The 124,724-nt window shown below is 36.0% G+C and overlaps 15 protein-coding genes and 1 long non-coding RNA gene across 18 annotated transcripts; 10 read left to right on the forward strand and 6 right to left on the reverse strand.

The window, feature by feature from the left end:
* Positions 1-2,732: 2,732 nt before the first annotated feature.
* Positions 2,733-3,772, reverse strand: LOC110811107 (cotton fiber protein). The gene has a single exon (XM_022037488.2). The coding sequence runs from the start codon at positions 3,571-3,573 to the stop codon at positions 3,196-3,198; it is 378 nt and encodes a 125-aa protein (XP_021893180.1). The 5' UTR covers positions 3,574-3,772; the 3' UTR covers positions 2,733-3,195.
* A 6,480-nt stretch (positions 3,773-10,252) lies between these two features.
* On the forward strand, positions 10,253-13,351 carry LOC110811113 (4-coumarate--CoA ligase CCL1-like). 2 transcript variants are annotated; one of them, XR_002539080.2, is made up of 5 exons: positions 10,253-11,370; positions 11,978-12,173; positions 12,505-12,737; positions 12,832-12,934; positions 13,049-13,351. XR_002539080.2 is itself a non-coding variant. In XM_022037496.2 (5 exons), the coding sequence occupies exons 1-5, from the start codon at positions 10,369-10,371 to the stop codon at positions 13,166-13,168; spliced, it is 1,635 nt and encodes a 544-aa protein (XP_021893188.2). In that variant the 5' UTR covers positions 10,257-10,368; the 3' UTR covers positions 13,169-13,351. The 2 variants fall into 2 exon arrangements, 1 of the variants encoding a protein (XP_021893188.2); XM_022037496.2 differs by having other exon boundaries at positions 10,257-11,370; positions 12,505-12,718.
* A 15,000-nt stretch (positions 13,352-28,351) lies between these two features.
* Positions 28,352-31,243, forward strand: LOC110826413 (4-coumarate--CoA ligase CCL1-like). The gene is made up of 5 exons (XM_022057051.2): positions 28,352-29,353; positions 30,037-30,232; positions 30,346-30,559; positions 30,660-30,762; positions 30,881-31,243. The coding sequence occupies exons 1-5, from the start codon at positions 28,352-28,354 to the stop codon at positions 30,998-31,000; spliced, it is 1,635 nt and encodes a 544-aa protein (XP_021912743.1). The 3' UTR covers positions 31,001-31,243.
* A 1,615-nt stretch (positions 31,244-32,858) lies between these two features.
* On the forward strand, positions 32,859-33,643 carry LOC110826415 (uncharacterized). Its single transcript, XM_022057053.2, has one exon. The coding sequence runs from the start codon at positions 32,928-32,930 to the stop codon at positions 33,099-33,101; it is 174 nt and encodes a 57-aa protein (XP_021912745.2). The 5' UTR covers positions 32,859-32,927; the 3' UTR covers positions 33,102-33,643.
* ZFP2 (zinc finger protein 2) lies at positions 33,597-36,542 on the forward strand. Its single transcript, XM_022057038.2, has 2 exons — positions 33,597-33,712; positions 35,626-36,542. The coding sequence occupies exon 2, from the start codon at positions 35,858-35,860 to the stop codon at positions 36,359-36,361; it is 504 nt and encodes a 167-aa protein (XP_021912730.1). The 5' UTR covers positions 33,597-33,712; positions 35,626-35,857; the 3' UTR covers positions 36,362-36,542.
* Positions 36,543-38,931: 2,389 nt separating this feature from the next.
* On the reverse strand, positions 38,932-54,800 carry LOC148253104 (CASP-like protein 2C1). Of its 2 annotated transcripts, none has more exons than XM_088208005.1 (3): positions 54,552-54,800; positions 54,224-54,350; positions 38,932-39,131 (listed from the first exon to the last, which is right to left on the reverse strand). In XM_088208005.1, the coding sequence occupies exons 1-3, from the start codon at positions 54,716-54,718 to the stop codon at positions 39,075-39,077; spliced, it is 351 nt and encodes a 116-aa protein (XP_088064131.1). In that variant the 5' UTR covers positions 54,719-54,800; the 3' UTR covers positions 38,932-39,074. The 2 variants fall into 2 exon arrangements, with proteins under 2 accessions (XP_088064131.1, XP_088064130.1); XM_088208004.1 differs by lacking the exon at positions 38,932-39,131 and adding an exon at positions 50,717-51,120.
* Positions 54,801-55,996: 1,196 nt separating this feature from the next.
* Positions 55,997-59,397, forward strand: LOC148253105 (uncharacterized). Its single transcript, XM_088208538.1, has 4 exons — positions 55,997-56,118; positions 56,650-56,705; positions 58,706-58,870; positions 58,961-59,397. The coding sequence occupies exons 1-4, from the start codon at positions 55,997-55,999 to the stop codon at positions 59,395-59,397; spliced, it is 780 nt and encodes a 259-aa protein (XP_088064664.1).
* Positions 59,398-61,688: 2,291 nt separating this feature from the next.
* On the reverse strand, positions 61,689-62,881 carry LOC148253106 (uncharacterized). The gene is made up of 3 exons (XR_015813376.1): positions 62,464-62,881; positions 61,973-62,384; positions 61,689-61,866 (listed from the first exon to the last, which is right to left on the reverse strand). It is a non-coding gene; the product is annotated as an uncharacterized LOC148253106 (long non-coding RNA).
* Positions 62,882-64,491: 1,610 nt separating this feature from the next.
* On the forward strand, positions 64,492-65,738 carry LOC110826411 (nicotianamine synthase-like). Its single transcript, XM_022057048.2, has one exon. The coding sequence runs from the start codon at positions 64,693-64,695 to the stop codon at positions 65,542-65,544; it is 852 nt and encodes a 283-aa protein (XP_021912740.1). The 5' UTR covers positions 64,492-64,692; the 3' UTR covers positions 65,545-65,738.
* A 4,253-nt stretch (positions 65,739-69,991) lies between these two features.
* Positions 69,992-71,518, reverse strand: LOC110826399 (putative xyloglucan endotransglucosylase/hydrolase protein 23). The gene is made up of 3 exons (XM_022057036.2): positions 70,772-71,518; positions 70,488-70,681; positions 69,992-70,376 (listed from the first exon to the last, which is right to left on the reverse strand). The coding sequence occupies exons 1-3, from the start codon at positions 71,057-71,059 to the stop codon at positions 69,992-69,994; spliced, it is 867 nt and encodes a 288-aa protein (XP_021912728.1). The 5' UTR covers positions 71,060-71,518.
* A 755-nt stretch (positions 71,519-72,273) lies between these two features.
* LOC110826398 (xyloglucan endotransglucosylase protein 7-like) lies at positions 72,274-73,637 on the reverse strand. The gene is made up of 3 exons (XM_022057035.2): positions 73,177-73,637; positions 72,901-73,094; positions 72,274-72,820 (listed from the first exon to the last, which is right to left on the reverse strand). Exons 1-3 carry the CDS (start codon positions 73,480-73,482, stop codon positions 72,430-72,432), a joined length of 891 nt encoding a protein of 296 aa, XP_021912727.1. The 5' UTR covers positions 73,483-73,637; the 3' UTR covers positions 72,274-72,429.
* A 12,544-nt stretch (positions 73,638-86,181) lies between these two features.
* Positions 86,182-87,650, reverse strand: LOC110826400 (xyloglucan endotransglucosylase/hydrolase protein 24-like). The gene is made up of 3 exons (XM_022057037.2): positions 87,138-87,650; positions 86,839-87,032; positions 86,182-86,734 (listed from the first exon to the last, which is right to left on the reverse strand). Exons 1-3 carry the CDS (start codon positions 87,429-87,431, stop codon positions 86,335-86,337), a joined length of 888 nt encoding a protein of 295 aa, XP_021912729.1. The 5' UTR covers positions 87,432-87,650; the 3' UTR covers positions 86,182-86,334.
* Positions 87,651-92,181: 4,531 nt separating this feature from the next.
* On the forward strand, positions 92,182-93,648 carry LOC110826412 (putative xyloglucan endotransglucosylase/hydrolase protein 23). The gene is made up of 3 exons (XM_022057050.2): positions 92,182-92,656; positions 92,842-93,035; positions 93,130-93,648. Exons 1-3 carry the CDS (start codon positions 92,375-92,377, stop codon positions 93,524-93,526), a joined length of 873 nt encoding a protein of 290 aa, XP_021912742.1. The 5' UTR covers positions 92,182-92,374; the 3' UTR covers positions 93,527-93,648.
* Positions 93,649-94,735: 1,087 nt separating this feature from the next.
* On the forward strand, positions 94,736-96,039 carry LOC110826405 (xyloglucan endotransglucosylase/hydrolase protein 24-like). Its single transcript, XM_022057042.2, has 3 exons — positions 94,736-95,089; positions 95,184-95,377; positions 95,519-96,039. The coding sequence occupies exons 1-3, from the start codon at positions 94,829-94,831 to the stop codon at positions 95,907-95,909; spliced, it is 846 nt and encodes a 281-aa protein (XP_021912734.1). The 5' UTR covers positions 94,736-94,828; the 3' UTR covers positions 95,910-96,039.
* A 4,596-nt stretch (positions 96,040-100,635) lies between these two features.
* Positions 100,636-101,923, forward strand: LOC110826410 (putative xyloglucan endotransglucosylase/hydrolase protein 23). The gene is made up of 3 exons (XM_022057047.2): positions 100,636-100,994; positions 101,078-101,271; positions 101,374-101,923. The coding sequence occupies exons 1-3, from the start codon at positions 100,713-100,715 to the stop codon at positions 101,768-101,770; spliced, it is 873 nt and encodes a 290-aa protein (XP_021912739.1). The 5' UTR covers positions 100,636-100,712; the 3' UTR covers positions 101,771-101,923.
* Positions 101,924-102,867: 944 nt separating this feature from the next.
* On the forward strand, positions 102,868-107,195 carry LOC148253107 (uncharacterized). The gene is made up of 4 exons (XM_088208539.1): positions 102,868-102,890; positions 102,990-103,093; positions 103,588-103,735; positions 105,641-107,195. The coding sequence occupies exons 1-4, from the start codon at positions 102,868-102,870 to the stop codon at positions 107,193-107,195; spliced, it is 1,830 nt and encodes a 609-aa protein (XP_088064665.1).
* Positions 107,196-124,724: the final 17,529 nt, after the last annotated feature.

A 124,724-nucleotide genomic window follows, 5' to 3' on the forward strand; every position in this document is an offset into this window, starting at 1 on the left:
TGTGTCCTGGAATAGGTGGCTGTGGCTCCGATTTTTCTTTGGTTGGTGGTTGACTTCACAATTTTAATTTCTAAAATTTAGCCACCTAGAGGAAAATAAAAATATTCCAAACAGAAATTAATATTAAATTTCCACCAAAAAAAAAAAAATGCCCTTAAAATTTTTTTTTTATATCATAATCCTCAATATTCCCATAATCAATATTTAAATACGATCGGTTTCCATGGAATGAAATATTTTATTTGTTTAATTTTGAACATTCATATTAATTTAAGGTTATGGGGCATCACCACTTTGTATGGTATTTGGTACGTTCGAATTTGGATTTTTCAAAGCTTCGTTACTTGATATATATATATATATATATATATATGTGTGTGTGTGTGTGTGTGTGTATATAGGTACAAAAAGGAAATGAACGGCTCAATCTACTCTCAAACTTACAGAAGAAAAAAAAAAAATTAAAAGGCAGTACAGTTTGAACCATCATTGGCTGGGCTTGGGCTTGGGCTTGGTCTTGGGCTTGGGCTTGGCATAATGTGCCTTATGTAATAGGCTCGAGAGGACTCATGGGCCATTTTTCTATTTAATTTTTAATTTATTTTATTAAAATTGTAATCATTTTTTAGTTATGATTATTATTTCTCTCAATCTTATTATTACTTCATTTTTTTATTATTATTATTTTATTATTTAGCCTATTAGTAAAATTTTGCCTTTGAAGATTTTTCTAACCAAACCATTAAAATTTGACCTACGAACAATTTGTGTCGGCTTAACTATTGAAACTCAAAATCTTGATGATCAGAAACTCAATTACAAAAGATACATGTATATGTATACGTAAGTAGCATAAGTGCATTTCATAACATTGAATTTATTATATGTATTCTCTAAAACTAACAAATACATGAATTATATAACACATGTAGTAGATCTAGACATTCATAAATCCTGAAAATTCAAATTAATCTCAACAAGCGGCAAATATCAATATTCATCAAATCACATGAGCTTCTCTTTTTAACTTTCTCAGCAACCAAACAAATCCAAATAGGAAGCCATCTAATAAAAGTCAAGGGCTCTCCCATCACCGAATTAAAACATCCAGCACCACCGATAAATTTTCTTACTTACCGATCAAACAAAACCTGATCAGTTGCCAAAAATTTTCAAAACATACAAAACGTGGATCAGATCAAGAAAAGGCAGAGGTGGATTACGGATACAGGTAATTATTAAAGCTGTTCCCCTAATGGTACTCGAGATCCAACGAAATCTCTCTCGATAAGAAGTTGTCGGTAGAAATTAGCAATAAACAATTCGATTTTCTTATCAAGATCATCGTCGGACTGGTAACTCGTTGCCCTGTTACGTCCGCCTGCCGGAGAATATAATTCATCGGAGTTGTTCAAGTTCAGCTGGCTCTTGCACGACGACATGCAGATTCTTGAAGCTAGACTCCAACGATTGGCATTGAAATTGAGCACTGCCGTCCGTTGGCGGCCAAACATTGATAACTTAGTGTTCCTCATCGTCGGTGGATCAGATAGCCTTGGCAGAGAATTAAGAATGATATGAAAGTTATTGCATGAGTCCAATGGAGATGTTTATGATATTTGGAGTAGAAAGAGAGAGAAATCTATTGGGTAATAAACCTATTAAGTACGCGTCTGAAAATGGAGTTTTGTGTTTAGAGTAAAAAAAGGTTGACTTTTTGTTTTTGGCGTGTTGACTCCTTCTCAGCTCTCTTGCATGTTACTAGGTTCTGGAATTTTCCGCTTCAATTTGAGAGTGTATATTCAAGATCAGCGGCAAAGTTCACAAATTCTAGAAAAAAAACGCAGTCATTGATTTAAAACTTAAAAATAGTGCCTACATGTGTCTTTTTTGGGTTGTTGAATATTTATACAGTAGATATAATTAAATTGATTACAATTAATTAATATTTAATTACAATTAATTATATTAATAATTGTTAACTAAGCCACCACCTTTGACTTTTTTGTTGAGTTGATTGAATTTGTTTCTTCTATCATATACCCACATGTTATCCGTTAACACCAAATTAACATATTATCCACATATTAAAGAATCCTAATCTAGTTTATTTAAGTGTCTAAAAAAGTAAAGATGATTCAATGTCTTTTAAATGATTTGTTGTTAGGTAATTCAATCTTTTTAGAACTAGGAGTATGCGAGTGAGAGTCAGCGTCAGCGTCACCGCCGGGTGATAATATGTGAATTGCGCCAAATTACAATAAAACCATCAATTGGCTATTTTTCTATTAAGTTTTATTTTATTTTATTAAACTTTTAATTATTTTTTAGTAATTATTATTATTTCTGATAATCTTGTTATTACTTCATATTTATTGTTATTTTGTTATTTAGTTTATTAGTAAAATTCCATCTTAAAAGATACCATACCCGAGCCATGATTAAAATGGGTTGGCTTAGGATAGATTTTACTGGGTCGCCGACTTTATTGATTAAGCCGGGCTGACTCAGGCCAGGCCTGGTTCGAGAGTTCTCAATTGGGCCAATAGCCGTCTCAGCCATTTTGCACCTGTAACTCGACTGTAACTCGACTATGTCCCAGGCCAAAAAATAAAAAGACATTGTTATTAAATTATTATGGTCAACTTACATAGAGATAGAATTAATTCGTGAACAATCCGAAAGGATATCGATTTTATCATCTTAAAAGAAACTTAAAAAAAATATATATATATATAAAAATACCATATTATTCGATTTGAATTTTATTTTATTCGAGCAATATGGAAAAAGATTACATGAACTTGTTCAGAATCCAAAAAACACAAATTAAAGAATATGTAGTAGATACAAAGAATCAAAGAATAATTTGTCTGTGTCTGATTGCTTAAACCCAAAATCTTGATGATCATAAAATGAGAAGAACGATGCTCGAGTAATCACCGTACCCGCCCATCGAGCATATTTGCGAGATTCATCCATTCATATGAACTTCTCTTTTCAACTTTCTCAGCAACCAAACAAATCCAAAAACTCCAAACAGGAAACCCTCTAATAAAAGTCAAAGGCTCCCCCATCACCGAATTAAAACATCGAGCACCCCTGATGATTTTTCTTACTTACCAATCAAACGAAACCTGATTCGTATATTCGTAGGCAACAATCTTCAAAGATTTTCAAAAAAAGACAGATGGGTTACGGAGACATGTAATTATTAAAGCTGTTCCCCCGACAGTACTTGAGATCCAAAGAAATCTGTCTCTCAATCCGAAGTTGTCGGTAGAAATTAGCAATAAACATTTCGGCTTTCTTATCAATATCATCCTCGGACTGGTAGCTTGTGGTTCTGTAAAGTCCGCTTGCCGGAGAATATGATTCATCGGAGTCGGTATCGAACTCGACATATGCCCTTAAGCCAGGCTTGTTGTCGTTGAAGCTCAGCCGGCGCTTGCTCGACGACGCGCCGATTATTGAAGCTAGACGCCAACGATTGACATTGAAGTTGAGCAAGAACTTCACCTTCTTCACCGCCGTCCTTAGGCGGCCAAGCAATGATAAGTTACTCTTCGCCATTGTTGGTGGATCAGATAGCCTTCTCAAGGATGGAAATGATTGTATAATTTTTTTATCCGATTCCTTTTTTCTAAGTTTCAGAGGTTGGTATATGAGAGATGGAGATTGATGGGTAGTTGGCAAAAAGTTAGGAATGAATATAAAAATTATAGCATGAGTATTATAGAGACGTTTATGATATATATATATATATATTTATGTATGGATGGATAATGGAGAAGAAAGAGAGAGATGGATTGGGTAATAAACCAGGTTTTAAGAAGTTGCTTAGCTATTGCGTAGAGAGGAGAAGTATGCGTCTGAATATTGAGTACCGTGTTATAATCGAAGACCAAAAAGTTGACTTTTTGGGCACGTTGACTCCTTCTCAGCTCTTTTGCATTTTTATTAAACGACAAGTTAATTGGAATGTTAATTTGAGTTTCTTAACTAATAAGGTTATATTTTATACACATATTATCCATTATACCATATGCTTCTTTTTAACTTTTGAAGAATATTTTTTTTAAGAAATTGCTTGCACACATAAGAAACTGAAGAATATCAAAGATATTTATTAACTGTTTTAGAGTTCAACAACTCGAATTATATGTATACATTATTAATATGTTCGAGAAAATTATATTTAAATACTTTTTTGTTTGGTAATTTTCTTTAAAGTTAGTGAATACTTTTCTCTTAAATGTCTTATTTTTTTTATAATCATCTTTAATTAAATTGAAAAAAAAAATAATTTTAGTAAACTAAAGTTAAATTTGAAAATAAGCTTTGACACTGTAAAAAAAGATACATATATATATAATAGAATAAATTATTTCATGTTAAATAATTAATTACAATAAATTTACATATTTATTTATATTAACTTTAATTATAACTAATCGATTAATTTAATTGGTTCCCATATCAACTTAGTGGCAGTGTTTTACATTCTGTCATATTGACTTAGTACAGTCTTAAAATTACTTGAAGCTTATATGCAAGTTTAAGGAAAAAGAAAAAAGATTAATTAAAGCTAATTAGTAGTTCAGAAGGAGTTAAAAGAGACTTCATGGTCAATTATTACAACTACAAGTACTACAAATTAAACTATAATTAAGGTTTAACTCTGATTAAGAAAAAGCAATAATTGTTTAACAATTTATAGTTAGTGGTAGGTGAAGTGACATTTGTAACGATTTCAAAAATTTTAAAAGAAATAAATTATAAATTTAGTATAGAAGCAAAATAAACATTTCTTACACAATAACTAAAAATACCAAATATAGCTTATGAGAATAACCATTCTAAAAAAACAATTAATAAATAAGAAAATAAATTAAAAGTAAACAACTGAATGTCCTACTTACAATCCTCTTGTGGATCGAGTTTTGGATTCTGGTCCTTTTGATTTGAAATGATTAATGAAAGAATGAGTTACACTAGCCTAGTAAGAATATCGCGTTATTCACCGATACAGAAATGAAGGTTGGTATAAATTATAAAAACAACTAATAGAGCTCTCAATTAAGGTCTTCTCTGTCTCAGTTAACCAGTACTCGTCATCTTCAAAGGAATACCCCCCTGCAAAAGTAGACGAGTTCAGTCTTTTATACCTCTCAATATAGTTTGGGTTCGTTATGGGAGGAACTGAGTCCCGTGGAAAAAGGATTAGATTGTGCTGAGGATGGACTGGATGGCCATACGGTGGTACTGGATAATATTGTGGGGGCACTAGAGTGTATTGTGGTGGTGTCGGGTGATGCGGTTAGGGCACTAAGCATTCTGTGGTGGTGTCAAGTTGTATTGTGGCTGGGGCACCAAATCACACTGTGGTGGTGTCGGGTGGTACTGTGGAGGAGTAGGGTCGTACTGGGGTAGTTCGGTATCCTCTTGCTACAGGGATGGCTCAACCTGTGGCAGCGAGAGAGGGTCAAGTAGCTCCCTCCTTTCCTCCTGGGCCTCCTGGGTAGCGATGAGTCTCTTTAGCATCTCAAATAACTGGTCAACATCCTCTCGAAGCAAACCCTCCTGGGCTGCTCAGTTTAGTAGGGGTCTTCCTCTGCTCATCTATCTATACCTACATTTTACAGTGAATGATTGAGTGATAATTCATTATTTTTGGTGTTTTCTAAGGACTTTATGTAAGGAATGGTTTCGAGGAATGCGGCTCTGATACCAACTATAACGACCTCGAAAATTTCAAAGGAAATAAATTATAAATTTAGTGCGGAAGCGAAATAAATAGTTAGAGTTTACATTCCTTACACAATAACTGAAAATAACAAATAGGAATTATGGGAATAACTCTTCTAAAAGAACAATTAATAACCAAAGAAATAAATTAAAAGTAAACGACTGAACGTCCTACTCGCAATCCTCTTGTGGATCAGGCTCTGGATCCTGGTCCTATTGATTTGAAATGGTTAATGAAAGAATGAGCTATATTACCATAGTAAGAATATCACGCTACTCACCGACACAGAAATGAAGGTTGGTAGAAATCATAAAAACAACTAATGGAGCTCTCAATTAAGCAAAATCGTTTATCATAAATAAAATTATTTACCACCTACTTATCGTAACGAAATTTTCAAGAAACAACTTATAGAGACAATAACAGAGCACATATTATAATTTCATATGCAATCGGTTGGAACAACAATTTTCTCTTTTATCAGCCTACCGGTATCAATGGAGGTCCATAAGGATGTCCCCACAATGTGTGAACCATTTTCTTTAACATTTTCAATTAACGGGCCATCCCCATATCTCGTCTAGTATGAGTGCTAAATTACTAAATCTCGATACCCCATCCGATATGAAGGTGAAAGGAGTCGTTCCCATTCCCGTTCAGTATGAGTGCCAAATTACCAAACCTAGATACCCCGTCCGGTATGAGGCAACATTCACAGTAGGGTTCCCTATGTACTCGGTCTGTCCACCATCTTTCAGGATATCCAGTACGGCTGTTGTTTCATCTATTCACTTAATTAAACAGTTTTTCGACTTCCTTTAATTTCTAGTTTTTCAATTCAGCCATAATCATATAAAGCAAGCAATAAATGCATTCAAACAATAAGATCAGTCAATAAGATATTATCATGTATTCAAACTGTAAAATAAATCAACAGAATCAACATCAAATAATTTTCGATTCTGACTCCATCAGTAATATGTAATTAATCATGGATATTTTTTAAACTGCCCAAAATACTGTATTATTATTATTAATTAGACTTCAATTCCATAACAAAGAATAAGGTGAAAGATTCTTACTCAAATTGATACCCAAAATGCTAAACTTGTTGGTTGCACCTATTAGCAGTCCCCAGGTTCCCTGAATTTTTTCTCTGGGATTAAAATGCACTTCAAGTACCTAAAAATATTCCAAAAAATCCAAAATCAGTGTTAGGACCCCTTTTTGGCCAATTCCAAAATTTATGCACGGTGTCGGCACTGTCATCGTGGGTCGACTGTTTTCGACAGGTTTGTATCAATCCCTGTGAGAAAACACGTTAAGGGACCTTGGTTGGCCGAAAAAAATGAGAAATCAAAACTTACCGGCGGCGGAGTTCTCCGTTGTGGCAGCTCCGCCGGCTCACCTTCGCGATTGGGTATTTTGCTTCGGTCAACCTGTAGAGAAGAGAATGATGATTACAATGGTGAAAAAATTATACATAATGGAAATCGGGAAGGGCCTCATCGGAGGTATTTTTTGTATTTCCCTACGGCAGCGCCACCAGGCTTTGCCCACAATTTTCGGCCAATCCACCAGTTCTTTTACTTTAATTTGGTCATGAGGATGTTTAAAATTGAATTTCGAGTAAAAGAAATTTTTTTTACCTCTTTTGGCGGTCGGAAGTGACTCCAGCGCGGTGGTGGGTGGCGACGGCTTCCTTCCCGACGGTTGGGTATTCTTCTTTGGCGGGGGGATTTGGCGGCTAGGGTTAGAGTTTGGTGTGAAGAGGGTTATTAATATTCGTCCCATTTTAATCTGAACCGTCCATCGTATTTGATATGGATCATCCGATCACGATTAAATAGGGAGTGAATTTGGACTGTTCATCGCGATCTGATCTGGACCATTTGATCGCGTTTAAATAGGAAGTAGATCTGCATCGTTGATCGCGTTTAAATTTGACCATTCGATTGAGTTTGGGGAGGGAACGTATTCAGGCCGTCTGTGCGCGCGTAAGCGAATCTGGACTGTTCGATCGGAGCACGCAGATTGCCAGCATGGCACTGCGTCAGCATCCCTTGCCACGTGGCGCGCTCCGGTTCGTTGGAGCTGCTGACTGAGCATCCTACATGGCGCAATTTTCTTGAATTGAGTTTTGATTCCTTATTTTTCGATTTTTCTTTCAAAAATACCACAAGAACCCAAATTTTCACTTTTTTTTTCAAATTGTTTTTAATTTCGTCATCCAATTATTTTTCTTTATTTTTAAATTAAATTAAAATTTAAAAATTAAAGAATTATATTTATAAATTATATTAAAATTAATTGGATATTACAACCTTTGTGTGTCTAAAATTTATTATACTTTCAAATTATTTTATAATGTAAAATATAATATATGAAGGATAACTGTACATTGGGAACTGCAGAAGACAATCAAAAACTTTTTAAATAACAAAAAATTATACCAAAATTTCGATGAAATATGTTTATCTAATTAAAATAATTTTATTATTATATAATATTCTTTTTAAAATTTAACACAATTTAATTATTATAATTTTATAAATATACTAATAAATTAAGTTATTAATCTTATTAAATTAAATATTATAAATTAATTATTATATATTTATTTATAACATATTTATAAAATAAAAAATAATTTTAAATTAATATAATAAATTTATACAATATAATTTAAAGCAATTATTTATCCAGATAACTGCATGAATATTATTCTCATATGTTAGTCGATATAATTAAACCAATCAAATATTTATATTTAAAAACTATGACTTTAGGATAAAATAAATAATACATTAATATGGTAGAATTCTAAAAGGCAATAACTCTATTCTAGAGAGATTTTCTTTTTTGTTTCTGAATATAAATTAGTCTTTAAAATGTCAATAGTAAAGTTTAAATATCAAACTATTAACAGTAGGTCATATGTGCATAAAACTTTAAAAGATTATATAATAGTATTTGTATTCATTTGTAAAGATTTCACATAAATTTAATATATATAACTAAATGGTCCTTCATTAAAAAAACTAAACGAGTAATTAATTACTTCAATTACATGTTGCTTTAATAACCAGAGCCAGATTATTTTATCAATTCTTTTCCTAACTAAATTAATTATTATCTTACTTTGATTTGGTTACTCCCAAAAAGTAGAGACCACGAAATTGGAGAGGAATTATTCAGTAAAATGCACATGTTCTTATTTTATATTATATGTATACGTATCTGTGTGTATATTCAAGCTGCACTCTCAAATATAAATACGTATTTGTGTTAATTAATGGCATTTTAATGCATATAATAAATATTAACAGCGATTGGTATTTCTTATTTACTGTTATGAACAGTTTTTTTTTTTATTTTTTCAAATTGATTCAATCTTTCTGAAAGATAATATGAAGAAACATAATGCTTTTTTCGTTTTTTATTTTTAAGTAAATATTGTATTCCTAATCTTTTACATTTTTTTTTTGTAATTTTTAATCTGACAAAATTACTTAATTAATCATTTCATATTTTCTTAAAAGAAAAATATATAATATGTACATAAAATAATATAAATCATATACTTTTTTTTAACAAGACTAGGTATTTATATTTTTTTAATTGTTAAAACTTATTTTATAGGAAAGTTAAGAATATAAACTTTAAACTATGATGACTTGTAATTAATACTATAAAGTACTATATACAAGGCTTTCATTTTCACGTATAGATATACGCGTATAACTTGTTGGTACATATATATATATATATATATATATATGCTACAAAATTTCTTATATGGCTTTGCAACACGGGAACACATTCAAATAATTCAACGAAAATAATATTGACTTCATCAAAGATGAACAAATAAAACTGTTTCTTTCCAAAACTCTGTGTACATATTTCCCTATATAGTTTGATTACGTACCTACTGATGTTGTTTATAAATATATATATATATAATTTACAATTTAACATAATAAAAGTATGCAAATTTGGAAGAAAAAGTCTACTAATTCACAATTTTAAACTAAAAATTCTAATATATTTAAAGAATACAAAAAAAAGTTGACATATTTTACAAACGTAATGGGTGTATTAAATTTATTTTTTGGATATAAATTTTAAATAAACTAATTAGATTTTAAAAGTTTTAATTCTAAGATGTTATAATTACTCACATATGTCCTAAATCTATATATGCATTTTTGTTTTTCCAGTGGAAATAACGAGTTTTAAAGTGTTAGTTGGTGATATACTTATTTCATTAATTGCTTTTGTAAATGAATGGTCTTGTCCTGCCTTTTCAATGGAAAGGATCAGGAATTGAGTCAGCTGCTATGTAACTTTTACTATAGTAAAAAACAAGAATGATGTTTTTACGGTAATTAATTAAGTTAGGAACTATATATGTATATATATATATATATTTCAACTAAAAAAGTTTCTTCTAATTAATTCAGGTTCCCCTCACAAATATCTCAAAATGAAATATATATTTATGTATATATAAACTCAATTGTCACCTAGCAACCAGTTGTCACTGACTAGAATAGTCAAACAAACAGAAATCAGACTCTCACTTCCCCTTCTTGGCAGCTCCTGCTCTTTCTCCGATGGAGGACAAAAACCACCGGGAGCAACCCGAGTGCATTTTCCGATCAAAACTCCCCGATATTTACATCCCAAACCACCTCCCTCTTCACACATACTGCTTTGAGAACATTTCCAAATTCAAAGATCGCCCGTCCATTATCAACGGCGCCGACGGTAAGGTCTTTACGCACGGCGAAGCCGAGCTCACCGCGAGAAAAGTTGCTGCCGGTCTGCACAAGCTTGGCATCAAACAAGGCGACGTGATCATGCTCTTACTCCAAAACTCGCCGGAATTCGTCTTCGCGTTCATGGGAGCGTCGTATCTCGGCGCCATCACCACCACTGCGAACCCTTTCTTCACCTCGTCAGAGGTGGCCAAGCAGGCGACGGCGTCGAACACCAAGCTGGTGATTACCCAATCCTCCTACGTAGAAAAAGTGAGGAATTTCGCCAAGAACCATGGGGTAAAAATAGTGACCGTCGACGAGCTGGAGGCGGATGATTGTTTGCCTTTCTCCGAGCTTTCCGGTGCCGACGAGACAGAAATTCCGGCTGTGAAGATAAACCCAGATGATGTCGTGGCTCTACCGTTCTCGTCGGGGACGACGGGGTTGCCGAAAGGGGTGATGTTAACACACAGGGGGCTGGTGACCAACGTCGCCCAGCAGGTTGACGGGGAGAACCCGAACCTCTACTTTACCGAGAAGGATGTACTGCTGTGCGTTTTGCCGTTGTTCCATATATACGCGCTGAACTCGTTGATGCTGTGTGCGTTTAGAGTGGGGGCGGCGATACTCATAATGAAGAAGTTTGAGATCTTGAGGTTGATGGAACTGGTGGAGAAACACAGGGTGACGGTGGCTCCGTTAGTCCCGCCGATCGTTCTGGCGATCGCGAAGAGCCCAGACGTTGGGAAGTATGACCTGTCGTCGATCAGGATGATTATATCCGGCGCTGCTCCGCTGGGGAAGAAGCTTGAGGATGCTGTTAGAACCAAGCTTCCTAATGCCAAACTTGGACAGGTGCGTATGCGCAGGCTTATTTTAATCTTTAATTTATGACTATTGAAGTTATATTTATTTTAATTGACAAATTTTGATTTATTTACCTGATAAAATGAGGATGGTCGTAAACTAGGAATTTATTACCATTTTAGTTCTGTATTTCAATAAAAATTAGAATTTTGAATATATTTATTCAATCGATTTTGTTATTTTTAAGAGGAACACCAAATCATTCTAACATTAAATAATAATGCCAACAAAATTTCAAGAATTATTATAATTATAACATCGAGTCACGTGGGAACACTAAACATTAGTTAATTTCTTGTGGACTTGTTGTATGATTCGTCATCGTCCACCAATCCACACATTTCTTAGGTTAGTGACTTAAATGAATCTGACACCTACCGACGTTATTGGTTCCCCTTCATATCTTCAATGTGCCTTGCAATTTATATATTCAAAGTATGTGGATAATATTACCATTAATAATGTTTTAGTACATTTTTTCTCTTATTAAAAATTAAGAATTCAAAATCATATTATGTGTTCTTTTATATATTTGTTAGGAAATTATATTATATATGATATTTATAATTTAGCCGATGGGTTGGCATACATGTAGGGATATGGTATGACAGAGGCTGGTGCACTATCAATGTGCCTTGCATTTGCAAAGGAACCCTTTGAGGTGAAATCCGGTGCGTGCGGGACCGTCGTAAGAAATGCGGAGATGAAAATCGTTGACCCTGAAACCGGACTTTCCCTTCCTCCAAATCAAGCCGGAGAGATTTGCATTAGAGGTGCCCAGATCATTAAAGGTTAGTTTTAACTAATCTCTCTCCCTAAACTTCACGCTGTGTTAAGATTAGTCTTCAAAATATTTTTTTAACATTTGATTAATTTTATATCTCAATTGAAAATATTAATTATCATTTTACATTAAATTTGATTTAATTATTGATTGAAAACACCGACAAAGCCAGGCCCAGCAATAAATATGAGATAGTGTCACTGCATAAATTAGGGGCAAAAGATGTCTACCACATAAAACATATATATATGTCTATACGCACGTGCAAAAGAAAATCCAGTACTCGAATAACTGAAAAATTAAAATAAGATAAGAGAGATGTGGTGGAGTTTGGGCAGGTTACCTTAACGACGAGGAGGCGACAAAGAGAACGGTAGACAAAGATGGATGGTTACACACAGGCGATGTGGGATACATCGATGATGACGATGAGGTTTTCATCGTTGATAGATTGAAGGAACTGATTAAGTATAAAGGATTCCAAGTGGCTCCGGCTGAGCTCGAGTCTTTGTTGATTGCACACCCTGATATTTCTGATGCCGCAGTTATCCCGTATGTCCACCACTTCAATGTATACACATGTATATTCTATATGGATACAACATTATTAATTAATTAATTCACTTTTTAATAATTTAATGAATATGGGAGTTCTCATTTTTCAGCATGAAAGATGAGACTGCAGGAGAGGTTCCTGTTGCATTTGTGGTTAGATCAAGTGGTTCCAAGATTGTTGAAGATGAAATCAGAGAATATATTTCAAAGCAGGTAATTGTTACTATATACATACATATATATATATATATATATAGAGAGAGAGAGAGAGAGAGAGAATAGGGTATTGATCATAATAGACTTAACGGATGATAATTATACATGCAGGTTGTGTTTTACAAGAGACTTGCTCGAGTTTTCTTCACGGATTCCATTCCTAAAGCTCCATCAGGCAAAATCCTAAGAAAAGAGTTAAAAGCCAGATTAGCAGCTGTTGTTCCCAATTAAGACAAGTATATTTTAAAAGCATTTATCTTTGTATAGGCACTTCCTTATTTTTTTTCGTCATGGGGCCAAAGATAAACATATATACACACAAATAATTTACTTTGCCTTTGAAAGTACATTGATTATGAAGCTCTATGAGGAATCCATTAAAGTGGGAAAGTGCTCAGCCATTGTATCTTATTATTTTACAGATGTACTATGATGATGTTATCATGGACAAGGTAACTCAATGGTTGATATTATAAAAAAGGTTGATGGAGAATTAATCTCTAAATCACACACAATCATAATAAAGTAAAAATATAAAAAGAATAACATAAGATTTAATATAATTCAACAGTGTACCTACATATACGGATAAGACCAAAAGTAAAGTTTTACACAATAATCAAAAGATAGAATATCATTAATAGGTTAGAAAACTTATATATAGAGAGATTACGAGAGTTTTTCTCTTATATTCCCCAAACATATGTATGTTTTTGTCCTCGCCTCAAGTTTACCATTCCTTACATGAGTATAAACATAACAACTAAACATTCTCAACTGAGAGTAATTAGCTGGTCAAGCATAGCATACCTCAAAAGGAGCTTTGAACTTAATAGTTGTGGATGAAGATCCATTAATCAAATAACAAGTAATGTTCACAACCTGAATGAGACAACATGCTTCGTGTTTTATCACACAATTCCCTATTTATGAAATACCCTTAATTAATTTTAAATAAATTTAAAATTAATGTATAAAAATTTATTTTTTAATTTATAAATTTTATTTGATGTAAAAATTAGGAGAAAATAGGTAGAAGATGAAATTGAAAAGAATTGTGAGAAAAATGAGTGAAATTTTACATTTTGGTGATATTTTTGAAAAAAAATCGAAAACTAAGGGTCAAAACATAATTTAAAAAAAATATGCCACGTAAGACGCCCAGCCAGCAGTCTCGATGAAGTAGAGCGCTCCGCGTGGCAAGGCACGGTGGCGTGGTGCCACGTGGAAAGCCATGCTGGTAATCTGCGTGACCGCGATCGGACGATCTAGATTTATTCCCGCGCGTGTGGACAGTCCAGATCTGTTTTCTCTTTAAATGCAATCGGACGGTCCATATAAAATCGCGATGAACGGTCTATATTCATTTCGTATTTAAACGCGATTGGACGGTTTAGATCAAACGCAATAGACAATCTAGATTAAAAGAAGACGTGTATAAATACTTCACCTCACACCAAATTCTAACTCTATCCACTGAACCCCCCGCCAGAGAAGAAGAACTAGTCGCCAGGAACGGAGCCAAACGTCGCCTGCCGCTGTGCCGGAGCCACCTCCGACAGCCAAAAGAGATAAAAAAAATTTCATTCACTCGAAATTCAATTTTAAACACCCACATGGCCAAATTAGAGCAAAAGTACCGGCAGATGAGCCGAAAACTGTGGGTAAAGTTCGATGCGCCGCCGCGGGAAAAATAAAAAATCACCTCCGATGAGGCCCTTTTCGATTTTCGTTTCGTGTAATTTTTTCATCATTGTATTCACCATTTTGTTTTACATAGGTTGATCGAAGAAAAATGCCCAACTGCGAAGGTGAGCCGGCGGAGCCGCCAGACCGAAAAACTTCACCACCGGTAACTTCTGTTTTTTGACTTTTTTTGGCCAACCGAGGCCCATTGATGTGTTTTCTCGTAGGTATGAGTACAAAATTGGGTAAAAACGACATAAACTAGATGAAATTGGCCGTTTTAGGCAAACTGTTACCGCAGGCGATGGTGCTGTCGCAGGAATACTGCGACGATGTCGTGCCGGAATCCTAGAATTGGCCAGAAAGAGTTTCTAATATCGATTTTAGATTTTTAAGGTATTTCTAGGTACTTGGAGCGTGTTTTAATTTTCGAAGAAAAATTCAGGAAAACCAGGGATCGCTAGTAGGCGCAGCTAAAAATTTAGCATTTCGGACATCGATTCGAGTAAGAATCCATCAGCCTATTCCCTATTATGAAATTAAAATTTAATTATAAATAATGTGGTATTTGATATAATTTAAAAAATCTTGATAATTAATCACGGGTTACTAATGGAGTCGGAACCGGTTATTATTCACTGTTGATTCTGTTTGATTGATCTTACTGTTTCAAATGCATAATATTATACTGGAGTTCGTATGATGATATAGTTATGTTTTCTTGATGCATGTATTGCTTGTTTTGCGTGATTTACAGTTCAGTTATAAAACTAGAAATTAAATATAAATGGGAAATGGTTTGATTATGTGAGCGAATGAATGATAGTCTTATTGGATATCCTGGGAGATGGTGGACGGACTGGGTACATAGAGAACCCTACCGTGAATGTTGCCTAATACCGGATGAGGCATGGAGGATTGGTACTTTGGTGCTCATACCAGACGGGGTATGGGGACGACCAATTCATTAAAAAGGTTGAATATGGGTTCACGCGTAGTGAGAACATCACTATGAACCTCCATGGATACTAGTAGGCAGATAAAAAATAGGTTGTTATTCTGGTTAATTGTACATAAGATTATGAGATTGTTTGTGTCATTGCCTCTATAGGTCAGTTTTGAAAATTTCGCTACGTTAAGTGTACAATAAATTATTTTACTTATAATAAATGAATTTACTTAAAATAAGAGCTTCATTAGTTATTTTCATGATTTTTACCAACCTTCATTTTTGTATCAGTGAGTAGTGTGACATTCTTATTGAGCTAGTGTAGCTCACTTTTTCATTAAGCATTTTAGGTCAAGAGGATCAAGATCCAGATCTTGATCCACAAGAGAGTTGCGAATAAGATGTTCAGTCTGTTTATTTTTCATTTATTTCCTTAATTATTAGTTGTTACTTTAGAATGGTCATTCTCATAGTTCTATTGGGTATTCAGAATTATTGTGTAAGAAAAGTAAACCCTAATACTATTAATTCGCTTCTGCACTTAATTTATAATTTACTTCATTTCATGTTATGGGGCGTTACAATTTATGTGTTCTACGATATCATTCTACTGTGGTGTCCCAACACAAGTGCAGTGTCTCACTAGATTTTTTGTAATGCAGAAGTTATCAAAAACATGATTGCAAAATTCACACCCATTATTAATCTTGAAACACTCGATCTTCCTCTAGATGCTTTTGAATCACGATCTTCCATCTAACAAATATTGAAAAGGCTTCATAATTGGACTTAAAAAACTACACTCAAATCTTTTCAGTGTAATCATCAATCAATATCATAAAATACCTGATACTACTCTTAGAGGGAACATTGTATGGACCACGTAAATCATAATGAATATAATCCAATTTACCTTTAGTCTTGTGCACTGCCCTTTTATTAAACTTCATCCCGGTTTGCTTGCCAAATAGACAATCTTCATAAAAACCTGTGACTCCTTGTTTATATTCGTTCAACAAACTCTGTCTGCTCAAAATAAATAATTCCTTGTCACTTAAATGACTTATACGCAGATGCTACAACTGATTCCGATTATTGTTTTCAATGTTGTAACAACTTCTCCTGAAATTGTACTTTCTTGAAGAACATACAATCCAAATTCCAAACATCCTTTCATGAGTACTTTGAAGCCTTTACACATTTGAATATCATTATTTGTATGATATTTATAACTTGAGACGGTAATATAAAAGGAGAAATCAGATTCCTCTTCATTTGAAGAATATACCAACACTCAATAGTTCTAATAACACTATCAAATATTTTTAATTTGACAATACTAGTCCCAACTACAGTCAACAGACTATTATCTTTCATATATACAATATCGTTCATATATTTATGGGTAGTAAACTAATATCTATGTAGACACATATAGCATATAGTACAAAGATCAAGAATTCAATCCTTCTATAATCTGAATTCATAGATAGAATTTTTTGAATAATACTACTATCACTATCTAGTATTTGGACACAAAATACGACAATCATATGTGCAGCAGTAAGTCATTTTTCTCTTGTTTAAATAAAGATTTTCAATTTTAATTGAATTTTGGTGATCATTCTAAAGTCAGTGTGATGAGAAAGGATGATGTTCAAATTAGTACGAAAGAAAATAATATGGAGACTATATCAAATATCTTTTATATTCCTGACCTGAAAAGTAATTTGTTAAATTTATAACAACTCCGCAACCCATTTGCTTCTTAGAAGCAGGAAAAGGCAAAATGATGTCGTTTTCGGAAACCCCAAAAAACGACGTCGTTTTGGTATGAAGAAAGAAAAAAGAGAATGAGGTGAAAATGATGTCGTTTTGAAAGTATCAAAACGACGTCATTTTGGTGATAGAAAAAAAAAAAGGGTAACCAAAGGCGTATATGCCTCTGGCCGTCAAAGAAGACGAAGAAGAAGCCAGGACCCGCACGCCGAAGAAGAAGAAAAAAGAGGTGTGCAGGGCTCTCTGTCCTCCTACCTATTAAAAAAAAAAGAAATCAAGAAGAAGGAAGAGAAATATAGTCAAACGAGTAGAGAGAGTAAGTGAGTCGTGAAGAGAGAAAAAGAGAGATAGAGAACGAGAGGTAACATAGCAAACTGGCATTGAGGTAGGTTTGGTGTGTGCAGCGTGTGGTACGGTAGGAGGCCCATAATTAGAAGGCCGAAGACAGTTAACGCACGACAGGGTGTAGAGAAGAATGTGTACCGCGACGGTGGCCAGGTGCGGTTCCACGCATTCACACATTTTTTTGTTGCGATTTTGTCATATCCGAGCCAAATCTGGGTGCGTTGCTCGTTCTATGATGATTTTCAATAGAAGCATGACAATGCATGGGTAGTTCTGATGGCACGTGCCAGTTCTGGTGGCCGCGCGTGAGGCGACAGGTGGCACCTCGGCAGTGGCGCATGGTGAACCAGGAGCACATGGGTGGTGGTGCGTGGCGACTCCAGCGAACAGGATCGCGTGCCCAAGGTAAAAATAATTTTTGTTGGGTTGGTTTCTAAAAATCACTTGTCGTTTAATACGCATGTTATGCAATTGTGAACGAAAAAATTAATCAAGTGGCAGTGAAGGTTTAACGGCGGCTGTAGACACAAACTAGTAGTAATCTTGACATATTTTTCCCAATCAGACGTTAGGTAAAGGATTGGGTTAGTCTAATTCAGAGGCCCCTCATATTTTTATGAAACTTATTTTTCGTTAAAATAAATTGTTTATAAGTTTTGTAAACTGTTTAAGTTTTCTACCACGAGTTCTGCAAACTCATTATATTCGCATGTGTGCAATTGTATATGATTAGAAATCTACATGATGTTGTTTATGACGTATAATTATGTATTTATATTGTTAATTGTATGTATATATAGATTTTATGCATGCTAGTTATCAAGTTATAGGTATGTGTGACGCATATATATATGTATAATTGTAGGTTGTGTAACGTGTGTATGTATAAGTGAACAACTTGTATATGTCTACTTATAGAATACATATATGCCTTGTGTAAATATACCAGTATATTCATATTGTATATGTTGCATGTTTATAAATATATATATATATATATATTTATTTGAGTCGATAGTTGTGCGTATAAAATATATATATTGTACTTATTGTGCAGGCATGTTAATATATAATATATATGATATATAAGTAGGTGCATGTCTGAGTAGGTCATCTAGTGATGAATCCAATTAATAAGAGAATAACATAAAAATCTTTAAAAGATGAGAAAATCTATTTGACCAGTATCACTGAGGTATGGGTGTGTGTATAGCCTTTTGGTGTATGACTGTGGTGAATCCTATCCGTGGATACGGCTTTAGCTAAACATGGTGAAGCAATAAGAACAGTGAACTATATATTATGTACTGTAAATTGTGAACTGTGAATTGAGTTGTAATATATTCACGTGGTAGAGAGGATCCTTACTGTTCTCGTTGATGTCGGCAGAAGCAGTATCGCACGGTGAAACTATTTTTAATAAGATATATACTGATAGAAAAGAATAGGAAGTCATGAGTGAAGTTTATAATACTGAAATACTGAATTAATATCTATTGAACTACTTATTATTTAAATTGTGATACTGAATACTGAATCATACTATTTATGAAACTATAGATGCCCTAAACTATGATACTGAAATAATATATTCTGAATATTTACTGAATAAACTGATTTATAAGATTTAGTAAATGAATTAGGGTGTAGATATCATGTATTTTTTGAATTAAAGATAAAAGTATTTTGAACTGTCTTCGTCGGCAGTTTTATGTTTTCCACTAATTTGGACAAATTATTCTATTATTTGTTGGTACTTATACACTTATTGAGCATATTAAGCTCACCCTACTTATTATTCATCTATTTCAGATCAAGATACTCAGAACCCTACTCCTGAACAGTAAAAGACTTGTTAGGAGATCGTTTAATTTTTATTTCAATTCAAACAGTACTTAATATTAATCGTTTCATTTTTAGTGAGTTTTTATTTTAAAGTTTAGATATGTCTTACGGGTATTAGATATTTTAAGCTAATCATGCAAGAGATATACTTTTTATTATTTTAAAATTACTGCGCAAAGTACTACTATAGATCCTTTTGTTATGATATGGTGTGTATACAGTCAGAATTTTGGATCAGAGTTCAGGCTGTCACATTAAATGTGTGAGACAATTGCAAGAGAAAAGTTATGTTTTTATACCAACTTAGATATGATTACTCTATTATTTGATGATACTTACTTATTGAGTGCGTTAGCTCACTCTATTCATTATTTATTTTTTTTAGATTAGAATACTCAGGATCACGCTCCTGAGCAGTGAAAAAATTATTAGATTGTTTATTTAATTTACTTTAATAAAAATTTAAAATTATTTATTTTGTTTGTTGCAAGTTTATATTTGGATATTAGACACGTCTCGTAAAGATGAGATAATTAGATCAAATATTGTAAGAAATGTACTTTTAATTTAGACTGCTGCATAGGATTATATTTTTTAAATTATTTTATTATTTTATTACGTCCATGCAATAAGGACTCTAAACGAGAGTTCGGACCGCTACAATATATCTATATTTATCTAAGATGCTATAATTACTCATATATACTATATTGTCCTAAGTCTGTACATGCATATCTTCTTTTTTTGCTTCTCTAGTGGAAATAGCGAGGCCATATTCAATTAAATATAAAAGAAAATTCCATCCTCACGCTGCCTTTTTTTTTTTCATTTCCTTTTAATAGCTAGAAACAAGGGGTATATTTAGTCCAGTTTTTACAAACTGAAAATAAATTTTTTTATTAAAAAAAATGATAGTTATCATCATGAGTAGAAAGGAGAAATGTCAACCAAATAATAGTTAGCAATTTAAACTTTAGACTATCTCCACTTTTTAAATTAAGTTTTGGCGATTTTATAGTAAACGTATGTAACGCCCCGTTTTTTTTTTTATTTGTAATGGTGTAGTTTACCACAAATCCATGATCAAATACAAAAATTTCGTTTCAAGGCAGGTATGCACATAGAAACATCGTCACAATCTATTGTTCAGAGTTAAGATAGACCGGCAATCACACATATAACATCACGTGAAATACAGCCGTATACACTATCAACAGACATACTATCAACTATACTACCAACTTTTACACATTCAATCTGTCCACAAAGATCCTTATTCTATTGCTCTATACTCTAGGCTCGGAAACCAGCAACTCCGATCCCGACTCCATCCCTACATCATCTGTGAACAATAGAGGGTGAGTTCATATAACTCAGTACAGTAAAAATTAAGTTACAATTATGATATGCATTAAATATGAAATCCAGTATTTTTATATGTACCCCATCACCCAACCTAAGCCTACCTTGTCATCACTATAGGACTACGCAGGACTAAAACGTACTCCAGTATCCTAAATACCATGTATACCATGTGTGACCACCCCCCAACGTCACCCCAAGCGTACAAATATTCACACCCGTCACCAATATCGGTGGCCACTAATAAACCGCCTATCTCTCGACCCCACCCCTAATAGGTCACTCACACACACACAAATACCATCCTTTACCGTCACCAATATCGGCGACCAAATCCATTCTCGTCGGAGTCTCCCGACCATCACCACCATCGTTGATCAACTTACTTTTCCTAGGTAGCGACAACCAATATCGGCGTCCCCCGATGCTACCGACCCAACACAACATCATCCTGTCCTCACTCCCCAACCTTATCTTGAAGCTTTCTTATACTTTTAACCTGTGTACCTAAACTACATCCATCTCCCCATAAAGCACGCACTAACACTCAACATACCCACACCTGTAACGTTCACTTGCCAACTACCAAATTTACAGCAGCTATACCAACCTATATACGACCCATACCCTCACACCACACAGCTACCCCACACATCCCCTCGTCCTACACTGAGACACCCCCACACCTCCATTCCGACACTTCATTTCCATGGTCTACGACCTCCCTTTTCTCCTCCCAAAACTTTCTACGTCTACACACACTACTTCTTCCCTTATACATATTTACCTCACTTCCAAATCTCTCATTCTCTCCCCCTCCACAGCCTACTTTAGATACTCCACCCTCAAATTCTGAGATCACCTCACTCTCCTCCCGTGGTTCCCTCTGCCAACCTCCATTCGTAATCACACGACATCTCCTCCCTCTCTTGAACCTCACTCACACCCTACATATCTCCCTTCCCTTCTCCCGTGGCCTAGCCTCCTCCATACACCCACACTCACACACAACAGCTCCTCTCCCTCACAGACCGCACTCACAAACACCGCACTCCTTCCTTTCTCTCCTCCCGCAGCCTAACCTCCTCCATATGCCCTCACTCACCCACTATAGCTCCTCTCCCTCACAGACCACACTCACACACACCGCACTCTTTCCTTTTCCTCCTTCCGCGGCCTAACCTCCTCCATTCACTCTCACGCACACACAACAACTCCTCTCCCTCACAGACCGTACTTACACACACCGCACTCATTTCTTTTCCTCCTCTCGCGGCCTAACCTCCTCCATTCACCCTCACGCACACATAATAACTCCTTTCCCTCACAGACCGCACTCACACACACCGCACTCCTTCCTTTTTCTCCTCCCGCGGCCTAACCTCCTCCATTCACCCTCACGCACACACAACAACTCCTCTCCCTCACAGGCCGCACTTACATACACCGCACTCCTTCATTTCTCTCCTCCCGCAGCCCAACCTCTTCCATACACCCTCTCTCACGCACGACCTCACCTTTCCCTCACAGACCTCCCTTCTACGCCACATTTTTTTCCTCTCTCTCCTTCCGCAGTCTAACCTCCTCCATACGCCTCCACTCACATTTACACAGCTCCTCCACCTATAGCAAAATTTCAAATCCACATCAACTAACAGAAAACTTAAAATTACTGTACCTCCCATTTCCATCTTCTTACCTCCTGCTGATCGCACTGTCACCATCCTCTTTCTTCTTCTCTCTCCCTTCTCGTTCCTCTCTGCTCTGACTCCCCTCTCTCTCTTTCTCGAACCTTCTTTTCTCTTTCTTTCTCCTTCCCACTCTCTTCCTTCTCTGTTTTCTCTTTTCTTTCTTTTTTTCTTTTTTTTTCCCTTCATTCTTTCTTTTCTTTCCCGTCTACTATTTATACCTCACCTGCCTCATCAAAACAATGTCATTTCCCCCCTTTCAAAACGACATCGTCCCCCCCTCCCTTTTTTTTTCTTTTTTTTTTTCTTCAGATACCACATATACTTCCCCCTTAAAAAAAAATTTGGTCCCTCAAATTTTGTTATCTTACCTCTAAACAGTCTCGAATAATTTCGTCTCATCTCGTCCTCCCGTTCCTGTGTTGCCTCCTCAGTCGCATAATGTCTCCATTGCATCTTCACCATAGGTATCACCCTGCTCAACTTCCTTTCTTGTCGCTCGAGAACCCAGATTGGTTCCTCTGCATAAGATAAGTCATTCTCCAATGATAACAATTCATACCTTAGAATATGATTCGAATTCGGGTGATATTTTCGTAGTAAGGATATGTGGAATATATTGTGAACCCCACTATACCGAGGAGGGAGCGCTACTCTGTACGCAACCACCCCCACCTTCTCCAAAATCTCAAACGGCCCTATAAAACGGGGACTTAACTTCCCTTTCTTCCCAAACCTCAATAAACCCTTCATGGAAGATACTTTCAGGAACACATGATCCCTACTTCAAAGCTCAAATCTCTCATGCGATTGTCTGCGTACCCCTTCTGTCTACTTTGGGTAACTTATAAATTATGTCGTATCACTAGCACCTTGGCCGTAGTTTCCTCTACTATTTCTGGTCCCAATAACTGTCTTTCTCCCACTTCGCTCCAACACACCGGTGGCCTAGAGGGCCTACCATATAGAGTTTCATAAGGAGTCATTCTGATGCTGGTGTGATAACTATTACTGTATGTAAATTCTATTAAGGGTAGTATATCCTCCCAATCTCCCCCCACGTCGATGACACAGGCTCTCAACATATCCTCCAATACCTGTATCGTCCTCTCAGTTTGCCCATCCGTTTGTGGGTGAAAAGTTATGCTAAAACTTAATTTAGTACCCAAAGCCTATTGCAACCCTCTCCAAAATCTGGAGTGAATCGGGAATCTCGATCGAAAATAATCGATACGAGAATGTCGTGTAACCTTACTACCTCCTTGACATACAATTTGTCCAAATGCTCAACTAAATCAGTTACCTTCACTGCTAAGAAATGAGAAAATTTAGTTAGACGATCAACTACCACCCAAATACTATCATGTTTCTTATGGTTACCTGGCAACCCGGTCACAAAATCTATGGAGACATGTTCCCACTTCCACTCGGGTATGGGTAAGGGCTGTAACAACCCCCCATGCCTCTGATGTTGCGTTTTCACTTGCTGGCATATCAAACACCTTGACACATACTCGGCCACATCCCTCTTCATGCCCCTCCACCAGAAACTTTTCTATAAGTTTTTGTACATCTTAGTACTCCCTGGGTGCATGAAAAATTTAGTATTATGTGCCTCACTGAGTATTTCTTCTCGTATCGTACGCTCATTAGGAAAGCACATTCTGGTTTGAAATCTGAGTATCCCATCATCTTTCACCCCAAATCCTCTCACTGTCCCCTGTTCTACCCCCTTCCGAATCCTCTGCACCTCGGTGTCCACCAACTGCCCTTATCTGATTTTCTGAACCAAGGTAGGTTGTGCCCTCAAACTAGCCACATATCTTCCATTGTCCCCTTCCTGAATACATAGTTGTTGCATGGCTTCCCGTAAACACCACTCAAATACCATCAAATGAGATAGCACTCCAGTACTCTTACGACTGAGGGAATCTACCACCACATTTCCCCGTCTGGGGTGATACTTAATTCTACAGTCGAAATCTTTCAACAAGTCCATCCACCTCCTCTGCCACATATTCAATTCCCGTTGTGTGAACAGATACTGTAAACTTTTATGCTCTGTATAAATTTTAAAGGTTTTTCCATATAAATAATGTCGCCACAACTTTAAGGCATAGACCACTACAGTCAGTTCTAAATCATGGGTTGGATAATTCCTTTCATGTGTCCTTAATTTTCGAGACCCATACACTATAACTTTCCCCTGTTGCATTAATACACAACCCAATCCAACATGAGATGCGTTGCTATACACTGCAAAACCACATTCTCCCAATGAAATAACCAATATTGGGGTAGTAGTCAGTCTGCGTTTCAATTCTTAGAAGCTACCCTCACACTTCTTATCCCATTCAAACTTCACATTCTTCTTTGTCAACCTGGTAAGAGGTGCCACAATACTCGAAAACCCTTGCACAAATTGACGGTAATATCCCGCCAACCTTAAAAAACTTTTGATCTCTGTTATAATCTTTGGCCTTTCCCATTTTACTACTGCTTCTACCTTCGCTAGGTCTACTGATACCTCATCTCTCGACACAATATCATCTAAGAATGCTATCTGATCCAACCAGAACTCATATTTAATGAGCTTTGTATACAGTTTAGCTTTTCGAAGCATCCCTAGCACAGTTGTCAGATGTTCTGCATGTTCCACCAAATCCCTTGAATAAATCAATATGTCGTCTATGAAGACAATGACATAAAGATCCAGTAGGGGTCTGAACACCCGATTCGTCAAATCTGTAAACACTGCAGGAGCATTCGTTAACCCAAAAGGCATCACCAGAAATTCATAATGCCCATACCTGGTGCGAAACACTATTTTAGTGATGTCTCCTGCTTTAACTCGTAGCTGATGATACCCCGAACACAAATCTATTTTTGAAAATACCTATGCCCCTTGCAACTGATCAAACAAGTCGTCGATCCTGGTTAACAGATACTTGTTCTTTATTGTCACCTGATTCAGCTCCCTAAAATCAATGCACATTCTCATAGTCTCATCCTTTTTCTTAACAAACAGTACTGGGGCCCCCCATGGTGACACACTAGGCCGAATAAATTTCTTATCCAGTAGCTCTTGTAACTGTCTACTTAACTCCATTAGTTCTGACCTCGCCATCCTGTATGGAACCTTGGAGATTGGCTGGGTGCCAGGCTGGAGTTCTATAGTGAATTCGATCTCTCTATTGGGTGGCAGTCCCGGAAGGTCGTCTGGAAATACTTCTGGAAAACCTCTCATCACTGGTATCTCCTGGAGTGTAAGCTTTTTACTCTCGCTCCCTATCAAAGACATAGATAGCGTTGTAATTCATGCATATATTCTTTCTAACACATTATTTTAACGTAATATTTATTTATTCATTAATTTTTTCCATATAGAAAAAGGTTCTTCGTTAGGAATCTTAAACATTACCCTCTTGCGGAAACAGTCTACATGAGCATGTTGGGCAACAAGCCAATCCATTCCCAGTATTACATCAAAGTCTTTAATGTCTAGTAAAATTAAATCTACCTTTAATTTTCTTCCCTCTATTTCTACTATACAGGAGTTAAACATTACATTAGTACATAAAGCGCCATTAGTTGGCGTAGATATTACCAATACCCGGTTTAACACCCGATGTTCTATCCCTATCCTAAATTTGAACTTAGGCGATACAAATGAATATGTGACACCGAGATCAATTAGTACTCTAGTAGGAATATTTGAAATGTAAAGTATACCTTGTATTACTTCTAAGGTAGCAGCTGCCTCCGAAACTGTTATGGCAAACACCTGTCCTTGAACCAACAGTCTACCAGGCTCTCTCGGCAGAGGGCAATCCCGTACGAAGTGTTAAGTGTTCCCACATCGATAGCAGCCCCGACCACCACTCATACATGGCCGATCCCCATGGTTTTTACCGCACCGCGTACAGATCGAGTTGCTCAGAGCCATCTGACAACTTGGGGCTACATCTTGTGTCGTTCTCTGCCTCTTCTCTGTTTGGCCGCATGATGGTAGTGGTCATCTATAACTAAAAAGTCCTTTATTATTGTCAACATGTTCCTTATACAGTGCCCCTACTAACTGTGCTTTTTCCAATACCATCTGATATGTAGGTAATGCAAACATAGCAACCTGTTGATACAATTCTGCAACCCCTTCTCGAACCTCCTGGCTTTCTTGGTCTCATTCATCATAACCTCGGGCGCAAATCGGACCAAATCTTTATATTTCTCGGCATACTCCACCACACACAATCTTCCTTGTCTCAATTCGGTAAACTCTGCTTCTTTCCACTGTCTCATAAAATCTGGAAAGTACTCCACATTGAAAGCTTCTAAAAACACCTCCTAAGTGACTGGGGAGATCAGAGCTCCTCTTTTCAATTCCACTAGCGCTCAGCGGATCCTCTTAGCATGAATGTAGCCAGTTGTACCTTCTATTCCATGGTCATGGCTATCACTTCAAATAACTTTTCTGTTCCTTTATCCAATCTTCCGCCACCAATGGGTCAGAACCCCCATTGAAGGCAGGAGGGTTTAGCCTTCGGTATTTCTCAATGTTGTTTGTATCCACTACACCAAGGTGAATCCCCTGTTGTGGCACCGATGCTGACTCCGCCTGTAATTCTCTATCCCGGATCATAGTGGCTAGGCTCTCAACTACTTTGCATAGCCGGTTAAAGTCCTCATGTTGCACGCTGGACTGCCCTGCGTGGGTTACAGATGGACCAGTAGCGGGTCTCAGTTGTGCGGGAAGGGGCACGGCGTGATACGGGGATGACCCTTGAAATGTAGTGAGTGGCACCTGGAGAAACCCCGGTGCTCGTTGTGAGGCCCCTGGTGAGCCTTGCGCCCCCGGAGCAGATTCACGATGGGGTCGGCCCCCTTCAAAATGACGTCGTTTCCCCCCGCCTTTTTTTTTTCTTTCTTCAGTTACTGCAACGTATATTTTAAATTTTAGTACGATTAGTTATTTTTAATATTCATGATTGTATTAATTAAATATAATAAATTTTTGATCTTAATAGTGACGGTATTTTGTATAATTATTTCTATTAAATACATAAAATCTTTTTTTCACTTAAATCAATTTTGTTAAAAAAATTATTTCAACATTACTTTTATCCCTACTAACAACACAATTACAAACAACGATGGACTGTTTGATTTGCATACTTCCTCCATAATTTCCAATGAAATTAGTGAAGTTTTCGTGTGTGTGTGTGTGTGTGTGTGTGTATATATATATAAAAGAAAAGTAAATTTCTTCTTAAAATCATAAATTGGAGAGTACTCAAACATTTATTTTCTTTGGATTTAACCATTTATTTGCAAAATTTCTACATCAAGGTGTTAGTTATATTACTTATTTCATCAATTGCGTTTATAAATGAATGTTTTACTGCTTTCAGAAGTAAGCCTTACAAATTTATGGTTCAAACTTAACCAGAAATATTAGGTAAGAGAGAAAGGTGGTTGGAATGGGGGGGTTGCATACTTTCTTTGAGAAATAAATTAATTTTCTCTCATATTTAATTATTTTTAGTTTAATTTAAGATAATAAAAAATATGTAATAATCATCTTGATTATGTTTTAATTAATTATAAAATATGTATATATATATATATGTACATATTTTCTTTTCATTAATACATGTTCCGAATGAAGTTCCCCTCACGTACAGCTCAACTGTCAAATACCTGTATATAATAAGCTTAAACTAACCATTATCACTTACCAGAGTAGCTCCTGCTCTTTCTCCAATGGAGGGCCAAAAACAACCGGAGCAACTCGAGTTCATTTTCCGATCAAAACTCCCCGATATTTATATCCCAAACCACCTCCCTCTTCACACATACTGCTTCGAAAACATTTCCAAATTCAAAGACCGCCCCTGCATTATCAACGGCGCCGACGGTAAGGTCTTTAAGCACGGCGAAGTCGAGCTCACTGCGAGAAAAGTTGCCGCCGGTCTGCACAAGCTGGGCATCAAACAAGGCGACGTGATCATGCTCTTGCTCCAAAACTCGCCGGAGTTCGTCTTCACGTTCATTGGTGCATCGTATCTCGGCGCCATAATCACCACTGCGAATCCTTTCTTCACCCCATCGGAGGTGGCCAAGCAGGCGACGACGTCGAACACCAAGCTGGTCATTACTCAATCCTCCTACGTGGACAAAGTGAGAAATTTTTCCAAGAACCATGGGGTAAAAATAGTGACCGTCGACGACCTGGAGGAGGATTATTGCTTGTCTTTCTCCGAGCTTTCTGGCGCCGACGAGACAGAAATTCCGGCTGTGAAGATAAACCCAGATGACGTCGTGGCTCTGCTGTACTCGTCGGGGACGACGGGGTTGCCGAAAGGGGTGATGTTAACCCACAGGGGTCTGGTGACAAACGTCGCCCAACAGGTTGACGGAGAGAATCCGAACATGTACTTTACCGAGAAGGACGTGGTTCTGTGCGTTTCACCGTTGTTCCATTTATACTCTTTGAACTCGGTGATGCTGTGTGCGTTTAGAGTGGGGGCGGCGATACTGACAATGAAGAAGTTTGAGATGGTGAGGTTGATGGAGCTGGTGGAGAAGCACAGGGTGACGGTAGCTCCGTTAGTCCCGCCGATCGTTCTGGCGATAGGAAAGAGCTCAGACGTTAGGAACTATGACCTGTCGTCGATCAGGATGATTATATCCAGTGCTTCTCCGCTGGGGAAGAAGGTTGAGGATGCTGTTAGAACCAAGCTTCCTAATGCCAAACTTGGACAGGTAAATATACGCCGCCTTATTTTAATCTTTAATTTATTAGTATTAAACCTAAAATAGCTTATATTTATTTTTAACCACAAAGTTTGATTTATTTATATGATAAAAAGAATACGGTCGTAAATTCAGAATTTATTACCATTTTAGTCCTGTATTTCAATAAAAATTAAAAATTTGATTATATTTATTTCAATTATAAAATAATATGAATTTTATTAAAATATAACAAAAAATTATTTTACACACAATTCAAAAATTCCTATTATAATTTCAACATTTATATGATTGAATTAATATATAAATTTATAAAAAAAATCTAGAAAATTTTCGAATTATTCAAACTAAAAACTTTATTTTTTCAAAAAAAAGAATGTGGAATTCATTGTTATTTTAATATTTTTAACAACATCAAAAAAATACATTTCATTTTCTATATCCTTATTGTTATGTTCTAAGAGCTATTATTTTCATTCAACCCATTAAACACGCACCTAAATTTCAAATAATGAAATGTTTATAGGAGTAGAAAAATTCTTTATATGAGAAATTTAGTTAATAATATATATATATATATATATATATATTTATATTTAACAATTATTTTTAAACTTAATTAATTATTTATAATTTAGCGATTGAAATATATATATATAAAGAAAAGATTCGATGGGTTTGCATACTTGTAGGGATATGGAATGACAGAGGGTGGCACACTATCAATGAGCCTGGCATTTGCAAAGGAACCCTTTGAGGTAAAATCCGGTGCGTGCGGGACCGTCGTAAGAAATGCGGAGATGAAAATCGTTGACCCAGAAACCGGACTTTCCCTTCCTCCAAATCAGGCCGGAGAGATTTGCATCAGAGGTGCCCAGATCATGAAAGGTCACTTTAAATAATCTCTAGTACTTGAATAAATTTGATTTTGTCAAAAATGATGGAAAAATTTATAAATTAAAAATTAAGTAAGAAAAGAGAGGGCGGTGGAGTTTGGACAGGTTACCTTAACGACGAGGAGGCGACAAAGAGAACGGTAGACAAAGATGGATGGTTACACACAGGCGATGTGGGATACATCGATGATGACGATCAGGTTTTCATCGTTGATAGATTCAAGGAATTGATTAAGTACAAAGGATTCCAAGTGGCTCCGGCTGAGCTCGAGTCTATGTTGATTGCACATCCCGATATCTCTGATGCCGCAGTTATCCCGTATGTCCTCTAGATCAATATACATATATATATATATATATATATATACACAACATTATTAATTGATTATTTAATTACTATACGAGTTTTCATTTTTCAGGATGAAAGATGAGGTTGCAGGGGAGGTTCCTGTTGCATTTGTGGTCAGATCAAGTGGTTCCAAGATTGTTGAAGATGAAATCAGAGAATATATTTCAAAGCAGGTAATTGTTAACTATATACATACATATATATATATATAGAGAGAGAGAGAGAGAGAGAGAGAGAGAATAGGGTCCTACTGATGATAATAGATTTAATGAATGATAATTATATATGCAGGTTGTGTTTTACAAGAGACTTGCTGGAGTTTTCTTCACGGATTCCATTCCTAAAGCTCCATCAGGCAAAATCCTAAGAAAAGAATTGAGAGCGAGATTAGCAGCTGCTCTTCCCAATTAAGACAAGCACATATTAAAAGCAATTTTTTTTTTTTTTTTTTTTGTATAAGCACTTCTTTTTTCTTCATGGAGGCAATACGCACACACATATATATACACACACACACAAATTACTTTGCCCTTGAAAAAAAATTGATTATGAAGCTCTATGAGGATCCCTTCGGGAGGCAAAGTGCTTAGCTATTGTCCCTATGTATTTTATATCTACTATGATGAAGGTAAATCTATAGTTAATATTGTAAAAGGATTTGTAGGAAAAGAAAAAGGTGCAATTTTTTTGACCATAAAAATACAAAAGATTTTTTTCTACGAACATATTAATTAACCACCTATACGGTGCCGTTCTGTTAGTTACATTGGGCTCATCTTTCTATGAGCCTCAAGCCCATATATGTACAACTATTTGTGGGCTTTGTTTGAACCCACAGTTCAATGGACTCCTAATGTCAACTTTATTATGATTAAATTGTATTTGGGGCAAAAAATAATTTTCTAATTTTTTTTATTTGTATCTTCAGGTTTGAAACAGAAAATATTTCCTAAAATAGAAATAAAAATTACAGTCTGGTTGATCAACAAAATAGATAGATATATATATATATATAAACTATTTCCTATAAAACTACAAAGCAAAGGCTCCACTAAAATGACAGGAGTGGTGACATTTCATCTTCCATTAGCCAACGTGTCAATATCGAGGGGTGCCCTTTTGTCTGCCACCCTTCGTGGAACTTACTTTCTCTCTAACCTCTCTTCAATTTTTACAAATATATATATATTATAAACATATAAATATGTTTAATAATTAAACAACACAATCAATTTTCTAGTGAAATATAAATGGAATACCTAGTCTAATTTTTATCATTCACAGGAAAACAAAGATTAATCAATAAAGTTACTGCAATAATTTGACAATAATTAACAATGATTAATTTATAAAATTAATTAATAAAGAATTAATGTCATGCATTATAACTTTTCACTCTTCGTTTTTCAATAATTTGACTATAATTTTCAAAAATATTATACGGTTTTTTATATACCAATATAGAAGGGTAGTTCAAAAGCTAGCTTCTATATATTCACCATTTGTGCTATAAACTCAGTTTTATATAACATTCTCCTATGTGTGTGTGTATATATATACACAAATTCCATTCTCTTTAATTTTCCAAGCTAGCGGCAGGACTAAATGACAGCATTTGAAAGCAAACTTTCATGGATATATACCGTATAGGGAGATGAGATACTGAAACTGGACAAATACTTAATGGAGATTAATATTAGCTAGCTAGCATGGCTGGAAAGGGACGTGTCGTCCTCACTTGCAAATTATCAAGGAAAAGTATATATATATATATATATGTGTGTGTGTGTGTGTATGTATGAAAGTGATATAATGCATGGGACCCAGCAAGCAAGAAGCTTGATTAAGAAACTCAATAACGACGATGCTTTGTAAAAGGTGGTGACATTTAGTTGAAAGGACTTTGTGAACTGTCCCTTAATCTTACCATCATCTATTTCTAATTACATCCACAAATTAAGACAAAAACTCATGCACACGCGTCCATATATATATATATGTATATATAATTTCTCAAGTGTCAAAATGCCAAACGGGTCGGATTCTGACAGGCAAGGAAGCCCAGAAAGATTCGGCCCAATGACTCGCGATTACTCAAGTATTTTTCTCTATTTCGGTGAAATGCTATTATTTCGCGAAATCTTTGTAAGACTTATTCAAAGAGAAGAAACAAATTTAGAATCATAATTCCAAAACTGGCCAAAATTAACTAAAATTATAAGTAACGAGTTTAAAAAAAGGTTAAAATTAGGAAAACAGTTTGTGATATTTTGTTTTAAATTATCTAGGGTTAAGCAAAAAATGTTAGAACAAGAAAAAGGTGGAGGAAAGTAGAGAGATGGATTCAGGTTTGTCATGGGCTGATCAATGGGATTACGACAATCCAGATCCTCCACCAAAGGCATCAGCTGATGAAAAGAAGAAAGGGAAAGATGGAAGCAAGAACAAGTTGGGAAAATCCATATTAACCTTCAAATGGATGAAAGAACTCCGCAAGAAGTCTCACAAATGATTCAGTACATATATATATATATATATATGTATACACCCTTTAATGAAATATTTCATTATTTTTGTTTTTCGGAAAAAAAAAAGTGTTATAATGCGTAACTAGAAACGATCCCTTTATGAATCTATGTTCCCAAGCAAAAAGAAGAAGCGATGTTCATAAGGAGGATATATATATATACATATATTGCATGAAACACCACGCGTGCATGCTAAAATTGGGAGTCTCTATATATACCCATATCAGCATTAAATTTAAATATTTAAAATTGAACAAAATATATATCTGGAAGTTTGGGATTCAAGTGATCTGGTCCCCTTTGGAGGACATATTCTTTGCACCCAGAAAGCTACAATAACGTTTTGCAATAAATATATGTATATCCAAAAATTATATTAATTAAAAAAATTCCCAAAAAAGAGCACTTTATACTGGAAAGCAAAAATGTGGTATGTGTTGAAGCGGGACCTGACAGGCCAATCTTCAAAGCTGATGGTTAAAAGAACTTCAATGGCAGCCAAAGATCAAATCACTGAAAGCTAAAAGAGATAATGATATGTATGATAGCCTCAACATCATCATGCCCACACAACCACTTTCAAAAAGAGATGAAGGTACTATTATCATCAGCCTTTTGTCAACTATATAAATATATATGTATATGTATAAACACTTGATGGCCAATAAAAGAAAAACAGGTAAGAAGATAAAGTGAGAAAAGAAAATGTATAGTGGTGAAGGAGAAAATGGTTGATGATCGTGAAAAATTATGATCCATGTACGTGTAGGGAGAAAAGAGAACCAGAAGCATTTGATTAATAATCACCTCCATAACCTATTTAATATTGTAATCTAAAATCCGACAACTCAGAAACCTGTCCACTACCATTGTCATTTCATCAGTTTCTCCTTAGGATGTATTTAGATATATGCACCCATAGATACATCAATATATAACTGTATATATTAGTAGGCTTATATAATTATCAATTAATTCTTAACGAAAGAGGTAGAGAAAACCAGAGGCTACCAGCTCTCTCTCTCTCTCTCTCTGCGTGTACATATACTGCTTCTCACATAAACCTAGCTCACACTTTCCCATGTGAGTCTCTCTCTCTAATCTCTTGTTGATTCTGCTTCAGTACTTTGACAAATTAGTAGTTTTTAAAAAAATAATATATATATATATATATATGTATATGATTTTCTCAGTTATTGATGACCTATCGAAGGAACCAGGAAATACATTAGTACTCATATATGTATATATATATAGATCGATTATAGTATAATAACAGTTTTAGGAATAAGATAACAAGTAATATTGATTGGTTAGGCTTTGAATTATATATAAAGGGAATTAATGTTCCTAGTAGACCGGAATCTGATGACTTGACTAATTATTAATAATATACAGTAAACTACATATATCTGTGTATATGTGTGCGCAGGAAATGAACACAAGGTAGTTTCTCCGTTTGTGTTATGTCTGTGATTAACAGACAAGGCTCAGCGCAATCATAGCCGACCTGCAAGATTATGATCCCACAATCATGTCTAATATATATGATGATTACTATGATTGTGTTATCCTGCACTGGATTATATTATTTTATATGTTTGCTTTTTATTTTTTATCTACTGTTTTCAATCTCCCCATACCCCATGTGCCTGTCTCAGTTAACTAATCTCAAAATTTTAGGAAGACAGAGAAAGAAAGGAAGCATATGGGGATTTGATGTAAGTAAACTCTACCCATATACTTATCCAAAAAATCAACACTATCATATATATATATATTCATATATCTATGTATATAGAAGCGGTAGAAAATAATATTTTCAAACAGTAAAATTATTAGTTCAATAAGTTGATATGCATGGTAGTGGTGTGTTTGGAGGTAACTAATTAAATCAGTACGTAGTTGAATATGGGTAAGTTGAAAATGAAGGAAACCAATATATATTATATGTATAGAGGTATATATAGTATATATGTAATTGGATTTGATGTCTCTGGCCATTCAGACCACAATATGCGGCCTCGAGCGGGTTCACTGTAGGTGGACTATAAATCTTACCTAGCTTGGTAGAGTGGCATAGGATGGATTTATGAGTTTTAATTTTTGTGGGGAGCATGTAATGAGTTATTATCTTGTTGCATGTTTAGTCCAGTCAAGATGGTTTATCTTGTTTATTATTTATTACTTAGATTGGCAAAATGATTAGCCGATGATGAAGGTGACTGGGAAAAGAAAACAAAGAACGAATAGTCATGGACCCACTTAATTAATTAATTAATTTGCTTCATTAACAAGAAATTAATAATAATATTTCAAAAATTATATACAAGAAAATTAATCCCATAAAGAATTTTCTTGCATGGACCGACAAGTGATTTGAATGGTGCAATTAATGGAGGCGACAACACTTGGATTCCCCACTGATATTTGCAGCTACTTGTCTCTCTCTCTCTTCTCTCTCTCTCTCTCTCTCACTCACTTATCTTGTACTATTTGTGGTTGCAGGACCCTTAACCATTGCACCTGATATAATGCTTTACAAGTTCTCTCAAACTACATTCACATCTCTACATATATTTTCTTCTCTTCTTCTTCCAAACCCTTCTCTCTCATTTTACTACTCGCATTGTACATTAAGTACAACCCTCTTCTTTATACAAGTTTCATTAAGCCCATCTCTTTTTTCAACTACTTATATATATATATATATATATTAGCATAGTTCTTTCTGATCTCCATGGATTTTCAACCTAACACCTCTCTTCATCTCAGCCTACCCAACAACCAGCTAAACCTAGAGCTTGTTCTTGAACCCTCATCTTCATCGTCCTCATCACCACATAGTCCAGCCGAGGCCAGAATTTTCTCCTGCAACTACTGTCAAAGAAAGTTCTACAGCTCGCAGGCTCTAGGAGGCCATCAAAATGCCCACAAGCTCGAAAGAACACTGGCCAAGAAAAGCAGAGAGCTAAATTCATCTCTAAGGTCTCATGGCGTATCGAATTCACGATCCCCAGCACATAGCTGCATCAACGACTCCAGCTCCAGCCATGGAATTAGACAAAGCCAATATCACCATCGCCATAGTGGGAGGTTTGGCGGTGACATGGTGATGAACTACAGCGGCATGAGGAGAGAGATGATGGATTATGGTTCGGGAGAGTCTTGGTCAAAGGGATCGTATAGAACTGAAAATGTTCAGGAGGAGTTAAGCCATCTTGACTTGTCTTTAAGGCTTTGATTAATTGTTTTAATTTAATTGATACTGCTATAGCTGTTTGTAATTTTTCAACTGTGTTCTTCATTTTCATGATTGATGATAATGATGATGATCATCACATATTGAATGTTTGATATGAATATTAAAATTTTAGCAGAAAAAAGTGGATAGATCTTTGCTGGCTCTTGTCCAGAATTTTTCAGTCAAATACTACATATATATGTATATATATGTATGTATATATACATACACGCGCATTACATTTTGCTATACATATCTATATGATCATGAAAGATTCGGAACCTTAAAAATGCAAAGTACAAGGCAAATATATGCTGATGACTGATGTGATTCTTGTTAATTATATATATATAAACATACAAATTCTGCTAAAAATTTTGGAATTTTCTATTCTGAGATCTTGAAGACCAATTTGGTATAATAAATTATCAATTAACATCTTTATTGATTTGATTTCAATATCATCTTGATTGAATGAATATGGAGAAGAAGCAGTACCATTAATGGAATGAACCGTATATACGTACAGTTAATTAAGAATTACAGGAATTCAATTGTTATATATTATAACTAATAATAAACACTAACATGGAAAAATTATAATTTCGATGTTTATGTGGTTAGACTTCTGTGTTTTTATGTCTTTTCATGTCTTTGTATAATTCAAGTTTTTCTGTTCTTATAAAAAAAAAAAAAAAAGTCTTGTGTTTTTATGTCTTTGCATGGACTCTCTACATATGTTGTCTGTACAATCAACAGCAAGGTACATTATTTTTAGTGCATCCACAAGCTTAATTTATAATTAATTAAGTTTGTGAAGCTTGTAAAATAACTTATGTATACATATAGTTAATTTATAAAACACACTCATATATAAACACGGCGCTCTTAATTAATAAAATATAACGCCAATATTTGCATGCATGCATGCATGCCTAATTATAAATATATATACAAACATGTATATTCTGATCAAAAGGAGGTGTATACAATATATATATATATATATCAATAGATTCATGAACCTGGTATGTCTAGATTTAATATTTATCCATTCAAACACATGCTGTGTAAGCTTCCTGCAATGTGCATTGATGCATGTATTGATCTGCAAAGAGACGTTTTAGTTGCTGAACTTTATGTCACTTCCATTTTAATGCTTGCTACAAGTATTCCAATCAAATATTTGTTATTGTTTCTGAAAAAAATTATCATTAATTAGTTAATTAATTAACTAAACTCTCAAATTTCCACGTAAAACTCTATTAGTTTATTACAAATATTAGAAATTAATCACATGGTTAATCAAAATCATATACATATATATATATATATATGTATATCTAGAAAAGGATGGTGCATGGAGACATTGCTTCTCATAAAGTCTTTTCAAACATTGCCTCACATTCTTTTGTTTAACTTATTCATATATATATATATACATGATCTTCCATGTTGTGGTCCTTTTATTATGAAATCTTTACGTGTATGACAACTTTTTATTTGGTGGTCCATTCATAATTTGTCTACATTCATTATTAATATCTAATTAATTTTTTATTAACTAGTTTAAACAATTTTCTTAGATGAAATATGAGTAAGATTCAAATTAACTTATAATATCATTCAATCTAAATTATCTTCATAATTAGATTTATTTATATATTTTTTTTGATAATATAAAAAATTATTATATTTTCGTTACAAATTAATTACAAATTGATAGAATATTAAGTACCTTTCCAACTAATTAATATATCTTTTCTTCGATTAATTTTTAATATTAGGAATTTTTCAATCTTAAATACTTTATACTAATTATATTCTTGTCTTGATGGGTTCAAATTCTTTTTCCCTTTTAACTTTTTTTCTTATCTAATTCAACACTACTCATGATCTATAAGAAGGTAGCTCGCAATTAATCAAACTACTATACATATAATGTTGCACTTTGATCGTACTGATTGAAAGTGATATATATATATATATATATATATAGATTTATTGAGTTATTAACCTCTCTTTTATTATGAAAAGACAGTGTGTTTGTCTTCTTCACCAAATAAATATTGTATGCTACTTCTAATTAATACTTAATTTAATTGATATTATTTATATTATAGTAATTAATGGCCGTGATAAAATTTATTTGTACTAAGATATTTTAGTTCATAAACTATTTGCATATGTTAGTATCTGAAATAGTATTACCCATGACGCCTGTTCATTCATTAATATCTTTACCGCAAATGAGGAGACAATTAAGACTTCCAGGTGCTATATTATTAAAGTTGTAGGATAGATGATCCCAAGCAAATGTCAATTTCATTGAAATAATCTTCTGTGAAACTTCAGAGTTAATTAATTATGATAATTACATCAGTTCAAGTGGTTATAAAATTTATTCTCGGATTAAATTATCCTTCTAATTCCAATTAACATTATTAATTATTAAACTAATTATTTTCTTTAGTACTTCTATGGGATTTAGAAATGATATTTTTCTTTTTAGAAGATATCATTAAGAGGAGGAATGTAACGGAGCCGGAAAATTTAAAAGGAAATGCATATAATAATTTGAGTGCGGAAACGAAATAAAGGTTAAGATTAACATCCTTTACACGATAATTCAAAAGTACTAACAAACATTACGGAACAAATTCTCTGAAAAAAATACGAGAAATGTAAGAAAATAAAGGAGACTACAAAGTATCTAGTATCTACTCATAACTTTCTTGCGGATCGGGCTCGGGAACCGGGTACTCCTGATCTGAAATTGTTAAATAAGGGGTGAACTACACTACCCCAGTAAGAACATCACATTATATCACCGTCACAGAAGTAAAAACTTGTAGAAAATCAAAACAACCAATGAAGCAGTAGATTTAAACCAATACATTTATTTAAAATAAAATCATTTATCTTTTTTTCCTTACCATTGGAGAATTTATGGAAACAAATTATAGAATCAATAATATCATACAGATCACAATTTCATACGTAATCAGTAATATAAAATATATCATAAATTCGTATTCATTAACAATAACTAATCATCACCGTTTCTCGTTTCACCAGCCTACTAGTATTCATGGGGATCTATAGGGGTGTCCTCACTACACGTGAACCATTTTTCTTAACAATCTTAATTGCAGAATCGTTCCCATACCCCGTCCGGTATGAGAGTGAAACGGGCCGTCTCCATACCTTGTCCGGTATGAACACCAAATGACCAAGTCTCCATATCTCGTCCGGTATGAGACAACGTTCACAGTAGGGTTCCCTATGAACCCGGTCCATCCACCATCTAAGCCAATAATCACTCAGAACTGTTTGAAAGAAACTCACGAGGAAACGAAAGAAGCTTTGGTCTAACTCCCTTAGAGTTATATTAACGAAAATTCATCATATAGTAGTATTTTTCTTTTTGTTATTATAGCTGAATTTCTTTGTAGTCAAAAGTAACTAGTATAAAATTGGGTATATTATGTTAATAATATTATCATATATTTATTGGTCTAATTAATTTTTAAATCTATTTATATTTCTTGAGCTATTCTAATTAATATGATTATAGTCATTATGTTAGTTTAAATGGAATTAGTTATTACATGATTGTCTAAGGTATATATTGTATAAAATGAAAATAACAAAAGCCTTCGTATTTTAAGAGTAATAAAATGTATATATAACATTTGCATCTCCTGTTAAATTTAAAAAATAAAAATTAGTTAAGAAATTTCAAGTACTATATATAATTTATGGAAATACAAAATATAAATAAATAATTAGTTAGTTACTCTTATTTTATCTTAGATTTAAAATTATAATAAAGTTTACTTGATTGCTCTATCTTATCTTATATATAATAAGTAATTATTAAAAATAATCCAATTAAATTAAGTTATTAAATAACAAATTATGATATATTGTTTTTCATGTTATGTTTTATTAAATATTATGTCATAATTATTGCTATTTTTAAAAAAGAATTTATTTTATAGTATATGATAATAGTTACTAAAAATATTAATCTTTGTACTTTTCAATTTTAAATTTAGTAATTATTAATCCGTATTTTTAATTTTAAATTGATCTCATTCACATGACCAGTCTAAAACCTAGTAATTCTTACTACTTTAAATATAATTTATTATATGTATATTTTTTAAAAATATAATATTTTAAACAATTTTATGCATCGCATGAATATATTAATGTAGAGTTTGTATTGTAATTGCAACATAAATAATAAAATACAATTTTCACTATGGATATATTAATATACCTTGAAAATATAGTAGAATTCTCATTTTACTATTAGCTTTTTTAACAAAAAATTAAAAAAAAAATTTCCTCTTTCGAAGAATGAAAGAAGAAATAAATTTTACCATGAAAATTAATAAGATAAGAATACAAAAGCAAAATATAATAATCCCAATAATGCAATAATTAATTTCTATTTTGGCCAAGTCATAAGAACTAACCCATTAGATAATGTTTTTGCTTCTGCACCACCATAAACTTACCGATTGGTTTTAATCCAAACTCATTAGAGGAATATTCCAAGATCACTAAACTAATAAACATTATAATACATATACACACACATATATATATAGATATATAGATATAATAATTGCGTATGCATTACAACTAAGTTAGTGCTTTAACACATTTAGAGCCCGATTATGGTGATAATTGTTTCTATTGTCAATTTTGGTAATTTATATATATATATATATATATATATATATTACATATTTAAATAATTATAAGTTAACATTAATTATTCATCTTAACACGTCCTAGTCTAAAGTGTGTGAAATTTCAATGAGAGAAAATTAGGAGGTACCAAGTTGCTAAAGTTTTAAGTGGTTCACTTACTCTTTTTTAAAAGCATATTGGACCATCCTTGTGTACTTTAAATTGATAGGTGAGAATTTCATTTAGCAATTAATTGACTAATTACTTAAAATTAAAATTACTATGTTGTATGAAATTTAGTAGAGCAAATGAAAGTAAAAAAGAGGACTTACTTTACCCAAATGATTACCCTATTTTTATTATTTAATAATTCTGAAAATTAAAATACATATTCTATCTTAAACCCTAATTATATAATATAACAATATGGAATATAGTAATAAATTGTATTTTGAAGATATATATAATATATGTTAAAGAAAGAAAAACGGGAGAGTGTTTTTTCAAATTCAATTTTTTAAAATCAAACTTGGGTATTTCTAAAAGAAAAGAGTAAGTTCTAATTGAGTTTAAACTTGTTTGTCTTACATATGTATACATATATATAATATGAAGGGGAACAGAATAACCCAAGTAGGCAAAATTATTACCAATCAGTATTGACATAGAAAGACGGCCCAAAATTAAAGAGGACTCAATCAATTACCTTCTTTCAAGCCCATACATGTCCTCTAGCCCATGTAGTTATTTTTTTTTTTAGAACTTTGTCATACACACTGTAATATTCGGACATGGAATTAATCCTAAAGTTTAAAAAAATATATGAAAATATAATTTTTAAATTTATAAATTTTTATTTAATGTAAAGTTATGAAAAAAATAGGTAGATGATTGAAATTGAAAACAATTTTAAAAAAAATAAGTAAAAATTTGGGTTCGAATGATATTTATGAAAGAAAAATAAAAAACTGTGAGTCAAAACGCAATTAAAAAAAATATGTCACGTAAAACAGTCCAGTCAGCAGCCCCGACGAACCGGAGCGTGCTGCGTGACAAGGCACGCTGACTCGGTGCCACGCGGGAGGGTACGCTGGCAATCCGTGTGGTTGCGATCGGACGACCCGGATGTATTCCTGCGTGCGTGGATGGTCCGGATCTATTCCCTCCTCAAGTGCGATAGGACGGTCGTACTTAAACACGATGAACGGTCTAAATTCGTTCCCTCTTTAAATGCGATCGTACGGTCGAGATTAAATTGCGATGAATTGTCAATATTCATTTTCTCTTTAAACGCGATCGGACGGTCGAGATCAAACGCGATAAATGGTTCAGATTTAAGGGAGACAGGTATAAATATTTTACTTCACACTGAACCCAAACGCTAGTCGCCAACCCCCTCCCTCCCGAAGAAGAAGAATCAGTCACCAGAGAAGGGAGCCAACCGCCTCTTGCTGCCATGTCGGAGCCACCTCTGATCGCCAAAAAAGGTAAAAATTCTCATATTTGCTCGGAATTTAATTTTGAACATCCCCCATTGCCAAATTGGAACAAAAAGAACGACGGATGAGCCCAAAACCACAAGTAAAACTCGGCAGCACCGCCGTAGAAAAAATTAAAAATGCATCCGATGAGCCCCTTTCCATTTCTCGTTTCATGCAATTTTTCTATCATTATATTCATCATTCTGTTTTCTACAGGTTGATCGAAAAAAAAAACATCCAGCCGCGAAGGTGAGCCGACAGAGCCACCACACCAGAAAATTTCACCGTCATTAAGTTTTTATTTTTTAACTTTTTTCAACCAACTGAGATCCCTTAACGTGTTTTCCTACAGGGATGGGTATAAGACTAACTGAAACCGGCCAAAATTGGCCAAAAACGACCAGTTCGAGATAAATCGCCACCGCGAGCGGCGGTATTGCCGTGCTGGAATTCTGAAATTAGTTAGAAAAAAATTTTAACAAAGATTTTGAGTTTTTTTGGGGTATTTTTAGGTATGTGAATCACATATTTACATTTATAGAAAATTCAAGAAACTCGGGGACCACCAGTAGACGCAGTATAAAGTTCAGTATTTCAGACACCAATTCGGGTAAGAATCTCTTACCTTATTTTTTGTTATAGAATTAAAGTTTAATTATCAAGAATACGATATTTTGGGTAATTTAAAAAGTTTCGAGAATTAATTGTAGGTTACTAATGGAGTCAGAACCGGTTATTTATTATTGTTATCATGTTTAACCGATTGTTTGATTTTACAGTTTTAAATACATGATAATATACTGGAATTGGTAAAATGATTTAGTTGTATTTTCTTGATGCATGTATTGTTTGTCTTGCGTTGATTTACGGTTAAATTGTGAAACTGAAAATTAAAGGTAAATAGAAAATTGATTGGTTAAGTGAATAAATGATTGGTAGCCTTACTAGATATTTTGAGAGATGGTGGACAGACCGGATACATAGGGAACCCTACCGTGAACGTCGCCTTATACCGGACGGGGTATTGAGAATTTGTATTTTGGCGCTCATACTAGACGGGGTATGATGACGGCCCGTTTCACCCTCATACCGGACATGTTATCAAGAATTGGTATTTTTGGCACTAATACCAGACGGAGTATGGAGACAACCCGTTTCATCTTGATACCGAACGGAGTATTGAGAGATAGTATTTTTAGTGCTCATACCGGATGGGATATGGAGACGGCCGGTTAGTTGACAAGGTTGGATGTTGGTTCACGTGTAGTGGGACATCTCTATGGACCCCCATGGATACTTGTAGGCAAATAAAAAAGAAAAGTTGTTATTCTTATTTACTTGAATATGAGATTACGTTGTTGTTGAGCTATTGTCTCTATAAGTCGGTTTTAAAAATCTCACAACGGTAAGTATGCAATAAATGGTTTTACTTATGATAAATGAATTTACTTAAATTAAGAGTTTCATTAGTTGTTTTTATTATTTTTACCAACCTTCATTTTCTGTATCAGTGAGTAATGTGACATTCTTATTGACCTAGTATAGTTCACCCCTTCATTAACTATTTCAAAAAAAGAGGACCAAGACCCAAATTCCAATTAACAAGAGGGTTGTGAATAGTTCACCATCCGGACTCCTTCAAAAGCTAGTGAAGGTCGTCTTAAGATGTTTAATTGTTTACTTTTCATTTATTTCTCTAATTTTCGTTTATTCTTTTATAAGGGACATTCTCATAGCCTTATTGGGCATTCTAAATTATTGTGTAAAGAATGTAAATCCTAAATTCTATTGTTTCGCTTTTGCATTCAATTTATGATTTTATTTCCTTTCAAGTTCCGGGCTGTCACAGTTAGTATCATAATCATATACCTCAGAACCATTCCTTATACAAAGACTTAAAAATACCCAATACGAACCATTGCCAACCCTTCTTTATGGGAAAAAAATAGGTATAAGGACATGAGGAGAGGAGGGCCCCTACTGAACAGGGCAGCCCAAAATAAATCGCTTCGAGAAGATGTCAATCGGCTCTTCGAGATGTTAGAAAGACTCATCTCTACCCAGCAGGCTAAGAAAGGGAGGAAGGAGTTGTTTGACCCTTCACCACTGCCACAATACGAGCCATCCCTACAATGGGAGGATATAGTGTCATCTCGATACAATCTTGTCCCTCCACCGTATCATCTAGTCCCACCATATAACCAGTTGCCACCATAGGGTCACTCGGTCCTTTCCCCAGTAACATCCGGTCACTCTTCCACAGAAATCAGTTTCATCCATGATGGACCTGATAGAGGTTGACATAGGGGAGTTTAATATAACCCTATGAATGAACTGGTTAGTGACGTATCACGCCACTGTAGATTATTCCCACAAGAAACTTGTAATTAAGCCTCTTAACAATGAGTCATTTACAAATTAATAAAAATCTTTGAATATTATTCTCTCCTAGTAAATTCCTTATTGCTTAGCACTTTAACTTGATTATTTTCTCTACATTATACAAATTTAATAAAGAAATTTATATTCAAGAGATCCCGATAGTTCGAAATTTTTTGGATGTATTTCTTGACAAACTTCCCGTACTACCACTGGACGAGAAAGTTGAATTCACCATAGATCTTAAGTCTGGCACGCAGCCTATCTTAGTTTTTCTTTACCATAGGAGTCATGTAGAAATGGAAGAGTTAAGCAAATAGACCAAAAAATTGTAGGACAGTGGGTTCATCCGATACAGTATTTCTCCTTAGAGTGCTGGAGTCCCATTTGCAAAAAAGGGAGATGGGGTGTTAAGGTTATGTATTGACTACAGAGAACTGAACAGGATCACGATCAAGAACAAGTACCCCTTCTAAGATCAATGACTTTTTTGATTAGTTGTAGGGCTCCCAGATCTTCTCCAAAATAGACCTGCGTTAACATTACTATCAGGTAAAGATCAAAACAGAAGACATTCCCAAAATAGCTTTTCGAACCAGGTACGGACACTATGAGTTCCTGTTCATGCCATTTAGACTAACCAATGCATCAACCATCTTCATGGATTTGATGAACAGAGTTTTTAGATAATTTCTGGATCAGTTTGTCATTATATTTATCGATGATATCTTGGTATATTAAAAAAATATAGAGGAACACGTTCACCATCTGACTCAGGTTTTGCGGGTTCTCAAAGAAAAGAAGTTGTATGCAAAGGTGAGTAAGTGTGGATTCTGACTCGAGCAAACCACCTTCCTAGGGCACATCATATTAAGGGATAAAGTGTCAGTGAACTCCGAAAAAATTAAGGTAGTGCTCGGTTGGGAAAAATTTACCTCGATCAAGGAGATTCATAGCTTTTTGGGGATGATAAGTTATTACCGCAAGTTTGTGAAAAGATTTTCTAGTCTAGCTGCTCATATGACTCGACTTACAAAGAAGAACGTCAAGTTCGAGTGAAATGATGACTGTGAAAGAAATTTTTCAGAACTAAAAAAGTAGTTGACTACTGCACCTGTATTTGGTCTTGCTGAGTGGGACATGTGGATATACAATTTATAGTGATACCTCCTACCTGAGGTTGAGTTATGTTCTGATGCAGCATGGGAAGGTCATAGTCTATGGGTTCAGGCGGTTAAAGAGTCATGAGAAAAATTACCCAATCCATGACTTAGAACTTGTTGCGATTATCCACGCCTTAAAGACTTTTGTATGGGGAGAATTTTCAAATCTATACCGACCATAAGAACTTGAAATATATATTCACTCAAAAAGATCTCAACATGCGTTACAGAAGATTGATAGAACTGCTTAAGGACTACGATTGTAATATCTTGTATCACCCGAGTAAGGGCAACGTGGTAGCTGATGCACTCAGCAGAAAAAGTACTGGTATATTAACTCATATAATGGTTTCAAAATATATGGTAATAGGGGCCGCACAATAGGTACGACTTTAGGATCTGAAGAGAGTTACATGTTTGGTCCATCTGACTGTTCAACCTGAGTTGATCCAGAGAATAAAAGAAGCCCAATATGCCGATTCCACCCTAGCAGCCTTCAACAAAGATGCAGAACAAGGAGAAAATTCAAAATTTTCATTTTTCAGCCGATGGATTGCTTAGATTTCAGAAGAGGGTGTGTGTTCCATGTCGCAGTGAGCTAAAAAAAAAACATCATGACAGAGGCTCATACCTTAAAATTTGTCATGCATTCCGGAAGCTCTAAAATGTATCAAAGCATGCAACTCCGATTTTGGTAGAATGAGATGAAAAAGAGAGGTGACTGAATTTGTTTCCAAATGTTTGATATGTCAGCAAGTCAAGACAGAGTATCAACGCCCATGCGGGGTACTGCAGCCATTACTAATTTCGGAGTAAAAGTGGGAACACATCACAATAGATTTCGTGACAGAATTTCCTAGGGGACACTTGAAACATGATGCCATTTAGGTAATTGTTGACTGGCTCACCAAGTCTTCTCACTTCTTGACCATTAAGATGACCGACCTTTTGGACAAGTTAACAAGAATGTATATTTAGAAGATAATCAAGTTACATGGAGTCTCAGTGACAGTAGTGTCCGACATTGACCTTAGGTTCACTTCTCGGTTATAATCTAATTTTCAGCAAGCCATGCAAACGAAACTTTTCCTTAGTACCGCACTCCGCCCTCAAACCGATGGACAATCAGAAAAGACGATTTGCACACTGGAGGATATGCTCTGAGCTTGTGTTCTTGACTTCAGGGGCCATTGGGATGATCATTTACCCTTAATAGAATTCGTCTATAATAACAGCTACCAACTAAGTATCGACATGGCTCCGTACGAGACGTTATATGGTCGCCCATGCAGGTCACCGATCTCTTGGGAAGAGGTGGGTGATAGAAAATTGTTCGGTCCAAATCTTGTGGAGGAGACTCCAACCAAAATAGTTAAGATCAGGAAGAACATCCAGACGACCCAGAATAAACAGAAGAGTTATGCGGACACTTGGAGGAGAGATTTAAAATTTGAGAAAGGTGATCGAGTATTCCTTAAGATCATTCATTTCAAGGGAATCAGTAGGTTTGGCAAGAGGGAGAAACTAAATCCCCTAGTTAAGGTGATCGAGTATTCCTTAAGATCATTCATTTCAACGGAATCAGTAGATTTGGCAAGAGGGAGAAACTAAATCCCCTAGTTTATTGAGTTATTTAAAATCTTAGACACAATTAGCATTGCCGCCTATAGACTGACATTATCTTCAGAACTATTCAAGGTCTATGATGTGTTTTATGTGTGCATGTTACGCAAGTACAACTCGGACCCCTCTCACATCTTGGCCCACGAGCCATTTTCACTCTAGGAGAATCTATCTTATGAAGAGGTACAGGTGGGTATTGTGGACTGAAAGAGTAAAGTACTCCGCAACTGAAAAATTTCATTCGTTAAGGTCCTATGGCAGAATCACACACAGAGAGATGCCACATGAGAACTAGAATCAGACTTAAGAGCCCAATATCCCCAAGTGTTTGATTGAATGAGAGGAAGACAAATTTGAGGGACTAAATTTCTTTTAAGGAGGGAGAGTTGTAATATCCAGGTCCGGATTTGACCCGGGATTAATTTTAAAGTTTAAAAAAATGTATAAAATTATAATTTATAAATTTATAAATTTTTATATAATGTAAAATTAGAAAAAAAATAAATGGAGGATGAAATGAAAAAATTTTGAAAAAAAAAAGTGAAAATTTGGATTTGGGGGATATTTTTGAAAGAAAAATTAGAAACAGGGGGTCAAAACATAATTAAAAAAAACACGCCACATAGGACCGCTCAGTTAACAGCCTCGATGAACTAGAACCCGCCGCATGGCAAGGCACGCTGACTCGGTGCCATGCAGGAGGCCACATTGCCAATCTCTGTGCCCGTGATCGGACGGTCCGGATGCGTTCCTGCGCACGTGGACGGTCCAGTTCCATTTTCTCCTCTGGCGCGATTGGACAGTCGTGATTAAATGTGATGAACAGTTCAGATTCATTTTCTTTTTAAATGCGATCTTATGGTCGAGATCAAATCGTAATGGACGGTACAAATTTATTTTCTCTTTAAACACGATCGGATTGTCGAGATCAAATGCGATAACGGTACAAATTCATTCCATCTTTAAATATAATTGTACAGTCGAGATCAACTCGCGATGGACGGTCCATATTTATTTTCTCTTTAAATATGATTGGACTGTGGAGATCAAACGTGATGAACGGCCCAGATTTAAGGGAGATAAGAGAGATGGGTACAAATATTTCACTTCACATTGAACCCAAACCCTAATCGCCAGCCCCTCGCCAGAGAAGAAGAACCAGTTGCCGGAGAAAGGAGCCGACCACTGACGCGCAAGAGCCACCTCCAACAGCCAAAAGAGGTAAAAATTCTCTTATTCGCTTGGAATTTGATTTTGAACACCTCCATGGCCAAATTGGAGAAAAAAATGGTGGATGAGCTGAAAACTGCAGGTAAAGTCCGATGGTGTAGCTGCGGGAAAAACCAAAAATCGCATCCAATGAGCCCTTTCTCGTTTCCTGTTTCATGCAATTTTTCTACTATTGTGCTCATAATTCTGTTTTCTACATGTTGATCGAAGAAAAACGCCTAGTCGTAAAGGTGAGCCAGCGGAGCCACTGCACTAAAGAATTTCGCCGCTGGTAAGTTTTTATTTTTTGACTTTTTTTTGCCAACCGAGACCCCTTAACGTATTTTTTTGCAGTGATGGGTATCAAACCGACCAAAACCAATCAAAACCTTTCGAAAACAGCCAGTTCGAGGCAAACTGTCGCCGCAGGCAACTGTGCTGTCACTGGAGCACGGCAGTGCCACCGTGCTGGAATTCTAAAATTAGCTAAAAAAGATTTTTAACACTGATTTTAGATTTTTGGGGGTATTTTTAGATATGTGAAACGTGTTTTTACCTTCGCAGGAAAATTCAGGAAACCTGGAGATAGCCAGTAGGCGCAGTAGAAAGTTTAGTGTTTCAGACACCGATTCGGGTAAGAATCTCTCACCTTATTCTCTGTTATGGAATTGAAGTTTTATCAATAATATGATATTTTGTGTAATTTAAAAAATTTCGAGAATTAATTACAGGTTACTAATGGAGGAAGAACTGGTTATTTATTATTGTTATTCTGTTTAACCGATTTTTTTAATTTTACAGCTTTAAATGCATGATAATATACTAGAATTAGTAAAATAATTCAGTTGTGTTTTCTTGATGCATGTATTATTTGTCTTGCATTGATATACGGTTAAATTGTGAAACTAAAAATTAAAGGTAAATAGAAAATTGATTGGTTGAGTGAGTGAATGAATGGTAGACTTATTAAATATCATGGGAGATGGTGGACGGAATGGGTACATAGAGAACCCTACCGTGAACGTCGCCTCATACCGGATGAGATATCGAGACTTGGTATTTTTGGTGTTCATACCGGACGGGATATGGGGGTGACCCGTTTCACTCTCATATTGGAGGAGGTATTGAGGAATGATATTTTTGGGCTCATACCGGACATGGTATGGGGACAGTTCGTTTCACCCACATACCGGACGGGGTATTGAATGATGATATTTTTGGTGCTCATACGAGACGGAGTATGGGGACGGCCAGTTAGTTGATAAGGTTGGATATTGGTTCATGCGTAGTGAAACATCTCTATGGATCCCCATGGATACTAGTAAGAAAATAAAATGAAAAGTTGTTATTCTTACTTACTTGGATATGAGATTATGATATTGTTAAGTCATTGTCTCTATAGGTCGATTTTGAAAATATCACAACGATAAGTATGTAATAAATGATTTTACTTGTGATAAATGAATTTACTTAAATTAAGAACTAAATTGGTTGTTTTTATGATTTTTACCAACCTTCATTTTCTGTATCGGTAAATAGTGTGATATTCTTACTGGACTAGTGTAGCTCACTCATTCATTAACTATTTCATATCAAAAGGATCAAGACCCAGATCCCGATCAACAAGAGAGTTGTAAATAGTTTACCACCTAAACTCCTTCAAAAGCTAGTGAAGGTCGTTCTAAGATGTTTAATTGTTAATGTTTCGTTTATTTCTTTAATTTTCTTTGTTCTTTTAGAAGAGACATTTTCATTAGCCTTATTGGACATTTTAAATTATTGTGTAAGGAATATAAACCCTAAACTTTATTGTTTCACTTGTGCATTCAATTTATGATTTTATTTCCTTTCAAGTTTCTGATTGTCACACACACACATATATATACATTTGATATATACACCATTTAAAGTTTCTAAATAAATAATTCATAAAATAAGAAAATTAGGAAAGTGGTTTCAAGAGAAGAAAATGGTTGGGGGAATAGAAGCGGAAAAGATTGAAAGCAGAAATAGAAGAGATGGCGAGCAAGAGAAGAGAAGCAAGGTAAGCACATGTCATGGCTCCTCCAATTTGGAAGCAGAATCTGGTGTACTTATCGCACCACTTCATCCATTGAACTTGTTTTGCTCCTGTTACTGCTAAAACTGAGTGTTCTACAGCCGCTGATGTACCCCCAAACACACCATAAACTACTATCTGTTTTCATCACACACTCAAATATTCATATATATATATATATATATATATATATATACACACACATATACACAGACATAATTTTCAAAAAATGAAAGTGATTTGGGTTAGATAGATTTTTAAACTAAATCATAATGCGAGATCTTCAACATATATATAAATATTTTCTAGTTAGATGTTCAACATCTCTAACTTTTTTTTTAGAGTATAGATGCGTTTAGTTTAATTTTTGTATTTTAAAAACACTTTTATAATCAAATGAGTAAAATGCAAAGTATTTCTAACAGCAACCGAAACCAAAATTTGTTTATAATAGATTTAAGGCAAAAAACTATAATATGTGACTTTTAAAAAATAACTACTTTTTATTAAAAAATTACCCTTAAAATTTTAAAATTTATTTTTAGTAAATAAACTTCTTTTTTAAAGTGACACTATTTTTACTAAAAACTAGATAAATTATGAATAAAAATATTTTTAATTAATAACTATTTTGATAGAATTTTTAAGCTCACAGCATAATCCACGGTTGAGTATAAACATGTATATAACGTTAAATTTTAGAATGTTTATCATTATCATATGAAAACATATAAAAAAGGTCAAAAATACTAATTTGATCCGCTGACTATTTTAAAATATTTAAATGAGTCATTATACTTTTTTTTTTTTTACAATTTTGATCTCTGTATTTTCATAATTTTTCTAATTTAATACGTGAATATTAATATACAGTAACACCATTAGTTAAAGTACTATATGGACTTAGATTAAGTACATTTCATATTTTGGTTAGATAATCATTCACATTAGATCCTAGATATAAGATGATATAATATTTATTTGTTACATTTTTAAATGTAGATTGAGTAAAAGGAAATAAAAAAAAAAATCAGTTAAATAAATCAGTTTGAATCTCTAACTAAATTCCCAAAAAACTTCCAACTTTGACCCACATCTTTTTTCAAAATTTCTTCCCCAGATGGTTACTCTTATAATGAAGTTGTTGCAATTAAGAAGGTATTTTTTTTCTCTTCCGTCACTCAGAGTTTGGTGTTCTTACACTCATGAACTCGTAGTAGCAGTCTTAGCATATGAAGCAAGTAAGGTGAGTGAGTTAGTGACTCTGGTACTTAAGGTAAAAAAAAAATGGTTATATTAGTATAATGGGGATATAGGTGTATTTTCATATGATAACTAGAGCTGATTTTTTTTGTTTGTTTGTTAGATTTGTATTATTTTGGTAATAAAATCATCTCATGCTACCTCATCTAATGCTTAACAATTTGCTCCTTATGGAATTTTTTGTTTTCTCTTTCTCTCTTTTGAGTGAAAAGAGCTACTTAGATTTCAAACTTGAAGGATGGTGAAAACTTCAAGGTGCTTTAGGGCTTGTAGCCTTACAATAATGCATCAAAGCCTCCATCATTATCCCCATAACTACATCTTTTATTACAAATAGAAACAAGCTTTGTGTGGAGGAGAAGAAAGAGAACACATTCTTCAATGCAATAGATTTATTCTAACGGTAACAATTTGAGGAATAAATTTTAAAGAAAAAATCGTGCATCAAAGTTGGAAGTTCTTTTGGGAATTAGTTAGGGATTCATATAAATTCACTTATATTTAATAATTTTTTTCTATTTTTTAATTCAATTTATAATTAAATACATAACATGTTAGATGTCTTAGTTTCTAATACGTAACATCTAACATATATAATAATCTAATTAGAATACAGTCTGTATTTAATATAAGTGCACATAATATTTTACTTATATTAATAATTAAAGACTAAATAGAAAAAAAAAATATATGAACCAAAATCACAGTATATATATATATATATATATATAACAATTTAAATATTTTAAAGTAAGTAACAAATCAATTTAAATATTTTGATCAATGAATAAAAATGCATTAATGGTGTGACCCAACTGAGGTCAAATCAACATGGGATTCCGTCTTGAACCCACCAATCACTATGCATGAAAGTTATTTAACACAAGAAAATCGTGTCGTGTACTTAACGTTAATTTATATATTTACGTACAAAAATTTAATAAAGTTAGAAGTTGTCATTATCTTAAAAATGATTATGGATTAATATGGATTACATTTCAAGTACTCAAGATAAATAAATATTTTAATTGACTAAGACATATGCTTAATTAACGATTATTACTTCACTAAATAACTTTTGTACTTAATCGGAAAATAACCATTACACAGTTAATCCTTATATAATTTTTAAAAAATGAAAAAGAAAAGAGATTAAGAAATAATATTAACACGAACTACTAATAAATAAATATTTTGTAGATATCAAAAAGTAATTATAAAAATTATTATATATTACAGAATTGATAAATTTAATAAATATATTTTATATTATTAAATTTTGGTTAAAAATATATTAATTAAATTTTATAATATTGACATTCTCACTCATGAAAACGAAATAATTTTTTCTCAATTCAAATAAATTTTAAGAGGCTCCCAAAAAAGAATATAAAATATTATATATGAAAATAATGCATATGTATTTAAATCTTTTAAATAAATTTAAAAATAAAATATAATTTATGATATATACTTATGAAAATAACATTAAATAATATTAAGTATGGTCCGGGTTCCGCATTAGATTTATTAGCTGATAAGTGTACACGTTTCCGTCACACGTCAAGAAAAAGCCCTTGCACTTCATGGGAAGTTCATGTACCCAGTCGACGGTTAGTTGGTAGTTGAAGTTAATTAAGTGTTTGAGTAATGATACTTTATATATGTGTATATATATTTTAATGGATCGTACTTTTTTCGATTTTGATATGCATATATATATATACACACACATCGTTTAAGACCATATTTATATAATATTTTCTTTTCATTAAAAAATTATTATGATAATGTATAAAATATAAAAAATGTTGACTTAAATCGATTCATAATTATTGGATCAGTTTCTACAAAATTATAGATTGTTAGCTTTGAAATTGGAGCAACAACATTAAGTGATAATTCAATATATGCGTGTGTGTATGTATATGAGAGTGTGTGTGTATATATGTGTGTGTGTGTGTGTGTATGTACATACCTGATCCAACAAGTAGCAAAACCAAGCAAGACATCTAGACGATCGTTTTGAGTTTCCTCTTATCCAGATAGAACTCAGTTGAAGCATATTGTAGGCAGCAGCCATAGAGTCAATATACACTGTAACTCTATCAAACACAAGAAAAGACTTATCAGCTATAGTTTATGGAACTTGTTTCACAAATTAATTAATTAATTAAATGGAGAAATGAAAATCCTACCATCGTGAACTTTTGTCGAAAAAATTATAAATAAATAAATAAATAAAAAAAGAGAGAGAGATGGGTCTGAAATTAAAAAAAGAGAAATAAGAGTTGTAAAGAACTTACTCAAGAGCATGCAAGTCTCTGAAAGAAGCTTTCTTTTTGATGTAGAAGACGAGCTTCGTTTGTTTATCAAAACCAACCAAACAAGCCGCTAAAACCAAGGCTAAGGCAGCACAAAGCCTTAGAATAGCTTCAGCTTTTGTTACCTGTGAGTATTCCATCATTTTCATTTTTCTCAACCCTAATTTCTTTATGGAACCAATACCCCTTTCTTAATTTATGCATGTCCCCCCCAGCTTATACATATTATATGTGTATATATATATACATATATATCCCACATTAGTACGTGTAAAACCCTTGTCCAATTAAAGAATGCAATTGGGCCAATTAATGAGAAAGAGAAATAAGGGTCAATTTACTATCCAAATATATATATATATATATATATATTAATTTTATTGATAACCTAAATTTTAATTTATTTAAAATATTTTAATACGAATTTATAAATTTAATTAATTAATCAATATAATATCATAATGAAAATATGTAAAATAAATAATCTAATTTAAACACATAATTTTTTTGCAATTGGTCCATCTTTTGCTGGATGGAGTTGTTGGTGTGGAGCCTGCTGTATATAATTCTTGAGTATAAGAACACTTTCAATGCAGATGCATGCATGCATGCTGGTCTTATCGCAATTATATTATATTCACTAACTAGATATATATATATATATACAACATCCAAATCCTTCAGTACTATCCATATATACGTACGTGTATATATGTATATGTGTATTATTCTGCAGAAGAAGACAAAAAAAAAAGATATTTAATCAAACGGCGTACTATATCTCATATGTAATGGATGGGTATGTACGTATACATATATATATATATATACGGAGGCTTCATCTTGGAGTACGAGTACTCTGACATGGGTTGCATAGACTTCCATGTTGCATCTACGGTTAGTTGCAACAATCACCTACCTTGATAAATATCCCCTTAATTTAAAATATGGTCGACATTTAAAATGTATCAATTATATTCATAAGGTTTCCAATTTATGTGTAATCCTTAAATTCGTTATGATTTCTCTTTTTTTAAAAAAATAGAATTTCTTAAATTATTACTAAATAGATAATTACGTTTTGAAATGAACTTGACTTATAGATTTTAAGACAGAAAAATATTAAAAATTTAAATATAAAGATTAAAGAGGAGAATAAAAGAAGGAAAAAGCAAAGAGCGTAGATATAAATATATTTTAAAAATCCCATCCTCCACAAGCCCAAAATGAAACCCAGACCTTTAAAACTTTAATATAAAAGCCCACTACCACCATGCCCCTTAAGCCCGTTCAATTTCGGCCCAACAAATGGTCCGCCCAGCATTAGCACGACGCCGTTTAAGGGTTCATTTCCTGGAAGAGGGGAGGGGAGCCAAGGTCAGACGAGAAGAAAACTGGAGGCAGAGGAGAGTTGGTAAGGGATGATAATGGTAAGGAGGTCAGACGGATGTGGCGACGTGATCGATAGGGGAAATGATGGTGATGATGACCGACGGATGACGCAAGACAGAAAGGAGAAGAGATTTGTGACAGCCCTGGATGAGAACAGGCAATCTTGGAGCTTGACTAGAAAATAAATGAAAAGGCAAGCGAGAGAAAGAAGCTGAAAAACCAGACGTTAACATATTTTTTGCATAATTTGAAGAAGAGAATATTTAGGCTCTGAAAATTGATGTTTACATATTGGAGATTTTATGAATTGAAGTTTTGAAACTTTTTGTTTAGTAAATTTATATGTTCATTAATAAGTTGATATATGTGTTACAAGGTGAAGAAAGATGGCAACAAGATATGAAGAATGCTAAACTAGTTAACATAAATTTGGCTAATCACTTAAAAGCTAGCAAGAAAATTAAAAGATTCATCTAGCCAAAAAGACAAAGAAGTGATGTTAGTTTTCCTTACTCGTCAATAGTTAGAAGTTTGATGTATGCAATAATTCACACTAAACCTGAAAATCAACCTGTAGTTTAGGTTGTAAGTAGGTTTTTTTTAAATTTTAAGAAAAAATATTGAGAAGAATTAAGTAGATTCTTAGGTATTTGAGATGTAGCTTAAATATATATTTATGTTTTGATAGTTCAAAGTCAATGTTAGAAGGATATACAAATATAGATATAATAGGTGATCTTGATAGTATAGAGCCTATTTTGGGATGTGTATTTACTTTTGTAGGGTCTAGATTATAGAGACTTGTCTATAATTAAAACAAAGTTCATTGAAGCCATGGAAGCTGTCAAGTGACTCCTTTGGTTGAAGGAGTTTAGGATTCAAGCAAAAAAACTATATGATTAATTATGATAATTAGAATGCAATGAATTTGAGCAAGCATGCTAAATATTATTATTGTACAAAACATATTGATGAAAGATAATATTGATTTTATAAAATAATGAATAATCATAAAGTTTTATTAAAAATTATTTACACTTAAAATTCAGCTGACATGTTAATAAAGATAGTAATTTTAGATAAATACTAATTCTATGCTAAAGTAGGCATTAAATTTTAAGTGATTAGTGAGAATGAGTTAAAGTAAAAGATTATTAAGTATGTATAATCGACAACATATATATATGTATATATTAGAGTTAGTTTGTTTTTGGTATTTAATGTGTGTTTTATATAAGATTGAGAACCTTGTATTTTGGGGTGTCCACATATCAAAGAAAACTATTATAATTATTTTATTCTTTGATTAAATCTTTAGGAATTGTCAAGAATTAACATATGTTTATTATATAAGAATATTTGAAAAATTATGTCTCCAATATTTTACCCACAAACAAGGAGAGTTATAGGATGTTGCTAGAGAGATAATTTGCATATATATTTTTTTTATTGTTTAAATCCAAGTATGTGATTAACTTAATATTATTTCTACTTATTAATTTTTTTTTATAGAAGATTTAATTTATAGTTTGATTGTGGTTTTTTCCCTCCATATTAGAAGATTTTTTAGTAAAATTTTGTGTTATTATATTATATTTTTGTATTTATTATTTTTTATAGTGTGATTGAATTTTCTTTGATTAAATTTACACAATAAATCTTATTCAACACATAACAATATGTATACTAATTATTATAATATAAGATAAATAATTTTTAAATAAAAATACATATAAAAATACAATTCAACTCGAACATATAACTTTTTTATGAAAAAAAATAAGTAATTGGTTAAATTTTTAACAATTTGGTATATTGAATTTGAATATTTTATTGCTCTTAATTTGACAAATTGCATAGGTGTATGGAACGATATATATATTTATATGTATTCAATTTTGTGCTAAACGTGTGGGATTTTAGAATAATTTTGTTGTATTTATATTAAAAACTAGTTACAACTAAATTTGGTTCATATTTGTAAAGAGCAAAATAAAGACAACTGAGAGGATGGATGGTGGTGGGAAATAAATCCAGGAATTTGTGAAGGAGATTAGGGAGGTGGTAGGGACGAGTCATTGCCATTCCTAATGGCACATGTTAATAATTAAATATTTATGACAACATTTTCAAGATTAGATTTTATGATTAAATATAATTATAATTTTTATATATTATCCACGATCAATTTATAATACTTAATTCAATAAAATAAGAATTTAACTGTTATTTATATATTTGGTTACCAATTTCTGTTATGAATTTTTGTTTTGTATTATTCCTTCATTTTTCGTCAACATATAGCTTACTAGTTAGGAAGGTTGTTATTTATAGGGTGAGCTGGGTACATTTTAGAAGTTGATGTGTATTTATTTTGTTGGGCTAGTTAGTTATTCTTTCTTGCATATAATCATTCTCTTGGTTGTACATAAGACATTGATGATCAGTAAGAATTTTCTCTGTCTTTCTATTGATCAATATATTCTTTAAACTATTTTCTATTTGTACATGGTATCAGAGCTAAAACTCTTGATTTGATATTTTTTTCTTTACCTATTCTTCATTTTTTTTTTCTGGACATATGGATGGAGAAGATGATATTGTTACAAGGGTCTCACAAACTCTTACTAATTGAAACTCATTAATAATACAATAGTATGATAATCCAGGAGTATTTCTTATTACAGCTCCTCTTACGGAAAACTATCTAACCTAGAGTACTGCTATCAAAATCTTTCTATAAGCTAAGAAGAAGATTGGCTTTATTTCTGGAGAGATTCATAAACCAGATGAAGCAAGCAAAGAATATGCTCAATGGAAGAGAGTGGATTCCATGGTTAAATCTTGGATTCTTGGTTCTATTTCAAAGGATTTTGTGGATTCTTTCATTTACTGTCCTACTGCTCAAGGTCTATGGAATAAAATTGAGCTGATGTATGGGATCTATAATGGGTCTCTCTTCTATCAAATCTAAAGAGACATTGTCTCGATGAAATAAGGTAGTAACTCTATTGTTATGTATTATAACAAGATGAAGAAGAATCGGGATGAATTTAATCGCTTGACCCTGATTCCAGTTTGTTTTTCCCAAGGTTGCACCTGTGATGTTACAAAGAGAATGAATGCAATGGATTCATCTAGCAAACTTATTCAATTTTTAGTAGGTCTGAACTCATCATATGAAAGAATTAGAAGTCAAATTCTTATGCTGGATCCATTACCCTTTGTAAACAAGGCTTATTCAATGATTTTGCATGTAGAAAAACAAAGGCAAGTGATTGTCTCTGCTACTGATGTTGTTGAAAATAGTGCATTACTAGCTAGATCACACTTTAAAAATGAGAATGTTGGAAAAGGAAATTATAAGAAAAAGGTTATGAAAAATGGAGATAGAATTTGTGAACATTGTAATGGTTCAGGTTACCTAAAGGACTGATACTTCAAGATACACAGTTATCCTAACTGGTGGAAAGACTCGAACAATTAGAAGCGAAAAGTTTAACAAAAAAAGGTGGCAGCCAATATGGTTGGTGTTGCTGATACTCCTCTTGACTTGGGGAGAAACTTACTAGAATAAATTTATATATATTATTCAATAAGAGGTAGCCAGGTTTATGAAAGGCAAAAAACAAGCAGAGGCAAAACAAGCCATGGTTGCTCATGGGATAGAATTTGCAAGTATATCATCAGAAAATGCTCTATTCTCATTAGGTAAAAATTTTTAATCTACTATGTGGATCATAGACACAAGTGCAAGCACGCACATGTGTTTTAACAAAGAGTTGTTTCATGGACTACATGATATTGGCTTAAGCACCCATGTATATTTGCCTGATGAAACCATAAAAATTATGAATCAAGTTGGTACTACTTTCTTACACCCAGACATACCATTGAAGGATGTGTTATGTGTTCTCTATTTTCATTATAACCTTATGTCTGCTAGTAAGGCTATCAAAACCTCTAACTTGATATTTATCTTTTATCCTGAATGGCTTGATATAGGACCTGAAGAGTGCTGATGTGCTTACAGTTGGTAAAGTGTTTGGATTACTTTATATCCTTGATAACTCATCTTTTAAAGCTGCAATTATAAATAAAGTCAAGAATCAGATATGTCCTTTTGTTTCTCTACAATGAAAAATCCCTATGCTCATTTTTAATACTTATAACCAACAATCTAATTCTGTTTCTTGTAATATTTTTTCACATTCCAATAATAAAGATAAGTTTTCTACTCAAATTTGGCACTCTAGATTGGGTCATGCTTCTGTTTCTACCATGAAACATTTATATTTCATTAATCATCAGTCATGTCCATCTATTCAACCTTGTGATGTATGTCACATGGCAAAGCAACATAGGCTGCCTTTTCCCACTAGCAGTATAAAAACCACTCATATTTTTTATTTGATCCACATAGACATTTGGGGACCCTATAAACTACAGACTCATAATGGTGCTCAATACATTTTGACTTTGGTTGATGATTTTAGCAGGGGGATTAGGACTTTCTTACTAAATCACAAGTCTCAAACTAAAATCATTCTTAGCAATTTTTTTAAAATGGACGAAACACAGTTTTAATACCTAGTGAAGATAGTCAGGTTTGATAATGGTAATGTGTAATACCCCATTCTCGATATGAGGTGCAATTTCTACTCATGTCATTTTCATACAATGGGCCTATAAAATATATATATGCATAGTTCAGAAATTTATCATACAATTTAACATCCTATATAATATAAACAATTGCTATATATATAGAACATGATATTAAAATTTAAAGTTAACTATAACAAAACGAAAATTTCTAGAAGATTAACAAAATGTACATAATCAGAAACTTTTTTATAGGTTCTACTCATCTAACAACGGTTTTAATTCTTTTTTCTTATTTGAAATATATCATGGTGAAATTTAATAAGTTTCACAAACTTGATATGAGATAAATGTAGTAGTTATGTTTCAAAGTAAAATTTATTTATTATTTTTACCATTGTTACATGTTTATAATCGGATTCCAGAATTTCACTCGAATATTATATACAATCCTCGAAGTATATCCACATATTCTCGAAAGAATATATGTACACTCAAATATTAATCATAACCTCAAAATATAACTACATACACACGAAAGATCACATATATACTTGAAAAGTCATTTCTAAGGTTTCATCGTACGATATCATTTATGTCTTCATCGAGGATATGCGAAATGGATCCTCCCATCGCATGAATAGCACACACATACATAATCTCACAATGACCACAATAGGTACATTTGCTAGGTGACCCACACTAACAAACACATGTCCACGTTTGAATTAAGTTTCAAACTCTATCCATATACAGGTTCACCATGTCCGCTGAACTTCAATAACACACACACGCACTCTTTTCCTCGATTCAGATTAAACGAAAAGGGCATTTAGGGTCTATAACCTAATCACTAGCATCCTCTCGTTTTCAATTCCTTATTTACTTTCTTCATATTCTATTTTTCTCTTAAATTTTATTTAAATTGATCGTTCCATAATTATGATTATTCATTTTTATTTTCATTTTTATTTCCTTATATTATTTTTTTTTCAACCTTCTACCTAATTGGTAATTTCTTTTAGGTTTAAAATAATTTCCAATCACAGTTCAAGTATTCCTCAATCCTTGTGTTTGTTTTTTGGTTCCATCACCTCATAATTTCCAATAGCTTAGGTTCACTTGTTATAGGTTTAAGTTTTATTTCTCATTGAAAATTGGGTCAGTATCTGTTCAAATTTTAAAATACACATAAAATTAGTAAAATACATGCAAAATTCCAAATTCCTAATCTAGGTTCAGAATCAGAAATACTTACAACTCCTTTGCACGATAATCTTTCCGGATCTGCCTGAACCTCCTAATTTATTGTACACACGATACAAGTTAATTAATATAATTTTAAATACTAAATAGAAACTAATTTAATTGAAATCATGGGTTTCAATGACAACCTGACGAAATACCTGAAAATATCGGGTTCCCCCGAGGAAGACTCTTCGGCTTTCCGTGTGGTGGATCGAATTTTCGTACCCGAGGAAGACTTTTTGGCTTCCCAAGTGCTGAACTGGATTCTCGAGTGGGTGAATCAGGTTCTCATTCCCGAGGATAGCCCCTCAGTTTCTATTGGTGAGTTATTTTCCCACACCCGAGGAAGGCTCCTCAGTTCCCGCATAGATGGATGATCCGCCCTAGCTAGTGCGACTAGCCTAACACCAACGAGCCCCCCCATCGCTCAACAACCAACTAAAACACACAAAAAAAGATTACCTTCCCGCCGTGGTGCGATTCAGCCTCAATTCGACTTCAGATGGTTCCCTCTCGGTCACCCCTCAATTCCTTTGCTTACTTGTAATTAGAATGATGATTTTTTTAAGCCTACAAAGCGATTAATGTAAAATAGAAAAAGATTGAAAGAGAATAGGGGAAGAAAAATGAAAAAACGAAACCTTCTTACCTTGCTTGCATCGGTCTCTGCCGTCGCACGACGTCTCGGGCCGATTCGTCCTCTGTCTCTCTCTTCTTTTTTTTCTTTCCTTGTGGCGGTCGTTCTCGGCTCCCTGTCCACTCTCTCGCTCGACTACTCTTTTTCCTCCTCTCCCTTTTTCTTCTACGACCTCCCTCTTCTTTTCCTCTCTTTCTCTCTTCCCTCTCAGTTGATCGACTCACCTTTCTCTCTTTTTCGGCTTCTCTCCCAAATGAAAAAAACCCTAATCTCTTTCCCTTTTATACCCATTTTCCCAGTCGTTGGATCTCACAAGCTCGATCTGGGTTGTTCGTCTTCCATAAAATCTCAGTCATTTGATCTTTTCAAATGGTTCGATCAGGACTGTCCGTTCTCTGATTTCTTTTTGCCCTCTTTCACTTCTACTTATTTATATTTTTACCCCCATTTTTTCTTACTTATTTTTATTTAAGTCCTTGAAATTAAATAAACCCTCAAAATTTCAAAATTTCCTTCATTTAAATTTTAATTCAAATTTTATTTATTTTTTCACATATTCTTTTATTTATTTTAATGGTTGGATGTTACATATTGAATTTATAAATCAGCAGTGTAAGGAACTGTTTACCTCAGATATTATTTATCAAACCTCTTATTCATACACCCCCCAACAAAATGGGGTTATAGAGAGAAAACACAAGTAATTATTAGAGATAGCTCGAACATTATTGTTTCAATCCAATTTGCCTAAATATTTTTTGGGAGATGCTATTTTGGCAGCCACTTATTTTATAAAGAGGCTCTCTAATTCAGTCTTACAATAGAAAACCTAATTTAAAATTATTTATGGTCATACACCAGATTACATCAGATTTAAGATTTTTGGATGTTATACACCATATTGACTAGATTTATAAAATATAAAAATGTAACTCAATTTATACAAGAACATAATCTGCAAATGAACCAAGACATCAATATAGAAAAAATAAAACACATAAAATTGGTGGACAAAAGCTGCAAACATAAGGCAACAAGACTTACACATAAGCAACAACTAAGATAACAAGGATTAAACAACCCCATAAATTACCTTAATTTCTTTAATCGGTTCGTTCTTTTCTATTATTTTAGTTTAAAATCGAATAATGTTCAGCCCTAATAATCGAACATATAACGAATTTCTCATAAACAAAAAAAATAAATGCAAAAAAAAAAATCCCAATAAATTATCTATTATGTAAATGCATACAATCCCGTGAAATTAAAATCTAGATATTATGATTGATTAAAATAATTGGTTTTATAGATCCTTCATTTGACCCTGTCCTTGAAAGATAAGAAGGCGTTTCCCATGCTTGTGAGTGTCTATTGACTCCAAGTCTAATTCCGGTTCATGTGTGAACACGAACCATTCTTCGGATCTCTTAATTAATTAAAAATAATCTAAGAGCCACACGTTATATATATTAATGAACTAAAAATTCAAATTTGACTGTGTGTGAACAGAATATGTGCATATTACGTGTTGGCTTATCCCTATGATTTTAAACAACTCTGAGAAGCAATGGGCATCTAGGGTTTCTCCATTCAGTATAATAATTATATATGTAATTATTATAAGTATATCAAGACAAAAAAGAAACCCAATTAAATTTTAACTAAGAACCAACATTTGTTTTAGTGGAACCTTCCAATTATTGAATAAATAAGATGGAAATGTGAAGAAATAATGGACATACTTTTGATAATTGTTATTAGGTAATTTAGAGTACATAAAAAATGATAGATTTTAATTAATTTATTGTAAATATTTATCCAAAAATAAAATTTACATTCATCCATCCATTGAGATTAGACTTAATACTCTTACTAATCTAAGCTATCAGAAATCAATAACCAAATGTATAATTGTGTATGTATACATATATATATATATATATGTATATGGAATGCATATGTACTTGTAAGATCATGGCATGAATCATCACGCTTATATTGACTCCAAAATATTTGAAGAAACTAAATATCGTTTTCATGCTACGCCACCTATTACATAAAACCAAATGTATAATTATAAGAACTGTACTATAATCAATATTAATTAATTTCATACTGATATTGATCTCTATAAATACTTCACAACAACGCCATCATGTATCCTCACAGAACAAACCGGCAAATTCTATATCCAGATACGAAACTCTCACATAAAAAAATACACAACATATATCCACATCAATGGCTTCCCAACACATTTCTAGCTTCGAAACCCAGAATCCCGTCGAGCTCCTCGTCGCTCACGTCATCCAAATCCATGCAAGCGTGTCGAAGCTCGACTCACTGAAACCTTCAAAGCAACTCAACAGCCTCCTAACTCGGCTGGTCAAACTCTGTACCCTTCCGTCCGCCATTGAAGTCCAGACCTTGCCCCAAGAAGTTCAGGAGATGCGCGAGAATCTCATCGTTTTATGCGGCCAAGCAGAAGGGTTACTGGAGCTCGAGTTCGCAAATTTCCTGATCAAAACCCCCAGACCGTTAAACAACCTGAATCTCTTCCCTTACTACGGCAACTACGTGAAGCTAGCCATCATAGAAAACACCATACTCAACCAAAACGGCGTCGTGTCCCCTAAGAAGGTGGCCTTCGTCGGGTCCGGTCCCATGCCTCTGACCTCCATTGTTATGGCTACCAATCACATGAAGACCACCCATTTCGACAACTATGACATCGACGGGGTGGCAAACGACGTCGCTCGCCGGATTGTGGCGTCAGATCCTGAGTTCGAGAGGAGGATGAAGTTCGTGACGTGTGATGCCATGGAAGTGAAAGAGAAGCTTGAAGAATACGACGTCGTGTTCTTGGCTGCTTTGGTGGGGATGACCAGAGAAGAGAAGGCAAAGATTCTGGGGCACGTGCACAAGTACATGAAGAATGGAGGGTTTCTGGTGGTGAGAAGTGCAAAAGGAGCCAGAGCTTTCTTGTACCCTGCTGTTGAGGATCATGACTTGCAGGGTTTTGAGTTGCTCTCCGTTTATCATCCGAATGATGATGTGATCAACTCTGTTTTTCTGGTTCGTAAGCCATTCTAAATTTTAATGTTTGGATGGGCAAGAAAGTGAAATAGCTGCATAACCTAGATAAATGTCTTTCTATCTATCTATATATATATACATATTCTTCGCACTTACACTGCATTTCCTTTACATATTTTGCCCAAATATCTAAGTTTGAATCCTAAAACTCTCCATGAGAGAGATTATTGTAGCTCATTGTGTTTTGCTTTTTCTGGAAGTATTTATCAATTTACATGAATGCATGCTTCATTCATTTTGTTTGGTGTGTTTTTCTTCTAGAAACAAATTTTCTCCATCCATGATCTGTCCCATTTCGGCTATTATATTATAAAATAAAAAAAAATGTCTGGTGAATTAGTTTCTAACATTGTTATAATTTAATAAGCTCCCATGTGGAAGCCATAAAGTTTACACATTAGAATAATATATGTAATAACTTTTTTGTGGCTTTCTCAAAGAGCATCTGGATTTGGCAGAGAAAAATAAACGTAGAATTTAATTACAAAATTCTACTTAATTTAACTGTAATTCAATAAAAAAATTATAATTAAAAATCCTATTGTAAGATAATGTCAATTGATTATTTAAAAGGACTTAAATAATCAATAACTAATACAAATTAAATAAGAAAGGAAGATTAACATTTATAATTCAGAAGAATATTGAGAATGAAATTCAATTGATATCTCCTAATTTTTTTTTATAAAAAATATAATTTGTACAACTTAATGAATCATTCTAAATTTACATTGACAAATTAGTGATTTAAGACACATGATGATCCGGGTCCATATAGACTATAGTTCTGGAGTTTTATCGTTCAAAAACTGCATTGTATAGAAGATTTCTCATTAAAAACTAAAATAAATCACTCCAAGTGAGTATTTTAGCACACAAAAAAAGAAGAAGTTAATCTTACTTAATGGATTATAATAAAGAATTAAAATAACAACACAAATATGAGAAATAAATCATAGTAAAGATTACATTTTTATCTTAATTTCTCTTTAGATTATATTAGAAAAAATCTAAAAGTATTATGAATTATAAAAAATTTTATGTGTTCAATGTCTGTCATTTTAAAAAGATTCTACAACTTTCTAGTTGATTTAAGTATAAATTTATTAAATAAATTGTATAAAAATTTTGAATTTATTTTAAATATAACCTTATTAAAAATTCTAATCTACCCCATTTCGTAGTTATTTATACTTTTTTTGGATCAAAATGTAGGTATAAAATTAAAATAAAGGGTAAAAAATAATTATACCTGGTCGACAATCACAGAAAGTTCATCATCACAAATAGTGTTGCTACTTTCACATAAGTTGCTCTTTGTCTGTAGTTTCTTTGAGCAATCATATTTTCCATCATGGTCAAATACAAACGCTTTTGAATTTGGAGTTTTATTATCCTGACATGGTCTACTCAGTTGTTGTCCTGAAAAAAAAAAATAACTAATGAATATAGACATGTTAGATAAAATAAAAGGTTAGATAAACCTAGCAGAAGCTATAGTTTGAGAATTATAATTATAAATTGCTTTATTAATTATTGATAACACATTATATTTAAGCACTAGCCAACCAATAATTTAAATTTATACTTGTACAAAGAATATTAATCATATATTTCCTTACACGCAATATAAGAGAATTAGAAATTAAATTAATGATAATCTAATCAAGGAGTACCTGTAAAAAGATTTTGGTGAATACTAATATTATCTGTAGATATATCTTCAGTAATTGATGAACTCATTTTGACGGGGGCATAATCCAACAGTGAGGAAGATGGATTGAGATAACGCACATAACTAGGGTATATAGGAGGAAACGTAATTCTCTGATCAGCTTCATTGAAGGTAATATGATCAAAAAATTGAGAAGTAGCTCTCATGAGTTTATGATCAGGTAACTTCATGGCTTTACAATACGTAGAAATATTAAACTCTTTGAACTCTGGTGTCGGAATGTCTAGCCAAATTGAATTCAAACTTTTTGAACATTCTCCATTTTGCCCAAATAGTATGGCATCTTGAGAGGAGCAATTTTTCAAAAGGGAAGACTCTACATCCGTGGCATAAAAGTCATTTAAGTGCTTTTGGATAAAGAGATTATCATTGTTAGTGTCAAGATGTTCAAGTCCGTTGCCAATGCTTCTTTCGCACAGTACTTGATTCTGGTGTGATGATTTGTTTATATAGTACGTTTCTAAATTGGAATTCTGAATCTTGTTATCATTGGTTTTGTCATTCTTCATCTGATTTCTGTATTTCTATCAGGAGACAATTATAGAGGAACAATTATCAACCAAAAGATCATTGTTAAGTTTATTGAAAGAGATTTGAACAATGATAAATACTCATAGAGACGAAAAGAATTTCTGATGAATCAACTCACCTGCAAATGACTGGCAACGTTCTCTCTTGTGAGCCCGGGTACATTCATGATGTTAAGTAATTTTTTTGGATGTACAGCTGCAATATTTCAGATATAATTTTGGCAATAATTAAGTGTTGTTTAATTGTATATTAAGTACTCGATTTCAACTTAAATCAGTCGGTTATGTGTGTGTGTGTGTATATATATATATGATATTCATATGTGCGCTTTTAGTTATTAATTACTACACCAAAGAGAATATAATCAAGCAAAAGAAAATATCAATATCAACAATCTAAAATGCCAAAAGGAGTTCTATAATTACCACTTCCGGCAAGTCTCTGGACAGCATCAACGAACTTGTCATGGAGCTCAGAGTTCCACGAGAGTCGCGGTTTCTTTCCTCGCGAAGAAGACGAAGCACCAGATTTCAAGTTACCATCAATTCTTTTCTTGATCATGATCATTTGGGAGTTTGATTTCCGATGTTGGTCCATAATTCTGATTTCCTTTCTATCGCCAGATTTCTCTGCACTATGATCTGCCTTCTTCCTCACCACATGTTGCCATATATTCTTGATTTCCTGAAGTCTAAGGGGCTTCAATATATAATCTCTAGCACCATGCTTAATACACTTCATTATATTGTCTTTATTGTCGTCGGAAGAAACCACTGTGTTCATCATGGATTAATCTTGAAGTAATTAGTAAAAGATAAAATTTAACATTCATATGGTAAAAAAAAAATTAAGTAACAAGAATTAATAGGGTTAATTTAATTAGGCTTACTAATTACTGGTAAGTCCATCTCGAGACTAATAATCTCTAAAAGCTCGAACCCGCCAACGTCGTTATACCTGTTAACATCGGTAATTACTACGTCATATTTGTTTCTTTTGTCTCTCAATTCTGCAAGTGCTTCACTGGCAATCGTAGTCGCTGTAACTGCAGCAAGAGAAAAAAATTTAATATAATTAGGAAACATGAAATATATTATGAATCATACTCATAATATTTTGTAAAAATAAATAACATACTAAATATTTAGTTAAATAATAATTAAAAAAAAAAAACTGAAAAATTAAATTACCTTGATATTGACATCGTTGGAGTAGGGCAACAAGATACTTGAGACAGACGATGTTTGAATCAATAGCCAACACTCTTACCTCTCTCGGATCAAAAGACGACTCCTCGCCATTATCTTCAAGACTTGATACCTTAAATTCAGCCTCGTTTTTTGACATAATCATAATAATAATAATAATAAGAGACAGTCTTTGATTGTGTTTTGAAGATCTGGGTTTATTTGCAAGGCTTTTATGGGTATTAATGTTAAGTGGAAGAAGATTTTCTTATATAAATTAATGTGCGAAAGAGGAAAAAGAATATTGAGCATTTAATGGGGCATACCAAATAATAAATTAAAGTTTCTATGATTTGAGAGATACAATTCAGAGAGGAAAGTTTGATTTCTTTTTTTTACCATTACATATTCTTAATTCCAATAAATAATTCAATTGATTATTATCAAATTTAATAAAAAAAATCAATTATATTTTTTGAAATTTCAAAAATTTTACTAATTTTATTTTTTATAAGAAAAATATATATTGACTTTACATAAATGTCAAGGTTGTAAAAATTCAATTATAAGATTTGTGTTATTATGCCATATATATTGGGTATTAATGGAAACACCGGGAGAATACTAAAATGGAAAAAGCCACTCAACCCTTTTATTTTTCCTTGGTGAAAATAAAAGCAGTACACTAATTAATCAGGTGGATCATATTGAAACACGAACTTCTGTAACAATTAACACGGCATATGGGAACATATTATATATATTTATATATAGAGCTAATTAATATATATTAAAAAAATTCATCAAGCCGACTCTCTTCTTGTCTTATTCCCAATAAATGAAAATAAAAAAGAACATGAAATAATACAATGTTAAGGAAATTAAACAAGATACATAGAACATAAATTAATAAAAATGGGATACATCAATTGTCTCAAAACATAGGCATATATATGTATATATAGATATATATATATATATATATGATGAATTAATTGTACTTGCATTCTTTGGGGACGCCTTGAGGGAATCGCTTGTAGTCAGTGCAATAATTGTAAACCATGTATTTCTTCTGGACCCATTTGATTTGGCTTTGCCTCACAAGATCAAGTTTTTTCCAAAGCCATGCATTAACGTTTGGACTGCATAAAGTTTTACCGGCGCCGGATAAGATGCAGGCATCGGCGTTGAAGTTCCTGTAGGAAGCAACGAAGGGTGCTCGACTCCAGTCTGTCTTCACTCTCCCCCCCTGCGTCGCCCACTCGTCGGCGTTCCATAAACTTGAATAAATCCTCATTGCTTGATTCTTAGGGAATGGAACACCGATTGACTCCAAGTTCTTGAATTGTCTTATCGCGATCCCATCAACGTAGAATCTAAAAAGTTCAACAACAAGAGCAACTGCATATTAATTAACCTATCTCTCATATTTTACGTAGAGTTCATAATATGCATATATATATATATATATGTGTGTGTGCTCTTACACGATACACCGAGGATTCCATAGAACGGAGTAGGTGTGGAAGTCAGCAGTGGGGTCAAACCAAAGGTAGAATTGCTGTTCTCTGCGGCCTTTTCCTTGAGTGAAAACATTAGTGTGAAGAACATAAGGCTGGCCAGATACGTTTCCCAAGAATTCGAAGTCAATCTCATCCCAGGTTGCTCCTAGGGAAGATAACTGCAATATATGTGTGCATGTATATATATATTAATAAGGTAATATAATAGAAATATGTATATATATATATATAGTAGATAGAAGAGTTACGTAGTAGGCGGTGACAGTGCCAGCAGAGTTTCCAGGAACAAGCTTGAGCTCCATGTCGATTTTCCCGAACAGATATTTGTTTCTAGATTTGAAGCCGGAACCGGAGATCTTGTCGAGGGAGAGAGTAAGATCTTGTCCACCATTGTGTATTGACCCACGGCCATTTCCAAAGGTGATTTGGAAGTCTCTGTAGAAGTTACCAGCAGAGACAACAATCAAATAGTTAAGCAGAACAGAGAATAGTAGCCCTCCTGTTTTCCAAGAACAAGAAGAAGAAAAAGCTGCCATATCTTATCAAAGTTGCAGATCGTTAATGGAGAAAAATGGGTTAATTATGATTGTTTTTATGAATTTGGATTGTTGTAGGGAAGCCTATATATATATAGAGAGAAAGAGAATGGTAGCTAGTGAAGGTGAGTTGGTAAATGGTCGATGTGGTGACAAGTAGTCGTATACATAATGGACTTCCATTATCAAAAGCTTTACTTGGAGACGCGGTTTCTCAAATGTTGTTAGCTGTTTACTTCTTCTTATGCCGCATACAAGCGTAGGAGTCAACTGTTTCTTTTAATTTTCTTGAGTTCACCAACCTCTTATGATCTAACCAGGGTTTTTTTATGTTGTTAGCAGCAAATTTGCGCGTATTTATTTTATAGGAATGTGCATAAACCTTGGTCGACCATCATATACTCTCTCTATACATGCAGTGGGCGTTGACCATTGGAGTAATCGTATACATGAACTTGCTTGAAGATGATCAAAACAGTTCTGTTTTACCTAGTAAATTTTTCTTGGACCCAAAATATAGGCGGAAGTAAACTCAAAAAAAGAAAGGCACCCAAGAATCGGCCCTTATTTGTGTAAAACAATATGACAAACATTTGGGCTTTGTTTTAAGCCCATGAATTCTAATGTCTTCTTTGCTCTCCATGATTTATAACGTTGTTTACATATTTGTGAGGAATATGAAATTTGATTACCATATTTTTTGTTGTAGATTTTTTAATCTACCAAAATTAAGGTGTATATAACGAAAATGCTACAACCAAGCTTCGACTCCTTGCCTCACTGAGAAACAAGATCGTTGTACGTTACCAAATAGAGAAGGAACATTCAATCAGGTGTGATTTTAACTTATAACAATTAAATTCCAAATTATGCTCTTGAATTCAAGGTTGAAGTCGTAGCTTAACATCAAGAAACCAAATCCAATCGGGAACTACGGAGAATAAGCAGCTTCTTATATATATATATATATATGTGTGTGTGCATATCTCAATAGAAAATCATAGTAACCTGCCAAGGCCCCATCATCGTCCACCTCTGTTCTGTTCTTAAAACTCAACATGTTTTGGTTTCCCTGTCTTATCCTACTTACATCACGAACTGAACTTTTGTCCCGTCAATGACATTGAGTCAGAAAGACTCGAGAACTGTGTGAATTTGGATTTACCCACATAGAAACTGCTGCATGATTTTACGCACTCCAAAATTTTACCCTATTTGTACTGTACAAAAACAGAGCAGGCTATTTATTTTAAATATACATTCTGTCATATTTACAAGCAAGACAACACAAGACCGAAAATCTAAACGGAAACGACACACTATACTTGAAAACAAGGCCTTTATCATACAATATATATGGGTTTTTCTGTTCAGCTCACGGTGCATTCTCTTGGTTGACCCTGAGGAAATCGCTTAGCGTCGACGCAGTAATTGTAAATCATGAACCGCCTCCGGACCCAGCTGAGCTTTTGCCGGTTGGCGAATCCCATCTCCGGCGAGAGCCAAGAATGAGCCACCGGTGATCTTGAATTACAAGTAGATCGCCCCAATAACCAGACACAAGCGTCGGTATGAAAGTTCCTGTAGGAGGCAGTGAAAGGAGCTTGGCTCCAGTCCGTCTTCACCAAACCACCTCTGGTCGCCCAATCATCGGCATTCCACAGACTCGAGTATAACCTCATCGGCTGGCTCTTCGGAAATGGCACGCCCAATCTTTCCAAGTTCTTGAACTCCCTAATCGGCACCTCATCTACATAGAAGCTTCACAAATAATACAAAGAAAATTGCTTTACAATTTTGATAATTATATATGACAAACTTATGTATCTATATATACTTACACAATACGTTGAGGATTCCAAAGAACAGAGTAGGTATGAAAATCTGCAGTTGGATCAAACCAGAGATAGAACTGCTGTTCTCTGTCACCTTTTCCTTGAGCGTACACATTGGTATGAACAATGTACGGATTACCAGTCAAGTTACCAAGAAACTCGAAATCTATTTCGTCCCAACTTGGGCCTTGAGATCGTAACTGTGTTGCACAATTTTACTTTTTAAACTCAGTAAAAACACCATTAGAGCAACAAATATGAATGGAGATGAAAAAAGCTTACGTAGTATGCAGTGACTGTGCCAGCAGAATTACCAGGGACAAGCTTTAACTGCATATCGATCTTGCCAAATAAGTACTGGTGCTTGGATTGAAACCCGGAGCCAGAAAATCTGTCAAGCGACAGAGTAAGAAGTACGCCATTGTCGAGTATCTTGCCACGACCATCTCCCCATGTGATATCGAATTCTTGGTACAAGTTTCCAGCAGAAGTTACAGATATTACAGTAACCAGTACTAGCAGTACAGCAAGGGAAGAAGGAGAAGAAGAAGAAGAAGAAGAAGAAGAAGAAGAAGAAGAAGAAGACATAGTTTTGTCAAATCAAAAAGCTGAGACTACTCATTGAAGGGGGCATTCATGGGAGTTTATATAGGCGCCAAGATGGTAAAAGAGGACAAGAAACAGACTGAAGAAGGATTTTGGAAGTATGCTTGCCGTTTGGGTGTGTATGTGGCAGAGTTGAAAACAGCTGGAGGTTGATGATGAATTGAACCAAGAAACGAATGGCTTATAATTTATATTTCATATTCTATTTTTGTGTTTTTACGTTTTTTTTTTTTTTTTTTTTTCCCACAGAGTATTTTTCTTCCATGGGGCTAATTAAAAGGTTCGGTGCCGTCACTTTGATATATAATGAATGTGATTGATTTATATATATCCATAACTCACCTTTTTAATGAATGGGAAAAGATGATAATCATACTTTTGGATTTTAGTTTATTTGTAGGAAAATTGAATAATCAAGTGAGTGTGAATTGGAATTTTTTAATTCTAGGGAAAATGCAAATATTTTTTTTAAAAAAAAAAAAAATTAGTTCGTTAATTAAAAAATATATTGATAATACAATTCTATGTAAGTACAAATAAATTTTCACTGGAAAGTTGGCCAACATTTTATTTTAAAAATAAATTATAAAATTTATAATTAATTAATAAAAGTTAGAACTAAATATATTATAAAATAATTTTTTTATTTATTAATTACCCAATATTTTTCTTTTTGGGAGAAGATAAAATCAAAATGAATTTTTTTTTTAATTGATTTTCAAAATTTTCGATTCTATCTTATCCAAATCTTATTGGGTGCTTTGTCGAGTGTGCCAAAAATAAACACGGACTGGAGTGCGAGCTGCGGAAGCCACGCAGCCCCAAAGGGGAGGGCCATGCGTCGTGAACCCAGTTTTCACGTATGCCCTTCATTTGGAAGGTAAAGGGAAACACTAACGTTTGCTTTTTTTTTTTTTTCTAATGGACATTAATTTGATTCTCATTCAAAATTAGAGCGTCTTATTTTGTAAAAGTTATTAACCTATAATATTTTTTAAAAATTATTTATAAATATAATAGTTTAACTATAATAATTAAATTTAATTTAGTTTGAAAAATATATTATGTTTTTTTTTTAACAAAATAAACACTATAAAACTACTAAAAATTCTCTTAAATAGAATAATTACAAAACTTTAAAACTCATCCTATTTTTTTATGCTTAAAAATATCTTATTTTTTAATCAAACTTATAAACTTCTATTGTAACAACCCCCGAACTTCAATGGAGACATTATAAATTTAGTACGGAAGCGAAATAAATAGCTATAGTTTACATTCTTTACATAATAACTGAAAGTAACAAATAAGGTTACGAGAATAATCCTTCTAAAAGAACAACTAATAACCAAAGAAATAAAGTAAAAGTAAACAAACTGGACGTCCTATTCGCGATTCTCTTGTGGATCAAGTTCTGGATCATGGTTCTCTTGATCTGAAATGGTTAATGAAAGAGTGAGCTACACTAACCCAGTAAAAATATTACGCTGCTAACCGACACAGAAATGAAGGTTGGTAGAAATCATAAAAACAACTAATTGAGCTCTTAATTTAAGTAAATCCGTTTATCATAAATAAAATTATTTACCGCATACTTACCGTAACGAGATTTCTAAAAACAACCTATAGAGCCAATAACATAACACATATCATAATTTCATATACAATCAGTCGGAACAATGACTTTTCCTTTTATCAGTCTATTGGTATCCAAAAGGGTCCATAAGGGTGTCCCCACTACGCTGCTGACTGAGCGTCCTACGTGGTACAATTTTTCTAAATTGTATTTTGACCTCCTATTTCTAATTTTCCTTTAAAAAATACCGCAGAATCCAAGTTTTCACATCTTTTTTAAAAAATTATTTTCAATTTCATCCTCCATTTAATTTACTTCATTTTTACATTAAATAAGAATTAAAAAATTAAAAAAATATATTTATTCATTAATTTTAATTACAATTAAAATTAATTAGGGCATTACATCTATCAATTATATATATATATATATATATTAAAGTATGATAAACCATCATCTTTATTCAAAATAATTTTGTACCAAAAATCTTTAACTTATCTAATTACAAGTGAAAAGATGTGTAAGAAATATAGGTGCACCTTAAAATATTTTTTACTATACTAAACATATTGAGATTGATGGACATTATGTATGTTATACGTGTCTACCAATTCTGAATTGACATATGCATTAAATAAATGTATAAATAACTCACACCAGCAATTATAGTATTAAAAAGAAAGTAAATAAATGTATTAAAAAAATGAAACAAAAATCATAATATTAAAAGAATAATTAACTCCATGTATTACAAAAAAAATAAATTAAATTAAAAGATAATTTTATTATTTATAATTAATTAATTATTTTATTTTTCTCTTAAAAGTCATAACATTTAATGAAATTCACATTAATCAAAATCATTTATAACTCCTAGAGATTGGCTATAAAAAAAAAGTAAGTTATTATTAGTTTAATAATTTTATTATAAAATGTCATAGACCCGACTCTTAAAATGGATTACAATTAAATCAAATAAGAGATTTTCCAAGAATTGAAAATCAATTTCATCTTTTAAAGATGAATGCACACGAAATTTATAATTAAGGTTGTAATATCCAATTTATTTGACCGATTAATCAGACATAAATATTTTTTTAAATAAATCTATATATTTATTAATTTAATAAATATATAAATTACTTATAATATGTAATATCCCGAAACTTTTTGAAAGGGAGATAAAGACATGAATTGAATGCGGAAGCGAAATAATAAAGTTAAGGTTTACATTGCTTACACAATAGTTTTAAATACTCAATAGAGATACGAGAATGTCCCTTCTAAAAGAACAAACAAAAATCAAAAAAATAAACGAAAAGTAGACAACTGAGCATCCTAGGACGATTTTCACTAAATTTTGAAGGAGTTCAGGTGGTAAACTATTCACAACCCTCTTGTTGATCGAGATCCGGATCTTGGTCCTCTTGATCTGAAATAGTTAATGAATAAGTAAGCTACACTACCTCAGTAAGAATATCACACTACTCACCGATACAGAAAATGAAGGTTGGTAAAAATAATAAAGGCACCCAATAGAGCTCTTAATTTAAGTAAATTCATTTATCATAAGTAAAACCATTTATTGTATACTTACCGTTGCGAGATTTTCAAAATCAACCTATAGAGACAATAGCTCAACAACATCATAATCTCATATTTAAGTAAGAATAATAACTTTCAATTTTTATTTACCTACTGGTATCCATTGGGGTACATAGGGATGTCCCACTTCGCGTAAACCAACATCCAACCTTATCAACTAACCAGTTGTCCTCATACATCGTCTGGTATGAGAACCAAAATACTATCTCTCAATACCCCATCCGGTATGAGGGTGAAACGGGCCGTCCCCATACCCCGTCCGGTATGGGTACCAAAATATCAATCATCGAAACCCAATTCGGTATAAGGGTGAATCGGGTCGTCCCCCATATCCCGTCTGGTATGAGATAATATTCACGGTAGGGTTTCCTATGTACCCATTCCGTCCATCATCTCTCAGGATATCCAGTAAGACAACCGTTTCATCCATTCACTGAACCAATCAATTTTCCGTTTACATTTAATTTTCAGTTTCAAAATTTAATTGTAAATCAATGCAAGAAATATAATACATGCATCAAGGAAACACATTTAATAATTTTAATATATTATCATCCATTTAAAACTGTAAAAATCAAACAATCGATTAAACAGGACAAACAATAATAAATAACCAGGCTCCATTAGTAACCTGTAATTAATTCTCAAAGTTTTTTAAATTACATAAAATATTGTATTATTGATAATTAAATTTTAATTTCATAACAGAGAATAAGGTGAGAGATTCTTACCCGAATCGGTGTCTGAAACACTTAACTTTCTACTGCGCTTACTGGCGGTCTTTAAGTTTTCTAAATTTTCCTGCGAAGGTAAAAACACATATTACAAAAACCTAAAATTGATGTTAAAAGTTTTTTCCGGTCAATTTTACAATTCTTACAGGGCAGCATCGTTGCCTGTGGTAGCAGTTTACCTCGAATTGGCCATTTCTGATCATTTTTGACCGATTTTAGTCGGTTTTATACCCATCCATGTGAGAACATGTTAAGGGCCTCAGTTGGCTGAAAAAAGTTAAAAAATAAAAACTTACAGGCGGCAGAATTTTTCGATGCGGCAACTCCGCCGACTCACATTTATAGCTCAGTGTTTTTCTTCGGTTAACCTGTAGAAAACATAATGGTGAACACAATGGTGAAAAAATCACACGAAACGGAAAACGGGAAGGGGCTCATCAAAGGCAATTTTTGATTTTTTCCGTGGCAGCACTATTGGATTTTACCCGCGATTTTCGACTCATCCACTATTCTTTTTGCTCTGATTCGGCCATGGGGGTGTTCAAAATCAAATTCCAAGCAAATAAGAGAATTTTTACCTTTTTTGGTAGTCGGAGGTGGCTTCACCGGGTAGGTCGGCTCCCTTCTCCAACGACTGGTTCTTCTTCTCCAACGAGGGATGGGGGGGATTGGCGGCTAGGATTTGGATTCAGTGTGAAGTGAGATATTTATACTTGTTTTCCTTAAATCTGGACCATTCTTCGCATTTGATCTAGACCGTCCGATCGCATTTAAAGAAAAAATAAATTTAGACCATTCATCGCAATTTGATCTCGACCGCAAGATCGTATTTAAAGAGGAAACAAATCTGAGTCGTCCATCGCGTTTAATCACGATCGTTTGATTGGACTTGAGGAGGGAACGAATTTGGACCGTCCACACGTGCAGGAACACATCTAGGCCGTCCGATCGCGAACATGTAAATTGCCAGCGTGGCCTCCCGCGTGGCACCGAGTCAGTGTGCCTTGCCACGCGGCACATTCCGATTTGTTAGGGCTGCTGACTGGACGGTCCTACGTTGCACATTTTTTTAATTGTATTTTGACCTACAGTTTCTAATTTTTCTTAAAAAAATACATCCCGAACTCGAATTTTCACTCCTTTTTCTCAAAATTATTTTCAATTTCATCTTCCATCTATTTTTTCTAATTTTACATTAAATAAAAATTTATAAATTCAAAAATTATATTTTTTTACTTTTAAATTAATCTCGGGCCAAATTTTAGGCCTGGGTATTACAACTTTCCCTCCCTTAAAAGAAATTTAGTCTTCAAATTTATCTCTCTCTTACTCAATCAAACAGTTGGGGATACTTGGCTCTGAAGTCTAATTCTAGCTCTTATGTTGCCTCTCTCTATGTGTGATTCTGTCACAGGACCTTAACGAAAGGATTTTTTCAATTGCGGAGTACTCTACTCTTTCTATCTACAATACCCACCGATATCTCCTCATATGACAGATCCTTCTAGAGTGAAAGGGGCTCGTGGACCAAGAAATGAGAGGGGTCCAGATTATACTTGCCTAACATGGACACATGAAACACATTATGGATCCTAGATAGTTCTGGAGGTAGTGCCAGTCTGTAAGTGGCTGTGCCAATTCTGTCTAAGATTTCAAATGACCCAATAAACTGGGGATTTAGTTTTCCCCTCTTGTTAAATCTACTGATTCCCTGAATATGAGTGACCTTAAAGAACACCCAATCACCTTTCTCAAATTCCAAATCCCTTATCCAGGTATCCGTATAACTCTTCTCTCTGCTCTGAGCCATCTGTATGTTCTTCCTGATCTTAACTATTTTGGCTATAGTCTCCTCCACAAGATCTGAACTGAATAATTTTTTATTACCCACCTTTTTCCAACAGATTGGTGTTCTACATGGGCAACCATATAACGCCTCGTGTGGAGCCATGCCGATACTTGTTTAGTAGCTGTTATTATAGGTAAACTCTATTAAGGGTAAATGATCATCTCAATGGTCCCTGAAGTCAAGAACACAAGCTCGAAGCATATCCTCCAATGTGCGGATCGTCTTTTCTAATTGTCAACCAGTCTGAGGTGGAATGTAGTACTAAGGGACAATTTTATTTCTATGGCTTGCTGAAAACTAGACTAAAACTGAGAAGTGAACTTGGAGTCCCTGTTGGATACTACTGTCACTGGCATTCCATGTAACCTGACTATCTCCCTGATATACATTCTTGCTATCTTGTCTAAGGAGTCGATTATCTTGATAGCCAATAAATGGAAAGACTTAGTGAGCCGGTCAATAATTACCCAAATGACATCACGTCCCGAGCCTGCCCTAGGCAATCCTATCACGAAATCCATTAAGATGTGTTCCCATTTCCACTTCGAAATTGGTAATGGCTGAAGGAACCCGCCTGGACGTTGATGCTCTACCTTGATTTGCTGACATACCAAACACTTGAAAACAAAGTCGGTCATCTCTCTTTTCATCCCGTTCCACTAAAATTAGGGTCGTATACTTTGATACATCTTAGTGCTTTTAGGATGAATGACAAACTTTGAGCTATGAGTCTCTGTCATGATATCCATTTTCAGCTCACTATCATATGGAACACACACCCTATCTTGAAATCTAAGCAACCCATCGATAGATACTCAAAATTCCTGATTTACTCCCAGTTCTGCATCTTTTTTAAGGGCTGTTAGGGTGAAATCGACGGATTGGGCTTCTTTTGTTCTTTGGATCAACTCAGGTTGAGCAGTTAGGTGGGCCAAACATGTAATTCTCTTTAGCTCCTGAAGTCGTACTTGTTGTGCGGCCCTTATTACCCTGCATTCTAAAACCATTAAGTGAACTAATATATCTGCACTTTTTTTGCTGAATGCGCGGCTATCACGTTGCCTTTCTTAGGGTGATACAAGATGTTGCAATCGTAGTCCTTGAGGAGTTTTATCCATCTTCTCTTATGCATGTTGAGATCCTTTTGAGTGAATATGTGTTTCAAGCTCTTATGGTTGGTATAGATCTAAAAAATCTCCCCATACAAGTAATGACATCAAGTCTTCAAGACATGGATAATCGCAACAAGTTCTAAGTCATTGGTGGGGAAGTTTTTCTCATAACTCTTTAACTGCCTGGAAGCATAGGTTATGACCTTCCAATGCTGTATCAAAATACAACCCAACTCCAAGTAGGAGGCATCACTATAAACTGTATATCTACTTGTCCTATTCGACAAAGTTAACACAGGTGCAGTAGTCAACAGCTTCTTTACTTCTGAAAAACTCCTTTCACAGTCCTCGTTCAACTCAAACTTGATATTCTTCTTCGTGAGTCGAGTTAAAGGAGCAGATAGGCTAGAAAATCCTTCCACGAACCTGCGGTAGTAACCTGTCATCCCTAGAAAGCTACGAATCTCCTTGACTGAGGTATATTTTTTCCAGTCGATCACTGCCTCAACTTTTTCGATGTTCACTAATACTCCATCCCTTGATATGATGTGCTCTAGGAAGGTAGTATGCTCGAGCCAGAACCTGCACTTACTCAACTTTGTATACAATTTCTTTTCTCTAAAAACCTGAAAAATCTAAGTCAGATAGTGAGCGTGTTCCTCTCTGCTTTTCGAATAGACCAGGATATTATCGATAAATGTAATGATGAAATGATCTAAAAATTGTCTGAAAATCCTATTCTTCAAGTCCATGAAGATGGCTGGTACGTTGGTTAGTTCAAATGACATGACCAGGAACTCATAGTGTCTGTACCTGGTTCCAAAAGTTATTTTGGGAATGTTTTCTGCCTTGATCTTTACCTGATGGTAGTCTGAACCCAGATCTATTTTGGAGAAAACCTGGGCACCCTGCAACTAATCAAAAAGATCATCAATCTTGGGAAGGAGGTACTTATTCTTGATCGTGACCCTATTCAGTTCTCTGTAGTCAATACATAAGTTTAACGTCCCATCCTCCTTCCTTGCAAATGTGACTCCAGCATGTAACGGCACATGAACTCCAAAAGACATAAATTACAAATTTAGTGCAGAAGCGAAATAAATAGTTAGGCTTTACATTCGTTACACAATAATTCAGATTACCCAATAAGCTATGGAAATGACCATTTTAAAAAAAATAACGAAAAATCAAAGAAATAAATGGAGAACAAACAACTGAGCATCCTACTCACAACCATCTTGTGGATCGGACTCTGGATCTTGGTCCTCTTGATCTGAAATGGTTAATAAGAGAATGAGATACACTAGCCCAGTAAGAATATCACGCTACTCACCGACACAGAGTTGAAGGTTGGTAGAAATCATAAAAATAACTAATGGAGCTTTTAATTTAAGTAAAGTCATTTATCATGAATAAAATCATTTACCGCATGCTTAGTGTAGCGAGATTTCCAAAACCCAACCTATAGAGTCAAGAACATAATAATACCATAATCTCATATACAATCAGTCGAAACAATAACTTTTCTCTTTTATCAGCCTATTGATATCCATGGGGGTTTATAGGGATATCCCCACTACACGCAAACTTTTATTCAACATTTTCAAATAACGGGCCGTCCCCATACCCCGTCTGGTATGAGCGTCAAATTATCAATCTTTGATACCCTGTCCGGTATGAGATAACGTTCACGGTAGGATTCTCTATATACCCGGTCCGTCCACCATCTCTCAGGATATCCAGTAAGGCTGTCATTCATCAATTCACTTAATCAAATAATTTTCCGTTTACTTTTAGTTTTTAGTTACCCAATTTAACCGTAATTATATAAAATAAGCAATACATGCATCAAGGAAACACAATCACCTCATCATACCAATTTTAGTGTATCATCATGCATTCGAAAACTGTAAAATCGAGCAATAAGTAAACATAGCAAAAAGTAATAAGTAATCGGTTCTGGCTCCATTAGTAGCCTGTAATTAATTACGAATATTTTTTAAGTTTCACAAAATACCATATTATTTAAAATTAAATTTCAATTCCATAACAGGGAATAAGGTAAGGGATTCTTATTCGAATTGGTATCCGAATACTAAGTTTTTTTTATTGCGTCTACTAGTGGTCTTCGAGTTCCTTAAATTTTTTTTGGGGATTAAAACACGCTTCAAGTACCTAGAAATACCCAAAAAAATCTAAAACCAGTGTTAGAAACCCTTTTTAGTAAATTCTGAAATTCTGGCATGGCAGCTCCGCCGTGCTCCAACGATGGCACCGCCGCCTGCAGCGACAATTTGCGTCGGGTTGGCTATCTTTGGCCATTTTTGGCTGATTTTGTACCAATCCCTACGAAAAACACGTTAAAGGGATCTCGATTGGCAAAAAAAATCAAAAAACTGAAGCTTACTAGCAGCGAGGTTCTCTGGTGCGGTGGCTCCACTAGCTCACTTTTGCGGTTAGGTGTTTTGCTTCGGTCAACCTGTAGAGAGAGAGATTATGATTACAATGGTGGAGAAATTACACAAATGGAGAATTGGGAAGGGCCTCCTTGGAGGCAGTTTTTGCTTTTTCTCGCGGCGGCACTGCTGGACTTTGTCTGTTGTTTCTGGCTCATCCATAGGTCCTTTTGCTCTGATTTGGCCATGGGGGTGTTTAAAATTTAATTTCAAGCGAATGAAATTTTTTTATCTCTTTTGGCGGTCAGAAGTGACTCTAGTGCGGCGGCAGGCGGCGGTCGAATCCCTTCCTAGCGACTGACTCTTCTTCTCCGGCGAGGGGGTCTGGTGACTAAGGTTTGGGTTTGGTGTGAAGATGATTATTCATATCCATCTCCTTTTAATCTGGACCGTCCATCGCGTTTGATCTATACCGTCCGATCGCGTTTAAATATGGAGTGAATTTGGACCGTTCATCGCATTTTGATCTGGGTCATCCAATCGCATTTAAAGAGGGAATGGATCCGGACCGTCCATGCGCACGGGAATAAGTCTAGACCGTCCGATCGTGGGCACGTGGATCGCCAGCATGGCCTCTCGCCTTGCACCGCATCTGTGTGCCTTGCCACGCGATGCACTTTGGTTCATCGGGGCTGCTGACTGGGCGTCCTACGTGGTACAATTTTCTTAAGTTGTATTTTAACCTCCGGTTTCCGATTTTTCTTTTAAAAATACCATCATAGCCTAAATTTTCACCTTTTTTTCCCAAAATTATTTTCAATTTCATCATTTAATTAATTTTTTTCATTTTTACATTAAATAAAAGTTCAAAAACTTAAAAATTATATTTATACATTAATTTTAATTACATTAAAATCAATTAATTAAGGGCATTACAACTCTCTCCCCTTAAAAGAAATTTGGTCCCTCAAATTTGTCTCTCTCTCACTCAATCAAATAGTCAAGGATATTGGACTCTAAAGTCTTATTCTAACTCCAATGTGGCCTCTCTCGGTGTGTAATTCTGCCATAGGACCTTAACAAAGCAAATTTTCCGGTTGTGGAGTACTCTCTCTTCTGGTCCATAATACCGACTGGTACTTCCTCGTAGGACATATCCTCTTGGAGCAAAAGGAGCTCGCAGGCTAGGACATGAGGGGGGTTCGGGTTGTACTTGCGTAACATGGATACATGGAACACATTATGGACCCTGCATAGTTCTAGAGGCAGTGTCAGTCTGTAGGTGACAGTGCCAATTCTGTTTAAGATTTCAAATGACCAAATGAACCGGAGATTTAGTTTCTCCCTTTTGCCAAACCTACTGATTCTTTTAAAAGGAGTGACCTTAATGAACACACGATCACCCTTCTCAAATTCCAAATCCCTCTTCCGAACATCCGCATAACTTTTCTACCTACTTTGAGTCGTCTGAATGTTCTTCCTGATATTAACTATTTTGGTTGTAGTATCATCTACGAGATTTGGGTCGAACAGTTTTCGATCACCCATTTTTTCCTATCATATCAGCGATCTACATGGGCGGCCATACAATGCCTTGTACGGAACCATGTCAATACTTGTTTGGTAGCTGTTATTGTAGGTGAACTCTATCAGGGGTAAATGAATATCCCAATAGCCCCCAAAGTCAAGAACATAAGCTCGGAGCATATCCTCAAATGTGTGGATCGTCCTTTCTGACTGTCCATCAGTATGAGAGTGAACTGCAGTACTAAGGGATAGTTTCGTTCTCATGGTTTGCTGAAAACTAGACCAAAATCGAGAAGTGAACCTATGGTTCCTATCGGACACTACTGTCACTAACACTTCGTGTAACCTCACAATCTCCCGAATGTACATTCTTACTATCTTGTCTAAGGGGTCAGTCATCCTGATGGCTAAGAAGTTGGAAGACTTGGTGAGTCAATCAACAATTACCCAGATTGTATCATGTCCTGAATGTGCCCTAAGCAATCCTGTCAAGAAATCTATTATGATATGTTCCCACTTCCACTCCGAAATTGGTAATGGCTGAAGTAGCCCATCTGGGCGTTGATGCTCTGCCTTGACCTGCTGACATACCAAACACTTAGAAACAAAGTCGATCACATCTTTTTTCATCTCATTCCACCAAAATTGGGGTCGCATACTTTGATACATCTTAGTGCTTCTAGGATGCATGACAAACTTTGATGTATGGGCCTATGTCATGACGTTCTTTTTTAACCCACTGTCACCTGAATACACACCATGTCCTGAAATCTAAGCATCACATTGGCAGAGACTCAAAATTCTGAATTAACTCCATGTTCTGCATCTTTCTTGAGGGCTGCTAGAGTAGAATCGACTGGCTGAGCTTCCTTTATTCTTTGTATTAACTCAGGTTGAACAGTCAGGTGGGTCAAGCATGTGACTCTCTTCAAGTTCTGAAGTTGTACCTGTTGTGTGGCCCTTATTACCCTGCATTTTAAAACCATTACATAATACAGTAAAGATAACTTTCAAACAAAATTATTAGCCCAGCCCAACATAATCTGGATCCAATATATGCTTGTCCGCGGCTTGGAATTGAATCTGGTTGGTCAATGCTTGAAGATCAAAATTTCTAGAAGCCTTATTTTAATTTTATAATTATTATTATTATTTTTTGGAAAAGAAACTAGCTGGAGCAGCATCTTAATACGCCATGCAGATTGTGAAATCATGGAAAACAAAAGTATTTTTGGATGGAAACAAATTGAGATGAGTCTATCTTATAATTAAATAATTGGATTCAACTCAAAGTTTGATTTGGACCAAGTCAATATGTGTGAGAGAACATTTAAGGTTTGAATAATTTTGATTTAAGTTTGATAAAAAATAAACCGAATATGAATGTGTAACAACTCTAAATTCTATTTTAACAAATATTTTAGAGAATGTGTAAAACATTTATTAAGGATCATTACATTTATTAAGGATCATTCTCTTAAATTCTATTGACTCTAAACTTCTTAACCTCATGTATAAGGTGGTATAAGAACACACGTTTATCGAAACCATCTTTTATAAGATGAAACGTATAAATTTTAAAAGGTATAGAACCAATAGAATTTAGGAGAAAGATTTTTAAAATATGTTTTGGACCTCATTTGAAATATATATTAAAATAGAATTCGGACCGTCAGAGGTGGTATCACAGCACACATTTCTCGAAATCATTTCTGAAATTGTTAATACAAATATAATACAAGATGTAATTAATATTAAATAATTTTTTAAAAACAAAAAGATAAGCACTCCAGCACAACTTCCATAATAAAATTTATGGGCAAAAGAAACCATAACTTCATTGGTAAAAATTAAATTATTTTATACACATGGTAGAATGGAAACATTTTCCATGTATACAAAATCTCTATAGTTGCAACACCAATTATTCCTGTTAATTTACTGTCGAAATTTATTTGGTAATAAATACAACTGTAAAAAAAGAATAAATTACTATAAATAATTAATCAATAGGTAATTAATTATTTGACTATTTTTATGACTCGGTCTTGGTTGCGCACTCCGGTGGAAGACCCTTAGGGAATCGCTTGGTGTCCTCACAGTAATTGTAAATCATGTAATTATGTTCAACCCATTGGAGCTTTTTCTGATCGAATAAACTTAGGTCTCTGGACTGGGAGTACCGTGTTTTATAGGTCTGGTTGCAAGAGGAGGACGACGTCTTATTACACCAAACACAGCCGTCGACATCGTAATTGCCGAAGGAAGCTGTAAAAGGTGCTAGGGTCCAATTTGTCCTTACACGACCTCCTCTGGTAGCCCAGTCAGCACTCCACAGGGTAGATTGCATTACCATTGGTTGACTTTTTGGGTAAGGAACACCAATGGATTCCAAATTTTTGAACTGTCTGATTGCTACCCAATCAACGTAGAACCTGAGATAATAATGATAATAATAACAAATTCAATATTAATACAAAAATTTAATTTGATATATACAAAACATTTAGCTGATATATATATATGTATGTGTACTTACACTATATGTGCAGGATTCCAGAGGACTGAATAGGTGTGAAAATCAGCAGTTGGGTCAAACCAGAGGTAAAATTGCTTTTCTCTCGTCCCTTTCCCCTGTGTGTAAATATTACTGTGAAGAATATAAGGATCACCACTAAGATTGCCCAAGAACTCAAAATCTATCTCATCCCATGATGACCCTTCTGACCTTAACTGCACAAATTATATCCAAATCACACATATCAATTAATTAGCATAATGGGTTTTTATAATTATTCCTTATACGTGTATGTACAGGTGTGGAGTACATATACTTACATAGAAGGTTGTGACAGTGCCAGCAGAGTTATTGGGAACAAGTTTAATCTGCATGCTAAACATGCCATAGAGATAATGGTTTTTGGATTGAAAGCCAGAGCCAGAGGCTTTGTCAAGAGAGAGAGTGATGAGAGAGCCATTGTTGAGAATCTTTGCTCGGCCATCTCCCCATATGATATCAACATCCTGGTAAAAGTTACCAGCGTATGCAATCAGTATAGATGCCAACAAAAGCAATATAATTGCTGAAGAAAATAAATGACAAGAAGAAGACAAAGAAGAAGGGAAAGTCATTGACTGAAACTTGGTGTTATTGGTTTGAAGTAAAAGGGTTTTGAAGAAGACTAATTGAAAATTTGATGAGATACTGGTTTGATGATTGGAATATATTTATATAGGCGGGGGAGCACAGAGTAGAAGAGAGAATACTATTGTCAATTATGGGAAGGGGGTTTGTAAAGGTAAGTGCGAACTCAGAGAAAATTGGAACTTACCCAAAGTTACTAGTGTTTATCCTCATCATTGTCACAGCATTATCTACAAAATTACCAACTGTTAACAACTATTTAGACATTACCCAAATGGTAAAAATTCAAAAATACTTCTTTTTATACAAAATTACAGCTCACTAATAGTTTGGTTTTAAGTCCTTGTGGGTAATTAACAGAGGTGAGTGATTAATTATGTTCCGATTATAAAGAATAATCCACCTAGCCTGGGCTTTTTTAGTTGCTTAATTGGAAGCGTGTAGGGAGATTATGGAACCATTTATAGGATGCCACGTAAAGATGGGAAGTGAGTTTCTAGTAAAACTTCCGAACTATTCATTGAACATGGCTTTTGCTTTTGGACGCATTTCGTAAGTTAATAATGAGTGGAATGACTAATGGTTTTCAGCACTGAATTCAGGCTTATTGCCTTCAGAAATAGTATGTCAGCTCTTAAGCATATTCTAGCTGGCTCAAGTGGTGTTCAACCCATTATTTTTTAAATAGGAAATTTGACAGAGAAAAGAAAGAAAATGAATTGAAAGACACTATTAATATGATTAATTTAATTTTAAAAAGAAATCTAAAATACACTAATTAATATTTATTCATAATGTTCAAAAAGACCCAGATATCGTAGATCAAACGACAAATATACTTGGGACCTGACATGTAAATTACAACTTCTATCCTAAGCTTATTTTATTTTCTTAAAATATGTTAATTGAAGAAGTAATATACCAAAAGAAAAAAGAGAGAGAGTGAATTTTCTCTCCTAAGAAAAAGAATTCAGTGGGGGATGGCCGATGACATATGACGGACGGAGGTGCCTAGCAGGCTGTTGGCGAAGGCCAACGAAGCCCAAAAGGGGGTGTGGAGGGCAACCAGCAGGAAGCAGAGGGCGATCAACGGTGGACTATGGTTGGTGGGCTGTGGACGACTGGTGACGGGCGATGGGCAGCAACTAGTTGGTAGTAGAGGGTGGCGGCAGTAGTAATTGGACAAATTAAAAGAAAATAGAATACGTAATTTGTTTTAATTAATTAAAAGTAATTTTAATACAAAAATATTAATATAAAAATTAATATTTTTTTTAATTTATATATAGATATATTAAAAGTAAATTTTGTTTTTAATTTTGGTGGAAAAAACTTTTATTTGTACACATTTAATTATAAAATACTTTTAAAATACACAAATTTATTTGTACACATTTAATTATAAAATACTTTTAAAACACATAAATTATACTCAAACCGACACTAAAACTACTCCCATAATCAAAGAAAGAGTTATATGTTGAATTTTTTTTTATTAACGAATGAACTTAATATGAGTTTTGGTGTGCCTAACAGACTATCAGTTTATTAGACTTGTTTAAAAGGGATCGATAACAATTAAACAGTTATATGTCTTAATGCATCGGGTTTAAGTATAAATTTAAAATATGTACAGATAGTATATTTATAATTTCTCATTTTATGATGAGTAAAATGAAAAATAACAAAAGTCAAATAATATAAAATGAGATTATGGTCCCCAAATCACATGTATGTTTTGTTTGTTTCCTGTTATCCAGTAAAAATCAGTATTTTACAGTCACGTGTTGATTTGAAAAATTTACCACAGAATGTAACAATTTTTTTCGTTGTGGATTCAAATACGTTTCCGTGTTCATGAACTTTGATTCAGTACGAATCTACTTTTTTTAAAAATATATATATAGTTTGATTTAATTTTTAATATTATACTCTCTTTTTTCTTGGTCATAAATTTATCTACCATAAGAAAATCAATCCATAAACTAAAGCAAATACCAGAAAATGATTAACGAAAAACCCAACAAAAAATTACTGTCGAGAATCCTTGGAACATCAACTAGTATCCTCAACATGCAATGTGTGATATGTAATACCAGAGCTCGGAATTTGACCCATGATTAATTTTAAAATTTAAAAAATGTATAAAAATATAATTTTGAAATTAATAAATTTTTATTTAATGTGAAATTATGAAAAAAAAAAATAGGTTGATGATGAAAGTGAAAATAATTTTCAAAAAAATATGTGAAATTTAAGTTTGGATTGTGTTTTTGAAAGAAAAATCAGAAACCGGAGGTCAAAACGTAATTAAAAAAAATTGTGCCACATAGGACCACTCAGTCAGCAGCCTCGACGAATCGGAGCGCGCCGCGTGACAAGGCATACTGGTTCGATGCCAGTGGAAGGCCATGCGAGCAATCCATGTGCCCGTGATCGGACGGCCCAGAAGCGTTCCCGCGCGCGTGGACGGTCTGGATTCGTTCTCTCCTTAGGTGCGATCGGACGGTCGTAATTAAATGCGATGAACAATCCAGATTCATTTTCTCTTTAAATGCGATCGTATAGTTGAGATCAAATCGCGATGAATGGTTTCGATTCATTTTCTCTTTAAACGCGATCGGACGGTCAAGATGAAACGCGATTGGACGGTCGAAATCAAATGCGATGAATGGTCTAGATTTAAGCGAGACGATTATAGATATCTCACATCACACCGAACCAAAATCATAGTCGCCAGCTAACCGCTGCCCGCCGCTGCACCGAAGCGACCTCCGAAATTTGATTCCGAGCACCCTCATGGTCAAATCGGAGTAAAAAGAATGACAGATTAGTCGGAAAACTTTGGGCAAAGTCCAGCGGCGCTGTCGCAGGTAAAACCTGAAACCGCCTCCGATGAGCCCCTTTCCGTTTTTCATTTCGTGCAATTTTTTTACCATTGTATTCACCATTCTGTTTTTTACAGATTGACCGAAAAAAAACATCCAACCGCGAAGGTGAGCCAGATGGGGTAAAAGGACGACCCGATTCACCCTCATACCGGATAGGGTATTGAGAGATGATATTTTTAGTGCTCATATCGGACGGAGTATAGGGACAATCAATTAGTTAAAAATGTTAAAAATTAGTTCATGCGTGGTGGGACATCCCTATGGGCCCCCAGAGATACTATTAGGCAAATAAAAAGAGAAAGTTATTGTTTTTACTCTCTTGAATATAAGGTTTAAATGTTATTTGAATTATTATCTATATAGGTCGATTTTGAAAATCTCGTAACAGTAAATATATGCAATAAATAGTTTTTCTTATAATAAATGAATTTACTTAAATCAAGAGCTCCATTGGTTGTTTTTATGATTTTTACCAATATTCAGTTTCTGTATCGTTGAGTAGTATGATATTTTTACTAAGTTAGTATAACTCACCCTTTCATTAACTATTTTATATCAAGAGAACCAAGACCTAGATCCCGATCAACAAAAGGGTTGTGAATAATTCACCATCCGGACTCCTTTCAAAAACTAGTGAATGTCGTCCTACAATACTCAGTTATTGGTTTTTTTGTTTATTTCATTGATTTTTGTAATTTCTTTTAAAATAGACATTCACATAACCCTATTGGACACTGTAAATTATTGTGTAAGGAATGTAAACCGTAAATTTTATTATTTCGCTTTCGTATTTAATTCATGACTTTATTTTCTTTTAAATTCCGGGCTTTTACATGATACACCAAAGATACTATATTGCAGCATGTTGTTCATTCGATGGCTTGGATTAATTAAAGAAATGGATTATCATAACCCATATGATAATCAATTTTTTATTTCATTTTCTTTGATCTAAGTCCAAGTATAATTTACACTAATGTAAAGTAGCCTATGAAATTCTTATATGTAAATAGATATTTAGAAGAGATGACACTTTCATTTATAAGAATATAATAGAAGATTATAATTAAAATGAGATCTTTAGTGAATATCATCATGAGTATGTTTGACATTTCAAAAATTTATCCAAAAATTAAAGATCATTCGAATTGGAGGATTATTTTTTTGATTTATTTAATGTTTGTTTTTGTTGTTATGGGTTTTTAAAAAAATAAATATATAGCATTTTGACATGCATGGCTAGCTTTAAATAATGAGTGTTAGAATACTGTAAGTTAAAATTTTAAAAATAAAATAAAACATATTTTTTATCCATTACGTAAACAATAATATTTAATAGTTATTAATAAATATAAATATTACATTAACCTCACAATAACATTAGAAAAAAGATTTCAGAGTAATAAGGTTATTTTATCAATGAAAACTATAAAAATTTATTAAGTTATTTCTTAATAACTTAAACTTTAGAATTTTTAACTAATTAAAAAATAGTTGTTATGTCGTTAAGTTAAAAATTTTGAATAAAAATATATACATTTATAAATAAATTATACATGAATATGAAATATAATCTAAATAAAAAAATAACTTTCAAATGAGTAAGAAAAAGAAATATAGCACAACTCCATCCAACCATATTCATAATATATATATATATATATATGGAAATTAAACAAATGGCAATAGATTTAAACATGTTTGGTCAAAAGGAAAAATGAAAGAAAGAGCCCATCACGTGTTTAAGCTGTGAGACCAATCGTCGCTTCTGTGACGCACACTCGAGCTCTCAGTCTTTACGGCCATCTCCTTCCTCTCGCCACCTGTGTTCACATCTTCCTCACACCTCCACAGCTTGCCATGCCTTTTAACAACTCTCTTTTCCTTTATTAACCCCTTCTTTCACTTTCCCTTTCCTATAAAAGAACTTCCAATTAGTCTCTGCATGAACCATAGAGCTCATCTTATCATCACCAATCCATAAACCCTTTTAATTTTCCCACCTTGATCGTGGATTCTACTTCTTAATTTTGACACCAATGGCTCCCACCGGACCGGCTTTACTATTAGTCTTGGGGTTTCTTGTGGTTATAAGCCATGATCTGGATCTGGTTTTTGCGCGTAATTTCAATCAAGATTTTGATATAACATGGGGAGGTAGCAAAGTTAAGATTCTTGACGATGGCCAGCTTCTTGAACTCTTCCTCGATAAAGATTCTGGCTCTGGTTTTCAGTCCAAGGCTGAGTATCTCTTTGGCAAGATCAACATGCAAATCAAGCTTGTTCCTGGCAACTCTGCTGGCACCGTCACCTCATATTATGTATATACATTATATATAACTCATCATGCAATACTATGTCTGGACAAGCTTTACCAATTATCTTCTGTTTTACCCCGTAATTTTAACAGGATTATGTTAAACCCGTGACCTTCACTTAACTTTACCAATTATTTTTCGTGTTATAAATTTTGAGCTTACGTATATATATTCAAACTTCTTTATAGTTATCTTCAGAAGGGTCAAACTGGGATGAGATCGATTTTGAGTTCTTGGGAAATCTGAGCGGTGATCCTTACACATTACACACCAATGTAATCACCCAAGGAAAACGTGACAGAGAGCAGCAGTTTCGCCTCTGGTTTGATCCTACTCTAGATTTTCACACCTATTCTATTCTCTGGAATCCTCAAACTATCATGTAAGCCACCCTGTTTAATCTATTTTATATATGGAAAAGCCTGCAACGTTCACATATTATTTATTTGGTGCCTGTATATATACATATATTTCAGTTTCTATGTTGATGGGAGCCCAGTAAGAGAGTTCAAGAACATGGAATCCTCTGGTGTTTTGTTTCCAAAGAAGCAGACGATGAGGATTCACTCGAGTCTGTGGAATGCGGACGACTGGGCGACGAGAGGCGGTCGTGTGAAAACAGATTGGAGACAAGCACCCTTTACGGCGTCGTTTAGGAAATTTGATGCAGATGAAGCTTGCGTGTGGGTGGCTGGGTCGTCTTCCTGCGGCGGCGTAAACTCGACGTGGATCAGAGAAAAACTTGGCGCGGCTGGTTTAAAGAGGATGAGATGGGTGCAGAAGAGTTATATGATATATAATTACTGCACAGACACGAAACGCTTTCCGAAAGGCCTCCCTCCCGAGTGCTCTTTGACAACAGCTAGTATATGATACATATATATATACATATATTATATGTATATACATAGATAACTTTAATAATGACATATTTAATAATATTTTATAATATATTTTATAACTCATCAACAAAGGATTTGTTATTGTTATTTAAATATATCTTTCTGATTTACTTATCAAATAATTTCTAATATTTTAACTTTTTAGGGATATATATTTTAAATCGATCGTGCATGGTTATTTTGGGTGATATATGTATATGTAGATATATATACATATGTGTGTGTTTGTTAAACGGCTGACCTGTTGCGATTGCTGGCTGGGCTGGGGGTAGCCGGACCAAATCGGCTCAGTTTGGTCCAACCCGAGCTTCCCCCAGTTTATAATTCGAGCCCAGGCATAAATCTGGCCATAGACACCTAGCCCAAAATAATTAAAATTTAAATTTTTGTTCACAAATAAATAATAAATTAATAAGAAAATTATTAAGAAATTAAATAATGATAAAAATAAAACATAATCAAAATATTAATAAATTAATTTTGTTATTTAAAGACCTCAAAAACACAAAATAGCTAGCATGCTTGAGTTAATTTTTATTTTAATTATTAACAAATACTTAATATATTGAACTAATAATGCTTAATGACTTAATGTCTCGAAGAAATTCTGTTAATGAATTATAATTTTTAAATTTTTTTAAAAATAGAATTTAAATTTATATTTTTGAAAATTACTTAAATGACCTTATCGAAACCCCAAAAAAAAAAAAAAAAAAAAAAAAAGGTCACACCGCCCACAACAAATAAATAAAGCTTGAGTTGGAAGAAACTGTAAAGCGAAAAAAATATGTTACATATATATATGTATATTATTGATATTTACTATGTTTTTACGTCCACTACTCCTTCACAGTGGAACAGACCCATACACGTTTCCCAAATTTCGCACCAACTCAAAAATGGCGGTGTTGGTTTTCAGTAGGCCCTGCCATATAATTATTTGGTGAAGCAAGAATCTGCGTTAGGCCCGCACCTTGTCTCTACTGTCACTAACCAAAACCGCGTGTGCCATCATCTTCACAAACCAAATCCTCTATTTGCTTCTCATCGATTTCACAAATCAAATCCATTTGCATTCAATTCAATTCATTAGCCAACTGGCCACAGCTCCACTGAGTTGACCCACTACTGAACTTTCCAGTCCCTTTCCTTCCCAATCAATCTATAAAAACCCTTCTAATCCCTCCCATTTCTTCACCACTTCACAAATTCAGAACTTCTTCTTATATTTTCAAAATCCCAAATCAAATTAGGAAATTCCCCATCCTTCAAAATGGGTTCTAAATCATTTGTTTTGATGCTACTTTTCCACTTCGTACTAGCAAATGCAGCCGGTAACTTCTTTCAAGACGTTGATGTCACATGGGGAGATGGCCGTGGGAAGATTATTGACAGTGGGAGGCTCTTAACTCTGTCTCTTGACAAGGCTTCCGGCTCTGGTTTCCAATCAAGAAGAGAGTATCTCTTCGGCAAGATTGACATGCAGCTCAAGCTTGTTCCTGGCAACTCTGCTGGCACCGTCACTGCCTATTACGTATGTTAATTCATTAACCTATAACTTTCTGTACAATATATTATATATGTATATGTTAATGTTGCTGACATGGGTTTCTTTTACTTTTATATAGTTATCTTCAAAGGGGTCAACATGGGATGAAATAGACTTTGAATTCTTGGGAAACCTCAGCGGCGACCCTTATATTCTTCATACCAATGTGTATAGCCAAGGCAAAGGAAACAGAGAACAGCAATTCTATCTCTGGTTTGACCCAACTGCGGATTTCCACACTTATTCCATTCTATGGAATCCCCAGCAAATTATGTAAGTATTTAACCATACCAATCAACCAATTCCCTAAAATTACATTCATATATATATTTATATATATATTTCGATACTACATATATGCGCAATGAAAGGCTGATACGGACCTTTTTTATTTATTGGTTTTGTTATTTTCAGATTTTCAGTCGATGGAACTCCAATCAGAGTGTTCAAGAACTACGAGTCAATTGGGGTTCCATTTCCGAAGAATCAGCCGATGAGAATCTATTCCAGTCTGTGGAATGCCGATGACTGGGCGACGAGAGGTGGACGGGTGAAGACAGATTGGTCCAAGGCTCCTTTCATGGCTTCTTACAGGAATTTCAACGACAAAAATGCTTGCGTCTGGTCTAATGGAAGATCTTCTTGTACCTCCTCTAAACCCAAAAATCCATGGCTGTCGCAAGATTTGGATACAACCAGCCAAGACAGGTTGAAATGGGTGCAGAAGAATTATATGATTTATAACTATTGCACGGATACCAAGCGATTTTCACAAGGCCTCCCTCGTGAATGCACCATGCCCTAGACATCCATATAAAACCGTGGACTATAATATATGTAGATATTAAAAACCAGTAATTAATTTATTTATTTAATTAGATTTGCATGTAAATTTTCGTTTAAATATAATAATATTGCTGTTGATTCTTTTATAACACCAAGTTTAAGAGCAAATTGGGAGTCTATCTCAAATATATTTGTAATAAATTCATATTTATTTTAATTCATAAAATATAAACCTTATTAATAATTTTTTAAAAATTAAATAACTCACACGGTATATAATTTTATTTAATATACAAAAGTTACTATAATGTTTATGAGATTGACTAAGTTCTATTATATCTTCACTATATATTTTTATCCAATTAAATTTTTCATAACAAAATTTCAAATATTGAAATTGATTAGATAGGTAGATATTGATAACTTCAAACAACCAAAGAAAAATTATCCTTACAAACTTTATGTATTATATAAATACATCAATGCTTAAGCCTAATCTACTTGGGATTTGAGTTGAAAGGTTTCTATTTCCTAGTAATTTTTAATTAAGCTGGCCATCAATGTTTGTTTTAGTTAGGCTTAGCTTAACCCTAATTAAGCTAATTCTTTTTAAAAAAAAAAATTATGTTAAATTTTTAACTTGTTATAATTATTTTAATTAAAAAAATATTTTATGGTACAAAAATATAATCTGACTTATTAAAATTTAATCAATTTAGTTTTCATAATCAATATATTAATAAATTAAATTATTAATATAACTAAATTAAATATTATAAATTAACAAACCCTAATTATTTAATTATTAATAGTAAAAACAATAAATTTTTGTGTCTATCATACTCATTAAGTATTTATCTTTCAAAAAGATAATGATTACTATAAGCCGACCATAAGTTTTAGCCTACTTTTTTTCTTTTTCTAATAGTAATAATAAATTATTTGATGTAATTGAAATTGTCGTTATTTTTTAAATATAAGATTATGGACTGCTGATTTTTAAGAAAAAAATATATATTTTTTTATTAAATAATTCGTAATTTAATTTGTTTCAAACACATAAAATGCAAAAAGGAAAATTCTTTTAGGTTTAAAATATTTTTAAAAAATTACCGAAGCTTTACATTTGAGTATCAGAATAATTTTCTTCTATTTTTTTTTAAACTGATTTAGAATAAAATTTCAAATTGTAACTATAGTGTTACAATAAAAAATAAAACAATATATAAATGTTATGAATAAAATAATTTATAATATGAGAATAAAAATATTACTCGCTCAATCAAAAAACAATTAATTATATAATTTATCAAAAAATTATTTAATTGAAAGGTTGATAAGATTTTTTTAAGATAAATAATTATTAATTCAAATCATACCGTGTTAATTTAAAATTTATATTTTTATCATATTATAATTATTGTTTATGCATTATAAAATATATTAAATTTATAAAAATAAAATATTATATAAATATTATTGATAAAATTATTTATACTTATAACTATATACTTATAATTATACAGTTTTCTAAACACAAAACATATCTCAATAATCTTCTAACTAAAACACTTTCCTCCATATTCAAATCATTAATCCTCATAAGATATTATATTACTTGAAAGTAACATAATCCCAATATTATTTAGAGGACATATCATTAAATAGACGTTGAATAAGAGTTGTTTGGCTTTCGTAATCGTAATAAATGCAATTAGTGATTAATATTAATTAAGAAGAAGATGGCGGTGGGTTTATTGCATTTCAACTGGCCAATCACCATTCACGAACTCTTTTGAAAAAGAAAAAATAGTAATGCCCAAACGCGTCTTTATAATTATTATGGCAAATAAAGCTGTTAGTTGGGACGGGACGTAATATCAAGGGGGATGGTCAGCAGTACATATGTCCTTTGATTCTATAATCTCGTCCTGTTATATCATTCATGTTTATTTATTGTATTATTGATTCAAAAACTAAATATCAAATACAAGATATATATATATATATATATATGTGTATATATATGCCTAAATGGGAAACTCATTTATGTGGTTTGGATAAATTTAACTATTCTTAATTATTCATATTTTACAGAGCTAAATAGTACTAAGGTATGATACTTAGTCTTACATTTAAATTTTTTAATTTTTTAATTAGAATTTAACTTCAATCTTGACCCCAATTTAATAGATTAAGATTGAGTTATTAAGCCCTTAATTTCGTTATCCCTAATCTAAACCTACTTTTAATGCCAATTTCAATTTTATCTTGGGTATAGCAAACACAAATTTACTTGGAATAATGGTTGCAATGGTGTTGAAAATTTTAGAAGAGACTTTGATGGTTTGTTGCCGGAGTAGTCAAGAACCATTTTGTGATTTATACACCGCTTGTTGAATTATGTGTCAAATTATATGTCAATAATTCTAAATTTAATTCAGTATAGAATTGATGATAGAAAATACAAAAATTTTAAAATTTAAAATAATATGGTTAAAAGGGCTAACTTGCGTCAATGTCATACTAGATGTTTCGAATTTGAAAATGAAAATTAAAGGGTGTGTTGATGATTTGATAAACTAGGATAAGAATGTTATTAAAGATATCATTAAAAAAATCAAACTCATATTTAGTGTAGAGTGACTTTGGATTTACTTTATATAAGGGTGGGTGAGTAAACTCACATAAACCCTCTGTATTGATGATGGTACCAAGTGCGAGTATGGCAAAACAGATGGCTTGTGGTGCTTCCAGTGGAAAAGTCTGGTCCCATAATTTGATGAATACATATGTAGATCGAGTATTAGATTTGTTCTTACTTAATGGACCATGATGAGATATGTAGTTGTTCTAATAACTATTGATTCTGCAAGAAATTGAGAATATTATTAATATTCATTTCAACTCTAAGAGGCCTCAAGATAAAGTGATGTAGGCTTATGAGACTTTGACTTTTATACCGTTAGATCTGAATATAATTAATTATATTATTAAATGAGTAAAAAGGAGAGAAACACTTTATATTGAAGACATTCTGCATGTTTGAAGAAATTTTGAAATGCATATATTATTCCACGTACCAAACATTTCGCCAAGAGATTAATGAAAGGCTTTATTCCCATTCATTGTAAGTTAGCACATTGAGGTATATCACTTGATATCATCAACCCTATATGTGGTAAAACAAAAGAAATAGTCGGATACTTCTTTAGGCAGCTCTTTTTCTATTTGTTGATATGGAAGTGGAGTAATGTTTGATATATTTCTTATATTTATATATCTTAGATGGAATGAATTACTATATATCTATGTTATCTGAAACAAATGAATTGATTTAGTTTCTCTAAATTTGTGGGGGAATACGGTGAGGAAGGAACATATGATATTATTAAGGGAAGGGAGTGGTGTCAATGGATGTGATTGATAAAATTAGCTCTTACATGAACAAGCATGATCTAGGTAATAACAACCTGACGACTTCATTTGGGATATATTAGGAGGCTCAAAATTTCTCACAATCTTTTAGCCCACCATCATATGGTATTGTTAAAATAAATTGTGATGCCTTACTTAAATTATCATGTTGGGCATGACTAGGCACGGTTGGGAGAAATTCAGTTGGGGGAGGTGATCTTTGCAAGTATGCATATATAGATTCTTTATTAATTAGGGAAGCTGAGGCTCAAGTTATTATGCGTAGATTGTAAATAGCAAAAAGAAGGGGTATATAAGCTATTCATGTGGAGGGAAACTCTTAAAGTCTAAGGCACCACAACACGAAGATCATCTTCATTTAAGATGTTGGATTAATTCTTGATGAAATTTTAGCTTTTAAATTATTATTTTCATTTAGTTCTTTCTAATAGATTTTTAAATAGTAATATGGTAGCTCATTCTCTAACTTAGATGAGCTCTTTCTACTCTGAATCGAAGGTTTATAATTAGAGAATCCTTTCTTATGTTGGTTCTTTACTTGGTTCATGATAGGTTATATTATGTTGATTCCTTTTTTCATTCCTAAAATAATTATTTTTTTAAAAAAAGAATAATGTATTAATTAAAAGGAGAACATAGTATAAGTAGCGTGCCAGATACAAAATGGAAGAGGACCCGGAAAATGATTTATAAGAGCTTGTTTTAAACTATGTAACTGATTACAAAATTTTATTAGCAATGAATATAATGGACAATACAATGAAGAAACCGAATACATAAATTAAGATTAGCAAATTACACATTATTTTTTTACAAAATAGTTACAAATCTTTATAAAAATTTATGAAATTGATTAGAATATGCATTTATGTGTATCATAATTATAAGGTTGTACTTCAATTAGTATTCGTATATTCTATAATTAATGAAATATATCAATTTTTATTAAAAAATTATAAAATAAACTTAGACTAATTATATAGTAAGTTCAAAATAAAAAAGTGAAAATATATTATTTTCAGTTTTGAAAGAACAAATGTTATTTTTATATAAGTAATTATTAATTATCAGAATCCATACGTTAGCCATCCTAAATTCGCTCGAATAATTTGGAGACACACAAAACCGTGTGTTTAATTAAATATATAATAGTAATTTCAATGGCGGTGCGCTATTGCGATCCCAGCTGCAGTATTTTATTTTATCAAAATAAAAAAAGCCACCAACTCTTGCCCAGCTCAGCTCAGACCTCTTTCTCTCCACTTTCCCCTGATTTTTCCTCGCCTTGACAACCCTATAAGTACACACCACCCATGGCGCACTCTAAACCAACTTCACACAGAAACCAAAACCTCAATTCACACATTCAAATTTACATCTACCCATGGCTTCACTTCCTTCATCTTCTCCACTGATTCTAGTCCTCTCTCTAATCGTTATTTCCTCACTTACGGCTGCCTCCGCCGGTAATTTCTACCAAGACTTCGACATCACCTGGGGAGATGGTCGCGGCAAAATACTCAACAATGGCGAACTTCTAACTCTTTCTCTTGACAAACCCTCTGGCTCTGGCTTTCAATCCAAGAACGAATATCTTTTTGGCAAGATTGATATGCAGCTCAAGCTTGTCGCCGGAAACTCCGCTGGCACCGTTACTGCTTATTATGTATGCCTCTCAACTTCTTTTGCTACAATATTATCTATAAATATGTATATGTGATTGACATGATTTTGTGCTATTATGTGCAGTTATCTTCAAAAGGATCAACATGGGACGAAATTGATTTTGAATTCTTGGGGAACTTGAGTGGTGATCCTTACGTTCTTCATACTAATGTGTTTAGTCAAGGAAAGGGTAACAGAGAACAACAGTTCTATCTTTGGTTTGATCCAACTGCTGATTTCCACACGTATTCCATTCTCTGGAATCCTCAAAGAATTATGTAAGTTAAAAACCATCAATTCAAATTTTCAATATTTGATTTCTTGGTCAATTTTTTTAACTGGGTTGACTTAAAACCTCTGTTTTCTGATCTGTGTTTCAGATTTTCTGTTGACGGAACTCCGATCAGAGAGTTCAAGAACGAGGAGTCGATTGGTGTTCCGTTTCCAAAGAATCAGCCGATGAGAATCTATTCCAGTCTGTGGAATGCTGATGATTGGGCTACGAGAGGTGGGCTTGTGAAGACGGACTGGTCGCAGGCTCCTTTCACAGCTTCTTACAGGAACTTTAATGACGACAACGCTTGTGTCTGGTCTAATGGAGCATCTTCTTGTACTTCCAGCTCTTCATCTTCTTCCTCTGAATGGCTGTCGCAAGAGCTTGACAATACAAGCCAAGAGAAGTTGAGATGGGTGCAGAAGAATTATATGATCTACAATTACTGCTCTGATTCAAAGAGATTTCCTCAAGGTCTACCTCCTGAATGCAACATGCCGTAGATTTTCCTTTTTTTTTTTTTTCTCCTCTTAAAAAAGGGTTAATTCTATATATACCGATTATTGCATTCCAATTCTTTTATTTATAGAAATATTCTTATTATTTGATTGCATAATCAAGATATCCTAATAAAGTACTTGATTAGCTTCTTGCTATTCCCCTTCTTTGTTTTTTCTTTTGGTTCAAAGCTGAAAAGTCATGGCGACTCGAAATTATATATATCAACTGCAAGAAATTTCAGCAAACAGTGGTCTTCTGTGGGAACTACAGAAAAGGGTGTAAGCTTATATCTATGTATATATATATATATATATAAAAAGCTAATAGTCTGAGTGTTTATTATATATACATATATGTGTATAAATTTTAAAATCAGAAAGCTGAAGGAACCTGCTAAATTGATTCTCCTGATAATTAACGAAAATTAATTTCAAATCATTTATAAAGAAATTGATAATTTATTTTTATATATTAAACAATCTTTCTTTAACATTATAAGAAAAATATGTAAAATGCAGAATAACACATATATGTTAAGTAATAGTACGTGAAGAAACTCTTTCAAACAAAAACTTTTCATATTTTTTATTAATATGAAATATGTGTGTGTGTGTGTATATATATATATGTGATGCAGAAATATTCTAAAACTATATTTAGTATTTTCCTCGAAATCTTGTTATTACAGATTTCCTTTTTTAGAAAGAAAAAAGCCTCTCGTACTTTTCCTCCCCAGTATCTAACGATACGCGCTCACATTATGTAATGTGTTTTTTTGTCTTATATTGTCTTTGACGGTGGCGGACCGGCAATGGATTTTAATGGGTGTTTGATGAAAATAAAATTAATTTAAAATTTTAGGTGAAAAATTATTATATCTATTTTTCTATATTTAAAATCAAATAAAAAATTTACAGATACATAGTTGCACAATTTAGTGAATTTTCTTTTTTTTTTTTAAAAAGTATATTTTAAATTTACTTTTAGAAATTCAAATTTTAATGATATTATATTATAATTTTTATTAATTAATTTCCTCAACCACTCTATTTATCTAGCGAAAAAGAAAAAGAACCTAACCAAGCTATCCAGCTGGCAGATGACGGAGAGTGGGTCAACGACGTAATCTTAGTTTCCTTGAAAACACTGTAATGTTTGGTTATTGGACAGCTGTCTTTTAAGCACTTTCTGAAAAAGCTAACAGCTGGTCCCACCTTGCAGCCACCTGGACCTTCCTCATTCATCTTCTTCCCCAACCTCCACTCACCTTCTTATGGTGTTTGATTGGTTTTTAGCAAATTATCTGAAAATCCTCAACGAATTATGTAATCCAAATTTCCAAGATTTTATATCTTCCTCAATTTTTTTTTTTTAGCTGCATTGACTTAAAAATTATATTTTATAGCATGCATTTAAGATTTTATATTTATTGAATTTCGTCAGTAAAATTTAAAAATATAAAATTATTATTAATAGAACTTCGATTAAATAATTTAAAAATACGAAATCGATAAGTGGTTTCTTTTATTTAAAAAGAAGTGAAACACACTGTAAGGACTAGAAAGTAGAAAGAATAGAAAAAAAAAAAAAAAAAATAATAATAATAATAATAATAAAAACGACGTCGTTTTAGAGAGGGGAAAAACGACGTCGTTTTGAAAGAAAGAAAAACGACGTCATTTTGGGATGTAGGAAAACGATGTCGTTTTGGGGTAGGCTGGCAGAGTATAAAAGGAGGTCGGAAAAGGGAGAAGGAGAAAGAGAGGAGAAAAGAAAAAAAAAAAGAAAGAAAAGGAAAAAGAGAAAAAGAGAAAAGGAGGGAAGGAGGACAGTGGAGACGAAGAAGAAGAGGAAAGTTCCAGAAGGAGAGAGGAGAGAGTCGGGGCGGAGGGGAGCGAGAAGGGAGAGGGAAGGAGGCCGTGGACGGACGACGCGACCGGCAGGAAGAAGGAGGATGGAAACGGGAGGTACGGTGAAAATTTGAGTTGTTTGGTGTGGTGTGTGTGTGTAGAGAAATTTGGTTGCAGGTTGCGGCGTCGGTAATGGCGCGACGGAGTGGAGCAGTGAAGGTAGGCCGTAAGCGTGGGGTTGTCCCGCGCGCTCACGGAGGTGATCGGGGAAGGAAGGGAAAGTATGGCGGTGTTGGGGGCGTGTGGGGGGGAGCCGTGGGGAAGGATGGGGGTGGTACGGGTAGAACAGAGTGAGGAGGATGTGAGAGAACAATCTAGGGGGCGCGGGTGGGATAAAAACTCGAGAGGACAGAAGAGGTGTGTGTGTGGTGTGTGCGTGGGTGGGGATGTGGAGGGAGCCGTTAATAGGCGGTGATGTGTTTCCCCGAAATGCACGGTGGTGAGGGCGTGTATGTGGCGTGAAACGGTGCAAGCTGAGAGGTTAATCGCCCTAGGTAGGCAAAAGTGTATAGGAACCGGGAGGAGGCAGGAGGATGGGGGAGGTAGTGGGTAGGGGGCAGTGGAAGAGGGAAGGGAGCTGGAAGGTACGGCAGAGGGGACTAGGAAGCAGGATTTGAGGGGGATTGGATGGGAGAAGAGGAGTAATGTGGTCAGTAGGAGTTAGTAAGTTAGAATGCTTGGGACTAGCATGGTATAAGGGGAGATGGGAGCATGCGGTTTGGGAGGGGAGATTTGGAGGCCGTTGGTAGGGGCGGGTTGAGTTGCCGATGTTGGTGGAGCAGGGAGGGGATATGTATGTGAGTGTGGCCTAGCAAGGCCGAGAGGGGTAGAAGGGTGCATGAGTCACGGATGGTGGTGACGGGAGGTGGAAATGTTTGTGTGTGTGCGTGGCCCAACGAGGTCGAGAGATGGAGGAGTGAGTATGAGTCGCCGATGTTGGTGACGCGAGAGGATGGTATTTGTGTGTGTGTGTGGCCTCTTTAGGTCGAGAGGTGGAGGAGTGAGTATGAGTCGCCGATGTTGGTGACGCAAGACGATGGTATTTGTGTGTGTGTGTGGCCTCTTTAGGTCGAGAGGTGGAGGAGTGAGTATGAGTCGCCGATGTTGGTGACGCGAGATGATGACATTTGTGTGTGTGTGTGGCCTCTTTAGGTCGAGAGGTGGAGGAGTGAGTGTGAGTCGCCGATGTTGGTGACACAGAATAATGGTGTGTGGGTGTGTGCGTGGCCTATTAGGTCGAGAGGTGGAGATATAGGTGTGAGTCGCCGATATTGGTGACGTGGAATGAAGGTGGTTGGGTGTGTGTGTGTGTGGCCTCGTGAGGTCGGGAGATGGGGGAAGAGTGTATGAGTCGCCGATGTTGGTGACGAGAGTTAGTGGATGATTGTTGGGTGGGGGGGGGGGGGGGGGTTGTTTGGCCGTGCTATTGCCTTGGAATGGGACCTTGATAATTAGTGTAGGGAGAGGGTTATGAGTTGTTTGGGGTTGGGTAGGATAAATGCATATAGACATTTCTGGAAATTCTTGTCACTGCATATTACACTTACAACTTGATTTTTATCGTATTGAGTTATGTGAACTCACTTCTCATCATTCACAGGTGGAGTAAGGACGGAATTGGGATCCGAGCGGCTGGTAACGGAGCCCCGTCGGTAGTGCCATAGGGCACAAGTTTTGTTTGTGATTTAAAGTAGTTTGAGAGGATGGTTTAGTCTGGATATTGAATATCTAGGAATGTTTGATATTGTATTACTATGTGTTGTAGAGGTGGAGATGTATGTACAATTGATTTGGAACATGGAAGGTGGATATCTCTTGTGCATGGTTGGAATAATATGGATTTCGGTATTGTGTTGTATGGGTGCTTTATCGTACACCGTTAAGAAAAAAAAAAACGGGGTGTTACAGTTGGTATCAGAGCAAAACTAAGTATACCTACTAACTGGTATAACTATCCTGCAGGTGTATCAAGGGAGGTGACGAAGAAAGGACGGGGCCGACCCCGTCGCGGGCTGTCCCGGGGCTGCGGGACTCACCGGGGATTCCACAACGACCACCTGGGTGTCCCCAGGTACCACTCCCAGCATTTTACGGGCCACCCCCGTATCAAGCGGTGCCCCCTCCCACACAACCGAGGCCCGCGCCTGGCCCAGCGGTAAACCAGACGGGACTGCCTGGGGTACAACAGGAAGACTTCAACCGACTGTGTAGAGTGGTGGAGAGTCTGGCCACAGTGATCAGAGATAGAGAACTACGGGCTGAGACAGCCTCGGTCCCACAACCGGGGATTCACCAGGGTGTGGTGGACACCAGCAATATTGAGAAATATCGAAGGTTAAACCCTCCTGCTTTCAATGGGAGTACTGATCCCTTGGTGGCGGAAGACTGGATAAAGGAGACCGAAAAATTATTCGAAGTGATCACAGTGACCACTGAACAGAAGGTGCAACTGGCCACATTTATGTTTAGAGGATCCGCTGAGCGTTGGTGGAAACTAAAAAGAAGAACTCTAGCTCCCCCAGTCACTTGGGAAGTATTCCTGGAAGCCTTCAATGCAGAGTATTTTCCGGATTTCTTGAGACAACGGAAGGAAATAGAGTTTGCCGAACTGAGACAAGGAAGATTGTCAGTGGTAGAATATGCTGAGAGGTACATAGAATTGGGGCGGTTCGCGCCCGAGGTGATGATGAATGAGACCAAGAAGGCTCGCAGATTCGAAAAAGGGTTACGGTCTGAACTGTATCGTCAAGTGGCGGTGTTTGCATTACCCTCATATCAGATGGTGTTAGAAAAGGCACAGTTGGTGGAAGCACTGTATAAAGAACAAGTTGAGAACAGTAAAGGGGAGTCCAGTTACAGACGTCCACCACCCCCCTCCGGCCAAATAGAGAAAAGGCAGAGGATAGCACCGGATTTTGCCCCCAGTCAGCAGGTATCCCGGAGTAAACCAAATTGCACCCAATGTGGTAGAAATCATGGGGATCGACCATGTATGAGCGGCGGGCGGGGCTGTTATCGGTGCGGAAACACTCAACATTTTGTGCGTGATTGCCCGTTGCCGAAGGAGCCGGGTAGACCGTGGGTTCAAGGACGGGTGTTCGCCATCACAGCGTCAGAGGCGGCCGCCACTTCCAAAATAATACAAGGTATACTTTACATTTCAGATATTCCTGCTAAAGTACTAATTGACCCTGGTGCCACACATTCATTTGTATCGCCTATGTTTGCATCTAGGATAGGTATAGAACCTCGAGTGTTAGATCGAGTGTTAGTCATATCTACGCCAACTAATGGCCCTTTATGTACGGATGTGATGTTTGATTCTTGTGAGGTAGATGTAGGGGGGAGGAAGTTAAAAGTGGATCTAATTTTGTTAGACATTAAGGATTTTGATGTAATACTGGGGATGGATTGGCTTGCGGCCCAACGTGCCCATGTAGACTGTTTCCGTAAGAGGGTAGTGTTTAAGATGCCTAACGAAGAACCTTTTTCTGTATGGAAAGAAAAATCTCAATGAATGAATGAGTGTTATATTAAAATGTGCTAGCGAGAATATGTATATGGATTATAATGTTGTCTACGTTTGATAGGTAACGAGGATAAGAGACTTACACTCCGAGAGATACCAGTGGTAAGAGATTTCCCAGACGTTTTCCCATACGACCTTCCGGGATTACCACCCAATAGAGAGGTCGAATTCGCCATCGAACTCCAGCCCGGCACCCAACCAATCTCTAAGACCCCATACAGGATGGCGAGATCAGAACTAATGGAGTTAAGTAGACAGTTACAAGAGTTACTGGATAAGAAATTTATAAGGCCGAGCGTATCACCGTGGGGAGCCCCAGTACTGTTTGTTAAGAAGAAGGATGGATCCATGCGAATGTGTATTGATTATAGAGACCTGAATCAAGTGACAATAAAGAATAGGTATCCGTTACCTAGGATCGACGACTTATTTGATCAATTGCAAGGGGCACAAGTGTTTTCAAAAATAGATTTGCGTTCGGGGTATCATCAGCTACGGGTAAGAGCCGAAGACATTGCCAAGACAGCATTCCGCACCAGGTATGGTCACTATGAATTTTTAGTGATGCCTTTTGGACTAACGAATGCGCCTGCAGTGTTTATGGATTTGATGAATCGGGTGTTCCGACCCCTGTTGGATCGCTATGTCATTGTCTTCATAGATGACATATTAATTTACTCAAGAGATTTGGGAGAACATGCAGAACATCTGACTACGGTGCTGGGGATGCTTCGAAAAGCTAAACTGTATGCGAAACTTAGTAAGTGCGAGTTCTGGTTGGATCAAATTACCTTCTTGGGACATATTGTGTCGAGAGATGGGGTATCAGTAGACCCAATGAAAATAGAAGCGGTGGTAAAGTGGGAAAGACCAAAGACTGTCACAGAGATCAGGAGTTTTCTGGGCTTAGCAGGATATTACCGTCGGTTTGTGCGGGGGTTTTCTAGTATTGCAGCACCTCTTACCAAGCTGACAAAGAAGAATGTGGAGTTCGAATGGGATGAAAAGTGTGAGAGTAGCTTTCAGGAATTGAAACATAGACTGACTACTACGCCAATATTGGCCATCCCATCGGGGGAGGGTAATTTTGCAGTATATAGCGATGCATCTCATGTTGGGTTAGGCTGTGTATTAATGCAACAAGGGAAGGTTATAGCGTACGGGTCGCGACAATTGAGGACACATGAAAAGAACTATCCGACACACGATTTGGAACTAGCTGCAGTGGTCTATGCTTTAAAACTGTGGCGACATTACTTATACGGGGAAACATTTGAAATTTACACAGATCATAAAAGTTTACAGTACTTGTTCACGCAGCGGGAATTGAATATGCGACAGAGGAGATGGATGGATCTGTTGAAAGATTTTGACTGCAGAATTAAGTACTACCCGGGACGGGGAAACGTCGTGGCAGATGCACTCAGCCGTAAGAGTACTGGGGTGTTATCTCATTTGATGGTGTCGGAGTGGGGTATACGGGAAGCCATGCAACGATTGGATATTCAAGAGGGGAACAATGGCAGATATGTGGCTAGTTTGAGGGCACAACCTACTTTGGTTCAGAAAATAAGAGAGGGACAATTGGGGGACACTGAGATACAGAGGATCCGGGAGGGAGTAGAACAGGGTACAGTGGGAGATTTTGGGTTGGGGAACGATGGGATACTCAGATTTCAAACCAGAATGTGCGTTCCCAGTGATTGTACACTCAGAGAAGAGATACTCAGTGAGGCTCATGACACCAAACTTGCTATACACCCGGGAAGTACTAAGATGTACAAAAATTTGCAGAAGAGCTTCTGGTGGAGGGGCATGAAGAGGGATGTGGCCGAGTATGTGTTAAAGTGTTTGGTATGCCAACAAGTCAAGGTGGAACACCAGCGGCCTGGGGGGTTGTTACAACCCTTACCTATACCCGAGTGGAAGTGGGAACATGTCTCTATGGACTTTGTGACCGGGTTGCCAGGTAATCGTAAGAAACATGATAGTATTTGGGTGGTGGTTGATCGTCTAACTAAATCTTCCCACTTCTTGGCAATGAAAGTGACCGATCCAGTAGAACGGTTAGCGAGACTGTATATCAGAGAGGTAGTGAGATTACACGGCATTCCTGTGACAATTGTCTCCGACCGGGATCCCCGATTTACTTCCAGATTTTGGAGAGGGTTGCAACAGGCTTTGGGTACTAAATTGAGCTTCAGCACAGCTTTTCACCCACAAACGGACGGACAAACGGAGAGGACGATACAAGTGTTGGAGGATATGTTGAGAGCCTGTGTCATCGACACGGGAGGAGATTGGGAAGACATACTACCCTTAATAGAATTTGCATACAATAATAGTTATCACACCAGTATCGGCATGACTCCTTATGAAGCTCTGTATGGTCGACCCTGTAGGTCGCCGGTGTGTTGGAGCGAGGTGGGGGAAAGACAGTTGTTGGGGCCGGAGATGGTAGAGGAAACCACAGCTAAGGTGCGGATGATACGACATAATTTACAAGCTGCCCAGAGTAGACAGAAGGGGTACGCAGACAATCGTAGGAGAGAGTTAAGCTTTGAAGTAGGGGATCATGTGTTCCTGAAAGTTTCTCCCATGAAAGGGTTATTGAGGTTTGGAAAGAAAGGTAAATTAAGTCCCCGGTTCATAGGGCCGTTTGAGATTTTGGAAAAAGTGGGGGTGGTTGCGTATAGGGTAGCGCTTCCTCCTCGGTACAGTGGGGTTCACAACGTATTTCACGTATCACTACTACGAAAATACCGTCCGGATCCCAACCACATTCTAAGGTATGAATCGTTGCCATTGGAGAAGGACTTGTCTTATGAGGAGGAGCCAATCCAAGTTCTCGAACGACAGGAAAGGAAGTTGAGGAGCAAGGTGATACCTATGGTGAAGATACAGTGGAGACATCATGCCAAGGAAGGGGCAACCTGGGAACGGGAAGACGAAATGAGACGACATTATCCAGAATTGTTTGGAGGTAAGGTAACCAAATTTGAGGGACCAAATTTTTTTTTTAGGGGGGAAGTGTTGTAAGGACTAGAAAGTAGAAAGAATAGAAAAAAAAAAAAAATAATAATAATAATAATAAAAACGACGTCGTTTTAGAGAGGGGAAAAACGACGTCGTTTTGAAAGAAAGAAAAACGACGTCGTTTTGGGATGTAGGAAAACGATGTCGTTTTGGGGTAGGCTGGCAGAGTATAAAAGGAGGTCGGAAAAGGGAGAAGGAGAAAGAGAGGAGAAAAGAAAAAAAAAAGAAAGAAAAGGAAAAAGAGAAAAAGAGAAAAGGAGGGAAGGAGGACAGCGGAGACGAAGAAGAAGAGGAAAGTTCCAGAAGGAGAGAGGAGAGAGTCGGGGCGGAGGGGAGCGAGAAGGGAGAGGGAAGGAGGCCGTGGACGGACGACGCGACCGGCAGGAAGAAGGAGGATGGAAACGGGAGGTACGGTGAAAATTTGAGTTGTTTGGTGTGGTGTGTGTGTGTAGAGAAATTTGGTTGCAGGTTGCGGCGTCGGTAATGGCGCGACGGAGTGGAGCAGTGAAGGTAGGCCGTAAGCGTGGGGTTGTCCCGCGCGCTCACGGAGGTGATCGGGGAAGGAAGGGAAAGTATGGCGGTGTTGGGGGCGTGTGGGGGGGAGCCGTGGGGAAGGATGGGGGTGGTACGGGTAGAACAGAGTGAGGAGGATGTGAGAGAACAATCTAGGGGGCGCGGGTGGGATAAAAACTCGAGAGGACAGAAGAGGTGTGTGTGTGGTGTGTGCGTGGGTGGGGATGTGGAGGGAGCCGTTAATAGGCGGTGATGTGTTTCCCCGAAATGCACGGTGGTGAGGGCGTGTATGTGGCGTGAAACGGTGCAAGCTGAGAGGTTAATCGCCCTAGGTAGGCAAAAGTGTATAGGAACCGGGAGGAGGCAGGAGGATGGGGGAGGTAGTGGGTAGGGGGCAGTGGGAGAGGGAAGGGAGCTGGAAGGTACGGCAGAGGGGACTAGGAAGCAGGATTTGAGGGGGATTGGATGGGAGAAGAGGAGTAATGTGGTCAGTAGGAGTTAGTAAGTTAGAATGCTTGGGACTAGCATGGTATAAGGGGAGATGGGAGCATGCGGTTTGGGAGGGGAGATTTGGAGGCCGTTGGTAGGGGCGGGTTGAGTTGCCGATGTTGGTGGAGCAGGGAGGGGATATGTATGTGAGTGTGGCCTAGCAAGGCCGAGAGGGGTAGAAGGGTGCATGAGTCACGGATGGTGGTGACGGGAGGTGGAAATGTTTGTGTGTGTGCGTGGCCCAACGAGGTCGAGAGATGGAGGAGTGAGTATGAGTCGCCGATGTTGGTGACGCGAGAGGATGGTATTTGTGTGTGTGTGTGGCCTCTTTAGGTCGAGAGGTGGAGGAGTGAGTATGAGTCGCCGATGTTGGTGACGCAAGACGATGGTATTTGTGTGTGTGTGTGGCCTCTTTAGGTCGAGAGGTGGAGGAGTGAGTATGAGTCGCCGATGTTGGTGACGCGAGATGATGACATTTGTGTGTGTGTGTGGCCTCTTTAGGTCGAGAGGTGGAGGAGTGAGTGTGAGTCGCCGATGTTGGTGACGCGGAATAATGGTGTGTGGGTGTGTGCGTGGCCTATTAGGTCGAGAGGTGGAGATATAGGTGTGAGTCGCCGATATTGGTGACGTGGAATGAAGGTGGTTGGGTGTGTGTGTGTGTGGCCTCGTGAGGTCGGGAGATGGGGGAAGAGTGTATGAGTCGCCGATGTTGGTGACGAGAGTTAGTGGATGATTGTTGGGTGGGGGGGGGGGGGGGGTTTGGCCGTGCTATTGCCTTGGAATGGGACCTTGATAATTAGTGTAGGGAGAGGGTTATGAGTTGTTTGGGGTTGGGTAGGATAAATGCATATAGACATTTCTGGAAATTCTTGTCACTGCATATTACACTTACAACTTGATTTTTATCGTATTGAGTTATGTGAACTCACTTCTCATCATTCACAGGTGGAGTAAGGACGGAATTGGGATCCGAGCGGCTGGTAACGGAGCCCCGTCGGTAGTGCCATAGGGCACAAGTTTTGTTTGTGATTTAAAGTAGTTTGAGAGGATGGTTTAGTCTGGATATTGAATATCTAGGAATGTTTGATATTGTATTACTATGTGTTGTAGAGGTGGAGATGTATGTACAATTGATTTGGAACATGGAAGGTGGATATCTCTTGTGCATGGTTGGAATAATATGGATTTCGGTATTGTGTTGTATGGGTGCTTTATCGTACACCGTTAAGAAAAAAAAAACGGGGTGTTACACACACTCTACATAAAACTAAAAACTTAATAATTTAAAATTTATTTTATTTTTGTCATAACTATATGTGTGTATTCAATATACTTGCAACTAAAACACATAAAAATAAAAATTCTAATTGAATAAAATCAAAATCTCATTTAAATAAGATAAAAAATAATAAATTTAATGTAGATAAAATAACATCCGATCTCATCTAAATATGATTAAAAAAATAAATTAACTTTCAACGTTATTACTTGATTTAAAATTGCACCTACCAAGTTGTATCATGTAACGGCCCCGGAAAATATAAAAATGAAATGAGTATTTAAATATATCGAATGCGGAAGCGAGATCAAAATTTCAGTTAACATCCCTTACACGAAAAACCAAACAAACGTACTTAAAATATAAAAGGTTAAACTAACTAAGAAAGAAAACTCGAAAATAAACTATGCGTATGACTACAGAGTCTCTAGGCATCCCCTTCGTCGTCCTCCTGCGGAACGGGCTCGGGAACCATGTCTTCCTGATCTGAAATGGTTAATTAAGGAGTGAGCTACACTAGCCCAGTAAGAACATCACGATATCTCACCGTCACGGAGATAAAGGTGGGTAGAAAACCACAAAAAGACCAATGGAGCATAATTTACAATAAACTCGTTTATTAACAACAAAACCTTTTATCAATAATAAAACTTTTACCATCCACTTACCTTGGTGGAATTTATGAAAACAATATGAGAAAAACAATAACATTATCATAATCATTGAATAATCTAAGCTGTAAAACATAACACTTATCACGCCTCTTGTAATTCAATCATTGTACAACATATCTTTTTTCTCATTTACCAGCCTACTAGTATCCGTGGGGGTCCATAGGGGTTCCGCTACCCGTTAACCTTTAACATTCATAATCAGTTTCCAGGGCCGTCCCCATACCCCGTCCGGTATGGGCGCCAAAACCATGAACCTCAATACCCCGTCCGGTATGAGGGTGAAACGGGCCGTCCCCATACCCCGTCCGGTATGGGCGCCAAAACCATAAACCTCAATACCCCGTCCGGTATGAGGGTGAAACGGGCCGTCCCCATACCCCGTCCGGTATGGGCGCCAAAACCATAAGATCTCCATACCCCGTCCGGCATGTGAGACCACAATCCCGGTAGGGTTCCCTACGGACCCGGTCCGTCCACCATCTCCCAGGATATCTAGTCAGGCTGACCCCCATAATACAATTATCAGTCTACACAATCTTTCATTTTTCCTTTTCCTCAATCAGCATCATCAATTCACATTTAAACAAGCAAATCGTAATTCATACCAGACAGACAACATACAGTATCAGTTTCTCAGTCATTCAACCCATAATTAATAAAAACGTAGTACATGCACACAAATCTGTAAAATGAACACATCAAACCTCATTTTGCATTTAAAGCTGTAAACAAGCCAAATAACAGTAAATCATCAATCACACTAGACTCGGGCTCCATTAGCAACCTTAAGCAATTTCACACATGCGTTAATTCAAGAAATACTGTTTTATCATTTTGAACTTTAATACCGTGATAGGAAATAGGGTGAGGGGTCCTTACTTGTTTTCGGGATCCGAATACGATTCACAGTGCGCCTGCAGGCTGTCCCTAATTTTCCCTGAATTTTTCCCGGGGAACTGAAACACGCTAACAGTACCTGCACGGGTTCCAAAAAAAATCCAAATTAGGCCCAGGGCCTCTTTCGGCCCAAATCGCAACTCCGGCACGGCGGCTCCGCCGTGCTCCGGCGACGGCGCCGCCGCTGGCGGCGGCGAGTCACCTCGGGTTGACTGTTTTCGGCCGTTTTTGGCCGAATTCGGCCACACTCGCATTGGTCCTTGTCAGAAAACAACCCTAGGGCCCTCGGGGGGCCAAAAAATCACGGAAAAGCGGAGCTTACCGGCGGCGGCGCTCTCGGGTACGGCGACTCTCCGGCGAAGTTCGTGTTTTGGTGATTTGGCTTCGGTCAACCTGTAGAGAAAAGAATGGTGATCACGGTGATATAAAAATTGCATCGAACGGAGGTTGGGAAGGGCCTCGTCGGAGGCAAAAACCGAGAGGGGGCGCGGCGGCGCCGCTGGGCTTCGGCCGCGTATTCCGGCCGTTTGGCCGGGATTTCAGCTTCGATTTGGCCATAGGAGGAATCAGTGGGGAAAAACGAGTCGGGGGTATGAAATTTACCTCGATCGGCGGTCGGAAATTTCCCCGGTGCGGCGGCGAGTGGCGGCGGGTGGCGGCGGTCGGCCTCTGGTTCGTCTTCTCCGGCGAGCGGCTGGCGGCTAGGGTTTTTGGTCTGGTGTGGGGGTTCTATTTATAACCCCTTGCCTTTTGATCACAGCCGTTCGTTTCGTTTTAATCTGGGCCGTTCGTTTTTGATTGAATCTGGGCCGTCCGTGCGTTTGAATCTGGGCCGTCCGATCGCGTGATTGATCTGGGCCGTCGGATCGCACCCACGCGGATCGCCAACGTGGCTCCTTTCGGAGTGACGCGATCTTGCCACGTGGCAGGCCCCGGTTGGCCGGGACTGCTGACCGGGCCTGCTGACGTGGCTGCTGACGTGGCCCCCTTTTTTTTTTTTTTTTTTTTTCCTCCTCCTTTCCGGGTGCTACATATCATGTATAAAATATATTTTTAATTTAGAAATTTTGTGATCATGTATGCCAATTGTTCATTGGTATTGCAAAACTTTGTAACAAAAACTTTTTTGTTACTAATTATTAGATAAAATAGAAATGAATGTCAACGCACTTAATTCTTTTGTAGAAAACTAGATTATCGATTATTTTCAAGATGCTTTATTATTACAAAAAATTTATATTACATCTATTTACTCTAAATAAAAATTAGTGATGAGTCTTTTTAACTATACAGCTTGATATATTGAAATAGTGATAGAGATGTTTTACCTCTGAAGAAGATAAAATTATTATTTCTTATTTTTTAAACTTTATGTAACAGTTCTTAACTCAATTCAGTTTAAATTTTAAAAATCAAACTATAAAATAAAATTCTAAATTATTTTAGTTATAAATTAAATTGAATAGTCAAAACATTTTATACACAAACAAATATAATATTTCAAAAAAATTTATATTAATACTATGCATATATTAGAAAGAATGCACACAAAAACTTGAAAATCAAATTATAAATTGAATTTCTGAATTTAAAAAGTTTATATTACTATGCATAGAATAGTAATAGAATGGATGCACGACATAGTCCAGTTGAAAACTTTGAAAATCAAATTATAAATTGAATTCTAATATATTCTAATAGAAAACTATAAGTTGAATTGAATAGTAAGATTCGAAACATTTTATATTAAATATCAAAAATAAAATATTTTAAATTTTTTTTTGTTTAATATTATATAAAACTACATGAATATTTACTTTTTAAAATAAATTGTATAAATAATATTATAGTGTAGCACCCGGAAAGGAGGAGGAAAAAAAAAAAAAAAAAAAAAAAAGGGGGGCCACGTCAGCAGTCCCGGCCAACCGGGGCCTGCCACGTGGCAAGATCGCGTCACTCCGAAAGGAGCCACGTTGGCGATCCGCGTGGGTGCGATCCGACGGCCCAGATCAATCACGCGATCGGACGGCCCAGATTCAAACGCACGGACGGCCCAGATTCAATCAAAAACGAACGGCCCAGATTAAAACGAAACGAACGGCTGTGATCAAAAGGCAAGGGGTTATAAATAGAACCCCCACACCAGACCAAAAACCCTAGCCGCCAGCCGCTCGCCGGAGAAGACGAACCAGAGGCCGACCGCCGCCACCCGCCGCCACTCGCCGCCGCACCGGGGAAATTTCCGACCGCCGATCGAGGTAAATTTCATACCCCCGACTCGTTTTTCCCCACTGATTCCTCCTATGGCCAAATCGAAGCCGAAATCCCGGCCAAACGGCCGGAATACGCGGCCGAAGCCCAGCGGCGCCGCCGCGCCCCCTCTCGGTTTTTGCCTCCGACGAGGCCCTTCCCGGCCTCCGTTCGATGCAATTTTTATATCACCGTGATCACCATTCTTTTCTCTACAGGTTGACCGAAGCCAAATCACCAAAACACGAACTTCGCCGGAGAGTCGCCGTACCCGAGAGCGCCGCCGCCGGTAAGCTCCGTTTTTCCGTGATTTTTTGGCCCCCCGAGGGCCCTAGGGTTGTTTTCTGACAAGGACCAATGCGAGTGTGGCCGAATTCGGCCAAAAACGGCCGAAAACAGTCAACCCGAGGCGACTCGCCGCCGCCAGCGGCGGCGCCGTCGCCGGAGCACGGCGGAGCCGCCGTGCCGGAGTTGCGATTTGGGCCGAAAGAGGCCCTGGGCCTAATTTGGATTTTTTTTGGAACCCGTGCAGGTACTGTTAGCGTGTTTCAGTTCCCCGGGAAAAAAATTCAGGGGAAAATTAGGGACAGCCTGCAGGCGCACTGTGAATCGTATTCGGATCCCGAAAACAAGTAAGGACCCCTCACCCTATTTCCTATCACGGTATTAAAGTTCAAAATGATAAAACAGTATTTCTTGAATTAACGCATGTGTGAAATTGCTTAAGGTTGCTAATGGAGCCCGAGTCTAGTGTGATTGATGATTTACTGTTATTTGGCCTGTTTACAGCTTTAAATGCAAAATGAGGTTTGATGTGTTCATTTTACAGATTTGTGTGCATGCACTACGTTTTTATTAATTATGGGTTGAATGACTGAAAAACTGATACTGTATGTTGTCTGTTTGGTATGAATTACGATTTGCTTGTTTAAATGTGAATTGATGATGCTGATTGAGGAAAAGGAAAAATGAAAGATTGTGTAAACTGATAATTGTATTATGGGGGTCAGCCTGACTAGATATCCTGGGAGATGGTGGACGGACCGGGTCCGTAGGGAACCCTACCGGGATTGTGGTCTCACATGCCGGACGGGGTATGGAGATCTTATGGTTTTGGCGCCCATACCGGACGGGGTATGGGGACGGCCCGTTTCACCCTCATACCGGACGGGGTATTGAGGTTTATGGTTTTGGCGCCCATACCGGACGGGGTATGGGGACGGCCCGTTTCACCCTCATACCGGACGGGGTATTGAGGTTCATGGTTTTGGCGCCCATACCGGACGGGGTATGGGGACGGCCCTGGAAACTGATTATGAATGTTAAAGGTTAACGGGTAGCGGAACCCCTATGGACCCCCACGGATACTAGTAGGCTGGTAAATGAGAAAAAAAAAGATATGTTGTACAATGATTGAATTACAAGAGGCGTGATAAGTGTTATGTTTTACAGCTTAGATTATTCAATGATTATGATAATGTTATTGTTTTTCTCATATTGTTTTCATAAATTCCACCAAGGTAAGTGGATGGTAAAAGATTTATTATTGATAAAAGGTTTTGTTGTTAATAAACGAGTTTATTGTAAATTATGCTCCATTGGTCTTTTTGTGGTTTTCTACCCACCTTTATCTCCGTGACGGTGAGATATCGTGATGTTCTTACTGGGCTAGTGTAGCTCACTCCTTAATTAACCATTTCAGATCAGGAAGACATGGTTCCCGAGCCCGTTCCGCAGGAGGACGACGAAGGGGATGCCTAGAGACTCTGTAGTCATACGCATAGTTTATTTTCGAGTTTTCTTTCTTAGTTAGTTTAACCTTTTATATTTTAAGTACGTTTGTTTGGTTTTTCATGTAAGGGATGTTAACTTTAAATTTTGATCTCGCTTCCGCATTCGATATATTTAAATACTCATTTCATTTTAATATTTTCCGGGGCCGTTACAGTTGGTATCAGAGCCGCATTTCCTCGGACCCATCCCTTACACTATAGTCCTTTAAAGAAATACTCACCGATTGGTCGTTACTCAACCATTCCTTGTAAATGCAGGTACACAGAAATGAGGAGAGGAAGGCCCCCACTAAACCGAGCGGCCCAAGATAATTCGCTTCGGGAGGATTTGGACAGATTATATGAGATGGTGGAAGCTCTCGTAGCTGCTCAGCGAAGGCAAGAGGAGAGAAGGGAGTTACCCGGACCTCCTCCGCTAGCGCAGGTTGAGCCCCCGTTACAGCAGGCTGATCCCGAGCCACCCCGGCAGGAGCCTGTTCCTCCACAGTACCACCCGGCACCACAGCCGCGGTACGACCCGGTACCACAGCCACGGTACCAACAGGTACCGCCACAGCACATTCCAGTGCCCCCACCCCATCAGCAGGCGCCACCACAGGGTCCCCCAGTTCACCCTCAGCCGGCCCCAGTTCCTTTACCTCAGGACCCCGCTCCCTCCTTGATCGACCCTGGCTTCATAGAGAGGTACAGGAGACTGAACCCTTCTACTTTTTCGGGGGAATCCTCTTTTGAAGAGGCCCAATACTGGCTGGCGGAGACTGAGCGAGCCTTTGAGACCTTGGGAGTAATTCCTGAGCAGAGGGCTGCCATTGCCTCCTACATGCTGGTAGGGGAAGCAGTACGCTGGTGGGAGCTCAAGCGGGCCACCCTGCCTGTACCAGTTACTTGGGAGCAGTTCCTAGCGGCTTTCCATGCGGAGTATCTCCCTAAGCACATCCAACATTTAAAGGAAATTGAATTTGCTCAGTTGGTCCAGGGTAATATGACAGTGTCGGAGTATGCCCGCAAGTTCCTGGAGCTGGGCCGACATGCCCCGGAGACATTGTTGGATGAGGGCCGAAAGGCCAGGAAATTCCAGTGGGGTCTCCGCCCGGCGATCAGACAGCACTTGTTGGTGATGGAGCTCGAGACATATTCGGCAGTCCTGGCAAAGGCGCAGATCATAGAAAGGAGCTTCGACACCCGCCCTCAGCTAGCGGGAAGTTCCCGACCTTCAGCCCCGCTCCGCAGGCCAGCGCCTACCATGCCGGTCCAACCCAGCAAGAGACCCAGGCCTGCCGCTCAGGGCCCTCCTCAGGCTATGGGGGCAGCTCGTGGGAAGATCTGCCAGTACTGCGGCAGGGATCATGGGGACCGACCCTGCTACCGCCTCAACAACACCTGTCGCATATGCGGCAGTGCCCAGCACTATGCGAGGGAGTGTCCTAGGAACCAGAATCAAGGGAGGCCTCCAATCCAGGGCAGAGTTTACAACCTTACCCAGAAGGATGCCGATGCAGACCCGGACGTGGTACATGGTATGTATACTATCTCTGGCCACATTGCTCATATTTTGTTTGATACTGGTGCATCACATTCTTTTATTTCACATGTTCTTGCTTCCAAAATTTGTGTACCACCTGATAGACTTGATTCATTATTGTTTGTATCTACCGCTGGGGGGGAGACATTACTAGGAGAGGTTGTCTACAGGGCATGTGCCGTGGAGATAGCAGATAGGAAATTGAGGGTAGACCTGATAGGGTTGGACACAGGGGATTTTGATGTAATCCTAGGAATGGATTGGCTGGCGGCGTATCACGCCACCATAGACTGCTTCAATAAAAAGATTGTATTTAATCCTCCCAACGAGGAGCCATTTACAAGTTAATAAAATTATTCGGTACTGATTCTCCCTAATGACAAATTCTTTTCTTCTTAATTCCCAGTGCGTTGATATTGTATTTTCCCTAACTAGGTAAACCCAAGAAGGAAGTTTGTATCCAAGAGATTCCAGTAGTCCGAGACTTTCCAGACGTATTTCCGGATGAACTGCCCGGTCTACCAGGGGACAGAGAGGTCGAGTTCACCATAGACTTACAGCCAGGAACCCAACCCATCTCGGTAGCTCCTTACCGAATGAGCCGCATCGAGATGGAAGAGCTAAGGAAACAAATCACTGAGCTACAAAACAGTGGCTTCATTAGACACAGCATTTCCCCATGGGGTGCCGGGGTTACTTTTGCAAAGAAAGGAGATGGAACGTTGAGACTGTGTATTGATTATAGAAGGATAAACAAGGTAACAATTAAAAACAAGTACCCTCTCTCCCGGATTGATGACCTTTTCGATCAGTTGCAGGGTGCACAGGTCTTTTCTAAAATAGATCTACGATCAGGTTACCATCAGGTAAAAGTGAGAGCAGAAGACATCCCCAAGACGGCATTCCGAACCAGGTACGGACACTATGAGTTCCTGGTTATGCCGTTTGGGCTAACCAACGCCCCGGCCATCTTTATGGATCTAATGAACAGAATCTTCAGAGAGTTCTTGGATAAATTTGTCATCGTGTTCATCGATGATATCTTAGTCTACTCAAAAAGTAGAGAAGAACATGCTCATCATCTTGCCCAAGTCCTCCAGGTACTCAGGGAAAAGAAGTTGTATGCAAAGTTGAGCAAGTGTGGATTTTGGCTCGAGCAAACCGCCTTCCTAGGACATGTTATATCGAAGGAAGGGGTGTCGGTGAACCCCGAAAAGGTTGAAGCGGTACTTGGTTGGAAAAGGCTGACAACAGTTAAGGAAATTTGCAGTTTCCTAGGGATGGCGGGTTATTACCGCCGGTTTGTCGAAGGGTTCTCCAGTCTAGCGGCCCCTCTAACCCGACTCACAAAGAAGAATGCAAAGTTTGATTGGAATGAGAACTGCGAAAGGAGTTTTTCAGAATTGAAGAAGCGACTGACTACTGCACCCGTGCTGGCTCTACCGAGTGGATCAGGAGGGTATACAGTTTATAGTGATGCCTCCTATCTGGGCCTGGGTTGTGTCCTGATGCAGCATGGAAAGGTTATAGCATATGGGTCTAGACAGCTAAAGAATCATGAGAAGAACTATCCTACCCATGATTTGGAGCTTGCCGCAATCATACACGCCTTGAAAATCTGGCGCCATTATTTGTATGGAGAGACCTTTCAGATCTACACCGATCATAAGAGCTTGAAGCACATCTTCACTCAGAAGGATCTCAACATGCGTCAGAGAAGGTGGATGGAACTCCTCAAGGACTATGATTGTGACATCCTATACCATCCAGGTAAGGGCAACGTAGTAGCCGATGCCCTCAGTAGGAAGAGTGCAGGCACCCTAGCCCATCTGATGGTTTCGGAATGCAGGTCCATTGGGGCTACGCAGCAGGTTCGATTGCAAGATCTGAAGAGGGCCACATGTTTGAGCCACCTAGCAGTCCAACCCGAGCTAATCCAAAGAATAAAGGAAGCCCAGTCAATCGACTCTGCCCTAGTAAACCGCAAGAAGGATGCAGAACAGGGAGTGAACTCAGAATTTCAGATCTCTGCCGACGGATTGATTCGTTTCAAGGACAGAATGTGTGTCCCAGACGACAATGAATTAAAAAGAGACATCATGACAGAGTCCCATAGTTCAAGGTTCGCCATGCATCCAGGAAGTACAAAAATGTACCAAACTATGCGACCCCGATTCTGGTGGAATGGGATGAAGAGAGATATAGCCGACTTTGTATCTAAGTGCTTGGTATGTCAGCAGGTCAAAGCAGAACATCAACGCCCAGGGGGGTTGCTTCAGCCTTTACCGATTCCAGAATGGAAGTGGGAACACATCACCATGGACTTCGTATCGGGACTACCCAAGGCACGATCGGGACACGATGCCATATGGGTAATTGTTGACCGACTCACTAAGTCTTCCCACTTCCTGGCCATCAGAATGACTGATTCGTTGGACAAGTTGGCAAGAATGTATGTCCGGGAAATAGTCAGACTGCATGGGGTCCCAGTAACAGTGGTATCCGACAGGGATCCCAGATTCACTTCTCGGTTTTGGAATAGTTTCCAGCAAGCTATGGGAACAAAGCTGTCCCTCAGTACTGCCTTCCACCCCCAAACCGATGGACAATCAGAGAGGACAATCCGTACGCTGGAGGATATGCTCCGAGCTTGTGTCCTTGACTCCGGAGGCCATTGGGACGACCATCTACCCCTGATAGAGTTTGCCTACAACAACAGTTACCAAGCAAGCATCGGCATGGCCCCATACGAGGCGCTTTACGGGCGTCCGTGCAGGTCACCGATTTGTTGGGAGGAAGTGGGCGATAGAAGATTGTTTGGCCCGGATTTAGTGGAAGAAACCACGTCCAAGATAGTTAAGATCAAGAAGAACATCCAGACAGCTCAGAGTAGGCAAAAGAGCTATGCTGATACCCGAAGGAGGGACCTGGCCTTTGAGAAAGGTGACTGGGTGTTTCTTAAAGTCACCCCCTTCAAGGGAATTAGTAGGTTCGGCAGAAGGGGAAAATTAAACCCCAGATACATTGGACCCTTTGAAATCTTAGACAAGATTGGTACCACTGCCTACAGACTTGCACTGCCCCCTGAGCTCTCCCGGGTTCACAATGTGTTTCATGTATCTATGCTGCGCAAGTACAATCCGGACCCTTCTCATGTCGTGGCTCATGAACCGCTCTCACTCCGAGAGGACTTGTCTTATGAAGAAGTACCGGTCAGTATCACGGACCGAGAAAGCAGAATACTCCGTAACCGGGAAATATCATTTGTAAAAGTCTTGTGGCAGAACCACACGCCTAGGGAGGCGACTTGGGAGCTGGAGTCAGAATTTAGGGCCCAATATCCTCATCTGTTTGATCAAGAGTAATGAGGCAAATTTGGGGACCAAATTTCTTTATGGGGGGGAGAGTTGTAGCACCCGGAAAGGAGGAGGAAAAAAAAAAAAAAAAAAAAAAAAAGGGGGGCCACGTCAGCAGTCCCGGCCAACCGGGGCCTGCCACGTGGCAAGATCGCGTCACTCCGGAAGGAGCCACGTTGGCGATCCGCGTGGGTGCGATCCGACGGCCCAGATCAATCACGCGATCGGACGGCCCAGATTCAAACGCACGGACGGCCCAGATTCAATCAAAAACGAACGGCCCAGATTAAAACGAAACGAACGGCTGTGATCAAAAGGCAAGGGGTTATAAATAGAACCCCCACACCAGACCAAAAACCCTAGCCGCCAGCCGCTCGCCGGAGAAGACGAACCAGAGGCCGACCGCCGCCACCCGCCGCCACTCGCCGCCGCACCGGGGAAATTTCCGACCGCCGATCGAGGTAAATTTCATACCCCCGACTCGTTTTTCCCCACTGATTCCTCCTATGGCCAAATCGAAGCCGAAATCCCGGCCAAACGGCCGGAATACGCGGCCGAAGCCCAGCGGCGCCGCCGCGCCCCCTCTCGGTTTTTGCCTCCGACGAGGCCCTTCCCGGCCTCCGTTCGATGCAATTTTTATATCACCGTGATCACCATTCTTTTCTCTACAGGTTGACCGAAGCCAAATCACCAAAACACGAACTTCGCCGGAGAGTCGCCGTACCCGAGAGCGCCGCCGCCGGTAAGCTCCGTTTTTCCGTGATTTTTTGGCCCCCCGAGGGCCCTAGGGTTGTTTTCTGACAAGGACCAATGCGAGTGTGGCCGAATTCGGCCAAAAACGGCCGAAAACAGTCAACCCGAGGCGACTCGCCGCCGCCAGCGGCGGCGCCGTCGCCGGAGCACGGCGGAGCCGCCGTGCCGGAGTTGCGATTTGGGCCGAAAGAGGCCCTGGGCCTAATTTGGATTTTTTTTGGAACCCGTGCAGGTACTGTTAGCGTGTTTCAGTTCCCCGGGAAAAAAATTCAGGGGAAAATTAGGGACAGCCTGCAGGCGCACTGTGAATCGTATTCGGATCCCGAAAACAAGTAAGGACCCCTCACCCTATTTCCTATCACGGTATTAAAGTTCAAAATGATAAAACAGTATTTCTTGAATTAACGCATGTGTGAAATTGCTTAAGGTTGCTAATGGAGCCCGAGTCTAGTGTGATTGATGATTTACTGTTATTTGGCCTGTTTACAGCTTTAAATGCAAAATGAGGTTTGATGTGTTCATTTTACAGATTTGTGTGCATGCACTACGTTTTTATTAATTATGGGTTGAATGACTGAAAAACTGATACTGTATGTTGTCTGTTTGGTATGAATTACGATTTGCTTGTTTAAATGTGAATTGATGATGCTGATTGAGGAAAAGGAAAAATGAAAGATTGTGTAAACTGATAATTGTATTATGGGGGTCAGCCTGACTAGATATCCTGGGAGATGGTGGACGGACCGGGTCCGTAGGGAACCCTACCGGGATTGTGGTCTCACATGCCGGACGGGGTATGGAGATCTTATGGTTTTGGCGCCCATACCGGACGGGGTATGGGGACGGCCCGTTTCACCCTCATACCGGACGGGGTATTGAGGTTTATGGTTTTGGCGCCCATACCGGACGGGGTATGGGGACGGCCCGTTTCACCCTCATACCGGACGGGGTATTG

This window comes from Carica papaya, chromosome 7, assembly GCF_054855325.1.
Source record: "Carica papaya isolate Zhongbai chromosome 7, ASM5485532v1, whole genome shotgun sequence".
NCBI lineage: Eukaryota > Viridiplantae > Streptophyta > Magnoliopsida > Brassicales > Caricaceae > Carica > Carica papaya.

What these genes read in the sequence shown, in the direction of transcription:
- LOC110811107 (XM_022037488.2), bottom strand. Translation starts at nt 3,573, where the DNA reads ATGGCGAAGAGTAACTTATCATTGCTTGGCCGCCTAAGGACGGCGGTG.
- LOC110811113 (XM_022037496.2), top strand. Translation starts at nt 10,369, where the DNA reads ATGGAGGACAAAAACCACCGGGAGCAACCCGAGTGCATTTTCCGATCA. An exon ending in TCTGATGCCGCAGTTATCCC is followed by an intron (nt 12,719 to 12,831) that starts GTATGTCCACCA and finishes CTCATTTTTCAG; the next exon opens with CATGAAAGATGAGACTGCAG. An exon ending in GAGAATATATTTCAAAGCAG is followed by an intron (nt 12,935 to 13,048) that starts GTAATTGTTACT and finishes TTATACATGCAG; the next exon opens with GTTGTGTTTTACAAGAGACT.
- LOC110826413 (XM_022057051.2), top strand. Translation starts at nt 28,352, where the DNA reads ATGGAGGGCCAAAAACAACCGGAGCAACTCGAGTTCATTTTCCGATCA. An exon ending in CTAATGCCAAACTTGGACAG is followed by an intron (nt 29,354 to 30,036) that starts GTAAATATACGC and finishes GCATACTTGTAG; the next exon opens with GGATATGGAATGACAGAGGG. An exon ending in TCTGATGCCGCAGTTATCCC is followed by an intron (nt 30,560 to 30,659) that starts GTATGTCCTCTA and finishes TTCATTTTTCAG; the next exon opens with GATGAAAGATGAGGTTGCAG.
- LOC110826415 (XM_022057053.2), top strand. Translation starts at nt 32,928, where the DNA reads ATGGATTCAGGTTTGTCATGGGCTGATCAATGGGATTACGACAATCCA.
- ZFP2 (XM_022057038.2), top strand. Translation starts at nt 35,858, where the DNA reads ATGGATTTTCAACCTAACACCTCTCTTCATCTCAGCCTACCCAACAAC.
- LOC148253104 (XM_088208004.1), bottom strand. Translation starts at nt 54,718, where the DNA reads ATGAAAATGATGGAATACTCACAGGTAACAAAAGCTGAAGCTATTCTA. An exon ending in AGAGACTTGCATGCTCTTGA is followed by an intron (nt 54,351 to 54,551) that starts GTAAGTTCTTTA and finishes TGTGTTTGATAG; the next exon opens with AGTTACAGTGTATATTGACT. An exon ending in TTTGCTACTTGTTGGATCAG is followed by an intron (nt 51,121 to 54,223) that starts GTATGTACATAC and finishes TGATGAAAACAG; the next exon opens with ATAGTAGTTTATGGTGTGTT.
- LOC148253105 (XM_088208538.1), top strand. Translation starts at nt 55,997, where the DNA reads ATGGTAAGGAGGTCAGACGGATGTGGCGACGTGATCGATAGGGGAAAT. An exon ending in ACAGCCCTGGATGAGAACAG is followed by an intron (nt 56,119 to 56,649) that starts GCAATCTTGGAG and finishes ATGTTTTGATAG; the next exon opens with TTCAAAGTCAATGTTAGAAG. An exon ending in TATAATAGGTGATCTTGATA is followed by an intron (nt 56,706 to 58,705) that starts GTATAGAGCCTA and finishes TCTTTCTATAAG; the next exon opens with CTAAGAAGAAGATTGGCTTT.
- LOC110826411 (XM_022057048.2), top strand. Translation starts at nt 64,693, where the DNA reads ATGGCTTCCCAACACATTTCTAGCTTCGAAACCCAGAATCCCGTCGAG.
- LOC110826399 (XM_022057036.2), bottom strand. Translation starts at nt 71,059, where the DNA reads ATGGCAGCTTTTTCTTCTTCTTGTTCTTGGAAAACAGGAGGGCTACTA. An exon ending in GCACTGTCACCGCCTACTAC is followed by an intron (nt 70,682 to 70,771) that starts GTAACTCTTCTA and finishes CATATATTGCAG; the next exon opens with TTATCTTCCCTAGGAGCAAC. An exon ending in TGGAATCCTCGGTGTATCGT is followed by an intron (nt 70,377 to 70,487) that starts GTAAGAGCACAC and finishes TGAACTTTTTAG; the next exon opens with ATTCTACGTTGATGGGATCG.
- LOC110826398 (XM_022057035.2), bottom strand. Translation starts at nt 73,482, where the DNA reads ATGTCTTCTTCTTCTTCTTCTTCTTCTTCTTCTTCTTCTTCTTCTTCT. An exon ending in GCACAGTCACTGCATACTAC is followed by an intron (nt 73,095 to 73,176) that starts GTAAGCTTTTTT and finishes TGTGCAACACAG; the next exon opens with TTACGATCTCAAGGCCCAAG. An exon ending in TGGAATCCTCAACGTATTGT is followed by an intron (nt 72,821 to 72,900) that starts GTAAGTATATAT and finishes TTATTTGTGAAG; the next exon opens with CTTCTATGTAGATGAGGTGC.
- LOC110826400 (XM_022057037.2), bottom strand. Translation starts at nt 87,431, where the DNA reads ATGACTTTCCCTTCTTCTTTGTCTTCTTCTTGTCATTTATTTTCTTCA. An exon ending in GCACTGTCACAACCTTCTAT is followed by an intron (nt 87,033 to 87,137) that starts GTAAGTATATGT and finishes TAATTTGTGCAG; the next exon opens with TTAAGGTCAGAAGGGTCATC. An exon ending in TGGAATCCTGCACATATAGT is followed by an intron (nt 86,735 to 86,838) that starts GTAAGTACACAT and finishes TTATTATCTCAG; the next exon opens with GTTCTACGTTGATTGGGTAG.
- LOC110826412 (XM_022057050.2), top strand. Translation starts at nt 92,375, where the DNA reads ATGGCTCCCACCGGACCGGCTTTACTATTAGTCTTGGGGTTTCTTGTG. An exon ending in GCACCGTCACCTCATATTAT is followed by an intron (nt 92,657 to 92,841) that starts GTATATACATTA and finishes ACTTCTTTATAG; the next exon opens with TTATCTTCAGAAGGGTCAAA. An exon ending in TGGAATCCTCAAACTATCAT is followed by an intron (nt 93,036 to 93,129) that starts GTAAGCCACCCT and finishes CATATATTTCAG; the next exon opens with TTTCTATGTTGATGGGAGCC.
- LOC110826405 (XM_022057042.2), top strand. Translation starts at nt 94,829, where the DNA reads ATGGGTTCTAAATCATTTGTTTTGATGCTACTTTTCCACTTCGTACTA. An exon ending in GCACCGTCACTGCCTATTAC is followed by an intron (nt 95,090 to 95,183) that starts GTATGTTAATTC and finishes ACTTTTATATAG; the next exon opens with TTATCTTCAAAGGGGTCAAC. An exon ending in TGGAATCCCCAGCAAATTAT is followed by an intron (nt 95,378 to 95,518) that starts GTAAGTATTTAA and finishes TGTTATTTTCAG; the next exon opens with ATTTTCAGTCGATGGAACTC.
- LOC110826410 (XM_022057047.2), top strand. Translation starts at nt 100,713, where the DNA reads ATGGCTTCACTTCCTTCATCTTCTCCACTGATTCTAGTCCTCTCTCTA. An exon ending in GCACCGTTACTGCTTATTAT is followed by an intron (nt 100,995 to 101,077) that starts GTATGCCTCTCA and finishes TATTATGTGCAG; the next exon opens with TTATCTTCAAAAGGATCAAC. An exon ending in TGGAATCCTCAAAGAATTAT is followed by an intron (nt 101,272 to 101,373) that starts GTAAGTTAAAAA and finishes TCTGTGTTTCAG; the next exon opens with ATTTTCTGTTGACGGAACTC.
- LOC148253107 (XM_088208539.1), top strand. Translation starts at nt 102,868, where the DNA reads ATGACGGAGAGTGGGTCAACGAC. An exon ending in GAAAATCCTCAACGAATTAT is followed by an intron (nt 103,094 to 103,587) that starts GTAATCCAAATT and finishes AGAGAAAAGGAG; the next exon opens with GGAAGGAGGACAGTGGAGAC. An exon ending in AAGGAGGATGGAAACGGGAG is followed by an intron (nt 103,736 to 105,640) that starts GTACGGTGAAAA and finishes ACTATCCTGCAG; the next exon opens with GTGTATCAAGGGAGGTGACG.